At 39.7% G+C, this 130,045-nt stretch overlaps 3 protein-coding genes across 3 annotated transcripts; all 3 read right to left on the bottom strand.

Annotated features, from left to right (window-relative positions):
• Positions 1 to 5,194: 5,194 nt before the first annotated feature.
• cercam (cerebral endothelial cell adhesion molecule) lies at positions 5,195 to 14,328 on the bottom strand. Its single transcript, XM_063014134.1, has 12 exons — positions 14,096 to 14,328; positions 12,468 to 12,578; positions 11,248 to 11,365; positions 10,979 to 11,113; positions 10,031 to 10,235; positions 9,717 to 9,836; positions 9,118 to 9,194; positions 8,754 to 8,860; positions 8,439 to 8,571; positions 7,582 to 7,709; positions 7,154 to 7,357; positions 5,195 to 6,639 (listed from the first exon to the last, which is right to left on the bottom strand). The coding sequence occupies exons 1-12, from the start codon at positions 14,296 to 14,298 to the stop codon at positions 6,405 to 6,407; spliced, it is 1,776 nt and encodes a 591-aa protein (XP_062870204.1). The 5' UTR covers positions 14,299 to 14,328; the 3' UTR covers positions 5,195 to 6,404.
• A 25,598-nt stretch (positions 14,329 to 39,926) lies between these two features.
• Positions 39,927 to 60,686, bottom strand: urm1 (ubiquitin related modifier 1). The gene is made up of 5 exons (XM_063014233.1): positions 60,632 to 60,686; positions 55,470 to 55,540; positions 45,105 to 45,186; positions 41,029 to 41,077; positions 39,927 to 40,431 (listed from the first exon to the last, which is right to left on the bottom strand). The coding sequence occupies exons 1-5, from the start codon at positions 60,664 to 60,666 to the stop codon at positions 40,363 to 40,365; spliced, it is 306 nt and encodes a 101-aa protein (XP_062870303.1). The 5' UTR covers positions 60,667 to 60,686; the 3' UTR covers positions 39,927 to 40,362.
• Positions 60,687 to 67,857: 7,171 nt separating this feature from the next.
• sh2d3ca (SH2 domain containing 3Ca) lies at positions 67,858 to 112,068 on the bottom strand. The gene is made up of 10 exons (XM_063013757.1): positions 111,860 to 112,068; positions 78,014 to 78,142; positions 75,889 to 76,316; positions 74,245 to 74,369; positions 72,726 to 73,201; positions 71,284 to 71,399; positions 70,524 to 70,695; positions 70,306 to 70,417; positions 69,637 to 69,843; positions 67,858 to 68,550 (listed from the first exon to the last, which is right to left on the bottom strand). The coding sequence occupies exons 1-10, from the start codon at positions 111,932 to 111,934 to the stop codon at positions 68,375 to 68,377; spliced, it is 2,016 nt and encodes a 671-aa protein (XP_062869827.1). The 5' UTR covers positions 111,935 to 112,068; the 3' UTR covers positions 67,858 to 68,374.
• Between the last annotated feature and the right edge of the window lie 17,977 nt (positions 112,069 to 130,045).

Raw genomic sequence — 130,045 nt, 5'->3', positions numbered from 1 at the left:
ATTACGCTGAATATAATATTTTAAAATTACTATAGAATTTAGAATAGAATAACTTGATTCAAGGCATTTGGGCCTGTGTGGACAATAACTGGCTAGTCCAAGTGCGTGAGTGCCAGAGAGGATGATTTGACATAACTGTTGAGACAGATCAGTGGTGCCTGCACAGAGACAGGGATGATGGAGATCAATGTGTGACTCTCCGTGCACGATACAGATCTCCATATGAACCAACCTCATGCAGTTGAAAAGAAGCGGTTAGTTACAGCCCTCCTCAATCAGAAGTGGAGGTCAGCAGCAGTAGAGGAAGCTAAATGCAATTAGGTAATTTAATATGACTAGATTGGGAGTATATTTGGCAAAATGCAAAAAAAAAAACTAAGGTCAGGGTTGAAGGCCTTGATGCTGTATGTGACCCAAATATTAAAGAACTAGAATGAAACATTTGTTTTTTTATAACCACTTCCAATGTCAGTTGTCAGCCTATGAGCCAATGGCATTTTTTTGTATTTTTATTGAGTGTTTTATTGGTTGCAACATAAATTGCATTAATTGTTTTTAAATGGCATTCCTGAACAAAAAATGATATAATGTTTAGATAAGTAATTAAAATGGCTAAGTATTAGGCCTATTTATGGTGCTTCTCACTGTGCAGCTGTGACCCCTTTTCTCCGCCTTAAGTACTACCATCTGTACATAACATTTTCTAAATTAACAAGATAAATCCTGTATTTATTTATGTAGCATGTGTTTAAAAACTGCACTAGAAATTTGTTTAGCTCAATTTATCCCACAGTTCTTTATAAATAATAATGCATGTCCTAAATTTCAGCTTACATTTCATATGTAGTAAATCTGATTGAATAATAGGAATATAAATGCATGTTGTGGAGCCTGTAGCAGCTGCTACAATTTCCCTCAGATTAGAGCAAGTGAACCAAAAGCAGAGCTGAAATACACATGCAGCTGTTCCCATCACATGATTCAGATCTGATAGTGAGGAGAAAAAAACTTTGTGACCATAAACTGGACTGCATTATTAACATACTTTTAATAACTGCAATCAGACTGTTCAACAGTTCATAATAATTCATAATAATTCATAATAATTTATAATAAATACCAACATTATTGTATGCTATGCATGCACCATAAGACTAATGTTTACATGTATATAGATTTTTACTGTGAATTTTATAGCTTGTTTTTATACTGTTAGTGAATGTTGTATGTATGTAAGAGTTGTTTGTTGTCTGATGTGAGCTGCTGTAACAAAGAAATTTCCTGCAAAGGATCAATTAAGTGTCTATCTATTAATAAATTCATTATTATTTATGTATTCATTTATTATTTCATTAATGTATCCATTGTTGCTTTCTATTGTTCATCTATAATATAGAGATACCAAAAAGACCATAAAGACACAATTAGTAAAAATGAACATATAAATGGATTTCATTGAGGTAGGAATAATGATGGGCCCAGAACTTTTCCAAGAAATATTGAGGACAAAGCAGAAAGAGGGGACAAGAAAGAAAACTGAAGTAGCTGAAGGAAACCCATGCAAAGATTCAGATTTTTACAAAAACACCCTACATTTTTTTTCTACATTTGAGCACAAATGCAGTAAAACTGCAAAACTGAGTTTTATGATCTCAGGGGTTTCACAGTGAGTGTTTGGAAGTTCTGGAATTTAAACTTTTTGTTCACTCACACAAAAGCTCACAGCTATGTTACCACTGATCTGCTCTATACTGTGCTACTGTAAATGCACAGTTACTAATCAGGCACAGAAAATATTTGTCTTTGTTTATTTAACATTTGGAAATTTGGTAAAATCCAGTCACACTGTGTGCAGAACAATAAATAAACTCTGTGACTGCCACATGACTGTACCTTGGTCTGGCTGAAAGTTATCAGAGGATCAAAACACACGGCGACATCCAAACACAGCTCAATTTCCATTGAGAAACTTTGCTGACCTTAGGAAACCCTGTTCTTGTTTCATAGCCAATCACAGGAAGGTTTCAGGGCCTCCTCCCTGCTTACCAGCTGAGCTGGACCGCCCCATATGAAAGGAGCTGACCACTCTGAACAGAGCTGGACAGTGTAAGCAACTGTGGTAGAAAGAGTCGTAATTTAAGATAATCAGATCTTTAAAAGTATCTAATCCAAGAATATGTTTGTTCAAGGTCCTGTGTGTTTAAAGTCATCACCTTTCATCACATTTTAAAGATTTTCAACTCAAACACAACCTAAACAACTAATCAGTCATTGACCAATCTGAAAAGAACTGGACTGCAGTTAGAAGCCCCATGACAGGCATATAAACAAAACAGAAAGTACTGACATATTTAAGTATGTAGTGTTAGTTAATGGGGTCATGAACACCACTCTCCAGATAGAGATGGGTTTTCCTTACTGGAATGTGGCCAGTTATTTAAAGCACCCAGCCCTCTGTCCTAATATAGCACCATAAAGACTGGTTGGAACAGTATGAACAGAAAATGGAAAGCACCAAGATTAAGTTTTTACAAAATGTATTAAAGAACACAAGGTCATCCTGTTATATTTAGTTGTTTTATTAGATTTATTAAATAAACCAATGTGTTTGGGTGGTGCAGCGATTATGCTTGCCCACCACTATCAGCCAGCCAGGTGTCTACACAGTCATGATTGGCTTTGTCTTGGTGGACCAGTGGCTAAACCCCAGCCCCTAAGAACCTCAAATTTGCTGCTATTATTGACTGTTTGCTGCTGTTATTGTCTGCATGTTTTGCATCTGTCTGTCTGTGTTGTCGCGTGTTGTATTCCTTTTGTATGGTTGATGTTAAGAGGTACCATACAGAATTTTACAAGGTCCAACATCATTCTGCATTAGTAACACCACAAACTACACTTAAGTCTAATGGATATAAACACTATACAGTGGGGGAAATAAGTATTTGATCCCCTGCTGATTTTGTAAGTTTACCCCCTTACAAAGACTTGAACAGTCTATAATTTTTATGAAAGGTTTATTTTAACAGAGAGAGACAGAATATCAACAAAAAATCCAGAAAAAAAACATTAAATAAAAGTTATAAATTAATTTGTATTTAATTAAGGGAAATAAGTATTTGATACCCTACCAACCAGCAAGAATTCTGACCCCCACAGACCGGTTATGTGCCCATGAGGCACACAAATTAGTCCTGTCCCTGTATAAAAGACTCCTGTCACAGAATCAGTTTCTTCCGTTCAAATCTCTCGACCACCATGGGCAAGACCAAAGAGCTATCAAAGGACGTCAGGGACAAGATTGTAGACCTGCACAAGGCTGGAATGGGCTACAAGACCATCAGCAAGAAGCTTGGTGAGAAAGAGACCACTGTTGGTTCGATAATTCGAAAATGGAAGAAATACAAGATCACAGTCAATCACCCTCGCTCTGGAGCTCCATGCAAGATCTCACCTGGTGGGGTAAGAATGATTCTAAGAAAGGTGAGGTCAGTCCAGAATTACACGGGAGGAGCATGTCAATGATCTCAAGGGAGCTGGGAGCACAGTCACCAAGAAAACCATTAGTAACACACTTCGCCGTAATGGATCGAGATCCTGCAGTGCCCGCAAAGTCCCTTTGCTCAAGAAGGCTCATGTACAGGCCCGTCTGAAGTTTGCCAATGAACACCTGAATGATTCAGAGAACTTGGGAGAATGTGATATGGTCAGATGGGACCAAAATTGAGCTCTTTGGCATCAACTCCAATCGCCGTGTTTGGAGGCAAAGAAATGCCCGGTGGGGATGGTGTTCTTGGGGTCATATCCAGCATTTCTCTGCTCCCAGCTCCCTTTAGATCATTGACAAGCTCCTCCCGTGTAATTCTGGACTGACCTCACCTTTCTCAGAATCATTCTTACCCCACCAGGTGAGATCTTGCATGGAGCTCCAGAGCGAGGGTGATTGACTGTGATCTTGTATTTCTTCCATTTTCAAATTATTGCACCAACAGTGGTCTCTTTCTCACCAAGCTTCTTGCTGATGGTCTTGTAGCCCATTCCAGCCTTGTGCAGGTCTACAATCTTGTCCCTGACGTCCTTTGATAGCTCTTTGGTCTTGCCCATGGTGGTCGAGAGATTTGAACGGAAGAAACTGATTCTGTGACAGGAGTCTTTTATACAGGGACAGGACTAATTTGTGTGCCTCATGGGCACATAACCGGTCTGTGGGGGTCAGAATTCTTGCTGGTTGGTAGGGTATCAAATACTTATTTCCCTTAATTAAATACAAATTAATTTATAACTTTTATTTAATGTTTTTTTTCTGGATTTTTTGTTGATATTCTGTCTCTCTGTTAAAATAAACCTTCCATAAAAATTATAGACTGTTCAAGTCTTTGTAAGGGGGTAAACTTACAAAATCAGCAGGGGATCAAATACTTATTTCCCCCACTGTATATCAAGCATGCACATATAAGGATGCTTGTTTCTAAGAGGAGAAAAGCAAATGGTCTTTAGTTGTTTTATTATAATAGTCTTTATTTTAGAACAATAATCAAACTGAACATGTTTGATGTCTAATAAAAAACTAATTTAAAGTTCCTTTAAGAGTACAAAGAGCAAAGGTTTATGAAAAGGTGAGGACATAAATAGGAGAAACCTTGTGGGTAAGGATGAGAATGCTGACAGTGATGATGGCCCCATGAGACAAACATTACACGATGATAATGTACAGAAACAGAAAACATATCACAAACAGTAATGGATTGACTTTTCTCTGCTTGTATTTAGCATGACGTGCAAACTGTGATGTGCAAAGAGCCTGTTTTTATATTACAATACATATATAAAATGTATAATCAAGTTTTTAAATGAACAAAAATCCTATTTAAAAACAACCAAAGACATTAAAACTATTTCTCAAAACCTACTAAAAGAAAATATTAAGTCAAGTTGAAAAAGGAAAAACAGGTTAAATCAGAACCTAATCCAAAATGATATCATGCAGTCTCTATAGATTTAGACAGATGCAAATCTATATTAATATTCAGGTATCCTTAAAATGTCCATACCCTGATGTAATGTTCAGTTCATCACTACGGCCTTGGACAGACGTAATTAGTTTCAGGCCCAGAATTTAGATAACTAAATTCTTCTTCTTCCATATTGGAACAAAAGGTCAATTTATTGGCTGCTTAGTAACTACTGTGTCACTGCATTATTCATTTATGAACACAACAGAAGCTCTTTATAAGACATAAAAATGCATTCTCTTGTCCATTTATACACATATTGTTCATATTTATCATCTACACCTTCCATATAGGGGCGGTGTGAGGAGATCAAGTGATTATCTGCTGCCATCTGGTGGTAAACAGGTAAATTCTGATTCTGCAGTAAAAAAAAAAAATTCCACTATCACAGAAGACCAAATTCTGTAACAGGACCTCTACCAGGTACATCATGTGTGAGTGGTGGACCATTCCTAGCACAGTAATGACTGGTACAAGTTTAGCAGGTACAGCAGTGTTGTTTGGGTTTTAAACACTGTGTACTACAGACATACACTTTGGCACAGACTAAAGGTAAACAGTTACAGACTATTATATTATGCCTTTTTGAGCTCTTTGGCTGAATATTTTGGTGTGAGAACCATTTTTGCCACTTCATACTTAATCAGTGGTAGATCTGGGGTTCCTTGGGGTGGGGAAGCTGTATCTTATAAAAAAATGCCAATATGTCTAAAAAGAGGTAGGTGTAGTAATAATATCATAATAATGGCATCTCATTAATCTGCAGTGATGTGAAAAATGTAGGACGTTTCGAATGACAGTAGAGGTGGTAAAAGTGGCTTGACAGTGGACAGTGTTGCATGGGTTTTAATGTCCAGGGTTTGATCCATTGACCATTAGACCATCATTAGCAGATTGTAAAGAGTTTTATGTGTGTGACTGTAGGGTTTCTCTGGGTACTTTGGTTACCTTTCACCTTTCAATAGCATGCAGATAGCGGATAGCGGATAGGCCAACCATAAAGTAAAATGTGGTGTCAGGATGTATTCTAGCCCTGCGTCTAGTGAATCAGATGCACTGGTCTCACTGCGAGCCTGGTCAGGATGAAGTTGGTGAGAATAATGAATTAATGAACATTATATTGCAGAACTTTGTGAGCAGGAGTGGAGAGTTTAAACAAACAAAAGTGTGATTGTGTTAAGTGTATGGTACTGTATGTACCTGAGATATACATACACACACACACACACTTCCAGGTGATCTCTCAGAAAACTGTGTGCTATAGTATGTGCATATTTCAAATAATCTTGCATCTTTGTGTTGAATAACTTCTCAGAGCTGGTTGAGTCTGGTCTGAGAAATTTCTTAAATTCTACATGCTTTCACAACAGCCGAGTCCCTCCCAGTTCATGTGCTTTACAGTTCATCCCTGTAAGAGGTGCTCTGCACACCGGCGGGTGGAGTTCCTCCCTTCAGGTTCTTGTAAGACTCTCTCCAGTCTGTACGAATGTTGTCATTGTCCCACACTGTGGACGTCTCAGTGTCACTCACCCACTCTGGATCACCTGCATAGTGGCACGGTTGCACCAGCAGGGGGCTCGCGGAAAAGGCCTGCAGGTTTCGGTTGAGAAAATGTGATTTGTATTCCTCACTGTTAGTAAAGAAATAACACAAACACACAATAATGAATGGCAGTATAGACGAAATTGAAATAAAGGATCAGCACTTATTTCCATGGTTTAGAAACCCTATACAGAGCTATTAACTATCATAAGCATCCTGTCAGCTAGGGTTGTTGCTCACATTTTGAGAATGTTTAGGATTTTCTTTAAATTCCCTTTACTGTGGCACTCGGGTGGTGTAGCTCTATTATCCCCAGTCTCATTGTGCAGGTGTTTTACTGGCGCCTGCACAGTGAGGAGGGGGATAATAGAGAGTGTTGTGTGACACTTTATACGCAATATGGATCTCCATATGAAACATCTAGTGCAGGTGAAAAAGAAGCGGTCGGGTATTTTATTATTATTTTATTATGGTTTAATACTTCAGGCACAAAATGAATTATAAGCACTTAAAAAGAAATGAAGAAGTTACATTTATACAAACTATTTTAAGGTTCAGCAAAATCAAAAGGTGTAGCTTTGCTTCGTGTGCTCTGTACTCACTTGGGATGCTTGTCGTACATGATGGGCAGGAATTCATCCACAGGAAGCATTTTGGTGATCGGCTCAGCGTTGATGAGCTTTTGTGCTCCCTGCAGTGAGATCACATATGAGAGGGTCCAGTACGAGTACCCAGCGACCACCAGGTTTTTTACACTCTCTACTGGCTTCTCCTCCCCTGGGTTTACCTGCTTCCTGCCCAGGTATCTGAAACATACACATGCATGCATGTATAAACAGGGTTTGTTTGTTTGTTTCTTGGTTTTTATAACACTATGATTTCAATATGCACAAGGTTTAAATCCATGAAGGAGTGAGAAAAGCTACAAGACAGTGACACACTCAGCTAAACGACTCACATACAGTGATCAGAGATAAGATTTAAACCAGCATTCACTGTGGCAAAGTCCTGACACACAGACGTCACTTACATGATGTCCCAGTCGAGCTCTGTCCGCTCCACCTCGTCCATCAGCTGCATCAGGCGCCGCTTAAAGTTGCCCTGGAAACGCACGTCATCCTCAAAGACCAGAGCTTTGTCCAGCTGCAGGGCCACCATCTGAGAGACAGAGACGAGTCTCTATCATACGCTCACAAGCACATCACTGTTCTGACTGTATGCAAGTGTGGAGGTAGGTAAACAGAAGGAGGTACATAGAATATACTCTATATAGCCAAAAAGTATTTGGACACCTGACGATGAGCTTGTTGGACATCTCACTTCAAAAACAAATTATATTAAACTAAGGACCTCAATGTGTGGAGTTGGTCAGAGTAAGCATAGTGAAAAAGTTGAGCAAAGTTTAACTTTATGCAAACTAGGAGCAAAGAGATGGGGCAATTACTAATAGGAATTGAGACACAAGCATAGTGGTACACGCTTTATCTCTGCCACTGTGAAATGGTACGCTCTGTTTTTGATTCCAAGTTAATTGTTACTGGCACAAACCTCACTGTCTCTGTGTCAAACTTCCCTGTCCTTCCATTTACAGACAAGCAATTTCCCTCCAGGAATTTTTTTTTTTTGCGGGAACACATCTGATTTGTGGTCAAATTGTTTTTTGTATACGCTCTGTAGATACTAGCCAGTATTGTACGCTGTAATGCCATAGCATTTGCTTGACGTCAGTGAAACCATGGCCAAAGATCAGCATTCCTCAAGTTCAGAAAAGTGAATTAGGCATCATGAGGCAAAAAGTCACTTTTGGTATGAATACAGACAAAATGAATATGAATATGTGAGACAAAATATCCTTCGCCAGTAAGTGAGACGTAAGAAACTTCTTACCTCCTTCCAGATGTAGTAGTGGCTGAGGAAGCAGCCCACCTCTCCTTTAGTAAGTGTGCGCCCAGAGAATGGGTCGTTATAACCAGGTAACAGATCCACACCCAGAATCTTAATGTCACTGCTGTTCAGAGCTCTGCACGTGCACACACACACACACACACACACACACAAAGTTATCATCCTGTCTGGGGTGTGCCTTGCACCCAGTGGTTCCAGGAAAATCAGACCCAGGATAAAGCGGTAGTCAAACATGAAAATGAAATGAAATAAAAATCACTAGAAGAGTTTATATGGAAATTAAAGATAAGAACTGACGCGCCATCCACTGCATCCACCACTTTAGCGTTAATCTCTAGCTCATAGAGAGACCACAGCATCCTCTCTCTGCGATCAGGTCGTCTGCGCAGGTTTATCAGGTATATCTGGGAAAAACACAAACACACACACACACACACACACACACACACACAGGCATCTGTTTTCACAAGGACTAATACACACATGCATGAATATACAAGTTCACAACCCAGAAACCCTCAAATCTCTATAATAGATTCACAAAACATTAAACAGCAGCCAGGCTTTTGGTGTGTATATAATTACTGTTTGGTGTGTGAAGTTTCTGGCAGTAATCTAGGGTGGGTGGATACAGAGCAGACAGGAAGCAGCTGTAACTCACCTCATCGAATCCCATCAGGTCTGATTGCTTGGGAAGCACATGGACATAGTCGGACAAATACATGGGCGGCCCGTCAACTGCACAAGAAACATACAGAACAGAGAAATGATCAGCATTTAAACCTACATCAGGTGTCGAGGTTTCATGTAAAGACAGAAATGTTAAAGGGTTTGGTAATAAAGTATGTGGTAAATGATATGATTTTAACATTATGGCAACAGTTTGGGGAATTCCTCTTTCTCTTTCAGCATGATTATGCCCCTAAGCACAAAGCGAGCTCCATAAAAACATGGTTTGACTAGTTGTGTGAAGAGCCTTGACCCAACTCATCACTTTTAGATAAATTAAACTTGGATTGTGAGCCTGGCCTTCTCTTCCAACTTCAGTGCCTGGCCTTTTGACTGAAAAGGCACAAATTTCAACAGACACACAAGGCTTGTATGTCTGAGTGGGAGAAAAAGGGTGTTGGCCAAGGCCCTGCAATGATTGGCATCCTGTCCGGGTGATATCTTATGCATAAACACCCCAGACGGACTACAAAAACTCCATACTGACTTTAAAAACCTATAACTGGCAATAAACTTAACAAGCTTACTTACTTATGGCCTCAAGGCATAGATGGGCGAAATTGATGCCGTCATCCTCCATGGTCTGGTGGGGTTTAGCAGGGACGTTCAGGTAGCCATAGCGCTCTTTATTGCACACATACATTTGAACCTCTGTGTGAGCACAGCACAGATGTTTTAGTTTTTAATAAAAAGCCTCAAAAAAACAAAACACCAATCAGGCACCAATCAGGCACCAATCAGAAAAGACGTGACAACAGAAAACGAACCCAAACTGTAAATCCATTACTGTGTAATAAAATTAAAAGTCAGATTACAAGGATGAACCACAGGAACTGCCACCACACCTGAAGCTCTGCAGGAGAAGGCAAAGACGATAATGTCATCAAAGGGCCAGGAGTAGTCTGGGTGTGGTGGGTGGAAGGCCAGTTTTTTGGTTCCCTCCTTGCGCAGGTCCAGCAACATGGTGGAGTGCACCATGGGAACAGGGTAGCAGCCTGTTCGATGGCGGTTCCTGGTAGGGAAATACTCGGCTGTGCGACGGTAGTATCCCTAAAACACACCCAAATACTACATCTAACAACAGACGTACAACACACAACAGTCATGTAGTAGAAGCATAACACATAAAAGACTCAGACACAAGTCAAAATCCAGTTAATTATCACTTTAAATTGAGAAAAATTGTTATATGAGTGACTTGCGCGTGGCATGGTGGTTGGTGCCAGGCCGGCTTTTAGTACGAGGGATCTTCAAAAAGTTTCCGCACTTGTATATTTTGGTTGGAAACGGCGTGGGTGGGAGGAGTCTTTGCCCTTACTGTCATGAGCTGGTATGACATAACAGTAAAAGCCATGCTGCCGGTAACCGCAGTGCTTGAGTTCTGAGGTTCGAATCCCAGGCTGGGCTCACAAATACAGAAGGAGAATGCCGTAATGTGAACCTAGCCATGAAGTGGGCACAAGTCAGTGTCTAAAGCCCAGATAAACAAGAGGGTTGCAAATCTAAACATGCAGACAAATGATCCGCCATGGTGACCCCTACCAGGATCCACTGAATTAAATCATCATCATTATTTTACCCTTAATGTACAGACTTCCTATCATTTATAATATCACAAAATCTTGATGAATGTGTTCAACAAGCAACAGGAAGAAGTTTGAATCATTAGCTCTGCAAACGTGTCATGCAGGATATTCATAAGACAAAGGACAATTTTTTTTATGCAGACAGGTCATAATGCACTTAAAATAATGTAACATGATACAACATCCTCCTAGCACACACGTTCTTACCTGTGGAGTGATGCCACACCAGTAATTAGAGTATGCAGACTGGGAATCCAGCATGGGAGCAATAACAGATTTATTCTCTGCCATCAGCAGGTTCAGGGTGTCTGGGTTGGTCAGGATGTTGTCTGTGTCTGCAAACTACATATTAAAAAATGCATATTAAGCAATACATCATCAACAGTAACAGTTTCCTCATTTACATGAGAAGAAAATATGCTGAAACATTTCAATCAAGTCTTCATGTTGGGTAGCAGTTCACTGCAAGTACCTACCAGGATGTAGTCAGCCCAGCGTTTCTTGGCGAAGTTGAGTGCCGCTTGTTTAAGTTTCATGACATGCTCATAGCGGCCGTTGGTCCAGTGTTTAGGCCCCAACTCACCTGCAAATGACCTGTACAGGCAGATCAAACCATTTAGCAAATCCTAAACTATCAAATTTTATTATCAAACAAAGGACGCAGACAAAATAAATTAAATCGTCGTCAATAACTTTGAACATGTTTACCTAAAAAAGTGATTCTCTAACTTTTTAAGACCAAGCACCACCCTTGATCAAAAGAACTAAACAAAAAATAAGCACCAAGTTACACCATCGACCCTTAGATGAGAAATTCTGCTTTTATAGGGTAGAGGTTCATATGGTAGCATTTTAGCTGTATTAATTACATGATAAAATACAACAAATCTTAGTTTTCTATTGAAAGTAGAGTATCTTGAGATGCCAGCAATTGGGCAAAGACATTTTTTACTTAGGAAAAAATGTGGGACGAACATGCTAAACTCGACCTAAACATTAACTACTGTAGTATGTAACCACAGAAACTGTATACCTACTGCACTAAAGTATGTCTGCAAAACTGATCACAGTTTACCGCTACGACTAATTACAACTACTTTGGTCCTAAATACAACTGACAGAAAATCAGTATCAGTACTACGCTTCATGGCTTTGAATAGAAAGACTTGCTTTCTGTCCCTAACGCGGCACAACTGAGATCCAAGTCCAAACTAAGTTTTACAACAGAGAACATACTGGCATGCTAAAGCTTGTCCATTCCTAATGGGTAGGAGGAATGGAGAGAGTGAGGTAGTTTGCCTCAGGGGTACCTGGGCTATTAATTCTCCATACCTGAGTTGTGTAGAGAGCTGTTTAATTCGTCAACAAAAAATAAGTTTTGGGCAGCGTCACATAGGACATGGAAGTCAATATCAGAGCCCTAAATATTGTTTGATATTCGATTATCCAGTATTGACTTACACATAGAAACTTAATTGACTCCAAATTGGCACCAAAGCACCAATAATTACAAATATTAAAAAATCCTGTCAACCCTGTTATTCAAACTCCTTAATTAATACAAGACGAAAGGCAACTGGAACCAGGTAAACAATAAAATATAGTGCTTTGTTTATTTCATTACCAGTCAGTATAAGCACGTTTTGCAAGGTGTGCCCCATTACTTGGGCTATTTCTTTGCAGATGAAAGACTTACGTTGGTTTCTCCATGGGTCTCCACTCCACATAGTGGTAATGCTGCTGCATGATGGTCAGCCATTCTCGCAGGATTGCAGTGGTGTTGTCAATGTTGTGGTCTGTCGCTGCCCTACAGCAAGAAGGTAAAAAGGTAAAATGTCAAACGGCATAAAGTTAATAGCATCAGTAGTATATAGTATGGAATAGTGTTTTTACTATACTGACATATTACTTAGTGTGTGGATTGTAATATGTGGATTGGGACTGAGCCTGTAGTGAAGTAGTGAATAAACAAACCACACAATCAGTTAAACATTCCAAGACTGACATGATATATATGTTCCTTACAAGAGTATTTAAACTTTTGACCTTAACTGTATATTAATTAAGGCGTTCGGGTGGCGCAGTAATAAACTTTGCTAGCCCATTACTGCTGGGATCCAGGGTTTAAATCCCCAGCAATGCTTTCGGCCTGTTGGGCGCCTACATACAAACATAATTGGCTATGTCTGTGTGGTGGAGGATGTTCGAGGCCCCACGATAAACCTGGCTGGGGTGAAACCAATCAGATCTCAGATTTCTTACCTTCCTAAGTGAACACTTTCCTACACTGCTGATTGGCTGATGTGAATCGTTAAATGGCCCATTTCCTCTTGGCTGTGTAAAGAGACGCCCTAGGAAACTTAGCTTCTTTTTTGCATTAATTCAAAAACATACATATACATTTTCATCAGCGACAAGATACAGAACGGTAGTTACTCATTACACAAGATGTCAAACACAGTCATGGACAATTTTATATCTCCAGTTCACCTCACTTGCACGTCTTTGGACTGTGGGAGAAAACCGGAGCTCCCGGAGGAAACCCACACAGACACGGGGAGAACATGCAAACTCCACACAGAAAGGACCCGGACCGCTCCACCTTGAAATCCAACCTTCTTGCTGTGAGGCGACAGTGCTACCCGCCGTGCCGTGGGTTAAAGGAGATGGATGATTTTAAAAAATTGACTCTGTCTTGCATCAAACTTGCAAAACTTTGCATCAACATACGAGGGACATGCACTTTATAGCAGGTTTAAAACACATCTCAAAAACATCATAACATTTAGTTTAGACATTTACTGTGTTTTCACAAAGCTTTATATTGTCATTTAACTCTGTAGCTTGACCTTTTAATTAATCACCGGTGATAACTGACTTAAGAGTGACCCATATAAATGAGGCTAGTTTGACTGCACCTATTAAAAAGCATATGGACAAGTGGTCTCTTGTCAGAAGAAAGGAAATCTAAATTGTCACCTAGTACTGAGCAAAAAAATCATTAAAAGCTGGTATATGTGCAATTGAACACAGCATAGTTGCAGAGAATACACAATAAACACAATAAAAAAAACAGTTACATCATAACATACATCATTGAATCATCTTGAGACTGCCATGACATTCATGTGTTATAGAAGTCCCTAAACTTCTGACTTCAACTAGTCATGATTGGAAAATTCAGGGGAATGTGGGGTCTGCTTTATGTGGGCAGAATCACTGCAGGGGTGTTAATGAAATTATGGTTAGAAAGACTTTTTACGCCCCTTGATCACCAAACCAAGGACACCCAGCAGCAGAATGAAATGTGGGTGAAAGTCCTACCAGATGGAGATGCGCTCTTTAGGGTAGTTGAGTCTCTCCAGAGCTCCGAGGTAATAAGGCAGAGAATGAGCGGTGTTACGGGCGATGATCGCTATCACCAGGGTGGGAGACTGAACCTCGGATTCCTCCGCATGATTCTCTTCCGAAAAGTAACATAAAGTCCTCGGAAGAACCGCAGAAACAAACAAAATCCATAAGAACATTGTGTCGGTGTTGTCGCGCAGCCCCTTCCTATCCGCGTCAGCACTTCGGGGGCTTCAACTCCCCCCAAAACACACAACTGTACAACACACCGGTTTTCAGGCAAGTCCCGCCTCCATCAAGGGAGCGTCTAAAACTGGTGGTGGCTCCTTCCTAACTAGTGCAGTCTAACTAACACTAACCAAATAAGCCATCTGGTGGTGGTACAGCTGATAGACAACAAAAACTGAAACGCAACAAAATTGCTCTTGAGAGCTTGGTTTCTCATATTGTTTCCAATCATAGTCTGTAAGAAGTTTGGCATGTTCTCATCATGTACTTTTAGATTTCCATTTGAATCAGAATCAGAATCAGAATATCTTTATTGTCATTATACCAGGTATAACGAAATTAAGGTGCAACACTCTCTAGTGTTATGAACAATAAGCACACAAAAAAAACAGAATTTACAAAAATTACCAAAATTTACAGAATTTACAAAGACAGCAATACAATAGAACACAAACCTGTTGTCATTTATAATAACAACAATAACAATAACACACAAATAGCACTTCTGTCAGTTGGCTGAAATTGCACATTGCCCTATTTGTAAAACAATATAACCTGAAATTGCACAGTCCCATGTGTTTGAAAACACCTTAAATAGAGGTATTTAAGGTTCGTACTGCAATGGGATAAAAGCTATTTCTGAGCTGGTTTGTCCTTGTCCTGATAGTCCTATACCGTCTGCCTGACGGTAATAACTCAAACAGATGGTGGCCGGGGTGACACTTGTCCATTACAATTTTGGAAGCTCTCTGAAGGCAACGTGATCATTTGTTACCACCTTGTGACGTGAGCCACGATCCAGCTTAGCTTGCAAAGACTGGCCCTTTGGTGCCCTGCAATCAATTGGCACCCTGTCCTGGGTGTATTAATACAATTAATATATTCGGAAAAATGCATTAATATACATGACTAAAACCAAAGTATCAATAACAGTCTACAAAAATGATCTGTGTAAATGTGACAAGCAAAACTAAATGTATAATAATTTATATTAGGTAAAAAATAAACATTTATTTAAGTGAAAATTAAGTTTTAAACATAGCTTCTTTAGTTTACATTTTATATGTTAATTGTATGTTTTTACTAACTGTAATAACTTTGTCTCAAGCCTGATTTATTTCATTAGTAAATTAGTATTATGTGTGTTTACATCTAAAAAAGAAAATTTTGCCTGCTAATTTTGAAAAGCATCAACAAGGACATTGCCAGTTACTGTTGGTAAACAGATATAATTTTTGATGCATTGTACTTTAAATTATTTATTTATTTATTAGGATTTTAATGTCATGTTTTACACACTTTTGTTACATTCATGACAGGACAGGTAGTTAGTAGTTACACAAGATTAATCAGTTCAAGTCTTTCATTTCAAACACAGTCATGAACAATTTAGTGTCTCCAGTTCACTTCACTTGCACGTCTTTGAACTGTGGGAGGAAACCGGAGCTCCCGGAGGAAACCCACGCAGACACAGGGAGAACATGCAAACTCCACACAGAAAGGACCACCCCACCATGGGATCAAACCCAGGACCTTCTTGCTGTGAGGTGACAGTGCTACCCACCGAGCCACCGTGCCGCCCATTTACTTATTTAATTTTGCACAAACACACTAAAATAATAATAATAATAATAATTGCTATAATTACCAATATTTTTAATAAACTATTTGCATCTATTATTCAAAAGGTTTAATAACAATAGCCCATTGTGGAAAAAATAGCATTTAAATAAAAGCATAATTATTGTATTGCTTTTACTTGTTTATCGGTGCTTTTTAGGATAACATTAAAAACTCAAATGATGTAAAATTTCAGAGTTATTTTGACAATAACTTTTTTGCTGTTTGATCAATGCATCAATTTCAAACGCACCAATGGCGAGCGCACTTACAAGCTGTTCGCTGATTGGACAGTTTTAGTTCGGGAACGGAGGAGGCGGAATTTGTCCGAAAACGGTTGGGATTAAAACAGCACCCGAAAATCTCTGGTTTCCTTTAAAAGAAGCCAACGTGTGGAAATTCTTCCTACAGCTTCCGTCTGAGCACCAAACCTCACAGATCTCTGCTGATCTACACCCGGTGACTTAAAAAGAAAATTCTGAGAGGAAATGTGATGATGTTGCTACATGTATATTGTTGATCCAAGTTTTAATCATTTAGAATTTGTCATTACTGATGGAGAAGAGACAGACAAGATGGATATGAATAAAAAGATAGACACAGTAAATATATATACATGTATAGAGATAACATTAAAACCACCTCGTTGTTTCTACACTCACTGTTCACTTTATCAGCTCCACTTACCATATAGAAGCACTTTGTAGTTCTACAATTACTAACTGTAATCCATCTATTTCTCTGCATACTTTGTTAACCCCCTTTCATGCTGTTGTTCACTGGTCAGAACTCTCCCAGGACCACTACAGACAGGTATTATTTGGGTGGTGGATCATTCTCAGCACTGCAGTGACACTGACATGGTGGTGGTGTGTTAGTGTGTGTTGTGCTGGTATAAGTGGATCGGACACAGCAGCGCTGCTGGAGTTTTTAAATACTGTGTCCGCTCACTGTCCACTCTAGTAGACACTCCTACCTAGTTGGTCAACCTTGTAGATGTAAAGTCAGAGACGATCGCTCATCTATTGCTGCTGTTTGAGTTGGTTATCTTTGAGATCTTCATCAGTGGTCACAGGACGCTGCCCACAGGACGCTGTTGGCTGGATATATTTTTGGTGGCTCAGTCCAGCATTGCTGTGACTTATCCACTCATACCATATACAGTATATATATACTGTATATATATAGTAACTTTGATAAGGGCCAAATATAGCCAAAATTATACATTATTATACATCATAAACATAGTACACTCCATTCCATTAGCTTTGCGTAGTTAAGATCCATCACGGTGGATTTGGTACCTCCAATGTTCAGTTCATGGTTAGGGCCTTAGATCTTGTGTTTGTTTGCTTTCAAATGAGCATTTGTGTTAGTATCCTCAAGCCTATCTTCATTATTGTTGAATGACCACTGGTCACTGTTGGCTGGTTATTTTTGGTTGGTCATCCTGACACTCCTTCCAGCATCATGTCCCTGCTGTGTTTAGTCAAATAATACCTGGTCAGTGGTTGGTGGTTGTTATCTTGTGCTTTCGGAATCAGTAAATGTGCTCCTAAAAAAGGACCAATGTATGTGAAAAATTCATATACATATAAAGTGGGTGCATGTAGCAAATTGGCAATTCATTGTAGTCTTAATGATTGTCTGAGGTTCCTATTCCGGTTCAATCTCTTATTGATCTACAAATAACCACCACAAGAGGGCGCTGTTGATGTAGAAGATAATAATAATAATAATAATAATACATTTTATTTATAACGCACTTTACATTTGAAAACAAATCTCAAAGTGCTACAGAAAAACAGTAATATAAAACATGAAATATAAAACAAATATAAACATAGCATTATGAGACATACATCATAAAATCAGCGTTAATTTAACAGTCATAACATCTGTTAAAAAGAAAAGTTTTTAGACCCTTTTTAAAACTCTCAATCGTCTGTGGTGCCCTCAGATGGTCAGGAAGGGCATTCCATAGACGAGGAGCAGCAGAACAGAAAGCCCGATCACCCATGGTACTTAGTTTAGTTCTGGGAATGTGGAGAAGATTTGATTTTGCAGAACGGAGGGATCGCAATGAAATTTTAGGGGTAAGAAGTTCTTTCATGTAGGGCGGTGCATTTCCATAGATGCACTGATATGTAAGGAGAGAAATTTTATATTCTATCCTTGCAGAGACAGGGAGCCAGTGGAGTGAAAGAAGGATAGGTGTGATGTGCTCGTGTTTCCGTACTCTCAGCAGGATCCGTGCAGCACTATTCTGGATATACTGTAATCTCTGGAGACTCTTGGTAGAAATCCCGATGAGAAGTGCATTGCAGTAATCCAGCCTGGAGGAAACAAATGCGTGAACCAGCTTTTCAGCATCTGAGACGGTGATGGTAGGACGAAGTTTGGCAATGTTTCTGAGATGATAAAAGGAGGTCTTGCATAGATGTTTAATATTGGCTTCAAAAGTGAGTTGAGGGTCGAATTTTATGCCAAGATTGATAACCGTTGAAGAGGGAGAAATAGTATGACCAGCCAGTGTAATACTGGTTATAGGGGATGACTGGGTCTGGAGTGAGGTGCCAACCAACATCACTTCAGTTTTTGCACTATTTAGCTGAAGAAAGTTGTGTTTCATCCACAAACTTATCTCCTCCAGGCAGGCAGAGAGTATTGAAAGAGATGCTGATGAAGATGATGATGAGGGAGCAGCAGAATGGAGGGAATTTGTGTCAATTTTCATGTAAAGTTGTATATCATCAGCGTAGCAGTGAAATGAAACTCCATAGCGTTTTATAATTTGGCCAAGGGGAAGCATGTATAGGGTGAAAAGGACGGGGCCCAGGACTGACCCCTGGGGGACTCCGCATGTCACAGCATATGACTGGGACCTTGCATTTCCAATAGAGATGTACTCTGTTCTGTCGGTAAGATAGGACTGAAACCAAGCCAGGGCAGCATCAGTGAGTCCAATGGTGTGGTATAACCGGCGTAAGAGCATACCATGGTCAATGGTGTCAAATGCTGCCGATAAATCCAGGAGGACAAGCAGAGAAGGTGAGCCAGCGTCAGCCATCATCAGAAGGTCATTGGTAACTTTAACCAAGGCCGTTTCTGTGCTATGAGCAGAGCGGAAACCAGACTGAAATTTTTCAAAAAGGTTGTTGTGTTTAAGGTGATCCTGGAGATAAGTGTCAACTACTTTTTCCAATACCTGATGTTCCAGTTTCAAGGCTATCTTGGTCCATCATGTAAATGGACTTTCTGTAACAAGTAATTCTAATACTGTCTTCCAGCTGATGTGTTTCTTTCTATCTGATTTCCATATGGAAATGTACGCTCAGTGGTATTGGCAGTTATTGGGAAAAGATTCCCTGATGTTTCCTCATGGGTAAGGAAAGTGCTGGTGCGTTTTTCCTGCCCAGAGTGCTCACAAAATCTCTACATTGATCTAGTTGCACATTTATCACCAGCTGTCCTCTTAGGAAGCAAAGGAGAATTGACCAGCGGACATCGACACTATTGAGGACTTGCAGTAAAGATTGCTGAGACTAGTGTCCATGAGAGCTAGAGAAAATGAAAGTGCCAACAAAAGAGGGTAAAAAGCATGGCAGTACCTAATCAGATAAGAAAATTAAGCAGTGCAGAAGATAAAGAGATAAAGGAATGAAGGAGAAATACGGCTGACAGGCGTCTAAAGAAAATTTATCTGGTCTTTCTTGGGGCCCCATCGATAGACAGCAGCTCTTAATGGAACAATTGAATCAGGATCTATGTGCAAATCTGGGATGGACACTTGGGTCAGAGGGAGCGCCATTTTTGCACCTGTGCCTGCCCTCAGACACCTCCCTAGCCCTACTAGGGCACTTTCCCAGCATCTCAGGCCTGAGAGAGTTCATGCGCCCCCCCAGTAACTTTTCACAGCTGGGTCAAAGGTCAGAGCAGCAGGGCAGCAGTGTGTGGCAGCCCACTCAGGGCACACAGGCTGGTCAGCCCAGCTCAAACATTTATTCAACGGACAAGAGAGAGAGCCTGGGTGACACAAGTGGGGGGTCTGTTGTACTCTCACTGATATAGCTGCTCAAACTCTGGCTACAATGGGTAGGCGGTAAGAAAGGGGGGTCGTGTCAAAGGGAAATGGTCCAGTGGTCATCTGCAGCATCTTTTTCTCCCTCCCTTTTCTTTTCACAGGCAGTCCCAAATCCCTCAGAGGGCAGCTGGGATGCTCTGGGAAACTCTGGAACTTGGTGTTGACACATTAATAATCCGTATACACGTTCCAATACAGCCAGGTCAATAAGTGTCACTTTTGCTCCCACGGTCTAAGTGGACCAAGAACTTAATCAGGATCGATCAGGAAGGCTATAGCAGTCAGGAACTACACATGTCAGGCCTGTTCAAATCAAACAGATCAAATCTGAATAAAATATTCAGTCATAAAAACAAGCATGCACTTTTACACAGAAAGTAAAGGATTTAATGACGCATACTTAATTATGTAATTGTTACTAAGGTATGTCTGTAATAGTTTTACTAATGTGATGGTGTGCCATGGTCTTAAAATGGTCTAGAATATAATAGCAAGTGACAGTATGTTATCAAATCTCAATTGTATTTGTTAATTGTAACTGTTTCTTATATTCCTACACATTTAGCTTTAGTTTAGACATGACATATGAGTATGAGTTTAGAAACCTTTATTTATACTGGCTACAATGAGCATGACCCTGGGTGTAGAAGTCATAATAATGTCCCCTATATAATGCATGGAAATTGCTGTAAGTAAAAAAATCCAAACTATCATTACAATGTCTGTTATTAGTAATATCAATACTGGTAGCGCCTTTCACCTCACAGCAAGTTGGGCCTGGGTTTGACAGATGACCATGGTTCTTTCTGTTTGGAGTTTGCATGTTCTCCCTGTGTCCATGTGGGTTTCCTCCTGGTGCTCTGGTTTTCTCCCACAGGTCCAAAGAAATGCAGTCATGTAAACTGGAGCTACTACAAATTGTGAGTGTGTTTGTGTGTGTCTGCCCTGTGATGAACTGCCAACATGTCCTACCTTTTGCCCAACGAATTAGACCCAAAGCGACCCTGACTGGGAAAAACGGTGGTAAAACAGACAATGAATGAATAAGTCATTTTGGATAAATGCGTCTGCTAAATGCCGCAAATGTAATGTTACTGTAAATGTAATTATTTAATGTAAACATGTAATGATCTAACATTCAGGGAAGAAAATAATAATAAAAGCCTGGTAATATCTACAGATATACTATTTTTAACATGTCTCACACACACACACACACACACACACATACACACACACAGACGTTTACAGGGGAAGTGAGTGGTATTGGAGGTCTTTATAGAGGAATTGACTGGTAACCAGAACCAGATCAGCACCTTTTAATCCCCCATGGCCAATACTACTGGGTGATAGAAGCACTCAGATAAAATTGGCTTTGTAAACTTTTACTAGTATTGCAGATCTATCTGTTTGATCAATAGGATGCATTCTGATCACAAAATCCTATTTATATCCACTATGTGTTACAACATTTTAAACACATTAAATGTAACCAGTATTTAAGAATTTAAATGTAAATTTGTATGGGAACATAACATTTTATGCATTTAGCAGACACCTTTATTAAAATCCATTTACAATTGTGAGCACATACAAGAAATTAAGAGTTATTGGCCACTCTGAGCTCTAACTCTATATGGACAAAAGTGTTGGGAATGCAATGTACTGAGAGTTATAAATGAAATAAATAAAGAAAATTATATGCTTCATTGTATGCTTCCAAATGTGCAGCAACGGTTTAGAGTAAACCTGTTCCTGTTCCAGCATGGCAGACATAATCTGCACAGAGCCCTGACATCAGAACAGCTTTGGAATGAACTGGAACATCAGTTGAGGCTTTCTTGACCAACATCGGTGTCCAGCCATACTCTCAATGCTCTTTTGACTGAATGGGCACACATTTCCACAGCCATACTTCAAAGTCTTGTGAGAAGCCTTCTTAGAAGAGAGGCTGTTTTTATAGCTAGAGGTTACAACAAGCTCATGACCAGGTGTTTAAATACTTTTGGCCTTGTAGTGTATCTGTATTGTATCAAAAACAAAAGTGTGGTTTAAGTAGCCTACACCACATATGACTTAAAGTTTAAAAATGTTAAATGTTTTTCAACCAAGGCTTGTTATAGAATTTTATTAAATAATGAAAAAAACCTTCTTCTTACTAATTAGGCCTTGAATGATGTTTGTCAGATAAATTAAAAGTAAAAGAACTGAGTTTTTTACAACTTTCTGTTATGACCTTGTAGCACTGGACACATTTACATTTTCAGCATTTAGCAGATGCTTTTATCCAAGGCAACTTACAGTATACAGTCTAAGCAATAGAGGGTTAAGGGCCTTGATCAAAGACTCAACAATGGCAACCTGGCAGGGGTGGGGTTTGAACCAGCAACCCTCTGTTTACTAGTCCAGTACCTTAACCGCTAGGCTACAACTGCCCACACAGACTTGTAAATGACATTAAGTTGTTTCTTAATAATGACACTTTCTAAATCTGACAAATTTTCCACCTTAATGCTTGAAAGCTTGAATGTTCACTAATGGGACTGAGTGATGCTGCTAGTTACCACCACTTACTACTATGTCTAGATGCTGAGTATTACAGTCACTGGCATGATCTTTAGGATAAAATAATGTGCCACACACATTCATTACTAACAGAGCAGAAAGGGCTCCAGATTCCCAAAAGTTACTTACTGCTACTTTAAGTCATTGCTTAGGTCGTCACAGGCCCGTGTGCTGGTTGGGGTTGATTAATATGCGGGGAAACCCAGGGTTAGTAAAAAATAAAACAGCATTGGATGAACATGCCTAGAAATCCTTGATCTAAGCGATTTTTTATCTGGAGATCACTGGATTCTCTCAGAAGACTATTTAACCCTCGTAGTTGCCTGGCAACCAGCCAGCCACGGTAAAAGAATTCCTTTGCTTTTTCCCCCTCAGAGGAGCGGAGGACTGGGATTGGGGCAAAAACGGACTACAGAGCATGAGCTATGTAATGTTACTAATGGATTTCAAGTTAAGGTTTCAAGCTGAGGTTAAGTGCCGCTTCAGGATCATTTACTAGTCAATAATCTTTTTTTTTTTTTAATGAAAGCAAAGCACTTTTAATTTTAAGTGTATGATTTTTAGACTATACTGAAGGGCAATCGTTAGTGGATGTTCACCTACAAAAATTGTGCAACTGTTTACAGATGGGTGACAGAAGACTGTATAACTGAGTGTATTCCATGGTTAAGGTGCACTTGTCCTCTTAGAAAGAAAGTTCTCTGCAAATCAATACAAAGTTATTCCGACTGATTACTTGGTCAAAATAGTGGCACATTTCCATCCACAAATACATAGTTTGTGTAGTATTAAAATAAAATATATCACATGCTGGGCCTGTAGTAGTAATTACTCACTCACTCACTCACTTTCTTAACTGCTTATCCAATTAGGGTCAAGGGGGGTGCTGGAGCCTATCCCAGCTTTTTAATGGGCGCAAGGCACTCAGTAACACCCTGGACGGGGCGCCAGTCCATCGCAGGGAAGACACACATACACACACACTTACACACACCCATTTACCTGTGGGGCAATTCAGTGTCTCCAATTAACCTGACTGCATGTTTTTGGATGGTGGGAGGAAACCGGAGCTCCCGGAGGAAACCCACATTAACACGAGGAGAACATGCAAACTCCACACAGAAAGGACTCAGACCGCCCCACTGGGGATCAAACCCAGGACCTTCTTGCTGTGAGGTTACAGTGCTACCCACCGAGCCACCGTGCCGCCCTAGTAGTAATTAGACCACCATAAAACATTATTCTTTCATTATAGTTTCAAAAATGTACAATGTATGATAATGTGCACTGAAGTTTTCTACCAGCTCCTCCAGTGGGATGCCCAGGCATTTCCAGGCTAGCTGGGAGATATAATCCCTCCAGAGGGTACTGAGTCTACCACAGGGCCTCCTCCCAGTTTACTTTGCCTGGTCTTATTTAGTTTGACTGATACTCAAAACCAAAGTTTTTATAATAAATGTTTTGGATTGTAGATGGGTTAGTGTTTGTAGTTAATGTCATTAAAAGGATATACTGTACCTGTAGATGATTACAAGTTTCCTTGTTTATTAAAAAGATCAAAATGCATTATGTATTATGTGTATTATGTGAGCCCAATTGCATGTGTTGGTAAATAAATTATTAGTGTTCATGATAAACATAAATCTATAGAACACGTCAATAAAGGACTTCAAATTAAGCTCTACTGTACATTTGTGTCATTCATGCATTCAAAAGATGGAACGAGTATTTTAAAGGTTGTAGGATTGCAAGATGTGGAGGTAAATTGTAAACTGCATTTAAAAAATGTTCATGCATGTTCAGCAAACCATACGTCAAGTCTGATCCCTTGAAGTGGTAAGACAGCAATTTCTAATCCGAACTATTAAAAAAACGATTACAATAAGGAATTCCTTGATGAAATCATAGATTTGACGACGCCGATCAATGAGAAAAGTAACCCGGGGCTGCACTTCTACCGGTTTCTCTCAACCAAGGCAGATACTCCATAGTATTTATAGATTGCACTTAATTCTGTTCTGATGGGAAAAAGCCAATGGCAAGAAATGAGAAATAAACGGTGGACAATCTCGTTTTATTGAAAACTGTATTAAATCTGTTTAGACAAACATTCACACTTTTTACAGAGCCCTGTACAAATCATAAGCACTTCAGTCTTTTTCTACCCCCCTGAGGCTGGTCCGCATTCAAATTTACTACAGATTCACCAATCTCAGAATCTCAGAATATTCAGCCAAAATTAAGTAATACTATCTGCAGGAAGATGTAGCAAGCTTTTCATAGAGCTAACGATTCACAGTATGGACGCACTCAAAGATGCTGAAAAAGGCTACACTGATCCAATCAGTTTCTCTATAGTTCTTGTGGACCACTTGAGCTGCCTTAATCTAGAGGAGGCTTATGGCAGGATCCCGGGCGCATTGTGTTTCTGCCCCCTCGCGATCCTCAGAGGGGCCGTTTCATTGCCCGGCCTGTGGATGTGGCCTCCTGTCCCCCACTGCTCCTTTCAGCCGCTGGGTTAAACATTTATCCATGGAGTGGAGTGTGGTGGCAAGTAGCCATCTACCACTGTCTTAGAGTGCATGACTGGACATCTTTTTAACTGGAGATTGTGTTTGAGTATGTTGTGTTTGAGTGAATTTATGTTTTCTGGGTTATAAACATTATACACTATATGGACAAAAGTATTTGGACACCTTACCATGAGCTTGTTGCACAGCTCATTTAAAAAAAACGAATGGTATTAAAATAGTTACTTATTTGTAAACTTTTATATTAGTATATCTGTGGAAATGTGTGCCATTCAGTCAAAAGAGCTTTTATATGCACTGGTGTTTGCCAAGAAAGCCTGAATTGATGTTTCATTTCATTCCAAAGCTGTTTAGTGGGGCTGAGGTTAGGACTCAGGTTACTAGAGTTTCTTTAAACTGAGATTTTCTTCATGTCATTATAAAGCTTGCTTTGCGCACACCATCTGAAAGGCATAAATATAAACAAGATAGGTTGGCAGTTCATGACACGGCCCCACACACTCACACATTCACATTTATACATTCACTTACACCTAAAGACCAATTTTAAGTAGCCAGTCTATTGCAAACAATTATTTTCAGCATGACAATGAATTATTATATGTGTAAATACTTCTAATGGGCATTCATTTGATTATCCACCTTCAGTTATCACATTGTAGGCTTCTCAATACCATTTTGGAACACTGGATGCACACCCTGGAAGTAGTTTCAATCCATGAAAGAGCAATATATTATATAATATTTGTTTCTTATTACTTATATTACTTACTTACCTATTCACTCAGTCACACCTAGACTACTTAGAGTAACAACCCAAAACTGTAACTGTCAGTGGAATCACAATTGCTAGGTAGTGAAAGAGGATTTGTGTCATAAATGTTTAAAAAGAGTTTAGGCCAACATGGTCATCCTATCCAGCTATACAGATCGCAGTAGTGAGTTTAAAATGAAAATGTTGGCAGCCTGTTTGAGAATAAACTGTAGACTATGAGGGAAAGAATTTTGCCCCAAATTCTACCCCAAAATGAGCAATGAATAGCGCACACCAGGACACCACATGAAACAGAAGTGGAGGAGGAGGAAGTTAAAACTTGGCCACTTCAGTGAAAAGGGGTGAAATTAAAAAGCTGGCTACATTCCAAAGTACATACTGCTGTATGAAATATGAATACAACACACTGTACATAATCTGCACATGGGTACAACACAAAAACCTTTAAAAATAAGTGAAAAAATTACAGTGTAGGTATGAAAAAGGCACATATCTGTCAGGGTTTAAATACACTCACTAGATAAAAAAAAAAAGTTATTTTGACAGATCACATCATCAATATCATGGAACTTTTCAATCCTGTTGGGAGTGGCCTCATCAAGGATGACAGTGCCCCCAACTATAGGGCACAAGGGCTTACTGAATGATATTTATTAGAATTTTAACATAATTTTTACATACTTTTGGTTAGTCATTACACAACAAATTCATCAGTTCACAAGTTTAATATCAAACACAGTCATGGACAATTTTGTATCTCCAATTCACCTCACTTGCACGTCTTTGGACTGTGGGAGGAAACCAGAGCTCTTGGAGGAAACCCATGCAGACACGGGGAGAACATGCAAACTCCACACAGACAGGACCCGGACCAAACCCAGGACCTTCTTGCTGTGAGGCGACAGTTACTACTTTAAGTGTTAGGGGCTAGCACCAATCTAACAGCAGTCCACAGTATTACTGCATAATTATTTAACACATTTTAACACAATGTCCAAATAATAATAGTGATAGTTCAGTGGTTAAGGTACTGGACTAGTAAACAGAAGGTTGCCGGTTCAAGCCCCGCCACCACCAAGTTGCCACTGTTGGGTCCCTGAGCAAGGCCCTTAACCCTCAATTGCTCATCGTGTTCTGCTCATTGTGTAAGTCGCTTTGGATAAAAGCGTCTGCTAAATGCTGAAAATGAAAATGTAAATGTAATAACTTGGGAAAATGAATATTATTTTCATCGCATCTGTCTAGAATCTGTCTCCAATTGAATGACCATTTAAAAAAACATTTATTCAAAACTATTTTTCTAACTGAGACTGATATTAGGATTTGTTTCTAAAACTATATTTTAACTTAACCATCACTTAAATTGACAGTACTAGTTTCAGGAGGTTGAAGTGATGGGTGTGCCCAAGAGGCGACTGTAATCAACCATGAATTAATAGAGAGGGCCGTCAGGGGATGATGATCTTTCCATAATGAAGCACTAAGGGCTTTTGCAGTAAAGTATTTTCTAAGTTCATTAGATTTACTTTTAGTCTTTAAGTGATCTAAGTTAACAAACTGCTTACACAGTAACCTGTTGTAATATCTTATTACTTTTCATATACTGCAACACTCACGTTTTAAAGCCTGTGTATTTCATTCTATTTAATTATTGATTATTCACTCATTGCAATTGATTTAATAAAATGCACACCATGGCCAAACGTATTAAATGAACTTTATTTCTAGATGTTGAATTAATAGTCTGCATACTAGATTAAATGTCTCAATTAGCTAAAAAATGCCTAAATATTTTTGGCAAAGTATAAATCATTTCTACTAAAAACAAATAAAGATTGTAATAATTCCTTGTTTTAATTGAGATTTTATGTGGGTTTTATTAAGAGATATTTCTTAATGAAGTATTTTCAAATAATATTTTTTATTAAAATAAACATTTAGCTTTTTAATTTTAATAAGAAATGTCAGGAATAAAAAGAAGCAAAGTACTAACAGGGTGAGCCAATAAACTTTAAAAAAAATGTTATTAAAAAAATTATTTATTTATGTTGTTATTTATTCATTTAATAATAATAATAATAATAATAATAACAACAACAACAACAACAACAACAACAACAACAATGTTATTTATTTATATATGTATGCATGTTTTAATTTTCCTTAACCCAGCTATTCTCGCCAAAGTGGCCAATCCAACGCAATCACACACACACTCCCTTGGCCACATCTTAATCCATCACTCCGTTTTGAGTGATGGTAGAAAACCGGAGTAACCTGACGAAACCCACACAGAATTGTGAAGATCAAATGTGGGTTCTCAAGACCTGTGTTAATGTGTAGGACCCATTCTACAATTTTACCACCACTACCGAAACCAGCAACAGTAATTATTATAATAATGTTTTAAATTCAGGCTGTTTATTGCTGCTTTGACAGATATCATTTAATTGCATTTAATTCCATATGCCTATAAAACTAAATAAACCATAACAGTGTCATATAACAATAACTTAGTACAATTAACAATGGAATTAGTTGTGTAATAGAATTATAGTCTGTGTTGTATTATTATTAATAACAATATTTGTATTGGTCTCAGACTCAGGGCACCCCGGCGATGGATACACACACGTACATACAACCCAGTACATACAGCACGCGTGTTCTGCGTCAGTACCAGGTTCCAGCATTGCACTGGCTTTACTATCCCCCTAAAAAAAGTGCAGAAAGTACTGAGGATAAACAGTGCAGAAATTGTACTGTCTCTCAGGGGCAGAAAATCGAGCTGTTGTGTCTTTAAGAGGCTGCTGGTCGGGTAGCGCGCTGGTTCGCTTGCGGGGAGAAGGTGCAGATTCATGCCTCCTCCAGCACAATGGACATTTATCACGAGCAAACGGTGGCGCATACTTATTAAAACCCGGTACCAGGCGATGATCGGACCCACTCTAAACTGCTATTGTTTATGCGAGAATAAAGCGGATGCACGGAGGAGACCGTCCCATCAAGACATTTGCAAGGGGGTGTGTGCATGTATGCATGCGTGTGCGGGCTTTTCGACCTGCCCAAAAAGCACCCCTCCCTCCATCCATCCATCCCCTCCCTCCCCTTGCACTGATACTGCTGCTGCTCGCGATTTCGCTTTTCTTGCCATTTTCGCCGCGCGCCGAGCAAGGATAACGTTCAGCACGCGGGCTCCCGGACTTCTGAGCGCGCGACATCTTTAATCATGAGGCTTTTTTATTTAACACTCCTGTGAATTTGTTTTGCTACTAAACAGAAATAAGATGAGACAGAGTGGAGGATTTGTGTGCTTTAGTTCTTGGTGTTTGGAGTCCCCTCTTCTTTTTGGCCACTGACGCGATGTGGAAACGCGCGACTGTACGACCTTTACAGGTGCAGAAATGGCGAAGTGCTCCACATGCATGCTGCACAGATCTGGACTTTTACAGAGAGAAGAGTTCACCACCAATGAATTGCTCATTTTTTAAAATAAAGTGCCAGATTTAATGCTTGTGCTAAAAAATGCAGCAGAAAAAAACGTGAGGAAGGTAAATCTCTGGTGATTCTGGGTAATAAGGCTACACCTGACTCTACCTCTTATTTATCTTGTACTTTAAAATGTCTATTTCTTACGCCTTGCCACATGGGTTTAAAAATGACAATTTTAGTGCTTTTACTTTTAATTTCAGCAAGAGAGTATACGCAACAGGCCTTTGGTTTTTAAAAAGTGCAGCAATCTCCAGGGTGAACTTTCTTTTTTTTACTTGAGATGTGTGGATTTTATTATAGTCGTGTTATACCATAAATTTTTGCATGATTTATTTTAATTTATACATTTTTGCATGTAAAATGTAAGAGAACCACCCATGAAGATTATTTTGCAAAACAAAATCTTTTTTCAGTGGCATCACCTAAAGAACATTTTCTCTCATGTTTATTTTTAAGAGTATTGATAATATGAAACTACAGATATCTGCTTACTGCTTCATTATAGAGAACTTTGTATTTTAGCAAATATATACTAAAATACATGCATACATTATTCTGTATATATTGTGTATATATGTATTTCAGCAAAAATCATTATATATATAAAAAAATGTCTATGCTGCTATTTTCCTATGCTGCTTTTTATATGTTTATGAATCCAAATGGCCTACTTTTTGTTATTTCCAGAATGAGTAAATGAGTTCCAGAAACTGATTGTCCAAACGCAATTCTTGTAAAATATAAATTCAATCCAAGAATTGTGCCTGGACATCTGTTGCTGGAGATTCACCCACGTCATGTTTTCGATCAGGGGGTATATTTTACGCCTTGTTGTTACTTTTGTATGTTTTAAAATGACATTTAGGGTGATATGTCGGACATGTTTTAAAAATGCATGTAACTTAATTTGCTATTTGAAACATTTAAGCTAATTATGTTAATACAAAATAAAATGTTTAAATGGTTTAAAAACATTCGCTTATTATATTTCCATTTCTGTTTGTTTCTGTTCTTAATAATGCAATATTGTGCAGTCACCATCAACTGTATAGGCTAATCCTATAGTGTAATAGTGCATATTTCAGCCATCTTGCCCGATAGCTTATTTATTTGAAACGAAAATGATTAAAAACGAGGTCATTAACATCTATTTGATGTACAATATAAACTATAAGGGACACAATGTAAAGACTATTCAAGCCTTAGGCCTGTTGTGTTTAGAAGGCTAACGCATGGTGCATGCTTAATAGTGCATGTGGAGGCTTTTCTTCATCTTTTAGGATTTTATCCTTCCCTTTTTTTAAAGAATGTTGATCTCTTGTAATAAGTTTCATAGTTTTTATAAACCCAAAACTGTAATGTTTTTTCCTTTTTAAGTTTTAAAACATTTCATATGTATGTTCATGATTTTTTCCTACACATTTAACATTATTATTTTGCTAAAATACTCTTTTTCTCTCACTCACTGTTGTATTTGAAGCAATATTAACTGCAGGATTAAATGCATAACGCAGCATGACACAAATAGGCTTATTTTTGTGTTCCTGTGATTAAGAAGCAAAAACCCTTCGGCCTTAAGTAAGGCTTAGCTCCACTGTGTTCTCTGCAAGTCACTAAAATAAATGTTGTTGATTTAACCTGGATTTTTACATTTTAACTCAGACACTCTCCTGATCGGACCGATAACTATCCGAGCCACTACAGCTCCAAATCAATACTTTGCTAATTACACTGCAAATGAGTTTTTGGTGAACAACCGCTGACTCGAGTTTGGAGTAACAGTGATAAAAGGGGGTTAAGAGGGAGAGTGATGAGAGAGCCAAGGCCATCGGAAGGTGGGCAAATTTCCTTTGGAAATAAAACTGGAAGGCACAAAACTTGGGCAGCGTCCCAAACGGCATACAACAGTCCTAAATACTAAGTGGCATGGTGTTTAGTATAACAGTATTACAGATGAACACTTGGAACATTTATGTTTCTTACTATTTAAAATGCATTCAGACACAGAGCACAGTAATACAAACCCATAAGGCGCATAGGGTGCTACAAAATTATTTATATAAATAATTTAATAATACAATTCTAATGTAATGAAATTTATACTATGTAATGCAGGATATAATGAATCAACAATCCTTTAAAATCAGAGGACAAATTAAACCATTTATGTGTATAAATATGTCAGTGTTAACAGTAACAGTGTAAAAAAGATGTATGCATCTGTTAACCATAATAATAAAAATTCGGCTGTGTTTAAGAGAAAATTAACCTATATCCCATACATGCATGAGGCTATTTGACATAATTCTACTCTTCCCTATTATGTCATAAAACAGAAGTGAATCCCTCAATAAGGAAATCGCTTGAAAGTTTACGAAAAAAACACAAAAATCTTAAAGCAACAAATAAATTAAACTGTTCTCTGTGAAATTACTTTAAAATACTAAGGCTGTTAAAATAGTAGTTTTTGTTTTACACTATAAGTGTATTTAACAATGATTGTGATGGTGATGAAAACATGATATAGGCTAATAATAATAATAATAATAATAACAACAATAATAAATACACATATGCATAATGACGTAACAATTTCCACACATAACAGGCAGTTTATGTTAATGAAGCCTAAATGCAATAAACCTGAAACTTAATTTTTACTAGCTGTCTGTATGTACGAGGTAAGCATGACAAATGTACATACATACCCTCAACAATTTATAGCTACAGTTCCACCCTTTTCTGTCAGTATCAAGACACTTCTAACAGATTATTTCAATAAAATATTGCCGTAGAGGAGGAGTGTGTAAGTTATAAATATAGTACATGTGTAAATATACGTGTAAATGTACATTTATAATGTGTTGAACTCGGCATATTAAAAGGCTTGGCAACTTAGTTAAAATATAGATAGGCTATACTAATATGAAGTGTATTAAAGTTGTAATTGTATTGACATTAATTTACAGATTATAATAAAATAATCAGTGTTCTATACAAATAAGTTGAATTTTATCTTCAGGCTTTTTTATTAATTATAATATTTGGCTGCTGTTTGGGTCAATAACACAAATAAATTCCATTGTAAACTGTGTACTCTATATTTTTTAAATAAGATAGAGAAACAGTTTTAGTGTATTAATACAAAATCAATAATAATATTAATAATGAACTGTACGTTAACTGATGGTTAACCTAGAAATAAAAAATAAAGAATTACCCATCTAGGTCTATTATATAGGCTAATATTTAAAAATGCTAAAAGAAATAAATAAAACTAAATGTAATTCATTCAAAAAAGAAGGGCAGCATACTCAATACATTTTAACATTCAGTTAAAAATCAGAGAAATATAAACTAGCACCATCATGCTAGTGTGTATGTAATGTTAACGTGAACAGTTGGCTAGCTAGCTATGCTAAGTTAGCCAGCACTAGCTAACTTTCATGTTAGCTAATGTTAAGAAGCTGTTATAAAAGAATTAATATCAGTTTATGAAAATACAATGACTGTGTAAATGTTTGTGTCATTTACTTAAAAAAGCACCTACATAATCTTTAAATGTTCAAAAAAACAGCATTTACACCTGCCAGCAAAAATTAACTAATGGTAAAAGTAACTATGCATAGCAGAGAAGCTTTTACTTATTATAATTTCACGTTTAAGCAAACCCTAGTGCCCTTGTTAAGCAGATTTAATGATTTTGAGGTTGTAATTAAATGATAATTTGAATAATTTAACAAATACACAACGCCACCTTTTTGTATTAATTCATGTGTCTTGAAGACTAATATGTTAATTATTTGATTGGCCCAAACACATGAGCCTGGATTTTAATTCAGTCCTCATCTTTAGGTATTTTAAAGCTGATGGTTGTAACACATTACTGACTCCTAGAAAATCAGGCTTAGCACCCCACTGAAAATGTCATGCACTGGCCCCTTGACTTTCAGGTTTTGGTGACCTACTGTTTTTGTTGCAGCTCCATAATTGTAACTCCTATTCTCACTAGTAAGCTATAAATATACTTACATGAATAGGCAGGAAATTATTGCATTGATGCATTATAAAGTTTTATTATTATTATAATTATTATTTCATAATGATGGTTATTGCACATTAGAGTTTAAATTTAATCGATGACAGTATTTACACTAACTGCTTTATCCTTGTCAGGGTCAGACATCAGCCTGCAGGTCGGCAGACACTCATACAATCACGCACGCACTCACACACACACACACACACACACTATATATATATTATAAAGTTTTACCAATGTTAAAAGAAAGGAAAAGGTAAAAGTCATTAAACACATATTGCAATTTTATTTTGGTTTTAGTTATTTGTAACTAAAACTATATATAAACGGGGCTATGGTGGAATTCGGGATAAAAAGGCGATTCTAAGTGAAGCTTTTACTGTGCAGTAGTTTGTACCTGGCAACCCAAACTAAAAACCGTGTCCATTTATAATGTTCTTTACTATTAACCTCCTGGTGTCTTACTGTAAGAGGAAATACCTGCTAAAAGATTCTCTACTATATTCTTTTTTGTTTAAGCCATGTCTATGTTTAGCTTAACTTGATTCATTTTCTGGTCAGGGTCGCAGTGGGTTTTATTCAGGGGATAGTGAAGAGCAGACGCACATTATAACAAGTCAGTAAAGACTACTTCAGTAAACCTGAGTTTTATACACAACAAATCTAGATGTTACGATCTTTAGGGTCCTTTAAAGTCAGCCTACCCCACGTTTAAATGCAGTCAGATATCTCAAAATATCAAAAATTACATGGATGCCCACAAAAGTCTATTCCTGGCTGTAAAGAATGACAAATTAACTCCTTTTCATTAGGGTTGTGATTGTGATTTAAAAAAAAAAAAGATTGCGATTTTGACCATTTGTCAAACAATTCAACACAAACTCACCACTTGATCATTGCAGGTCTGTGTTATTTAGGAGGTATGTTATTGGGAAGCTTATGGAAAACAGCTTCTTAATAAATATAATTCCAAATCAGCCTATGACCACTTTTAATGTCTTGCAATTCAGTGTAAACATGCTTTATAATCATGGGCTTCCATAGAATAATCAGTCTACAGGCATTTTAAAAAATAATTGTCAAATGAAGCAGTTCCCTTCAAATCTATTTAGCATGTTACATAACATCTAAAATAACATGTATAGTGTAAATTATAACTGATATGCAGACTGTGGCTAAAAACTGACTATTTTGTAAAGGTTAAGACTGCTGTTCCTTTCTGTCAGGAATAGAAGCCACCCATCGTCGACAAGAAAACCTCATTAGCAACCTCTCCTATAAATGAAACAACTTATTTATTATAACTGAACTGTCCTCTGAAGATAAGCATGATGTACAGGACATATATGAGCCTCCAACCTGCTATTTTACCCTGGTACTAGCTCTCTTCTATTTTCCCTCCATTTTCTCTTGTTGCAGATAGACGCCATGTGTGGCTTGTTTCCTTCACCTTGGTCTGTCTCCCAGTTTACAGTCCCTTTTCTGGGTTACACACAGCATTTGCTCCGAAATAGGGGTACATTTATAAAAAAAAACATAGTAATTTCAGGGTACACAAGAGACACCTGGGTACAGGACATTGTAAATGAAGGTGGGAATATGACGACATTTGCAGAGAGAAATAGGTTGTGAAGCATTGAGGGCTAATTATAGATTAGCCTCTGCTCTGAGAAAATATCCAATGTCCTATATAGACTAGCCTATATATTTCTGGTGAAGACTATACACAAAATATTACATTGTTTTGTTATAATGGTATTATAAAGACTTTATTTATAATTCTGTGGCTTGTTTGATGACCACAATGTTAAAAATATATTATTGACTTTTGCTGCATAAACTCTGTACCATATAATAAAATCCATATTCCACATTTATTTTGGGTACGTTTTGCCTTGTCTTAAAGCAACACTGCAACAATGGTAAAGACTCCTAAAACATTTAAAATACTGTTAATTAACTAAGCAACCCCCACTCATTAATTCATTTCTATTTTACACTTTTTCTGGTAAGGATTATGGTGAGTCTGCTGCCACCCAGAATTAGTGGGTGCGAGATGAGAATACAGCCTGGTCAGGGTGACAGTCAATTACAGGGCATAACACTCTCACATTCGCATTTACTTAGACACATCTTAGAGCAATTCAGAGTGGACAATCCATCAGAGGAACCCCACACGAACACTAATATAGCATGCAAAACTCCCCAAGTTGTCACACAGTACTCAGTCTACCAGCTGCACCACTGTGCCACTCTTGAGTAACCACAGTTTATATTAAAATGCTAAAAATACCCACATTACCTTGATGCAACATTAAGTTAAATTTTTAGATTGCAATATATTTTATCTAACTTGCAGACACCATTATTATTTTTAACCATCGTCCCCACCGCAACACCCTTGCTGCAAGCAGCTGTAATCACCTCATCCCAAACATGTTTGACCAATACAATGAAGCAACTCATTAACGAACCTGAAACCATATGGAGCCATCCAATGCATCTTGGAATGCTGCATGAATAATATTAAAGTGTCTAACCAACCAAAAAATGAAAATTTGTCACCAGCATGGTTCAGAGACTTTAGTTGGTACCATTTACATTTATGGCATTTAGCAGGTACCAGTAGTCTTAATATGTAGCAAACCAATCACAACAGCATCACAATCCCAAAAGCCTGTACAATCTGCAAAACATGTGAACATGGTTTAGTGGTGTTATGTTTCCTGCACCAAACTCTAAATTCTAACAGTACATTCAGAACCCCAAAAGTTTACTGAACACTAGCCTTAAAGAGTCAGGCCATATCTCTAGTAATTATAAGTCTATCAAAACTCAAGGTATTTTAAGTTAAAGATAAGTGGAAATAAAACTCAGTTTGGATTTTATAAGCCAACCTTTGCCTCATAAAAGCAGGATTAAAAGAGAAAAATGGCAGTGATTAAAATAGGCAGCACTCCAAACCACACCATGCTGTAGATTAATACTTGCACTACCAATATTTGTTAAACAATATTTAGCATATAGAATGTGGCTTGGTGCATAGCCAGAAAATCACTTGTGGGCTGTGAAATGTTCGACATGGATGTTAAACTCTCATTGTTCAATTTGTATATTTGTGTCTTGCGAGTGAGAAGAACAAGTTGAATTAAGTTAGTCAAAACAATTATATACACCGATCAGACATAACATTATGACCACCTTCGTAATATTGTGTTGGTCCCCCTTTTGCTACCAAAACAGCCCTGCAACTGCGATGCACTGTGTATTCTGACACCTTTCTATCAGAACCAGCATTAACCTCTTCAGCAATTTGAGCTACAGTAGCTCATCTGTTGGATCGGACCACACGGGCCAGTCTTCACCCCCCACGTGCATTAATGAGCCTTGGCCGGCCATGATCCTGTCGCCGGTTTACCACTGTTCCTTCCTTGGACCACTTTTGATAGATACTGACCACTGCAGACTGGGAACACCCCACAAGAGCTGCAGTTTTGGAGTTGCTCTGACCCACGACTAGCCATCACAATTTGGCCCTTGTCAACCTGGCTCCAATCCTCACGCTCGTCCATTTTTCCTGCTTCTAACATCAACTTTGAGGATAAAATGTTCACTTGCTGGTGAGATAATCAGTGTTATTCACTTCACTGTCATAGGTCATAATGTTATGCCTCGTCGGTGTATATTTTTTGCAAGACATAAACTGTTTAGTTGCTGTGGCCTTTGTAATATTTGTCAAGTAAGTATAAGAAAATAGCAGGCAGAGTGGGGCAGTGGTTGCGTAGTACTAATAGTGCAGAACTATTAATCAAATGGACGCTGGTTCAAGCACCACCACTGTTGCCACTGTTGGACCGTTAACCAAGACCCTCAACTATCAATTTCTTGAACTGCATCACAGATGTAAGTCACAATGAATAAACCCGTCTGTTAAATGCCATGAATGTAAACAACAGCAGGCCGTGACTCTGCCAGTCAGCAGTGAGCCTATACAGTCAAAGTGAATAACTGACAGCAACTGTGATGAAAATATGAACACTAGGATTTGTATTAAAGCCAAGTCATAGTTCATAACTACTTTAAAATCACTAAAATAAGAATAAAACAACTATTTTCGAAGAAGTAATAGAAGTTGTTTTGCTTAATAATTCACACTGAAGTGTGAGCCAGTCCATTAAAGGACATCATTTAGTCAGTCAATACCGAGGACACCCAGGGATAAACAATCAGTCACATATTTATTGGAAAGTGTATCAAGGTAGAAGAAAACCAGAAAACCTGAAGAGAACCCAGGCAGAAATAAAAGAACAAGCATAACTCCTCAGACAGTGATAGGAGTTAAGGATCAAACCCAGTATGCCTAATGATACAAAATTTAATGGTACAATATTTTGTCAAAAGGACAAGAACGAGAAAGCCGTATACAATTGGCTGTAGGACGTCTTCTTGATTTGATGGGTCCGTAATATAGTAATATTCATACCCAAGATTAAGAATCACATACACAATGGATAAAGATGGGTTAAAAACATACAAATTTAGTTAATTAGCTCAATTTTAGTTTGAAAGTTCTTTTAAAAATCCCACCAAATGCTTGTTCTAGAATGTGTGTGTTTGACACAGAGGACAAATTGCCTTGGTCATTCATGAGCATTGGGAAGACTATTTAAAAAAGAGCTACATGCTTAAAATGCTCATATCCACTACAATAATGAAAGAAACCTGTTTTAAAAAGGATGCCTGTGTATTTTGCCCCCACACACAGTGATGAGGATGGTAAGAGGCAACTATTTCTCCAAGAATTTCAATGTTGGTTGGTTTAAACCTACGGTTATTTATGATTTCTATGCTAACTTACGATCTGAAAAGAGTGCCAGACTCATTTTGGGGAAAAAACTTGGGAGTGTTTTGCAGGCATTTAATTGTAAATTTGTTGTCAAATGATTAAGAGAATTAGGAGAATTAACAAATTACAAATGTCCAATGTCCAAATGTCCTTCTGTATAAAATGAAGTTTGTAATGTGTAGTCTTAAGTAAATTTCATTCATCACCCAATTGGTATAGAATTACCAGGCCTAAAGCAAACCGTATTAGTTTATATGTACAAATGTTTCATTTGGGTTTTTAACTGCATAATTTTAAAATTGTTGCAGAAAGTGTATTTATTACCTAACCACCATTTAAACTCTTGACCTATCTGACTGCTCAAACCAAAGAAGCAGTGTTTACTCTACACACACACTCAAACTGTCACAGGGGTGTTTCTTCTGCCTCCAGCTCATTAACATTTGCATTATTGTTAGGCTACACTATTATCATACTGTTTTCTGTTGCAAATCAACTCTTTAGTGAAACACACCACTTTATCCTTAATGAATATTCCAAGGGACCCCAGGATCAGGAAATGGGCCTTAAACGCAAACCAAAATCTGTCTGCAAAAAAAAGACAGAGCACTGTTTACCTCTATTATTACTATAGGATGTGTCCATACGCATGTTACAGAGTGTGTGGTGAGATTATAATCCAGGAAATTAAAAAAAACATTGCCGCCAGTGCTCCGGAAGGTGAGAGTCATCCTTCTTTCTGTTAACCATGGTATTTATTTATTAAATATCTCCTCTATATAAAAATTCTAAATTATTTTAAAGCCCAGTGGCCCAGTGTTAAGAATAAAATGGTTATTTAAGTAAAGCCATGTGTTTTGTATTTTAAAGTGTAATTAGTGATTAAATGGTAATGCACAAAATTTAAGCATATTAGATGTTTAAGTTATTTAAATTATGAAAAGTCAGCCTATAAAAAAGGCCCAAATCATGTCAGATAAAATCCCAGTATAATTACCAATGTATTTAAATCATTACTGTCAAACAGAAGATCTGGAAAAACAAAATTTAAAAAACTAAATTTATTTTCTCTAATAGAAGCCTGATTTGAATGGTGATGCAAATGAGTTGATGTGTGTGTGTTTATGGAGAAAATATCAAACCAAAGAGAGTAAGCTATTCTCCAGAGCCAATTTTAAAATTCCAGCTTTTAAAAACTGAAATATTAATGTAAAGAAGCTTAAAGTAGCCTAAATAATTTTTTTCAAATTAAAGTTTTCATAGTCCAGTGTGATTAAGAACAACCATGAATGCAGAAAAAGCAATAATTAAAAATGATGTGTATTATAATTCTCATTTAGAATAAAAGTAAAAAAAGAAAGACAAAATTATGGACACAAATTCACCATTTTACGAAGCCAAATATCTAGCCGTTAACACTATGTAAGGAAAATCTACAATAAACTAGCAGCTTAAAACTGGAGATGCCACCGCACAGCACCATCTCCTAAATAAGAAAACATCAAAAAGGCTTTAAAATCCCTGCCTGAATTCGAAGGTACAAGACGTTAATAGTAAAATATTGAAATTAAATTATTGAGTAAAAAGTAAAAAATGAGAACAAATTCATGAGTAAAGCGCAGAATTAAAAAGCAACCAATCATATTTATTTTAACAAATGAAAAGTAAAAACATTAATAAAAAATAAAGAGGCGTCGTTCTTGGGGTGTCTGGGCGTAAACAAATGAAAATGATAATTTAGCTTATTTGACATGGGAGGGAGAGTGATTGGTCTGTGTCCCTGGAGAATCCATCTGGATGGTGGCTAGACAGGATGACCTCTGAACACGCCAAGTCTGACCCCATTTATTGAGCTAAGGCCAGGTAGAGTAGAAAGTGGACGCTTATGTCTGAGCCCACGCTCCGCTGACGCCACGTTTTATAGGAGCTCAAAATCAAAACAAGTGACCATGGGCTTATCGGATTGGTTTGGGAGCCGTTGGTGGATGGAGGATGGGTGGCGTGAAGCATCAGGAATGCACGTATCTGCTTGTAGCGCCTTTTTAGCCAGTTTTTGTCAGTTAACCTCCATGTAGTGTGGAGATGAAGACTATGTTGTCCTGGTCCTGAATGTGGTACTCCAATTCACCCTGCAGAACGAACACACACACACACACACACACACACACACACACACACACACACACACACACACACACACAGTAATTTATCAGTTATTTAATGAACTAAAACAAAACACCTTCAGCTTTAATGGTGCATGTGGAATAATCCTTTAAAAAGCCTTAAAAGAGAAAATCACTATGTTCTATGTTTATTGCCGGCTACACTAAAACAAGGAGAGAGAAGCAGGGTGAGAGGGTTAGCTTAAAAGCTATTCCAAATTAGATTTATATCATCCCATAAAGGAATTGTCTGGGCTGAACAGACACTCAACCTTAAATCAGGGTTTGATTTGTAGGTTTTAGCCATCATTGGCAGCTGTCAAGACATCGACTTTTTTCTTCATTGATTGTGTTTCTTTAAATTACGAGTAGATGCCAATACCAGTTTTCCTTAACAAACAATCCAGCAAAGCTCATACACACATGAGATGAATAGAGAAAAAACTGACGAAAAAAGAAGTCATTAAAACAGAAGACTTGAACAAAAATGTAGAGGCAGACATAAAAAACACACAAACACATCAAATCCACTCACACATGCACACACACACGCACCCCACTCACCATCAGTTCCCAGTCTGCGTCGTTGATCAATACAAGAATACCAGGTCTCCTGTGTAAGAGAAAACAGACAGAGACTCGTTTACCTGATGTGGTCTCGACTGATAACAGAAATATAAAGCAGCAACTGATGATTTATAAGAAATGTCAATAAAGAGATAGTGGGAAAAATAACAGTTTATCTAAAAGGAAAATATTGGCACATTTAATAGTTCATGTGTGCAAACACAACAAACGCACTGGTTTCTTTACTTCATGTTTACCTAAATAAAGTACACATGAACCACTTTATCATTCTGTATTTAATTTATAATGAACCTAAAGGTTTAATAATGATGCAAACATCTAATTATTACAGATCTATTACAATTTACAAAATTGTTAGTGATGAAATGATTACGAGAATGTTTTTGATGCTTATTTTGATGCATGAGCCTAACTGTATGTGTGTGTTTGTGTGTGTATTACAATATATATATATCATATAATATATATATATATATATATATAATATAACATAATATATATATATTATATAATATAATATGTAATATAATATATATATAATATAATATATATATATATACAGTATATACATATATATATATATCAAATAAGTAACATTAGTCTAAAATCCAACTGTGAGCACATTAATACCTTAAAAAGAAGAAGAAAAACATTTAGGCATTTTAAAGTCAGTGGTGTGACTGTCCACATATGCCTATATTTGCAGTAAACCAAAGAGAACTATCTGATTTAATTCTACATAAAATAGCATTACATGTCTGAAACCCTCACATGAATACTAAACAAGGATATACTGGTTTAACCACGATGTTCTCAGTGGAGACTGTGACCACACACACACACACACACACACACACACACACACACACACACACACACACACACACACACACACACACACACACACACACATACACAAATGAGCCAAAACATTAGGACCAGCTATCCCTGTAACATCTGGATTAAAGATATATTAAATGTTAGTTTAGTTACTCATAGCATACATGCTGAGAGCAGCAAATATGATCAGTATAAAGACCTAAGCGATAAGAGTTATGGCCAAACGACGAGGATGACGAAGTGCTCGCAGGCAGCTGTGATGAGTACCTACTGACAGCGGTCAAGAAAGAGGCAAGCCATGAGCCGCTGATTGTTGGACGACTATAGACTCTATGTGCTCTGACATCCATGAGTCGTAATGTCTGGTACAGATCTACAGAGGGGCTACTGGCATTGAAGAAAAAAGGAAATATACATAATGCTGAGTGTAATTTCTCGTTGTTGCTCCTGCAGTCCCACTATATGAGCACAGCATCCATGCTCAGCCAAAACTTAAATGTCACCTTATAGCGGTAAATGCACCGATCCACTACATGAAAGCTAACATAATAAACACAAGATGGATTTGCAAACACTTGCACTGGAGCATTGCACTGGAAGGAAAAAGGTCTAAAATCAGGATCAGTGTGTGATATACTGACCCCCCCCCTTAGATCTAGGAAAGAATGATTAATGCATAAGCCCAAAAAGAGCACTGTAACATCACACAGTAAACTATACTTATTTATCTACCTATCTATCTATACAGAGGTGTGTATGTGTGTGTGTGTGTGTGTGTGTGTGTAGAGAAAGAGGGCCAAAAAATGTATGCATACTTTAATAGATGTTATTTTTTGAAGCTGAATCAAACTGTCTCCAAAATGTGTTTTATTATGTTCAAAGGTGACTTATATTCACTCTTTAATGTGTTTATATATGTATAAAAAGCAGCAATGTGTCTGAAATTATATAAACCTTATATAATATAAATTAAATAATTACAAATTATGTATATATATGTAATATTTATAAATACATATATAATGCATGCATATATAAATACGAATGTGAATATATATAAATGTATGTATGTATATGTGTGTGTGCCGCTGATTGTTGGATGACTATAGACTCTATGTGCTCTGACATCCATGAGTCGTAATGTCTGGTACAGATCTACAGAGGGGCTACTGGCATTGAAGAAAAAAGGAAATATACATAATGCTGAGTGTAATTTCTCGTTGTTGCTCCTGCAGTCCCACTATATAAGCTCAGCATCCATGCTCAGCCAAAACTTAAATGTCACCTTATAGCGGTAAATGCACCGATCCACTACATGAAAGCTAACATAATAAACACAAGATGGATTTGCAAACACTTGCACTGGAGCATTGCACTGGAAGGAAAAAGGTCTAAAATCAGGATCAGTGTGTGATATACTGACCCCCCCCCTTAGATCTAGGAAAGAATGATTAATGCATAAGCCCAAAAAGAGCACTGTAACATCACACAGTAAACTATACTTATTTATCTACCTATCTATCTATACAGAGGTGTGTATGTGTGTGTGTGTGTGTGTGTGTGTGTAGAGAAAGAGGGCCAAAAAATGTATGCATACTTTAATAGATGTTATTTTTTGAAGCTGAATCAAACTGTCTCCAAAATGTGTTTTATTATGTTCAAAGGTGACTTATATTCACTCTTTAATGTGTTTATATATGTATAAAAAGCAGCAATGTGTCTGAAATTATATAAACCTTATATAATATAAATTAAATAATTACAAATTATGTATATATATGTAATATTTATAAATACATATATAATGCATGCATATATAAATACGAATGTGAATATATATAAATGTATGTATGTATATGTGTGTGTGCCGCTGATTGTTGGATGACTATAGACTCTATGTGCTCTGACATCCATGAGTCGTAATGTCTGGTACAGATCTACAGAGGGGCTACTGGCATTGAAGAAAAAAGGAAATATACATAATGCTGAGTGTAATTTCTCGTTGTTGCTCCTGCAGTCCCACTATATAAGCTCAGCATCCATGCTCAGCCAAAACTTAAATGTCACCTTATAGCGGTAAATGCACCGATCCACTACATGAAAGCTAACATAATAAACACAAGATGGATTTGCAAACACTTGCACTGGAGCATTGCACTGGAAGGAAAAGGGTCTAAAGTCAGGATCAGTGTGTGATATACTGACCCCCCCCCTTAGATCTAGGAGAGAATGATTAATGCATAAGCCCAAAAAGAGCACTGTAACATCACACAGTAAACTATACTTATTTATCTACCTATCTATCTATACAGAGGTGTGTGTGTGTGTGTGTGTGTGTGTAGAGAGAGGGCCAAAAAATGTATGCATACTTTAATAGATGTTAATTTTTGAAGCTGAATCGTAATGTCTGGTACAGATCTACAGAGGGGCTACTGGCATTGAAGGAAAAATAAAATATATATAATGCTGAGTGTAATTTCTCATTGTTGCTCCTGCAGTTCCAATATATAAGCCTAGCATCCATGCTCAGCCAAAACTTAAACGTCACCCTGTAGCGGTAAATGACAACCGATGCACTACATGAAAGCTAACATAATAAACATGAGATGGATTTGCAAACACTTGCACTGGAGCATTGCACTGGAAGGAAAAGGGTCTAAAATCAGGATCAGTGTGTGATATACTGACCCCCCCCCTTAGATCTAGGAAAGAATGATTAATGCATAAGCCCAAAAACAGCACTGCAACATCACACAGTAAACTATCTACCTATACAGAGGTGTGTGTGTGTGTGTGTGTCTACAGAGAGAGCCAAAAAAGGTATACATACTGTAATAGATGTTATTTTTTAAAGCTGAATCAAACTGTATCCAAAATGTGTTTTATTATATGTTATATATAAATGTGTTATATTTATATTATATATAAATTATATTACAAATGCTATTTATATATATATATATATATAATATGTATATATAAATATTTTATATAAACACATATAAAACAAAAACACAAACATCAATACATTACAACATTTTCCAGTAATCTTGGATAAAAAAATGTGGACACCCAGTAATTCATTATTTTAGTTTATTTTTACAAATTACAAAGTTAAAGTATCAAACGATGTGAATTTCCCCACTGTGGGACAAATAAAGGATTATCTTATCTTATCAAGTATGTGTGCGTGTGTGTGTGTGTGTACTCACACAGTATCTCCCTGTACAAAGAGCTCAGGTCTTTCCTTTAGCAGGTTCTTCTGTATCCAAGCCAGCAGCTGCTTCATGTCCCCTGCAAGAGCGTCACCAAGGGTCAAAGGTTAGGTCAGAGTTTACCAGTCACGCGATCGAAGTGGCGCGACAGAATAACCCGCCAAGGGAGACGATGGGCGACGTTCAGTAAAGGTGTAAAACAACTACAACACGAAAACTACAACCCTCAAAAACCCCTGTCTTAACATGGTTGAATGAAGAGGCCTTTACCCACCGAGGTAGACGCAGAGGCATTAAAACCAGGTGAGCGGTGCTGAAATCAGCGAATTTACGCAAACATGATGAGAATGTGGAGTCCCTGCAGCCCAGCAGTGCGGAGGAGGGCAAGGATGATTGATGGATATAAACCCTCCGCTCCCCATGTTGAAATTCAAATGAAATGGAGGACGTCTGCGACCCTCCACCCGAAACGAGATGGCCACTGAGGAAGCTTGGCTTTCTGACCTTATGCTAAATAAATCGTTTGTCCGATTCCTACTATCAGCGTGACGTAAAGTAATCGGGTTTGCTAAATTTGGCAAGTGTGTTTTCATAAAACACATGAATATTAAACACGGTCATACAAAATGAAAATCACGTTGTGTACATCAATCTTAACATAACAACAACATGACGCGTGTTTTCTTTAATGTTTCTGATTCGTGATAACAGAGGAGAACAAGCGCTTGTTTACGCGTACAGGCCACGGCTATGCCACCAACAATGGCAGACCAGACTGCAGGTCTATGGTCCAGTAGGAAGCTTAACATCAACACAGCATCATCAGCCTCCATATCTGGAATAAACCACTGTGGTTCTCAAAAGAGGGGTAAGTGAAGCGCAGGTGGAGGAACAATATGGAGAAGAAGGAAAGGATTTTATGTACCAGAATGTTATAAATGTACAGCTTGGCAAGCAAATCAGCCTGCTGAGGCTCATATTGTGTTTGCGTTTTAAAAAAATATCATTATTTACATGAAACGTAAACAACAATCTACAATTTAAAATGATGTAGTTCTTTAAAGTAGCAGGATTTACTGTTAACACTGCCATGTCACAATTGTTTGTTTGTTTATTAGGATTTTAACATCATGTTTTACACTTTGGTTACATTCATGACAGAAACGGTAGTTACTTGTTACACAAGATTCATCAGTTTACAAGGTTATATCAAACACAATCATGGACAAGTTAGTGTCTCCAATTCACCTCACTTGCATGTTTCTCTGGGAGGAAACCGGAGCTCCCGAAGTAAACTCCACACAGAAAGACCTGTCCTATGTGATCTATATGACCTAAAGTTGGGTTACAGCATGATTAAATAACTCTTATTTGCTCTACAAAAGTGAAAGAGGGGATAATTTATTTGCACCAATGAGAAATGGGTATATGAAAGTTTTCCTAGACCTTGAACATTTCTAGAGACATCATTAGGATATTAACCAAAAGTTCCAACCTCATGGCAAAGCAGCAAACATGCCTCTTTCTGTAATGTTCTTTATGTAATCTTATTTCAGTTTCTACCCACCTTCCAAAACATGCTAGTATGTTGATTGACTTCTCTTTAATTGCCCCTACATGTGATTGTCTTTTACCCTGCGATAGACTGGCAACCAATCGAGAAAGTATTAGTGCCTTGAGGCTGATACCGGATGGTACTGAACCTTGACCGGGACATAATGTGGCTTACAAATCACTGAATTCATTAATAAAACAGACAGAAAATGGAGTAGCTCTTAACTCTTTTAAACTAAATAACTGGAATAATGACATATTGAAGAATGCTCCAGCAATTCTTGAATTATTTTAACCTTGCATCACAACATTGTATTACTGGCTATTCTGTAAATGAAAATGTTATACTGTACACCTACAAAACTCAGTGTGACGACATGAAGATTCTACTACATCGATATAGCTGAACACAACTTCAGCTGAGCTGAATTTTATGACAAATACAATCCCACTACATTACTAGAGTGACCCCCAGCTTTAAAATACTATAAAATGCATTTGTCTTTATGTTTAATAATTTTGTTATGGTTAATTTGTGCGTAAATTCATTTACATTTACATTTTTAGCATTTAGCAGACGCCTTTATCCAAAGCGACTTACATTACAGTTACAGTATACAGTCTGAGCAACTGAGGGTTAAAGGCCTTGCTCAAGGGCCCAACAGCAGCAACCTAGCAGTGGTGGGGCTTGAACCAGCAACCTTTGGATTACTAGTCCTGTGCCTTAACCACTAGTCTATGGCAAATTCAGTACAACACACATTTAGGAAAACATTTAGGAACTACGTTTGAAATAGGTTTTCTTCTCAGTTGTTCTTAAACGTGCTTTAGTTTCTAACTGCCTCTAAGGACTATTTGATACAAAAGAAAAAACTGGATAAATAGCTATGCAAGTTACAATATTTAGATTACATCCTTGTTATTACTCCCTCTCTTTGACTAATGGGATTTAGAGTTAAAATAACTGTAAAAACCCTTATTGCACAAAAATGAAATGGTCTGGCATAGTGAGCCAGTGTTTTTGATAAAACATTTACCTACCTGGTATTAATGTGATCTTTTACTATACCAAGTCGTAATAGAGCTGAATTGTGAGAGTAGAAGTAAAAATGATAACCCTGTTAAATAATCTGGCAGAACATAGTGAGTCAGTCGCTCTGACTACATGACTACAAACATCATTATTTTTACATTTTGGATAATGCTAATTTACTAAAATTATAACGAAACACGTAGACAGATGGATCATGGTCCCCTCAAGGTAAGTTTTCCTTCCATATTTTGAAAACATACACAAGGTGATACGGCTGCTTTACATTCCACCAAGGTCTGAGTAAAAGTGTAAAGGCCTCTAACCACAATAAAACTGACCACAGACAGTACACATTTGATTGAATTATTCAGCCTTTGCCATTTGGGCAGCTAGCTAGACTCACAAACTACTGATATCAAACACTATTTGACAACTAACCATTAAAATGCCACATTTTGAAATCTGAGACATGTTTGAATCACAGCCTGTGGTTTAATCACAACACTGGTTTAAACCTCAGCATGTAACCATGTCTACAAATACAACAAAAAGATTACTTGTTTTGGATAGTCAATAATAGTGATGGAACAAGAAAGAACTACAACATTGGAGCGGTTTATTGAATTGCAGTGCTGACAGTCAACAACAAAATCTGAGTCTTTAATTGCAGATGCTGAGAGTTGAATCTGATCCTTTGGAGTCATTTCTGTTTGTGTGCTTATTTTACTACCTAAAGTGCCTTGCAAAAGTATTCGGCCCCCTTGAACTTTTCAACCTTTTGCCACATTTCAGGCTTCAAACATAACGATATGAAATTGTAATTTTTTGTGAAGAATCAACAACAAGTGGGACACAATCGTGAAGTGGAACGAAATTTATTGGATATTTTAAACTTTTTTTTAGAAATAAAATGCAATATTATTCAGCCCCCTTGCGTTAATACTTTGTAGCGCCACCTTTTGCTGCGATTACAGCTGCAAATCGCTTGGGGTATGTCTCTATCAGTTTTGCACATCGAGAGACTGAAATTTTTGCCCATTCTTCCTTGCAAAACAGCTCGAGCTCAGTGAGGTTGGATGGAGAGCGTTTGTGAACAGCAGTTTTCAGCTCTTTCCACAGATTCTCGATGGGATTCAGGTCTGGACTTTGACTTGGCCATTCTAACACCTGGATACGTTTATTTGTGAACCATTCCATTGTAGAATTTGCTTTATGTTTTGGATCATTGTCTTGTTGGAAGATAAATCTCCGTCCCAGTCTCAGGTCTTTTGCAGACTGCAACAGGTTTTCTTCCAGAATGGTCCTGTATTTGGCTCCATCCATCTTCCCATCAATTTTAACCATCTTCCCTGTCCCTGCTGAAGAAAAGCAGGCCCAAACCATGATGCTGCCACCACCATGTTTGACAGTGGGGATGGTGTGTTCAGGGTGATGAGCTGTGTTGCTTTTACGCCAAACATAACGTTTTGCATTGTGGCCAAAAAGTTCGATTTTGGTTTCATCTGACCAGAGCACCTTCTTCCACATGTTTGGTGTGTCTCCCAGGTGACTTTTTATGGATATCTTTGAGAAATGGCTTTCTTCTTGCCACTCTTCCATAATTTGTGCAGTGTACGACTGATTGTGTCCTATGGACAGAGTCTCCCACCTCAGCTGTAGATCTCTGCAGTTCATTCAGAGTGATCATGGGCCTCTTGGCTGCATCTCTGATCAGTCTTCTCCTTGTTTGAGCTGAAAGTTTAGAGGGACGGCCAGGTCTTGGTAGATTTGCAGTGGTCTGATACTCCTTCCATTTCAATATGATCGCTTGCACAGTGCTCCTTGAGATGTTTAAAGCTTGGGAAATCTTTTTGTATTCAAATCCGGCTTTAAACTTCTCCACAACAGTATCTCGGACCTGCCTGGTGTGTTCCTTGGTCTTCATGATGCTCTCTGCGCTTTAAACAGAACTCTGAGACTATCACAGAGCAGGTGCATTTATACGGAGACTTGATTACACACAGGTGGATTCTATTTATCACCATCAGTCATTTAGGTCAACATTGGATCATTCAGAGATCCTCACTGAACTTCTGGAGTGAGTTTGCTGCACTGAAAGTAAAGGGGCCGAATAATATTGCACGCCCCACTTTTTAGTTTTTTATTTCTAAAAAAAGTTTAAAATATCCAATAAATTTCGTTTCACTTCACGATTGTGTCCCACTTGTTGTTGATTCTTCACAAAAAATTACAATTTCATATCGTTATGTTTGAAGCCTGAAATGTGGCAAAAGGTTGAAAAGTTCAAGGGGGCCGAATACTTTTGCAAGGCACTGTATATCTAAAGGAGCACTCTAAGGAATGAAGACAGTTTTGGTTCATTGCTGACTGAATATTGGTAAACCCACTAACTAGTCAATTCTTTACATAAATCACCACATCCTAGACACACCCAAGGCGTTAATAAGTATTACTCAGTATAATAACTACTGTAACATGTGATGGTAATAAAGGGCAAAAGCCAAAACGCCAGATTTGAAACTATAGCTACATAGTACACTACACAGTACACTACACAGGGTGTAATGGCAATTTCGAGTAGCCAATGTTTGTGTTTGTTTGTTTATTAGGATTTTAACATCATGTTTTACACTTTGGTTACATTCATGACAGGAACGGTAGTTACTCATTACACAAGATTCCACCGTGTCGAGTAGCTAATGTAGTGCAAAAATGATTTTGCCAAATACGGTCAAATGAGATGGGGCAATGGCCGAAACATGAACTGAAAAGAATGTAAAATTAAACATGGTGGTTGTACTACAGAGATTTCAAACTCTCAATAAAGTGAGCTTTTTCTACTGATCAAAAGCCACATCTATAATTTCCTTAAATATTAGGTAAGAATTAACCTGGACTAACCTTCAAAAACTTTAATGGAAAATACAATCTAAAAGCCAGAATTGGCAGCTAACTGTGGAGTAACAGCTAAAAAAACAAGTCGGCAGGATTCCCCATACCAGCTAGATTCAGCATCCCAAATCCTGCTGCCATAGATAATATAGCATCCTGAGTCACATTAGATACAGCAAAAGGTTGCAGGAGCTTTTCAAAAACAAACTTTATTGGGTTTTAAACAGATTATTTTAACTAGTAAATAAAACGTTTTAATAAATAAATAAATAAGGATCTCTAGCATTCCATATTTTTATTAGCAGAGGTCATATAATTAATTTGAAGCTTTTCTAATGCTGTAAAAATAAAGTATGTAAAATGCACCCAAACTAATGATCTGTGTCTACCTACTTTACATGCCTATAATGATTTAAAAGTCTTCTGATATGCAAACCTTTACCTAATTGGCTGAATGTGTATGATTGTGTTTTTTGCTGTGCATTAATGCAACATGAGCAAACAAAATAAACAGGATTTTGTAACATCACCCCCCCCCCCCCCCCCCCCCCCCCCACATAAAATGGGGAGTAAGATGTGGGGTTACAGAAATGAATGGGTTACAATAGGGAGGCTGGCAAAAAAAATAAAATAAAATAAACAAATAAAGCCATTAACTGTAGATTACATCTGGGAGTTGCGACAAGATATGGTATAGTACCGGTATGGTACATGGTATAGTACAGTACCGAAAACTCTATTTAAACATCGTATTGTTGGAGAAGGTTTCTGAAGAAGCATAGTTCATTACAAATGCCTACTCTGTTTTGTAGTCTCTATATTCCACACCACATTAAGAGGTGGCATACATTACTAATCACCAAGCTGTTGAACCTTGCCGTGGCGAGACAGAAAAAGCGAGCGTTACTCTCTGGAGAGCTATAAAGCCACCGCAGTGACTGAGGGACCAAGGAAACATGCTGAGGGGGGTTGGGAAGCCCTGATGTTTGAGGAGACATATGTGACGATGTACCAGCATGGCGCCATTACAGCGTTCGCCATTGTGACACTGAAGTTTGTGGGATTCAGGCCAGTGAACGATAAAAAAAAGCACCAGTCAGGAAAGCACCGGTACAGTTTAAACAGGGTGGGTTTCCACTGGAGACGAAGCTTTCAGGGCTGTCAGCATCATAGTCCATGTGTGAGGTTGTGTGCGTGCCTTGATTCGCTGTGAGAGGCAGGGGCGAGTGATAGAGGCTGTTTCAGGTTAATTGGATCGCTGTCAAGCCCTTCAGTCATGTAACGATCGCTGTACCTCGCAGGCCCGCTAGCCCGCAGTCCGGCACCCACACAGAAGAGTGATGCTCGCCTCTGTGCAACGTCCGTGCAATGACTATCGACTTGCAACCAAGAGCGGCTGAATAAAAACTGAAGCAATCAGTTTTGCGCTCACGGTTTCCCCGCTGGTGCAACTTTTAATAAAAATAAAGGCGGAGTGAAGAAGGAAACGATTCTCAAAAACAAGCGGAGAACTGAGCTTCCAACATCATCATTTGTTCTTTTTGTTTTTCTCTCATTGAAAAAAAGCTGAGAAAGGGCCAAATGGGAGGGGGGGTGAAGGGAAACGAGAGCCGATTGCGTCACGGCAAGCAGGTGCATTCTGGGATTGCCGCTGCCAGGGAGGGTGAAGGCGTGTAGCATAACAGCTAAGCAAGCTTTTTCCTTTCTCTCATTTTTGCCCAATGATCGTCATTGTCGTTATTAGCTGCGAGTGGGAGGAACCAAAGTCATTTATCTTGCTGGACACTGTGTTACCTATAACAATGCCGTGTGTGTGTGTGTGCGCGCACATACATGTATGTATGAACATACCTATCTATTTATGTGTGTATACACACATATACGTACATACATACATGTAGGTATAAATGTATCTATCTATCCCTCTCTCTGTATGTGTGTGTATGTGTGTGTGTGTGTGTGTTTTCTACTACTAGGGGCTCATCAATCACTCCGTCTTAGGGATTTGACACCTAAGACAGAAATTCAGAATGGGGGATTTTGCTGAAAGCACACAGTCAATCTGACAGTCAGTCATCCACGACATGGCAAATATCTCTCACTCATGCTTTATTACACACCATACACCCGTATAGGAGTCCCAGTGTCACCCCTGACCCCAGTAAGGTCTACATTCCCTTCTCAGGGTCCACTTTTGTGGTCAGGTTGTCGTGGAGACTCCAGTGCTATGGAGATGACCCTTCTGTTGTCCTACGTCTGTTGTTTTACTGAGGTTTGGAGATCCGTTTGCAAACTCAGGCTACGTTTAATACAGCGCAAGATTAAATACAAGATTTTGTTTTTAGATTATTTACATCAGCATAAAAATCTAACCCCAGTCTGAACAGATCAGGGCACTGAACTGTGGAAAAGAAACAGCGCTCCACCCAGCATAACTCACACGTCCCATCAGAACAAATGGCACTGTTTCAAAATGTAATTTTTTTTTTTTTTTTTACATATTTCCAAATGTAAAGGTAAAATACATATTTTATATGTTTACATATTTTATATGTGTTTTATAACACTTAAAAGTCCATGCTCTACTTCCAGGCAGCTAACAGAGGTCTATAAAAATACATTTTATAAATGTTTTGGCCAAATGACCCTTATAGAATAAGACCCAATCTAAACACGTGTGTTTAAATTTTCATTTTCATACATTTCTTTGAATTATATCTTTTATTTAAATGTCATGAAGACAAGATTTAATAAATATAAGGTAAACAGTTAATGTAATATGGTATATTTTACACAGGCTCACTTGATAATCACAAATCTGTCTGTATATAAATTTAAAATTCATAAAATTTTACTGCTCCATCACAGGTGAAAATTATTTGACTGTCTGGTGCAACTGCTGCTTAAGTTGAGGTAAGATGAGGTAATTTTATTTATTTATTCATTATTTATTAGGATTTTAACGTCATGTTTTACACTTTGGTTACATTCATGACAGAAACGGTAGTTACTCATTACACAAGATTCATCAGTTCACAAGTTTAATGTTAAACACAGTCATGGACAATTTTGTATCTTTAATTCACCTCACTTGTATGACTTTGGACTGTGGGAGGGAACCGGAGCTCCCGGAGGAAATCCATGCAGACACAGGGAGGACATGCAAACTCCAATGAGGTTATTTTAAGGTTATTAATGTATACAAGGCAAATTTTCTTAAGGTAAAAATCATTTAAAACTCTATAATGTTTTGTTTATTTATTGGGATGTTTAACACCATGTCAACACACTGGTTATATTTATTATGGTTCAGTATTTAAGCCTCCTGCAAAGAAAGTCTAAAGACTCCACCATGAGCATAAACTCTGCTTAGCTGGATTCTCTCAGTGCTGAGGCAGCACTGCAAGCCACATTAGCCTCACCCTCGACACTACTTTCACCCCGATGCCACACCGGGAAGCCTAAAGGAATTTAAAAGAGCAGGATCTCTTTTTCAAAAGAAGTTCCCCCCTCCCTTTTCCAAAAATGACTGCACACAAAACCAGCACTCGGTGCTTTGTAGTAATCATCCCACCCTTCTTTGCTAGGCCTCCTAGTGCCTACCCCGGTCCCTACCTTTGCTGTGACCCCAGCACTGGGCATAAAAGACCCATCAACAATATCACTGACCGAATTTACAAGTGAAAGAGGCCCAATAATGGAGCAGTTAGAGAGAGAATGGCCGAGGCTGAGGAGGCTCACAGATGTTGGTGGTGGACGGGGGACAAAGGAGGCACATGGACAGAGAGTTCAGCTCTATTGTTGCTGAGAGAGAGAAAAAGAGAATGTAAAGGAATCGAGGAAAGAAAGTGAGAAGAATTTTTTTAGTCCAGCTTCGAGGCCAAGAAGTCAAGCCTGGGCTGTAGAACATGTAATGAGAGCGTGTGAACCAGTGGCTGCCAGCAAGACAGAATTATAGGAATCAAAAATGTTAAAGTGTTCAGATTTTTTGGTTTAATGCTTTTTAATTTGACAGGAAGAAAGTTTTTAAATCGTTTAAGCAGTGGCAGTGATGCACGCTCAGCCTTTCTGTGCCTCTGGGAATGAACTGGGTCAGGATGTACAGAACTAATTAAGTTGTCAATACTGAAAATAATTGAGAATTGTTTTTTTTCTTGACTAAAAGAAAAGAAAGGAACCAAGCCGCCTTTACATTAAGACTTTCTTGAGTGATTTATTCGATTCTAGCAGACTTTTGGGGAATTTTTTTTTTTTAAATGCTTTTAATCTGATACCCTGAGTTTTCAGGGTCCCTCGTTTCTTTTCTGCCAGCTGAACTGCCGCTTACTAGATGTTTTCTGAATTTGCATTATTTTGAACAATACTGATGGTTGTGCATTCAAAACCAAATCAGCAGTTTATGAAATACTCAGATCAGCCAGTCACTTAGATCATGTTTATTCCTCTTGTTGATCTTTAATGTGAAGAATAACTGAAGCTCTGGACCCGTGTCTGTATAATTTTATGCACTGTGCTATTGCTACACGACTGGCTGCCAGCATAAGTACATAAATACAGAGTTATACAAGCATTCCTTATAAAGTGTGCTGGTCAGTCTATATACTGTAAGTAGATAATACGTTTTAAAACCTTGGACTTAAACTGCAGTTTAAAAAGAAAACAGTCATGTGATCAGCAGCAAATGTCAGTCCTGCTTTGAGGTACCAATTTAAAAGCAGGTTCTTTTTACATGCCAGCCATGAGGCTTATAATAACCTAACATTTGTTTGACTTAGGACAGTTCCACTTGTGTTTAAGCAGCTTCAAATAAATATGTATATTGTACATTGTGTGCGTGTGTGAATGTAGACCACAAACCGGACGCATGTTGTAGTTATTCTTACAGGGTTCCGATTGGCCAGGAAGCGTCACATGATGATCCTTGACTCCATCAAACAGGAGTTCCGCTCCTCCTCTACAAATAAGAACATATCAGAAGAAACAAATCATGTAACCCATGTTATTGTAGAGTGACTGTATATCTTCACTGGAGCTGATACTGGCAAAATAAGCAGGCGTTTGGAATTGGATCAGATTTTTCATATCTGATTATATACGACATAAAATGCATTACATTCTGTTATTATCCTTATTCTGAGGTTTTTGTGCTTAAGCCTCTTGGTTAATGTAAGGATGTTGGTAACAAATCAATATTGCCTTCAGGGAAATTTAAAGCGTCAGTACTGGTATTGTATAGGAAAAGGAAAGAAAGGGATTAGGATATAGTAGTCAGGAAACGCATTTTCTAATCTGTCCTATACTGTCATTATTTATACAGAAGTGTGAAATGTGAACTAACAACACATATTGTGTGTGAAGACAGGGTGCTCAGGCGGTGTGGAAGTAAAATTGGGATCCTGGGTCCGAACCCCCAGCTGTGCTATTGACTTAGCTTCTATATAAAGACATGATTGTTTTTTATTTATTTATTTATTTCTAATACCACTTTTACACTTACAAATTACATTCCTCAGGATAGATTTGAGTTTTTTTGGTTATGTTAGGGCTTCACAGGAGTATCACCAACTTGATGTTTCAGGTTAAAAATGTCCTTCATTGGCAGACATAACTGGCTATGTCTAAGGGAGGGGGTGGCCTGCGATGGATTGCTGTCTTGTCCGGTGTGTTACTGCATAACGCCAAGTGATTCTGAAGAAACCAGACTGGGTGATAAAACATAAAAATACAATAAAACATGGAAAAGAGGACAGCACTAAACCAAATAAATAAGGATAAAAAATCTATACGCCAATCTTAAATGCAATTTCCTTCGGGATCAGTAAAGTGTTATCTTATCTTAAGTACAGATTTAATTCTTGGCTAATGAGGTCACATTCCTCTAACGTGTCCTGGGACATTTGTACCGCTTTATTCATGTTTTTATTTTTTTCAATAGAGTGTAATGCCCATGTACTGGTGACAGAACTGCAGTCCTTTATGAAGATGCTTCCACTTCGATACTTTACAGTCAGTATGGTGTTCTTGGGATCATAAGCCCTATTGGCACGTTCATAAAACACATAAAACTAAAATAATTTATTCAGTGAACTGTGCAGGCCCTTTACAGCTCTAGCCATAAGACATACATTAAAAGAAAGTGTAATAATGAATACGAAAAAGCTCAGTTTAAGAACGGACACCCCTCTGGGTACATTTGGCAAGAAAAGAAGATCTATACAATATAAAGTGATGGATGGAACAGATGAGAACATGAATAACAAGAGACCTTTTGAATTTTACATCCCAAAAAGTACTCAAATTCACTTTGTTATGTTTAAAAAGTTAAAAAATGTTAAAAGTGGATTACACAGAAATGTACAAACACTCTAAGTGGTATTTAAAGTAGTAATGAGCCCTGGTTGAAAGTAAAGTTAGAAGCGTAGGCTGCTCAAGCTTCCCTGCAGAGACCTGTAGAGATTATAAGACAAAGTAATCATTCAACAAAAGCACGAGTTCCTCTTGCTTTGTCCACCACTCTATTCAGTCATTACTAGGATTAGCTCCTGCTATTGTCACATCACAGGAAGGCCCACCAGCTCGAAAGGCTCCTTCAATAAAGCAGTGAATACTGAAGCTCCTCATGGATCCTTAGTATGAGCCTGGTTTTATCTTAGCACGTTTTATCCAGATAATCACCCCCACTGGACTGTGATCACTAACCTCTAATCTCCGTAATTGCACAGAAACTCACACCGGACTGCTGTTATCAACACCAAACCATGAACTTCTCATTAGATCAGTGGTACAACACACAAAACTGACAAAAAGTCATTAGGAAATTCACTAAACGGCCAAAAGTATTTGGACACCTGACCATGAGCTTGTTTAGTATTAAAATAGATCGACCTCTAGGCAATTTTATATTTTCAGCTTTAACAACAGCCAAACAGATTCAACGAATGATTCATCTTCTGGTTAAGTTCTTTCTATTAGTTTAAGGGAAAGTACTTTGGGTGACTGAGTAAAAACCTAACAACCACTGCTTTAGTAAAGGCATCTTTAAAGGGTCTTTTTCTGAGCAGATGGGGCAACAAAAACTATTGATTTATAAAACCAACGTTTCAATCCGACATTACCAAAACTGCAACTGAGCTACTTAAAGACGAAGTCTAAACAGAAGACATAATACCACAGACTAAATACTTGGTAAAGAAGTCAAACAGATGTGCCAGCGGTTCTTAGGTTCTTAATCTTAGGTTCTTAATCTAAGGGTTCAAATTCTTAAAATGAATTACAGGATTTCAGCTTTTTATTAGCTCAGCCTATTTTAAATTTTCTAGCCTCATGAAAACATGGAAAAACTGCTCACTGCAAGTGAACGTGCATCACAACACAACTAAATGTGTTTAGAAAGACAGAAAAAGGTTCTTTTTTTTTTGCAGATCAAGATAATCACTAAGCCCATAAAGCAGAGAGTTTAGTTGTAGTGGAGTCACCACAATTTTAAGCACTATAATAGGATGACTAGGAACTCTTGAGATCCGCATTAAACTTGCATAAGAAGCTAATATAAACTCAGAAGTATTTACAACCCTCCAAATAAAGAGACCAATTTCTATGCTAATACTACATCAATAAAGACCCACAGAGAAGGCCAGTAAAGGATGGACAGAAAGACATATAGTGTGTCTATAAGCGAGGCGGAGTTCATGTTAGCAAAGCAACATGACTGAGTGAGACAGAACGAGCTAACACGTCATTCAGCAGGTGCAGGTCTTATAAAGAGCGCTCACATCTCCTGGAGAATGCCCAGTTGTCCTTCAGATCTTCGGGTTTGGCTGGCAGCCCGTGTTCGAGCAGTACTGAGAGACACTGCCACATCAAGCCAGCGTGCCAGGGTCAGCAAGGCCACTCTCGAACACCATCACTCTATTTTGCTTACCCAACAAGCGAGGAGTCTTTGATAACTAAAAAGGCCAGAGCACTTTGATATGATGCCAAGTGCTAAATTTTTACAGCACACATGACCTTAGTCAGTGGTTTGTTCTGGCAGTCTGAGCATTTATAATTAATTATATCAGTTATATTGATTTCTAAATTATATTAATCTAAAAACCTGTGGTATAAAGACAGATGAGATGACAATTCAATTACGATTAAAATAACAAAATAAACAATGAACTAGTAGTTGTGAACTGCACTGGCCCACGTCAAGCAAAAGACTTTATTTCAGTGTAAAAACACCACAATGTTTATTTAATATATATTTTACACAAAATTCAATATTTATAAAAAAAAAATCCTCACTATAATACTCTCAGTAAAGCTATCAACAATGCACTGAAATTATCACCTTACACACCTTTCCATCTTCCCAGTCTATGACACAATACCTCGACCTCCGGTTGATAGAGTTTATAGTTATAGTTCAGTACAGGCTCTCAACTCAAAAATTAAAATAAAAACCGAGCTAAGCTAAGGCTTAGTGCTAGATTATCAGGAAAGCTTATTGTCCTAAATATATAGCTAACAAATAGAACACAGGGGTCTATTACACTGGCCCACCACCGCTGAGACCTGGGTTTATAATCTCAGCTGGCCAGGCATTTACACAGACGTGACTGGCTATGTCTGATGAGGGGAGGTGGCCAAATTAAAATAATAAACATAACAATTTTTAAGTATGAGCAAAATCTGTTATCCCAGCCTGGTTTCACAATATTCCAAGAAGCAAGAATCATTGGAAGAATCATAGTTAGCTTGCTTTTGACTATAGTTTTGCTGATTGGAGTCACTTTGCTTAGCACATTCTGTGTGTGTGCAAAAGTTGCTGTTTCTGTCTCACAGGAAACAAATGCTTTATGTTTTGGTCTTCGATGGTGTGGTGACTGTTAGTCTGATTGTGGTCTGGTTACAAATGTTCAGTTTTGCATAAGCAGTTTAAGGTTCCATGAACTGAACCCCACCCAGTTTAGTCACAAATTGATGCTAAGGAAAAGCCCCACTTTGCTTAGAAGAACTATTCAAATTTTGATACATACAGTTTATTTGTATCGCATATTACTCACTGCTGGAAACAGTCAGTGGAGGCGCAACGCTTTTATTTTCGTAGTGTTTCAGAATAGCTTTACATATTAGTGTATAGTAAACATCTACAGTGTTGAGTTGCATTAATAGATAGGATAGGGCAGCTGTAGCCTAGCAGTTAAGATACTGGACTAGTAAGCAGAAGGTCACTGGTTCAAGCTCTACCACTGCCAGGTTGCCACTGTTGGGCTCTTGAGCAAGGCTCTTAACCCTTTATTGCTCAGAATGTGTACTGTAAACCGCTTTGGATAAAAGTGTCTGGTAAATGCAGAAAATGTAAATAATAGGTGATCAATGATAAATTAATTCACTGTCAATTTATTAACTAAACGAGCTTCTGACACACACAGACCAAACACAAACAGTATGACTCAAAGAAATTCGACCTTTATTATTTATAAAGGAACTGATTTGGTACATGTCAGAACTGGGCTTACTTGTTTGCCAATACCACTATTTTAATAGTATGATGTTCAAGAAAATGCAAACAGAAGCAAGAGCATGTTCACTAGGAGACCCCTTTTAACATTAATATCTTACTTGCACTGTCAGTTAATTACTGCAAACGATTTTTTTACATACTTAAAAGAACGGAGGAAACGACTGTCAACAAAACCCTGAATAAAATTCTAAACTCGTGTTTCACGTTAAACTTTGCAACCACGAATTTAAACGTACACTGAAGCAGCAATCCAAATCCCTCCTCGATCCCTACTTACACGGGCTCCAGTATAACACCCATGCTCCCTATCTAGTGCACTACACATCCATACTTCAGCTATATGAGACTCGACCTCAGCGCCACAACACAGCACGAGTACTCCATCCTAACAGTGTTTATAGTTAACAAACTCTCTCAGTTTGTGTTTAAATACTGTTAATAAGCCACGGAAAAAAAGGATGAAGTACAAATCAGTTAGTGAAATGTGATTATACAACAAACTGTTGTGGTAAATAAAAACAATAAAGTGGTACAAACCCGAATTCCAAATGTATCGCTAAGGGCGCCGCCATGACTGTCGCTGCAAACCGGAAAAAGCGCGACGACCTCACCAGAAGTGACGCATTTTAGAACTACAAAATATTATTATTATTAGTAGTAGTAGTAGTACAGTAGTAGTAGTACGTAGTAGTAGTAGTATAAATGTATGTATTCTACACATGCCCAAAAGTATGTGGACATCAGAACATTACATGTGCTTTTTAAAATTGTAATTTGCACCCTCCAAATATCAGTATGGAGCTGGTCCTCCTTATCTGCTAGATTTTAATCTGAAACATGACTGCAGGAATTTACCTCTATTCAGCAACAAAAGCTTAGGAATGGAGCTTTCAGCAGTCAGGTTTTCAGGTTTTGAGTGCATGGGTTTGATCCTCATATTCAGTCACACATACAATAGTTGGATCCGCCTCAAAATGAGAGTTTGAAAGAGAACGTGTTAAGTGTGATACCATGTAAAGGACTGGCCTCCCTGTCCCTGTGTATTTCTGCCCTGTGATCAGTGAATCTGGGTGGTACCGGACATTATACCCATCATATACCACTCACCAATAAACAAAGCTATTATCATAGTTGAATAATGTTGTTGGGTAATTTGGTCTTTCTTATATAAGTGCTCCACTTTTCCCCAAATGTAGTGGATAGGGTTGAGAGCAGAAGTCTGTGCAGCCCAGTCAAATTCTCTTACACCATCTCCATGCTGAAACAGTAGCATAACAGTTTCTCAGGTAATTCCGTCTGAGCCTAACGGTTAAGGTACCAGACTAGTAAACAGAAGGTTGCTGGTTCAAACCCCACCACTGCCAGGTTGTCACTGTTGGTCCCTTGAGCAAGGCCCTTAACCCTCAATTGCTTAGACTGTACGTACTGTAAGTCGCTTTGGATAATAGTGTCTGCTAAATGCCAAAAATGTAAATGGACTGAGATTTTTTGTGGGTTTCCTAAATCATTTTACAATATTATGTATGGTAGATGGTGAAAGGTCTAAATTATTATTTTGCTTGAGAAATGTTCTTTTTGAACAAATTGACAACTATCTTAGGATGTTTGGCTCAAAGTGGTTAGGAACAACTTATACTTGCTTTCAAAGACTGGGCCTTTGGTGGATTTTCCTATTTACCCAATAATGCTTCCTTCACCTACTAATTCACCTGCTTACTCTGGAATGCTTTAAAATAATGTTTTATGTAGCCTCTGTCCCATTTTTTTTGAGTGTACAAGTTGCTCACTTCTTTGTACTTTTGTCAGATGAAAAAAGATTAGAAAATAAAAATCACATATTCTTTTTATTTCAGTTTATAAAATGACCATCCTTTTCCAAAAATTCAAGAAAAGATAAATCTGAGCAAATAAAGTGGGATGTAAGTTTGACATACAGCTGTACAAGTTTTTAAACCTCCTCTGTTGGCTTCTCTGATGTTGAGTATTTGTTACACAGAATCAGTCAGTCCTGTAAAAATGACCATATAAAATAATATACCATGATGGAATGCCTTTATTGTCATTGCACAGTGTACAACGAAAAGCACCATGATCTAAAGACATTTCACAAGACATAAGAAATAAATGTTGAAATAAATAAGCATTTTAAAGCCAGGGTCTAAGACTTTCGAAATGGAGGAAAATAAAGAGTAGTAAATCAGAGTAGTTAACATTATGATTCAATACTTTAACGGTTTTAGGCTGTTCGTTAGGCCAACTGACTAGCAAAATGCAAATGAATGGCTATTCAAAGTAAACTAATATAATAAATTAGGCGTAAACATTTATTAACCCCTTTCCTCTCTCTCTCTCTCTCTCTCTCTCTCTCTCTCTCTCTCGCTCTCTCTCCATCATGTCACAGATAGGTCTGTTGGCAGATTGAATTGCAAATCCAGCGCCTTCTGTTGCCGTCCGAAGCTGCGCTTGCCCATTGCAGTCACCTATTCATGTGGTAATGTGGAATAGAAGGAGGATCTGGAAAAGGCCAAGGGGGGCCAAGGGGCCAGCGAGAGTCACGCGAGGAGCCACCACACTCTGTCATCCAGAGGCCGGAAGTGACAAAGTGCCTCAGTGCTTTTGTGTACATTTGAATTTGTGTGTGGGTGATTGGTGACGGTTTTAAAGCAGTAGTTTATTAAACAAGATATGTATGTTGAGCTAATGTAATTAGCAAAAAAGTACATTGATAACAAAATAGAATGTTGATCTGTCCATTTTATATATCACAGTGTCTAAGAAACGAATGTAGTTATACAGTCATTGAAAAAATCAAGAGTGATTTTAGTCATGTGTGATGATTTAGACAGCACAATGATACATTGGTGGTTACAAGCCTCTGTATTAGCAGCATCAGTCACTGGTCCTGTTTACAAATAAAGGTCCATACAGACATGTGATGATCAATTTGGTGTGGAGAAATTCAAGTGGCCTGCACAGAGCCCTGACCTTAACCAGTTTGGATACTTTTGGCATGAATTGGAATGACATTTGCAAGCCAGGCCTTCTTATTCAACATCAGTGACCAACATCACAAATGCTCTTTTGACTAAATGGAAACAAATTTCCACAGACACACTGTGGTGACTATTACAGCAAAAAAGTAATGGTGGCCGCTCCATGTTAATGCCTACTGGTTTGAAATTGGGCTGTACGTGAAGCTCATAATTATGATGTCCACATTCATTTGGTGATATTGTGTAAATGAATCTTATTTGGTCAGTCCATCTCATCCTGGTTGCATGGTTAGGACACAGTGTACTACTGCAAGCATTTTATATAGCTATTTAAGGCCAGTGAATGAGCTCAGGAATTACAGTTCATCCTGACATCAGACAAAATGCTTTGCTGTGTCCCTGAGCCATGGGTGGGCATGCCAATCTTGTGTGGGCCTTTGTGTGCCAGCCTCCAAAGCTGATAGTGTGTATCAGTGCGCTCACTGTGCCAGTTGTGACAGAAGGGCTCGTCTCTGGCTGGCACCCAGCTGCCTGGACATACAGCTGTGATTGTGTGGCACACTCTGGGATTGCATCATTTCTCCACCATCCGATCTCTGTGTATACAGCCTGATACTTGCATTAAAGAGTCACTGTGCACATACAGAGGAAGTCAGTGAGGGAGTGGGTGAGCTAGCCAGTGGGTGAGCCAATGAGTGAGTAAATGTAAATGTATGTGTTGCCCAGTGTACCCAATCACCCACTTTTAACTCTGTACTTTAATTTAGATTATTTACTTTATCCTTTGCTGCTGCTTAGTCGTCTGTTGAACGCGATCAGGACGGCAGGACCTTCCTCTGTCCAGCACAGGCCTTTAAATACAACGAGGCTCAAACCCATCCGCTCTGGTTAGATATTGTCTCCATCTAGTGGTCTTAATAAGAAACTACAACTAACAAACAACAACATTTCTAAATGCACCCACAAATGCAAGCTTGCATTGGGGTTCTGTATGCACAGCTGAAGTCATACACTTTATGGCCAAATGTTCCTGAGTAGTGCAGCACCCATGACGATCCTCACCAAAATAAGAGGCATTGTTGCATAAAAGACAATATTTACATTTCCAGTCTTTAGAGCAACTTACAATTATAACCGACTACAATTAAAAAAATTGTGGGTTAAGTACCTTCCTCAGGGGCCCAAAGGTGGCAACTTGACAGTAATGGGGCTTGAAACAGCAACCTACTGATTACTGGTCCAATACTGGGTAGGTGGTGGGTTAGCATAAACGACAAATTAATCAAATACATAAATAAATAAAATACATTTTTAAGCTTTCAGTACCATGAGATCAATTTAATAAACAGGTAAAATATTAAGTAGATGTAATAGTAGAAACTGGATGCCATGAATAAATGAAAACAGTATCAGAATAAAAATATATTAAATAAACAACCCAGAACACCAGCAAACTGTATTTTATTTCTTGGAAAAAAAGCGTGAAAACCATATCACACACTCATATGTACAGCACATAAGAAAAAAGATGCAATAAAACAGACTTTCTGGTCCTCATTCAGTATTAACAACAGGAAACACACGCATCAGTCCATCTGTACATAAAAAACAGTACAGTTCATCACACTGCACAGTCCAACAACAGTACAGTTCATTATACTGCACAGTCCAACAACAAAACAGTTTATCGTACTGCACAGCCCACCATACAGTATAGTTCATTATACTGCACAGCCCAACAACAGTACAGTTCATTATACTGCACAGCCCAACAACAGTACTGTTTATCATACTGCACAGCCCACCGTACAGTTCAGTTTATCGTACTGCACAGCCCAACAACAGTACAGTTCATTATACTGCACAGCCCAACAACAGTACTTTTTATCATACTGCACAGCTCAGCGTACAGTACAGTTTATCGTACTGTGCAGTCCAACAACAGTACTGTTCATCATACTGCACAGTCCAACAACAGTTCTGTTTCTCATACTGCACAGTCCAACAACAGTACAGTTCATTATACTGCACAGCCCAACAACAGTACTGTTTATCATACTGCACAGCCCACCGTACAGTTCAGTTTATCGTACTGCACAGCCCAACAACCGTACAGTTCATTATACTGCACAGCCCAACAACAGTACTTTTTATCATACTGCACAGCTCAGCGTACAGTAGTTTATTGTACTGTGCAGTCCAACAACAGTACTGTTCATCATACTGCACAGTCCAACAACAGTTCTGTTTCTCATACTGCACAGTCCAACAACAGTACAGTTCATTATACTGCACAGCCCAACAACAGTACAGTTCATTATACTGCACAGCCCCACAACAGTACTGTTTATCATACTGCACAGCCCACAGTACAGTACAGTTTATCGTACTGTGCAGTCCAACAACAGTGCAGGTCATCATACTGCACAGTCCAACAACAGTACAGTTTATCATACTGCACAGTCCAACAACAGTACAGTTAATTATACTGCACAGCCCACAGTACAGTACAGTTTATCGTACTGTGCAGCCCAACAACAGTACAGTTCATTATACTGCACAGCCCCACAACAGTACTGTTTATCATACTGCACAGCCCACAGTACAGTACAGTTTATTGTACTGTGCAGTCCAACAACAGCACAGTTCATTATACTGCACAGCCCAACAACAGTACAGTTTATTGTACTGTGCAGTCCAACAACAAAACAGTTTAACATACTGCACAGCCCACCATACAGTATACTTTATTGTACTGTGCAGTCCAACAACAGTACAGTTTATCATACTGCACACTTCAGTACAATACCGCACTGTTTAGCCCACCATACAGTACAGTCTAATAAATTGTACAGTTCTTCACAGTACAGTTAATCATACTGCACAATCAAACAACATTACTGTTCTGCATCGCACGGTGCAACATACTGTACAGTCCAACATATTGTACAGTTCTGCACTGTATAGCCCACCAATATTCTGTACCATTCTGTTCAGTGCAGTCGAAAATATACTGTACAGTTCTGTTCGGTACAGTCCAATATACTGTACAGTTCTGTTCAGTACAGTCCAATATACAATGCAGTCCCACATAACATACAGTCCTGCATTGGTATGCATTTAAAACCAAGTTAGCATGGGTTGCACCAAAGTGGAGTAACTTTAAACTGGAATCAGATGTGAATTGTGTAGGTATTAAATTCTTGGATGCTTTTTTAAAAGAAGAAAATGTCTTATTTTTAGTTATGTTGAGCTCCTGATAAAACTGAGATTTAAGATTTACAGATTAAAACCTAGTAGGGTTCATACAGTTGAATGGTTTGCTCATTAATAATGCTTAATATAAAATATACTTTCAGAAATACTTAAGCGATGACCAAATTTGTTGTTATTTTATGCTAAGTAGCTAGTTGGCTGTATGAGACTAGCATGCTGGAGTAGTATTGATCATCTGGAAACTGACAATAGCACATTAGATACAGCACAAATAGTTCTGGATTTGGATGTGTACCATATTGTACTGTAAGGTACCATGCAACCGAAAAGCAGCAATTTTGGTTTTTTAACATCTAAACTTGTAAATGTTACTGCAAGTTCTGATAATGTTCTCTGCTAGTTTAGCACTTCAGCATGATGTTGTGTATTGTGAAACTGGTTAAATATTGTGTTATATTTTTTGCCCAGCCTTGTATTTTTGATCTGTATTTATTTCTACAACTTTAGTTAATCCTCAGTATTAAAGAAAATGTTTATCAGCAGGTTTATTTTTACAAAAGAAACATAATGTTTGATGTGGGATTGTATTAATCCACGTTGGTGCAAGCTCCTACGCTTTTTTGCTTGTTGAACAGAGCCCTCTGCTGACTCAGAGTGGAATTGCATATGCAGCCCCTTTATTCCTGAAGCTTCAGCTCTTACAGCTCAAATTGCTTTTTTAACTTTTGCCTTTACAAAAATACCTGAAATAGTGCCGTGAGAATCATCATTTCCCTGGGAATAATCTTAAATAAACTGACAATCGATGGTGGAGACCTGCATCTCAGAGCTACTGTGTACCAGGAGAAATGAATCCTTTTGTAATATTCTGGTGAAAAATAGAATTATAAAATAGAACTCCACTAAGAGGTATATTGATTTTACTTGTGGCTGTCAGTACCTTTCTGCTTAAACCTGCTATACAAACATGACAGTGGTACCTGAACAAAGGTGCTTGACAATGGTGAAAATAGCAATGGGTATCAATTAAAAAATACAAGAAAAGCCAGCACAAGATTGTTCTTTAAAAGGTCTCTTTTTGCTTTTAAGGTCATGTAGAATTAGTATTTATGCACTGTATATCGCTACACGTTAAATTAAATGGGCTCAATGAGTGGATCTTTTAAAAGAAGACTTTGTGTTATACGCACTCAGGTCATGAATGTATGAACGTATGGACCTAAACACACACATACAACAGAACATAATACATTCTCTCTCTGGATATGTTCCAATTAATGAAGAAAATAAAAATCATTTATCATACAAACCACAGAATAAAGCACAGAATGCTCACATACTTTACATTCACAGTTTCTCTCCACACTTTACTTTGAATAATGAAATAAAGGAGCAATATGTAGCAATTACAAATCTGCTTATCAGTCGAAATCACTGGCTAAGTTGTACTAAAATGCAATGCAATGCAAATAAATTATGGGCCTAAGTGAAAGACAAACTTTCCAAAAAAAAACCCTCCTATTACTTGGAATACTGGTTCTTTGTAAAGTCACATTATTCCACCTATTTATCAGTTTGTCATCTTGCTGCGTATTGCTCATTAAAATCAAATACTTACTTAATAATAATGATGAAACAAATAAAAGTGACTTTTTAATAAAAGTGCCTGGCAAGTCTGTTTGGGTTACTGAGATTTGGCAACATACAACATTTGATAAATAAGTGACTGTAACGTCTCTGAGATTCTGACTGAATCATGACGGTGTGACATTCTTGCAGACCTGTTTTGACATGAAGGTTTATTTTTTGATGACTGATGAAGCCCCAAGCATCCAATATATCCAAAAAAGTGTTAGGCTTCAGGCTTTTCTGCTCCGCCGCTGTTGTAGTTTTCTGCTGTGTCCAGTGAGGAGCACCGACATGCCTGAAAAATTTGCTTTGTTGCTGTTACAAAGGAGTTTTTCCCTCACACTCCTCTCCCTCTGCTCCCCTCTGTCCTTATAATTGGTTTCACCCAGGTGGAAGCAGTCACTGAAATGACAGATCGTACCACGTGTGTCATGCAGGAGCGTTATAACTCGCTGTGGCGTACAGAAGGTTCTAGTTTCTGTGAGAGGGCTGTGAGGACTTTGTCAAACTTCTCGTAGCGTTCGCTCTGACTCCCCTCCGAGCCTCGGCTTCCCCACAGAAGTCTCATCTGAAACTCGGTGCAGAAGATCTCCGACACCTCGTCTTTCTCCTGGAAGTCTGAAAAAACACACAGAAGTGAGAGTTATTATGACTATAGTCTTGTATGAGCAGTTGTTTCAGGCTAGACCTTCAAATCAGAACAACTAATCAAACAAAAGAGTGAAAAAAATCATAGCAAAGAGAGAGCTTAATCCACATGTTCTGTTCACTACTTACCAATAATCTTCACCACTGATTTAATCATAAGGTTTTAAGACTGTTGAGACACCCTAATTCAGTCCCCCTCAGTCCCCAATATCAGACTAGTCAAAAAGTATATAGACAGGTACAAATATTTTAAAAAGGAAAGGAAAGTGTTGGCCACTTTAATCTGCCAGCACAGAACAGCATTACTACAGCATAGAGATTTTACAATTTTTGGAACTGCACTAACACCATTGTTCCAAAAGTTCTTCCCTAAGCTGTATTTTTGATGGTGATGAAGAGCGCAGTTTAACACATCATTCCAAAATCCCCCTTAATGTTCATTGAGTATTAGCACATTTCTCTGATACCCCAGCTTTTGACTTTATGGTAATGCTATTATAAAATCAGTTAATTATTTTACATTTTAGTTATTTAAAAAAAAAGCAACCTATGAAGTGGACTGTATTGAGCGTAAAGGCCTTATGCTACAAGAAGCATAACAAAGATGATGCAGTGGTGGGGACTAAACTAAATAGAGCAACCTTCAGATCAATAGCCCAAAGACCTAGCTGCTGATCTACCACTGCCTAACAATAATATTATTTATATATTTAATACACAATCTATTCTTATAATTGTTTTGATTATTTAAATTATAAATATTACAATAAAAATGTATTAATACGCTCAAGATCCTCCTAATGACAGGACTGTGTGTATAAGGGGAGGTTTAGATCTAACAGACCCCCCAAAAGCAAGATAATCACTTCTTGGTTATTGTTTACATCCATCAGTATTTCACTACAAATTGTACAATTGTTAGTTTTATTTGGAATATGAAATAAACGTTTATTCGATTATTCCATTTTACACAATGTTTTATACTAAAAAGAAAAGAAACATAATTATAATATAAATAAAACATGAAGTAAGCATAAGAACAGTATATTACACTACCTTGTAGCTTGCTCTCAGTGTTGGTGCGGTACAGGCTTGCGTGATGTGCAATGCTGCGTGCTGCTTCTAGGTGGTTCATGACCACGTCTACTCCACATTCCGATGCATCCCCGGGTTCTGGACCCTCCCCTACTGCCACACCCTTCTCCAGTAGAGACAGCACAGGCACCACATGGGGAAAACATGTACCTGACAGCACAGACCTCTCTGCAAGAGGAGCACACACACATGCGAGAATTTTAAATACACAGACACAGAAGTTTTTTGAGATTGATCTGTATTTAAAAACTACTTTGAATTCTAATGTAGTTTCATTTATTTGTACATGTACATTTTCGGTTAAGGGTTAATGGCCTTGCTCAAGGGCCCAACAGTGGCAACCTGGCAGAGTTGGGGCTTGATCCAGCGACCGTTTGATTACCAGTCCAGGACCTTAACCACTAGGCTACAACTATTTAAACAAGGTTCGAGTAAAAAGAAACTGGTGGCGTAATGCTAAAAGCCACATGGTTCAAACCCTGGACTGGGCTCACATTTACATAAGATGCACCAGCTGTGAAGCGAAAGCATATCAGTGACACCTAGCGGGAGTAGCTAAAATAATTCATTCATTCACTCAAATGAGTGTAAATTATTTTAGGGTTTTTGCTAGACCTTGTGCTTACTTACCCTTGCCTTCATTTAAGGCATTCATAAATGGTTTGAGCTTCTTCTCATACAAGATGGCTCCCTCTGTGTGTCTCTGTCTCAGTGTCATCCACGTCTGCTCCAACCGTGAGATCTAACAAACACACCTCACTTAATCAAACCTCCAAGCTGTGGTACTTATAAGATGCTTCTATGCAAATTCAAACTTTTAAGTGATTATAAACCCCGTTTTTTTTTACCTGCGGAAGTTCGAGCGCTCTCATAATAGCAGCAAAGCCAAACATGTTTCCCATGGAGCTTTTCAGCTCAGCCGCCAGCTGGATGGTTTTATAGAGCAGGGCAGCTCTCTCCTCTGTACTGCCTGTACAACCCAGTAGGTCCACCGCCATCATTATGGACATGGTGTAGAACCTGCCGAGAGAGGCAAAGCAAAATATGGACAGAAAAAGTGAGAATAATTAAAAATATTATCCTGAGTCTGACTTCTTATAGCTCTCCATAAGGAATAAACTTAATTAGGTATGCAGGTGTCCAGAAAACAGCAAGCAGAAAAAAACAGCAGATGGTCAATCAGGTCAGTTCACAGTGGTGTATCTAAAATGTTCTTTCTTATTAAAAGAACTGGACATTCCTGCAGAGAGAACGTCCTGGAATATGAAGTGACCTGACTGTGTGTGTGCGTGCGTGTGTGTGTGTGTGTGTGTGTGTGTAAAGATGACAGACAATTAGGGAAAAGAAAAGTTCATACCAAAAAATTGGAAGCATTCTTAGTTCTTTATTTAATAATTGTTCTTTTTAGTCCAGCCATGTCTGTGTAGACACCTGGTCGGCCAATAGCATCACTGAGATTCGAACCCTGGGTCTCTGAATAGTGCGCTGTAGTGATGGCAGGTCAATAGCACACACACACACACACACATGCTGTGTACAGAAGTGTGTGTGTGTGTGTGTGTGTGTGTGTTATATGTTCACGTGCACATGTGTGTGCTTGCACGATACCTCTCGAGTAGATCCAGTCTCAGCTGATGGCCATGTGGTAGAGTCAACAACTCCAGGCCCGAACCCACTCCCATCATCCTCTGCATCTCCTTGGAAACGCCCAGTATCCTAGCAACCTGCAGATGGTCACACGGTTATCAAGGGAACGATTCAACTCGGTCCCTCTATGCAAATGTATTCAGACTCGGGACTGAAGACATTTAATCAGTCCTTAATTCGGGCCATATCAAATAATGACGGTGTTAAACGGATTGAATGGAAGTGAACTGATGAAGCAAGCACGTCCGGATTTGCTCAGAGTGGATGTTAAGTGGAGCAGACTGAACATCTGTAAGTTTTCTGGAGTGTGAGATATTACAGGCGCGCTCGCTAACCCCACATGTAGGTTATGAAGTGTGTTTTGTATGAATGATTGAGTGAACTGTCAGGTACCAGAATTTAACACTAGTTTAATATAAACGTCACTTTTGTTAAAGATAAATGTCTTATGATATTGATTGATGGCTGGAAGATGGTACTACTCATTATTAGCTAAGAAGAGAAGCAGAGATTCTGTCTGAAGTATAAAATACAGGCAGCATCTGATGGGAATATTTTTGCAAGGCTTTTTTCTCTAATGCTTTAATGTGTGCGTGTCTGTATCTTGTAGCCCTTTTTCACAGTGAATCTTGAACCTGTCTATCCTAACATTACATAATATCACCTGTTTTTAGAAATGCATTTAAATTATTGAGGAAAAACATTAATACTGTTATTTTTTTGCATTTCTCCCAATTTTCCTTCTAACCTAGTCATGTCCAATTACCTGAATACATTTCGCTTCCTCTTTACTGCTGCAGACTTCCACTCCTGACCAGGGAGAGCCGTGAGTAAAACACACCCCCTCCGACATGGGAGTGGTAGCCGACTGCATCTTTTCACGTGCACGAGACAAGTTCATATGAAGCTCACTCTTGTGCATAGAGAGTCACACACTGATCCCCATCTCATTGTATAGGCGCCATCGATCAGCCAGCAGAGGTCGTAATTGAATCAGTTATGAGGAAAAATCCCCTCCGGCATCCAACCAAATGGACAAGCCAATCATTGTCTGTGTAGGCGCCCAGCCTCCCGGTAGCAGAGCTGAGATTTGAACTCACAAGTTCAAGATGCTCTATTGTATTTTACTGCTGCAGCACCTGAGCGCCCAGTCATTTTCCAGTCCATTAAATAATTGACATTTACTGTTTCAGAACAGCATCTGAGATACTAAACTGATTTATTCCAGTCATTATACAGCAGCACTTCATATATTTCTATATTTATTCCATATGTTTTTTATATTTATTCTATATTCTATATGTTTCACTATGGGACAAACAAACTAAATATTGTCCAGGAAAGGGTGGGAATGGGATGGAATTTCATATTTAGAAACCCATTTTATTGTTTTGCAATCATACCATGCAGTCAGCTTTGGTGATGTGTTTGGCCGCCGTTTTGGGGTCGACCTCCGCCAGCAGCTCCTTCACCCTCTTTAGCACGCCCATCTCCAGAGGCTTATTCTCAGCCGGAAGCAGAGTCGACTTGTATCGGCCGGGCCTGAAGCAGGAGCCGGTCTCCATTAGCGGTAACGAGAAGCTCTCTCCTCCATCGTGTGGGGTGGAGCCTGTCGGTTTACAATCCTCCCCTCTTAGTCTCTCCACGTAGCTCTTAGAGGGCGGAGTAGGGGGCTGGCCTGGCCTCAGCTCACAGTAACTGCCGCTCACCTCCGAGCCATCTGATGGGTAATTGTGTACACCGGGGGCCGTGTCTGAGCATGGAAGATTGTTATTGGAGGAGGATGGTGAGAGGCGGGGCTCGCTCGAGCGGCGCATCACAGGTGAGGGAGGAATGACTGCCAAGACACGCCCACCTGAGCCATGTCTATGTCGGGATACTAGCGAGACAAAGAGTTACAAAAGTTTGGTTAGGGACAAGAGTGCACAGAACAAAAGTATTTGGACAACTGAACATCACATCCATGTGTCCTTGGTAACTACCATAAGCAGTCAGTGTTCCAATACATTCCAAAAGTGTTGAATGGGGGTTGATGTCAGAGCACTAACCCTAACCCCTAACCCTAGACTGTGTGCCCAGCTTTTTGTGCATGCAGGGCACAATACACTGCAGCACAAATACACTTATACCTTTAGTTATTCACTCACACCATGGGGCGATGTAGAGGAGTCAATCCACCCTCTGCACATTTTTGATGTGAGAAGAAGTATTTGAGATGCGTTATTCACAGAGAGTAAACATAAGTAATGATTAAACCCAGCTCCTAAGAACCCATGCTGCTGTGCACCACCCAGTTTCCTTTGTGAATTGCATAGGGCACTTCTTAAAGTGCAAGTGTCTAGAGTGTCTGGCATCCGTTAAAGTCTGGGTGATTTATAAACTATTGAACTCTGAACCCTTGAATGTATTTCCACTGCTTCAGGGCCCAATAATGATGTGCTTTATGCCAATCCAGCATGTCTGGTATGCTTGTGTGTTTCAGTTAGTGCAGCCATAGCTCAGCAGCTCAATGATCAAGGCCCTCAACCCTCAATTGCTCACATTGTATTCAGTAATTGTAAGTCGCTTTTAATAAAAGCATCTGCTAAATGGCACAAATGTAAGTTTGTGATGCCTTTTGAAAGCAGCTTGGGACTTTGTGGTAAGTGCTGCTGACAGTTCTGGGTGCTTTTGTTTTACTGCCAATTGGTCTATAGAGACCTGGATCCACTAGTAGGAAAGGGGTGTCCACATACTTTTGATCATGTGGCATAGATTCAGTGAGAGACAAGGATTTAGTGATTAATTTATCAATATTAATCAGAACGTCTCATGCTCTCTGTGTCTCATTAGATGTGCAATCTCTGTAATCTGTGTCTGAATGAGGACCCAGCTGAGCCAGTGTGTGTGTGTGCATGTGTGTACATGTGTGTGTTTACTTACTGGCACTGTAGGCAGGTGACAGTGGGGTTTCCCCCACAGGGGAAAGCGGACATCGCATCTCCTGGATCTGGTCCATACTGAGTGCACAGTTCCTCATGGCGTCTTTGTGGTGAACTGTGGAGGGACTGCACACACACACACACACAATTAAAACACAATGCATCACTCACATTATCTGAATAGTTACTAGGGTTCTCTAGAACTACCACAACACACGTCTAGCCGAACTGGAGCTTCTACTGATTACTACACTACAAAACGAGCTGGTGACTAATAATGACCATGTTGGGTGCTCAGTGGCAAATTAGAAGCAGTGCATGCTGGGACTTGTGAAAACAACCAATCAACCACTGTGAAGAAAAAGTGTAAAGCTGTGAAAGTGAGAATAAGGGCAGAACGTGGAGCTCTACTAGAACATACACACACTACCACTCATACACATCTACACATGCACAAACTCTAGGAACTTACTCGAAGCAAGTACAGGAACGTTAACACAAACGCTTTCAGTTACCCAGCATTCATGATAAGTTTCTATGCCTTCTAATATGGACAGGAATTAGTGCTTAGTTGAAATGCGATCGTACATCATATCTGTTCTATGGTGACATGTAGAATACGTGCTATTGAGAAAAATAATAATAATTAAATTAATGAATTTTAAGAGGCACATAAACACAAAATAAACATGTACGTGGATGCCCTCTTGTGGAGGCTTTATGTTACATCTTGTAAATCACAGTGGGACCAGATTGTACAGAGCAGAGAGAGTAAAATGCATCATTGCCTGTGTGGCGTAAGAAATCATAGACAAAATGTGGGTCGCTTGAAAATAATGTGTAAGATGTAAGATTCAAGTCAAGGCTAGTTCAGCAGTTCAAACATATCTGTTACAATTTTTCATTACAGTAAAGTGGTAACAGCTTCAGGACTGCCCTGTCAGTAAGTCTATTGCCCCCTCGAGTACTGATCTTCATGACTTCAGCAGTATCACATCAGTGCAGGCTTGTACTACAAGATGCATGCTTGTATTGACTATTGCGTTGGCCATAAATGTACCTATATGAAGCGCTATGTAGACACATTCCCACATTCGCTGCCATTTGCGTTTACGTACTTGCATCAAGTATTTTCCTAGCCTAAGACACACACACACACACTGCTACACACACACCAGCTGCATCCCTGCTCCATCTTCATTTTGGACTCTGACACTCGAGACTCAGCTGGTTCAATCGACTCGTCATCGCTGATAATGTAAGATGGACAGTTAGACTTCACAGCAACTAAAGACATTTACACAATACTGTTCACACAGGTACTTTACATTTATGATTAAATGATCAGTCGACATTATTGTAGCACGGAGACCATCACGACAGTCAGAAAGTGGTAATATAAGGTGACTCAATCCTTTGTTTTTCTGTAACTGTGAGCTGGTAGTATTTAATGGTCGTTTCAGTGACTATGATGGCCCTCTCTGTCAAAACTGTTCAGTACCTGACTTATTTTTACTTACCATCTCACACCTAGAGACAATCTACAGCAGGCAATTCACCAGTTCTGCATTTATTTACATTACTGCCCCACCCTTAAATGTACTAGGTTCTAAATACAGCAAACTTCGCCATCCTCATCACTCACCTGTGTGGAATGATCCTCTCCGTGGTCAGCCCGTCCGTCATGGTGACACTGCGTCTCTTGATGTGTGCACCCCGCTGCGTAGAGGGTGAATGTGATGACCCCGACCTACTACTCGTCAGGGCGAACGTGGCCTCCAGGTACCTGATGGGTAGAGTGCGGTTTACTGGGCACAGAAGTTGGGCACCGGTGCGCGAGCACACTGCCCGCCCGGTGCCAGCATGGTGCCGGATTAAAGTGGGCAGCGAGTCAAAGGTCTCGTTTTCCAGGAGGAACTGGACCTGCGTCTGTGCACTCTTCACCAGGACCTTACTGATGCGGCTGTGCACCACTTCCTGCTGCCAGCGACAGGTGACCACGTAGTCTCCTACATTGGCCATGGAGTCCCGCACCAGGAAATCCCCACTCCGTAACACCAGTGTCACTGATGCCTGCATGAATACACACATACAAAGGTTTTATATTAACATAGATATATGATATAGCTAGGAATGCAGGTCATAGTAGTAATTATAATGTTTATCAATATTCATATTTATAAACTGATTTCATTGGGAAACACTGGGCTCAAGGTAGGAATACCCTCAAAAGGGTGCCAATTCATCACAGGGCTCTGGCCATTACCCTCCCTTAGACATAGCCAATCATGTCTTTGTAGACGCCTGACTGACCAGTGACATAAAGGCTTATTCATTAAAAAAAATATTAGTAGGTTGCAGGCACTTAGATGGCACAGTTGTCCGACATGTTGTTTAAATTGGCATGTTCGAAACGCAGAATAGCCAGCAACCTAGTCACACAAACACAACTGGTCGTGTTCAAGGGAGGGAAGGTTGGATGGGATCTCTACCCACTATCTTTAGGACTGGTCCGGGCAGTGTGGTAAAACCCATTACACATATTTATTGACCTCACAGAAAGGCCTTCCCCAAATTGCTGCCAAAAAGTTTAAGGCATATCGTTTATTTTATAAAATTGATTTTATTAAAAAAGATTTTAAACACCTGTTAGTAGGGGATTTGACTAAAACTCCTGCACCAGCATATGCACTCCACAATGACTATGTAGTGTGTGTTCTATAATTTTACACCAGATGGCGCTCTAAGCTTAGCACCGGTGAGGTCAGTAGATCATCATGGGAATCATAAGCATGTCCAGCTGAGAGTTTAGCTGGGACAGGATGTGGAGGTTTCTGTCGTCCAGCTGAAGATTACATTACGTTAACACACTTTTGGCTGTAGTCACACTACTCACAATATGCTCACACACACACTGATAATTGTATTACTGTTATACTATATCCGAGTTTACTTGTTTAATCTCTTAAACAGTGTGTAATTAATACAATCGCCCACATATTATAGTAATTAGTTGTAAAGGCACAACACTTAAGGTACTGGAACGCTTATCAAGAGGTTGATTATTTAAGCCACACCACATTCAAGCTGCCACTGTTGTGCTTATGGGCAAGGCTCCTAACCCCAGATGCTTGAATTGTATTCTGTCTTAACTGTAAGTCACTTGGAGAAAAGTGTCTGCCAAATGCCTAAATGTAAAATGCCCTACTATATATTAATGCATATTGTTACTGCCATACACGCTTAAATATATATGTATTTTTTTTTGCATATACAAAATATATACACACGCACGCATACACACTAAGTTAAAATGAAATAAGGAATACCTACCATACAGATGCAATTTATAGGACTACAATTACTGACTGCTCATTTATTATCATCAGTCAGGCCTTAATCACCCCATTAATCAGTGTATTCTCAACACAGCACTGACACTGACATAACTGTAACCCCACAGGACACAATTATTTACCAACAATGTTGGTATAGCTTGTAGATATATTGTTACAGTGACAGATTAGGATTACAGGCCATTTTTAAATTTGGTGGACTACTTGTATCTCAGCAGTAACCCTAAGACACAAATGGAAGGAACACTGCTGTACCAGATACACTCGTACCAGCACCACACACACTACAAAGTTGTTACCATGTGCTGAGAATGGTGGTAGTTCTATTACTGTCCCTTTTCACTTGCATACACATTGTTTAAATGTGTGACTGTCAGTGCATACACACACAATCATACACACACACACACACACCTCTCTTGGGATGCGGCCATGGTACCAGCCATGGCTCCTCAGGTCACTGCTGCTGAGTTTGAGCTCCTCCTCCAGCTCCTTCCGCAGTTTCTCTGGTGGAGACTCCAGAAGATACTTCTCCTTGGAGAACTTAAAAAACATACAAACATAAATGTATGAGTTACATATTAATACACAAACTGCATGCAGTCAGATCAATTGGAGCAACTAAAATTGCTCTAAGTGTGTGTATGTGTGTGTCCACTGAACACACCCCAATAAATCAGACCCACTACGACCAGGATAAAGCGGTAACAGAACATGAATAATTGAATGAATAAATAATCCATGAATAATACGTACTTCTAATATATTCCATACGTGGTCTGATTATACGACATTGTTTAGCTAGTTCAAACGATACATGAATAACATTATACTATTTTATGTTCCAGTATATAATGTTAATAACAACAAAAAGGATTGTTTGAAATATCATTGATTTATACAGAATTGTTGTTAGGGTCATTTTGACAGCAGCTGGTTTTGGTGGCTGGTTTTTGCACATTAAAGAAAAGTAATGGTGCAGTGGTAAATTATGCCAGCCCACTACTTCTGAGATCCAAGGTTCGAATCTCGGGGTGGAGTGGCCAAAACAGTCTAGCCATTGGAAAGTGCACTTTTCGGTGCGCTCTCAATGTCAGTCCCAAGCCCTGATAGAAATAGGAGGGTTGCGTCAGGAAATCCAGAGTAAAAACTGTGCCAAGCCTGGTATGTGGACAGATCCACTTAATAGGGGGGCAGCCAAAAGGAAAAGAAAGAGAAAAAGGTGATGCTAGTAACTGTCTTATTAACATTTTCAGCATTTAGCAGACGCTTTTATCCAAAGCAACTTACAGTAATGTGACAGTACTGTACAGTCTGAGCAATTGAGGGTTAAGGGCCTTGCTCAAGGGCCCAACAGTGGCAAGCTGGCAGTGGTGGGGCTTGAATCAGCAACCTTTCAATTACTAGTCCAGTACCTTAACCACTAGGCTACAACTGCCCTTATTTAGTAGTTTTCATAAAAATAAACAACCTAACCTAACCTGACTCTTTAGGACATCAAAGTACATAAACATAAAGGGTAGGTGAAACAAACTTTAAAATTTGGATATTAATTGGACTAATTAATGATCAGTTTCTTCCAAGTGGATGTTTAGAAGCGTTATAATCAAGCACATGAAAAAGGAAATTAAGGGTGGCTCCCAGGGTGGCTAGTTAAGTGTCCAGCGCAACCCTTTCCACAACAGCCATCCCCATGCCCCTTCCTCTAATCATGTTATTAACTGTTGTTATAAATAATGCTACAATTCAAGATGTTAAACTGTATGAACGAAGAAGGAACAAATCTAAAGAGACCCTTAAACCAGGATAATCCAATCAGCTTTTGCTATGTAGTGAAAAGAACATGACAGTCAAGAAAATCTGCGCCGTCTGGATCAGACTTTAATTAAATTCTTTAACACATTTGTCAGCAGAGTGAGAAAAAAATCGCAATTCATCATCACAGCCCTTCTCACCTAAATTCACCCCGTACAGCTTTAAATATCTCAAGGCAGCTTTAAACTCTCCCTGTACGGCATATAAAATCATCTGAATGAAAGCTCAAGCTGCAGGCTATTGCTATAGGAATTATAATAATAATATAGTAGGTATCAAGTTCTTAACCATCAAATACTGCATGAAACAATATAAAACATTACAACAGTCTTTACTTAATGTGATGACAATTGTGATAACAAATTCCCATCTTTCTAACACTTATATAGTGTTGAACGCTGAATAGAATCTAAATTCTATCTCTGAACTTGGCTGCCTGATAAATGTTATCATAGTTGTGAGAAACACCCACACCCACTCCCACACCCAGACAAACACAGAGAAAATCTGATGGTGGAATTCATTGAAGACTTCCTTGTGGCACAGAGACACTGTGGGAATACTACTGAAAGAGATGATGTGGACAATGGATGCCTTGTGTCCAGCAGGGACGGAGTGTGTTGTGTGGGTCTCACTGTGAGACGTGCAAGACTGCTATCTTGGATAAAACACACAAAGAACTGAGCCAAACACAGCCTGCATTGTGTTAAAGTCAATATAAAAGACAACAGCAATGTGGAAGACTAAAAATAAACCACTATGTAGTACGGCTTGGTGTGTATACTCTGTGGCACTCTGTATGTGGGGATGGGGCTCCTGTGTGGTTAATACTGCAATACCGGGTTACTCTTCACTATTTGTTTCTTCACAGCATAAATGTATATGTGTATTTATATATAAATTGTGTCAACTGCATATTAGCTAGAAGGTTCAGACTCCCATGCCCCCATAATTTAAACCATAACAATTAGATTTTACAATTCTAACCAATTTTGAAACTGCGGGAGACCCCACATATATACGTACAATCGGTTTCATGTTCATTCATGTTTTATGTTCATTTAATTTATTAGTAGCATAGGGTAGCACAGTGTAAAAGCAGGTAGTTTTGATTCTACACAGTAACAGGGATCTGGGGAGCTGGGTTTGAACCTCATCTGTGTATAAATGGAGCAGTTTATTTACTGACAATGAATGAATAAAGCTTCATTATTATCTTGTTCCCTTGATCTCATGTATATAAGAGGAGAAGCTGAACTGTGGAAGACTTGACTTGAGATATGATTAGCTCTCCCAGTGTGTGTGTGTGTGTGTGCAGCATGCGTGAAAGAGCAGCAGGGTCAAGTGCATGAAGTTATTGCTTTTCCTCATCTGCCTCGGGGGAGTGTGACCACCTCTGTCCAATGCAGCCCCCCATAATTTCATCCAGCTGTAATTGACTTTCAGTGCTGAGAGAAGGCGCGGTGGGATGTTTGGGCTCCAAGCTCTAAAACAATAATCTGGTGTTCGGACTGAGGAAGGAAGCAGAGATGAACACGAGCCACCTCAATATGAGCCAGAATCAATTGAGTTAAGGAAAACAAGCATGTCACTGTCCTAAGTCCAGGCTTCTCAGTGCTCAACTTCTTTCATTTATGGACTTGGCAGAGGACAGCACACATCTTAGATTTATTGTGCTTTTATTAGACGTTGCCACGTTGCTTTTATTGCAATAATCAATTAGGCGGAAGCAGCAGATAAGAGACGTCCCTGTACAATACATGAAGCCAAAGGATGTTTTCAACCCACAACTTTTGATTACAGCGAAAGATCCATAACGGTATGAGTAGCCACCTGGTGTGGATCAATAGGGCCAGTAGGTACACTGGGTGATCAATAGGGGCCAATATATACATCTGCATTATTTAGGAATATGTTTACATTAACAGCATCGACAACCATTCATTTTAGCCAGGAGAGGGAAATTCACATTACACAGGAATGACATAAGGGACACAGCAACGCAACCTCAGGTCTCTTAGCTCTACAAATAGACTTCTATCTATCACCCCTCATTCCATATGGAGACACGCCACATCTATACATGCACCACACACACACATACAGGTATTAAGTCACACCATATTTTCCATATATGACATCAGTCATTTATTGCCATGAAATTTGTCCTGATCAGCAAATTCCTAGCAAACAAATTTTGTTAGCAGAAGTGTATGTAAAGTTTACATCTGATAAACCTCAAATTAAATTGGCCGTCCAGTGCAACAATACACAGTAGATAAAATTTGAATAAAGCATTAAATATAGCGTGATTGCAGTAGGTCCAGTGTCACCCAATTCCTCACACACATATGGGCATCTTATGTGAAAGACAACCCACCCAGACTAAGGTTTGAACCAAGGTCCCTAGGCTCCTGGTGCTGTTTGCCACCCACTATAGCTGCTCTGCCATTGTGCCAAAGATGTCAGACAATTATTATATTAATGTTATGCACTCCTTTTTGCCATGTTATATGTCATATAATATGGAATATATATTATGGAATGTTATATAAACATAAAGTGGTACACTGGTAGGCTAATGGGTAGCTTTTGGTTATCAATCAAAAGGTTGTTGGTTTTAATCCCAGCCTTGCCATACATGAGTAAAATTGTAAAACGAGTTTTATTGTAATGTACATGTGTATATGACAAATTAAGGAAACCACTTTAATTACTGTATCTTTTAGGCTGACTTACACAGAACAATTAGCATTACATAATCAGGTCAGACAGACCAGGATATTGTTCATACTCTTTCAGTACTACAGTCCTGCTGTTATGATGTGGGAGGAAGGACCCAAGGATGCGGAGGTTTTAACTTAAAAGGGTTTTATTTACAAAATCATAAACATAATATACATAAAATAAAGGAATAACAGTAACAAAAAACACTTCGGGGAATCCCGAAGGCAGCCGGTGACGCCAGACTGAAAGAAACAAGGGAAAAAACATAAAGGGGAAAAAGGGAAAGCGCGAGGCGCGAACCCTGGTCGCTCACCTCCAGGCTGGGAGCTTAAGCACGCTGCCACAGCAACGCTGAAAGCAAAACCGCTCCCAGCACTAAAGAGGCGAAGCGACCGGGTTCGCGAGGTGGGGAACCTCGCGCTGTTGGCCGAAGAAGGGGGGATAACACCGCCGGTAGATAAATGGCACGGCGCTCACCAGCAGTTAATGCTGGTCAGCGCCATGCCATCCACCGGGTGTGATTTACTTGCGGATTTAAAGACTAAATATAACGGCGCTGTCACCAGCCAGGGTGGCTGGGAAGTGGCCGTTTGGCGCTGTCACCAGCCAGGGTGGCTGGGAAGTGGCCATTTGTTCCTGCGCTCCAGAGGGCGGAACGTGACGCTGTCACCAGCGGTAGCTGGGAGGGGGTCACGTTCCTCTGGGCGCAGTCATGGGGTCTCTAGGTGGCGGCGGCACGGCGGCTCGACGGCTCGGCGGCAGCGGCCCGACGGCGACCTGAGAGCGGCCACCAGGCGGCGGCGGCGGCACGACAGCTGCGGCACTATGGCGGCAGCTTGGCGGCGGCGTGGTGGCGCCCACTAGCGGTGGCCCGGCGGCAGCGGCACGGCGGCGGCGGCACAGTGCGGCGGCCCAACCTAAAGATAAAAAAAACAATAAACATAAAAGGACACCGCAGTGTCAAACAAACTCAAAGAAAGAAAAAAGAAACAGCCAACATGAGCAGAAGGTGCGCCGGCTACAGCTCTGCACCTATCCCTTAAATAAGGGAAGGCACAGGTGTAGCCACTTCGCCCTAACGAGCTGGCCAGGTAATAAAAGGCACAGCTCGTTTCTGCTCTGTAAGGCCTGTGGCATCAGGGAGAGATGGTACATTCCCCTGATGCCACAGAGCCTAACACCTGCTGCATTAAGGTGGCCAAGCGCCATGTATTGTACAGTCTGTTAATGGTTCCGCAATCAAAACACAGATCAATGCACTTACAAGGCAAGGCAAACTATTGATTATCCACAGAGAACAGGCCTTTAATTCAGAAAAGCAGAAAGCCAAAGACCAAACAGAAACAGACCGGATGTATGAGAGAGAGTGTATGAGTTACGTTACTTACTACCACATTTTATTTAGATTGGGAAGAAACACTTCAGGACAAAAACTTAGGACAAAAATGGCCAGGCAATATGATGAAATGATAAAATGATTAATAATGTTAAATTACCTCACAATATTTCTTCTCTCAACAGTTTTTATTAATACAGTATATTAGGAAGAATTCAGTCTTTTTAGTTCAAGTCTAAACTGTGTGTCCTGAGAGACATGATAAAAACTTAACTTTATTTATAATCTAAATGTCAGTGAAATCTTTGAAAAATACACATTTATGTCTTTTATTTTCACTAAAATCTCACCATTACATTGATTACTTTTCATTATTCTTTCAAATAATGTGAATTTTTGCTACTAGCTACAATCTACAAAGTGTTGTAATACATAATGGGTACCAGCGCTAATCCACAAAACACACTTTAATATAGGAAACAGCCTGTAGTCAGACACAGGACCCTGAGGTTCCTCTCTCTCAATCCATCTTCTTCAGGGTAATAGGGTCGGTCCCCCCACTAGCTGTCATGAATACACACTAAACATGATTCATCATTCCTGACCAAAACCTCTTTCCGACCCAAACCCATCCCTCCTGATGCCCCCTCTGCCCATCTCCACCAATCAGAATGAATAAACCCAACATGACTGAGTGCAGCTGCCCCGCTGGGTGAAAGTGCAATCCCAGAATGCCACGGACACAGAAAGCCATTAGAGGGACCTGCAGTGAGGACGTGGCCGATAGGGAGTCACGGGTCAGTGGGCACTTTTGAGGCTGTTCTCTGGGGAAGAGCTAATCTGCTAAGCTCTAATGGAGAGCTGGCATAATGAAGGGGGCTGGTGTGAAAAGCAGCTGCTGTTCTGAATTACATGTATGATTAATCGTGTCGCCAATGCATTTAAAGAGTTTTGGACAATTACTCCAAGTTGAAGTAATTAAGGAAAGGCGTCATGTGCCTGGAAAGGAAATTGGAAAGACATTCGGCCTTAAATTATAATATTTTGTTAAGATAAGATTCTATTGACTGGTTTGTAAATAGATTTAAATGCATTATTTAAGTTAAACAAAACAGTTTTAAATATGTAGCTAAAAAGAAAGAAGAATTTACACAAAAGCCACAAGCAATGCCTTAAAAACAAAGAAGCCAATGTGGATTTTTGTTTTCACAGAATATTTGTGAGCCCTAAATGTAAGTTTTATGTGGGAAATAGAGACAAGAGTCTGTCTGTGGCAAATGTTACACATTGTGTCCTGTGTATTCACCCCAAAATCAATAAAATTTATTTATTCATTCATTTATTCAGTGTCTGTTTTTTTTATATATATATATATATATATATATACTGTATATATTTCATGCGTTTTTCTCCCATTTTCTCCCAATTTAGCGGAGTCAGTTTGTCTTCCGCTGTTGGGCATCCACGATTTTGTGGCAGTTGAGGAGGGTATATTGCTGCTCACGCCTCCTCCGACCACCCTTAACGGAACCCTTTTCCACTAATGCACTCTGAACAGGCACCTCTATCCATCAATCAGGGTCCTTACACTGTGTTTGAAGACCCCGCCCACATATTCCGGTCATCCCTCCCTGCAGGCACTGCCGATTATGCCCGCTAGATGGCGCCCAGCCGACCGGTGGCTGGTGTGCTAGCGGAATATCCCGCTGTGCCACCTGGGCGCATTCAGTGTCTGTTTAACCAACACTTTATCATAGTCAGAATCACGGGGGGTCTGATTAATTGCGCAAATGGCAGGAAATACATCGGACAGGTCGCCAGTTGGTTTGACTGCATGTCTTTGGACTTTTGGAAAGAAAACTGGAGCACCCACAGCAAACACACGGGGACACTGAAAGAGCATCGAACTCGACTGCATCACCGTGCTGCTCTCTATTTGAAAATGCCACGTCATTTTCCAAACCACCATAATGCTTCACTGATGGTTAGAACTAATCAGTACTGCTTTTACAATAAATTAAAATGTAAGTGATCAATAAATTATGTCTAAAGCATTGTAACTAGTTAGGCTAGGTGGCTCAATACAACAGCAATGAAATATTTTCCACTGACAACTGTCTTAAACACATTCATACTGGCCAACAATCAGCATTTATTGTGTTTTATGCACAACATGCAAGATACCCATGCTAACTGCTATTAAGTATGGGCACACACACTTTTACTGTGAAGCCCCCGCTGCCCCGACCTCTTTTCCCTGTTCCAATCCAAGGTCCTGATCTAGCGTTTATACCCATCTGCTGCCTGCACGCTGTTTGTGTCCTGTATCAGACCTTAAGCTGCTTTATATCCCCCGCATTCCCCTTCTCATCTCCACCCCCAAACATCAAACCTTCTCTCATCCTTTTATCCATCTTTAACTCCTCCATCCTTGCTCCCTTACCTTCTCCTAATCTTTACTCTGTCCGCTAGATGTGATCAGCCTGCTAGTGTGAATGTTCCCTATCATTTCTGTTCCTAATACGTTTCTATATCGCTCTCTATCTTTCTGTCTCTTTCTCTAACTGTATTTTTGTCCCTTTCAGCTTTTTTGACTTAAATTTCTCTCTTATTCTCAGTCTTTCTTTCTGAGTTCAGTCTTTGTCAGGGAATTGATTTTATCTGTGGATTAAAGGAAGTGGTTTGTCACACACACTGCTAGAAGGCTGGTGTAAGCTTCCAACTGAATAAGCTTCAGAAAGTGTCCAGTAGTCACTTAGGTGCATAATATGGTTTAAAATGTGTATGCTGCACCTGACGTTCATGTTCTTACATGGAGCTTTGGACTCTTTGGGCGTGTGAAACAGGGCGAAAGCACGGATGAATTTGTTTCAGGCACTTATAAACAGTCTCAAACTACATACAGTTTACACACACTTGTAGTCTTGGGTTTCTTGTGACTTACTGGGATTAAAATGTAGCGTGGCTTAGAAACACATGTGCAAGATAGAGGGTTCACTCCTGCTTTTCTGATCACCAACAAACTTGTTCATTGCAAACTGTGTTACCCACACATTAGAAGCTTTGACTTTATGGAGGAATTACTCTTTGGATCAAGAAACTTCTGTTTAATCAACCCCAAAGAGATTATTCAAATATGTAACCAAGGCTTTACTTGGTTTATTAAATGAAAAGGATGTGGACGCTGAGGGACAATTTTTAAATCATGTCACTGCCTTTCAAAAATGCTGTCAAATTAGCAAACTGGAAAAAAGAGGATATCAAATGGCCACCGGTAGAGATTAAGGGAATAGTTAGCAACTTTTAATTTCTCAATACAACTCTGGACACCTGTCTAAGCTTTGAGGGAAACTCTGATGTCATTTACATAAAAGCCCTACAGCGGCTTTATCTCATTATAAAAACTACGTGAGTATGAGGTTATAAAAACTATTGTTGTTAGCATATCATTTCCTAAATTAAAGTGTTCTATATTACGATATGACAGGATGGTTTGGAAATTTAAGCAACAAGGGTTGAGAAAAGCTTATGAGAATAGTGAGAGTAAAGTAGTAGGACGAATTCAAAGACATATTGAAGATTTGTACAGGGTTTGTACTCATAAAACGGCATAGAAAATAATAAAGGACACACTACATCGTCTATATCCACAATCTGAATATTAACACCAGGCAGGCGGTAAGGGATGCCAAGGAACATTTATAAGAGGTATTTTTTTCACCAAATGCAGGTAAAACCGTGAATTCTTGGGCTGTAATTATGTAATATGTTTTTTATATGTAATAAATGTTTTGAATGTTTAAATGCCATGAATGTTGTAAATATAGTTTTATTTTAATGACATGAGTGAGGGCGGCACGGTGGCTCAGTGGGTAGCACTGTCACCTCACAGCAAAAAGGTCCTGGGTTCAATTCCTATGTGGAGCAGTCCAGGTCCTTTTTGTGTGGAGTTTGCATGTTCTCTGCATGTTCATGTGGGTTTCCTTCTGGTAACACTGCCCCTATATATGTGTGTGTGTGTGTGTGTGTGTGTGTGTGTCTTTCCTGAGATGGACTGGTGCCCTGCCCAGGGAGTTTTTGTGTGCCCTGCACCCATTGGGAGCTGTAATAGGCTCCAGCAGCCCCGCGACCCTGATTAGTATAAGCGGCTTAGAAAGTGAGTGAGTGACCGAAAACAAATTCATTCAAATTCTATTTCTGTTCTATTTATTTATCTATCACTTCGATCTGTGTCACAGCAGGAACACACCTTGAACGGGGCACCAATTAATCACAGAGCACCGCACCGTCACTACTTTACTGTTAGTGTCTTAGGATGTTTTTTATGCTTTTAATTGGGACTGAATTAAATAATTAAAGTGAATACTTTGCCACAGTCCATCTCTTCACTAGAAATCTTTCTCCAAGCACATCTCCATCCTTCAGTACTGAACTGGCAAACGCTTTCTCACTGACTGACTTTCTTTTTTCCATCTTCTCTCTCCCACTGCGTCCTTTTTCTTATTTCTCTCACTAATGTTTCCTGACACTAAAGTCTGCAGGCGTACTCCCTGCGCCCCATACGCCTGCCGTTCCTCCAGTCTGAGGAGCCTGCAGCGGTAGCACTCAAACACATGGTACAAGATGCACACTCACACTCACACACACACACACACATTATTACACACATGTACTCAAATTCCCACTGAGGATTTAGATATTAAGAACAGAAATGGGAAAAGCATGGGGATGGTGGTTTATCGTTTATGCACACTAATACATGCTTCTCTGGGAGTTAAATATGTATTACTCCAACAGGCAGCTTAGATGTTGGGCCATGGGGGTTTGGCCAGCTATGAGTTCCTAGAATCAGAAGCTTTGGTGATACAGCATTAGGTACCATGCTGCCATCAACTGGATCAAGCTCAGAGGGGAGATTAGAAATCTACAGACTTTGTCTATCTTCAAAAACAGAACATTTCTAACCAATCACACCATATAACCTTCCATCTTCCCAGATTACTGACAGTGCTCATGTAGAACTGCAAGAACCCCAGTCACTCTGTAACATCTGTAAGCTGATGTGAACACACAAAGCCAGTTAATAGAAAAGGACAATTACCAGCTACCTGCTCTGTAAGGTGGCATAAGCAGCAGTTCTACAGATGTAACACATGGCTACACATGTCACAATATGTCAAATTTATCTGTACAGTACGTTTGACAATAGAACTTTATTTGAAAGAAGCGTAACAGAGCTTCTGGTCCAAAAACCCTAATGAGCAACCCAGAGTAACAATAGAATGATTTGGCACATGCCAACCCTCACGCTCCCAAATTGGCCGGTTGCCATGCAGTAGGTGAGACTGAGATTGTGGGTGGAATTTGACAATAAAAGAAAAATAGACAAACACACGCACACACACACATAAACACACACATGCACACACAGCATTTAGCAGAAGCAACTTGGAACAACAGGGCTTGAACTGGCAACCTGCTGATTACTAGTCCAGTACCTAATGCATTTACATTTTTCTGCATCTATCCAAAGTGACTTACAAATTGTGACCGGATACAGCGCAAGCAATTGTGGGTTAAGGGTCTTGCTCAAGGACCCAAGAGTGGGAACCTGGCAGATGCAGGGTTTGAACCAGCGACCTTCCGACTACTAGTCCTGTACCTTAACCGCTGAGCTACCACTGCCCCATATTTGTTCTGCTGTATGCTTTGTATTGTTTATTAACATCATGAAAATATTCATATTCATGTGGGTTTATTTAATTGTGTCGGTGTGTTTGGAAGTGAATGTGCGAACCACTCATGCTCTTCCACCGTAACCCCCAGGAAAGCCCACCTAGGCATGCTGTCAGCACCGAAACATTACCCACTGTTGTGTGTGTGTGTGGGTGTGTAACTGTGTGTGAGAGTGTGTTTGTGTTTTGAAGTGTCTAAGAGGAAATGAGGGGGAACAAAGGCAGAAATAAGGACATCGCTTTTCTGCTCCCTGATCACATACCGTGTTATTACCAATTTGTTAAACAGACTCCTGGCATGATGTTCAGAGTGGTACCCAGTGCTAAGAAGGTTTCTCTGGAGTACAATTTTTTATTCATTCATTTAATGGTCAGGAATGTTGTGGGTCCAGAGTCTCTGAGAAAACATAAAACACACCATGGACAAGGGCACCAGTCCAACACAGGGCATCATATACTCACATCCAGTGACAGTTTGGAGTAGTAAGTTTATTTAGTGCCATGTTTTTTGCAGGATCGGAGGAAGCCAGAGTATACAGATAAATGCCAGATGGACGTGAGTAAAACATGTCAAAGTCTGCAGAGCCAGTACAGTGACAGTAAGAGGAGGTTAGATGTTTATCAATTCCATCCAGACTCGCTGCTCTATACTGACTCTAGCTGTAGTGTAAATGAGTGCTGCTCTGCAATGGTTGGGCTTAAATTTGATGAGCAGAGGAACAAATGTACAACATGAAAACCCTCTTCTGGATGAACAGTTAATATAATTACTAAGTCCCCCCACAGTGGTATAAAGCAGAATAATCTATGTGTATCTTGTTCACTGTTACCTGGACTGGTAATACTGGAAGTTCTCCATACTGAATTCTACCAGTTTTTCTTGCCTGCTGTCTGCAGGTTTACCGATTGCTACTAAAGTCACTTATTTCTCTTTTCTCTTCACACAATTTCATTTGGTGGCATGGTGGCTCAGTGGGTAGCACTGTCGCCTCACAAGAAGGTCCTGGGTTCGATCCCCAGGTAGAGCGGTCTGGGTCCTTTCTGTGTGGAGTTTGCATGTTCTCTCTGTGTCTGTGTGGGTTTCCTCCGGGAGCTCCGGTTTCCTCCCACAGTCCAAAGACGTGCAAGTGAGGTGAATTAGAGATATTAAATTGGACATGACTGTGTGTGAGTGACTAATGAGTCGTGTGTCACCAGTAACTACCATTACTGTCATGAATGTAACCAAAGTTTGTAAAACATGACGTTAAAATCCTAATAAATAAATTAAATAATTTGATGGGCAGAGGAACAAATGTACAACATGAAACCCTTTTCTAGACAAACAGTTAATATAATTACTAAATCCACCCACAGTGGTATAAAGCAGAATAATCTGTGTGTATCCTGTTCACTCTTACCTGGACTGGTAATACTGGAAGTTCTCCATATAAAATTCTACCAGTCTGCCACTAAAGCCACTAATTTCTCTTTTCTCTTCACACAGTTTAATTTTCTCCTTTCATGTGTTTGGCCCATAACAGTGAGCAGGATTACTGCCGTCTCTCTGGAATGATCAAAAAATGATTGATAGCTCAAAATGCACAATACTGCATTTTTGCACATCATTCCTTAGTATCTCTGGTGCTATACACACCACAGGCTGTCATTTATATATCAACGTATGTTGTATATTCTGGTCTCTTACATGACATGTACTCAGGCCAACACCACACTTGTCTGTTGGTCCCGTCTCCTTCACTTTTTATTAAAATGTCTCTTGTATTTATGGTACTGCTTTTTTAAAAATCTGCACTGTGTGATGCACCCTGGTCCTGGAGGAACATTGTTTATTTGAGTATGTACTTGTATAGAGCTAAAATGACAATAAAGCCTCTTGAGTAAAGTGTAGTAATGACGTCTGGAATTTGGGGTCTATTGATACATTAGGATGCCAGTACAGGATGAGGAGAGAAAAGCTGGAACATTACGGTACTCCTGAGCATTTGGAGCATATGGTGTTCTGCAGGGGGGCAGTTGGGAAGGAGATCAAATCCAGCCCATCTCTCACTGAGGACTGTAATCAGTGAATCAGACTAAACAGACAGCTTTCCTACAGCAGCAATAAAGTTGCTTATTTAGCGAAACACATCACGCTCTGTGAGATAACCTGTATCGCATCTCAGGAAGAGATTAATGGTCCAGTGGGTGAAAGATGTTTAAAGCAGCTGAAAATTCCAAGCACAACAATACAGAGTGAGTTCTTGTTTTAAAATGCATTTTCCCCAGTTTTCCTCCCTATGTAATTGTATCCAATTACCCAATCATATTTCCTCTCCTCTACAATTTTTTTGTGTTCCTCCTATTCCTTCAAACATTCCTGTATCTCCAGACATGTTGACTTAGCTGGGCTCAGACCTCCGTGTAACTAATCCTCACAAAAAATAATCCCTGTTCACACCATTTTAATAATGTAAAATCTCAGTCCACAATAGAATTCCATTTAAAATAAGGATGCCAGGCGCTCAGTGGGTGTAGAAAATTTCAGGTGCTAAAAAACAAACACTTTTTTTTACTGAATTCAGAGGGAAGTGGGTATGTCTAATTTAACAAAGTATAATAATCTTCCCATTAGGATTAAAAACTGGTTAGTGAAATCGGCAAAATCTTAGTTTACATGACACTGTTAAAGATAGATCATTAGTCACTCACATAAAAAAGAGTCTGTGGCCTGTGTTTGGATTTTTTTTTTTTTTTTTGGATTTTTTTAGGCACTAAATTAAGAATTGGGAGAAATTTCAGCCATGTTCTTTTCTCCCAAACCTAAGTTACTTCATAACTCCATTAAATGAGCCATGACTGTGTGCAAACTGGCCCATTGATGTAATTTTAAGGTACAAATCATTAGACTGGATAGATAGATAGATAGATAGATAGATAGATAGATAGATAGATAGATAGATAGATAGATAGATAGATAGATAGATAGATAGATAGATAGATAGATAGAAGTAGGTAAGTATTACTGTACAATACTTATAAAAGTGTCCTGTGCAGTAAATATTCACAGATGAGCAATGTAGTTCCATTAACAGAGTAACAGATCAGGCATCATAAGTCAAAATGCACATGATAATGCAGGTTATATGTAACTATATTTTTTCAATATCAGGCTGGTGTCTGAAACTGCTGCTGTGGTCACACGCTCCTCCTTTTTGCTATTAATTCAGTGCTAGTGTTAACACACGTGCGCTTGCATCCATAAACTTGAGCACCCATTACCGCAATAACGTGACCTTTAACCTCTTTTGAAAGGCACGGCCTATTAGGGACCAATTTACAGCCGCTGAAAGGTCAAAGAGCCGAAGCACTGATAGATGGTGGGTCGTGGGGGCGCATCAATAATACCTTTCCACCCCTGCCACTAGCAACACACAGTGAACCAGAGAGGACTTTGCCCAGCGCTTTGTATTGTGAAGTCGTGTGCGTGTGTGTGTGTGTGGGGGGGGGGATGCCTGCAGGGATTTAACCCCGACAAGCGTGCGCGTGCGTATGTTCAAATCCATGTCTGTGCTATTGTGTGTAAGTGTCAAGTGTGAATGTGTGAAGCCAAAAGCTTTTACACGCTTAGATAAACCGCATATCCCACGATGCTATGCTCTTCACGGCCTCTGTAGAGGAAGCTGGAGGAGACAGGATGCAGTGCAGGAGTACAGAAACTCATCAGAATAATCAATAGGTGTCAGTGATGGATTAATTGCACAGGCTGGAGGATGTACTGGTTAAAATTATGAAGACAGAGGATCCAATATCAGGGTCTGAGCTGCAACTCTTAGATGCAGCTTCATGATAAAATACATACATGCCGGTAAAAAGCTCAATAACTTGAGCAGTGCATGTTTTAGTTCCAGGAGCTTTTTAAAGTGCATTTTCATTGAGATTACAGATTAATGAAAGATAATTACAGAATAAAAAAAACTACAGTTTCTTGACAAGTTCCTGTACTTTCATTTATTCATTCATTCATTCATTCACTGTCTGTATCACCATCACTTTGTCCAGTTCAGAGTTGCGGTGGGTCCGATTCACTGGGCAAAAGGTAGAAAACATCCCAGACAGGTTGCCACTCCATCACAAGGCAAACACACACACACACACAGGGCAATTTTAGCAGCTCCAATTAACCATAGCACCCGGAGGAAACTCAAGCAGACATGGAGAGAACATGCAAACTCCACTCAGAAAGGACCAGGAACGCTCCACCTGAGAATCAAACCCAGGACCTTCTCGCTATGAGGCAACAGTGCTACCCACCAAGCCCTTTTTCCAACTGTAATGTTTATGACCAGCAAACCGTCTGATGATGAACACAGACACATGAACACAGATACATGGCAAACTCACCACATATAGTGTCCAAAGACAAGGTTTTAACCCAGGTCCCTGATTCCTCTATTTTGGCATATTAAAATAAAAGTGCTTAGTTGTTGGTTGTGCACCTTAATATCCAAGTGTATCAAAATGTGTTTAATGAGTGAAATTATTTTAAAACTGTTCTGATTTTGCCGCTCAGGTGGCGCAGCGGTAAAGTACGCTAGTGCACCAGAGTTGGGTTTCTAGATACATCGTATCGAAACTCAGCTCTACCTTTGCGACTGGGTTGGGCGGCAGTATGAACAACGTTTGGCTGTTGTTCATGGGCTTAGCGGGTAGAGTCGGAGCATAGGTCCTCTTAACTGGTACAACTGCGGCCCCTGCTGGTTGGCTGACGGCGCCTGCACAGGGCTGAGGAATAACATTGAGGGGGGTGTGACCCTCCGTGCGCAGTGTCTCTCGGTGTATGAACTCGGCTCGTGCGGGTGTAAAATGCAAGTCTGTACCGATTGCGTGCCGGAGGGGGCGCAATTCGGTTGAGTGGCATCCTCAGTCAGCGGCAAGGGGTTGAACCAGTATAGAGTACATAATCAGGGTAATTGGATATGACTAGAATAGGGATAAAAATTGGGGAAAAAAGTGAAGAAAAAAAAGATTTTGCAGCATGTCATATAAAATTGTGTTAAGGTTTTTCATCCTGTAATGAATGGCTCTAGACTTGGCTGAACATAGCAACAGCCAACTTTTGGATGTGAAAAAGCCTTAATGTTTTATTTAAAACAGATTTCACATAAAGGTGGCCAATCCAATGCAGGTCATCACAAACATACCTAATCACAAACAGATCTGAGAATGTTTTTGATGTTTTTTTACAGGCTTACTAAGAGGCAGCATGAGTATTACTGTCTACTACTAAAGAGAAGAGAGAGAGAGATTCTACATTAAAGAGAATTTACGATTCATTAAACATTAACGACGTCTCCGATAATGCGGTTCATGCATCAGACACAGGAAGAGCAGGAGACAGAGAGACCAAGCTTGGTAGGTGCATACTTAATTACTCTTCATTCATTTATTCATTTATTTCCACTGACTCCCCTAATCCTGAGTCTGGATGCCAACAGTAGGCAGAAACTAACCTCGGACCGTGTGCCAATCAATCTCATGACACAGACTCGCATTTACAAATCCACCACAAACTGGGTTTAATCCAGAATATTCCACCACAGGTTGAGTGCACAACACAAAATACATCACACACCCATTTAAAAATGTATACCTAAAAGCAACAAGGCTAATAAATAAATAAATAGGAATCTCAGGTATTACTGTGGTAAACAAGGCTTTTTTCTTTTACAAAATTAAGTATCTCATGTTAGTAGTAGCGCAGTGATTAATTTACTGGACTCGTAATGTACTTAAACCTACTAATTCAGGCCCCACTACTGCCATTTCCTTGCTGTTGGGTCATTGAGTACGGCCCTTAACCCTCACCTACTTGGCTTGTATTCAGTCACAATTGAAAATCGCTCTGGAGAAAAGCATCTGATGAATACTGCAAATGTAACGTTATTCCGAGTCCGACTGGGATAGCTGTGAGTGTTTTGGCATCCTTTCACCTCCCCAAAAATAGCAGAAGTTGGATTGAGTACTCTAAAATGCTTCTAAGTGTGACAGAATGATTCTGTTTGTTAGTGTCTGATGCTCTGCAAAACATTAATGGCTAATTTCCCCCAGGAAGACCCCCTGACCCCATTATTGCAAAAGATTTGGCTCCACCTCTGCCACCCAGGCAGCTGATTCAAATATGTCCAGGTATAAAACAGTGTCCAGGTAGAATGTGAAAGAACACCAGACAGATAAGATGACGCTGAAAGGTCACTAGCTCTTGACATTAAACACACACCCTGTATACAAACACAAATATAGCAGTGCCCTTATTGACAAGCTGACAGAAGAGTTCAGAGTTCATCATGAATGCCAGACAGAGACAAGAGGGAGAGGGGGGGGGGGAATGGAATAATAGGAATGAGAAAACTGGAAAGAAGGAGACAGATTGCAAGTAACAAAGTAGGAAGGGCAGAGAGGCTGAAGGGTGTGTTATTCGTTCCACCCCGGTTTTCACCTGGTCTGATAGGATCGTATGGAGGCCTGACGGCTCTTGTTCAGGTCAGACTAATGGAGCTGAATGCTAATCAGGGCTGACGATCAAACTCACAGCCAGAAGCTTTTTAAGCTGGCCAACATCAGAGGGACAAAAACTATTATTTCAGTCAAACACACACACACACACACACACACACAAATCCACACATGGGGAAGCACACCAGTGTTACCACGTCTGTAGTTTTTACACAGATTTTATGCTTTTTTGTTATTCAGCATGTCATAAACACGCCAAAATCACACCTATGATGTTTTAGATACTGTAATTGCAGACAGTTAACTTGATTACTGTGCAAAAGTCAGTATCAAACATCAGAACCACATTAAACATTTCTGAAAATAAAAATACTATGCTATGCACACGCAGTAAAACAAAATCTGTTTGGTTAGGGGAATATTTAATTTAGAACATACAGTTCTTAATACAGGCTCATAGGTTCCATGAGAAGTAGCTTCTAAGCTTAAGGGCCTTGGCTAAAACTTCTTTTTTACACCTCTGCAAGATTGCTCCTATGCTCGCACACAAAGATGCTGAAATTCTGGTACATGCATTCATCTCGACCCGTTTAGATTAGTGCAACTCCCCTTTCATTGGCTTTTCCAACAAAATCATACAGTCTCTTCAATACGAGTTATTTCATATTCTAAAAAATCCGCTCATATCACCCCATTTCAACTACACTGGCTACCTGTTCCCCTTCCTAATCAATATAAAGTATTTATGCTAACATACAAATCCCTCAGTAGTCTGGCCCCAGTCTATTTATCAGAACCTTTACACCCATATTGTCCTGCATGATCTCTCAGGTCCTCGGATAGTGGTCTCTTGTCTGCTCCAAAATTCAGATTAGTTACTGTTGGTGGCAGATCATTCAGTGTTATGGGGCAGCACGGTGGCTAAGTGGGTAGCACTGTCGCCTCACAGCAAGAAGGTCCTGGGTTCGATCTCCAGGTGGGGTGGTACAGGTCCTTTCTGTGTGGAGTTTGCATGTTCTTTCCGTGTCTGCGTGGGTTTCCTCCGGGTGTTCCGGTTTCCTCCCACACTCCAAAGCCCTGCAAGTGAGGTGAATTGGAGACACTAAATTGTCCATGACTGTGTTTGATTGCATTACCACAACCCCTCCGCCTTTGCTCTTCATTTTCATCTGTTAAAACTCAGTTAAAAACCTAAAAAAATCACTTCTCTCTGTACTTCTATCATCCTCCTCTGTCCTAAATATTTTTGTCTCATCTTTTGATATGTAAAGCGAGCTTGGGTATAAGAAAGGCCCTATATAAATACAACTTATTATTATTATTATAACCCATTGATATTACACTGATATTACATGTGCTATTGTTTAAAAAAAGACTATCAGTGGTCAGATAAAGAATGAAATCTGTGCTCAGGTGATACAGCAGTCTAAGACACTAGGACAGACCTCTCACGAGGTAAAATCTCAGCAGAGCCACCGAGCATCAACACAAACACAATTGGTTATGTTTGAGGGAGGGAAGGTCGAACTGAGTCTCTTCCCGCTGCAATATGTGATCTCTGAGACTGGTCCAGGTGCCGGTGCGAGTGGGGGGTATGGGGTCACGTGGTATGAATAGAGGGGAGTCACATGAAATAATGTTTTGTTTAATAACCTAAAGTAAACAGTATAACAAATACGTAATAAAAAGCATATTTAGAATTAGAAAGTCTTCTTTCCAACAGAGTCCTACCCCCCCCCCCCCCCCCCCCCCCCTTCTTCCTACTCACATACACATACACATACACACACACACACACAAAGACAAACCCTCACATAATGCAGGAAGAAGCTCAGAGCTGTGCGCTGTAATGATGGCTGGCAGGTCAATAAGAGACTCCAGTCCCAACCGGCCAACCAAAACACACACACACGCACACACACACTCCAACACACACCTGCTCCCTGTCTCATCTGATAGGAGCCAGAATGCTTTTGAAGCCACGGCGCTGTTTCAGGTCGCTGCCCAATCTTGCCTCTAAACTGACAGACTGCATATCACATCTCTCTCAGTGTCATCACCCAGTTCTCCCCCCACTGACCCCCACTTCCTCTCATCTGTCTCTATAACCGCATGTCCATCTCTTCATCTTTTACTGCATGGTGCAGGCTGCAGCACAAGGCCTCAGAGCTGCGCCGCTATTGGATGCAGATGATGTAATCCCTTCCGGTGCTTCCTGCAGCAGTGCATGCGATTGGCCACTGATGGGAATAGCGAGCGAGTGCTGAGCTCTCACTTTCATTCATGCACAGCCGGGCTCTGTGTCGCCGGCCGGGATGGGGTGGGGGCGACGTTTGATTGACAGCACTTAACATCGATCCCACCAGGTCAGTGGTGTTGGGACAGGACAGAGACATCAGTGCAGGATGAGACAATACAGGTTTTTTTAAACAATGACTGATGCATCATGGGAGGGAAATGAGGGTGTACATATTGCATGATAAAGGAATACGGCAGCATTTTTTCTAATCTAACCTAATCTGTATCTGTATGCTGTATCTGTATGCTGTATCTACACTATATGGACAAAAGTATTAGGACACGCCCGTTCTGATTTTAAATGTACGTGTTTAGCCACAACAATTGCTAACAGGTGTAATTAACTAATTATATAACAGAAATTATGTGCTTCCAACTTTGCAGCAACATTTAAGGGAAGGACCATTCCTGTTCCAGCATGACTGTGCCCCTGTGCACATAACAAGCTCTATAAAGACATGAAGAAAAGCTCTAGTGTCCTGCACAGAGCCCTGACCTTAGCCCTACTGAACAGCTCTGGAATGAACTGGAACATCAACTGAGGCTTTCTTGACCAACATCAGTGCCAAGTCGTACAAACGCTCTTTCAATCAAATGGGCACAAATTCCCACAGACATGTTTAAAAGTCTGAGAAGCTGTCTCAGAAGAGTGGCTGTTGTTATAGCTGAAAAGATCATATAGAGTAGAGGTCACTCTATTGGAATGGGAAGCCCAACAAGCTCATGGTCATGTGTCCAAAGACTTTTGGCCCTATAGTGTAGTTCATCTATAGTGTTTAAACAATTACGACAACCAAAAATGTTCACTGACTGTCCCAAGAACTGCCCTTTACTTTATTCTCGTTAGAATTCACAGTAAAGGGAAACATTGACATTTTTGTCTGTAGTCGTCACCCACAAATTAAAGTCCTTGTGGACAGAAATGTGATGCAAAACACTAAATTGTTCCTTTAATTTTGAAATCTAAGCACTGGTAGCTTAGCAGCAGACTTACTGGACTATTAACTGGAGATTTAAGGGTGTAAGCCCCGCCACTGCTGGTCCCAGAGCAAGGCCCTTAGGTCTGATTTGCTTGGATTGTATTGTGTCTTAATTATAAGATGCTTTAAATTGCATATATGTAAATGAAAATGAAGTCTCACACACACAAACACACACCATGAACCCCACCCATGCACTGACTACAACACTTAATTAAGTTTCCAGTCAGCTAATTAATAGACATTTGACTGTTTGCAGACCCGTAATGAAATGTCTGCCCAAACTGATGGGACAAAAGACACAATCATCCAATTTTACCATTCACACACGCACCCACACACCCACGTTCTGAACTCCGGTACTGATGGGGGTTGGGATAAGGGTGGAGGAGAGGGGGTTGTCCTGGCGTATGAGGCTGTCGTCATGGTAATACGCACGAGACGTTCCCTATGGTGGGGGGGGTGCAAATAGTTGAGCGAGGGCCGAGAGGGAAGCGTGGTCACACTCAAGCCTTCATACACCCCCATCCCAGGCTAAACATCAGCCTCCACCCTATGTTATAATTCCTTATTCATGTGTGTAATGTAACAATACTACAGTGGTTTGGGTGAGGTCGTTTTCCCACTCTCTCCCACTCACTGTTGCTCAATCTCTCTCGCCCGATGCTTCTCCACCCTGTACATGATGTCATTGTTTTCTCTTGTTGCCATGGTTCCATCTGGATGTGTTTCCCTCAAGCATCTCGGGATGCACATACGCGCACACACACTTTTCCGCCCTTTCACCAAAACACACGCTGCATCCCCACCTCCTCCTCCTCTTCTATCCACCGGTGTATAATTTGGAACCCCCTCTTGACTGCAGCGTGCAGATACAAGGCTAAGCTCATCCTGAGCATGGAAAAAAGTGGATTAATTCAATTTACCCGACAATAAAAACTCAGAGATTACAGATTCTACACAGCCTCAAAAGATGATTACTTATACAATCGAGAAAAAAGATTAGGGGACCCAGGCTCGTGCTCCCTGTGTGCACATTTCTAATCATGCATTATTTTGGCACGCCACAAGGCACGCCTGAAAATGAATTCATTTACAGCAATTATCCCGCACAGTACTAGTAACAGTATTGTTTCCACCTCCCACTAATTTCAAGCTTTTCAGGCCTGTAAAAAAACGCCTCAATCTCTGTGTATTTTATTTCAGTTCTGATTTGTTGTGCTTCTGGGTTCTTATGCAGCAAATCAACACTCTGGCACATTCAAGCTTACGGGGGTGGGGGGTGTAATAAATGATAAATAATACATGGCAGTGTGTGTATCTCTGTAGAGGGGTGCTTAACCATGCAAAGTCTAACAGACCCCATCATTCCGTAAAATGTCGTAAAGGTTAAACCAAGCGTGCACAATCTGAAATCGTTTCATGATGTTTTTTGTTTTAAAACACACTTGGTAGATTTACAGTATAAACTGAGGGCTAGTGGGAGTCCGGCAGATTATGTTGTGTGCGCACTGCAGTGTTCTCGGCCTGGTTTTATCACAGGATTGCTCTTTCTGTATAGATAGTGTTTGTGGATGGCAAAGAATGGCAGCTGCCATACCCGAGAACTAAATAAAAACGTAAATATTTATAACAGATTCACAATAAAGGTAATTTAAAGATCATTTAGACAGGTAGTTGGTATCTCATTGTATATAGGGGCCAGTGATAGCTCAGTGGTTAAGGTACTGGACTAGTAAACAGAAGGTTGCCGGTTCAAGCCCCGCCACCACAAAGTTGCCACTGTTGGGTCCCTGAGCAAGGCCCTTAACCCTCAATTGCTCATTGTGTAAGTCGCTTTGGATAAAAGCGTCTGCTAAATGCTGAAAATGTAAATGTAAATATTTGTCAATCTGCTTTTTGTTAATGCAGTATTTTGTGTTGCCGGAGGCGGCTTGATCCATAGGGCGATCGGGCGACGCACCACCAAACTAACTGTGACTGTTCTGGACAGTTTGTTTTGCCTCTAAATATAATAGTCCAATCAGCGTCAGGTTGTGTTCCGTACAGTACCGCCCCTTTGGGCGATTTTCAATCAGACTAAACGGAACACAACAGATTGCTCTCATAGACTCTTAAGTTAAGGCTTTTTTTCAAAATGTAGTCACTGCAATGCAATCTTTATGGGTTCCGGGAGGGCTGGCACTTGCGTGCTTGTGTCATACATAACCTGGTGTAGGGATAATAGGGGCAGCTAGCTATCTGGTAAACATGGCTAAGTCAACCAGATATCTATCTATCTATCTATCTATCTATCTATCTATCTATCTATCTATCTATCTATCTATCTATCTATCTATCTATCTATCTATCCATCCATCCATCCATCCATCCATCCATCCATCCATCCATCCATCCATCCATCCATCCATCCATCCATGCATCCATCCATCCATCCATCCATCCATCCATCTAAGATAATTCTGTGGTTTGGGAGGGTAGGCAACTCTAAATAGTAGAGCGAGGGATTTCACTCACAAACCACCAGCCCACAATGTAAACACAGCTCGGGTAAGTTTAAAGGAAAAGAGCAGGGAGTCCTGCAAGATGAAGCAAGTCCTCAGTATCCCATTAGCAGTCAGGTGTAGTGTGTGGCCCGTCTGATCCTACACACTCATCCCTGCTTCACTGAGGGCCTTGAAGTCGCGCTCACTTCTGTGTCCAAAACAAGGATTTAATGAAGTCTCTCATCATGTAATTATAATAACAACATGTTTGTTGTTTTTCTCTTTTAAGTCTTTTTGTCTGTAGCTCTACAGACAATCCAGCCAGTTCTAGCTCAGACAGAACTAGTAATCAGAAGCTGCCACTCTTGGGCCCCTAAGCAAGGTCCTTTACTTTAAACTGATCGATTCTTTACAGTCACAAGTGTAACTCGCTTTGGATAAAAGTGTCTGCTACATGCCACAAGTGTAAGTAAGTAAACCTTAACCACAAACAAATACACAAACACACACACACACTGTCCGATGACCACAGGAACACATGAGGCTTTGGCAGGTGAAAAGAAGTGGCCGGCTACTGCACGTGTGTCAGAGGAAACACGTAATAGTCTGCGGCTCTCCTAGGTCAGGGCAGGGACCTGCGGCAGCTGGAAATTGGACACAAATACATTGGAAGGAATAGGGGAAAATAAAAAATATCCAATGACTAAATGAAACAGCTGCATTTTTCTGAATTCAGACAAGCTGAGTTGTATTAGCGACGGTTTACTCGATGTCCGTTTGTGTTGGATCTGGTATCGCCTAAAAACACCAGGCTCAAGACAGGAATACACCCCGGACACATACAAGTACACGCCCACTACACAGGCAGCACAGTGGCTTGGTGGGTAGTACTGTCACCTCACAGCAAGAAGGTCCTGGGTTCGATCCCCTGGGTCCTTTCTGTGTGGAGTTTGCATGTTCTTCCCGGGTCTGTGTGGGTTTCCTCCTAACGAGTAGCTACCGTTCCTGTCATGAATGTAACCAAGGTATGTAAAACATGACATTAAAATCCTAATAAATAATAATAATAATAACCCCCCCACACACACACACACACACACACACACACTCTCTCTTTCTCCAGTGAGAATACTGGAGTACCTGTGGAAAACTCATACACGTATCATGGAGAGTACATGTTACTCCACACTGATCTGGAGCTACAGACTGCACAATCAAAACACTCATCTACAGAAACAGTTTTATACTGATTAGAGTCATGTAGGGTACGTGATAGGTGCACACCTAAAACCCATGGCTGAAAGGCAGAAAGATAACCTGAAAAAAAACCTTTTTTTGCAGAGCACCACACACTTCATCTATTCACTCACACCTAGGGGCGCCTACTGACAGATTAACATGTACCTCAGTACCTGCTATGACAAGCCATGCACACTGCTGAAGATTCTAATTTCAAACGTAGTTTACAGTGTATAGTATATGGACGCATGTTATTTTAATAGATTTCTATTGAATTTCCGCTGCACTCAAACACAAAACTGAAAATTAAATAGACACTGCATAAAAAAAGAAAAACGCAGCAAATTGGATGGACTCACATCTAATAGAGCTATTATAAGATGAAACATAAAAGCACACATCCAGAAAGTGCTTCAGAAAGAGTCGATGGATTGGCTGTTAGACTTCCATTATAACTAAGTTTCATGTCTACAGGGCTTTTATTATTTTCACAGTACACAACAATGTTAAAACAATCACCCACGGTGCCGCTTAGGTGGCGCAGCGGTAAAAACACACGCTAGCACACCAGAGCTGGGATCTCGAATACATCGTATCGAGTCTCAGCTCTGCCTGCCGGCTGGGCTGAGCAGCCGCATGAACAACGATTGGCCTATTGTCCATATAGGAGTGGGTTAAGCCAGATAGGTACTCTCTCATAACCGATGCAACTACGACCTCTGCACAGAGACGGGGAAAAAGTGCTGATCAGGGTGCGTCTCTTCGTACACAGAGCTGGTCCGCAGCTGATCTCGTCTGGTGTGGGTGACAAAATGCATATGGCTGCTGCCCACGTGTCGGAGGAGGCGTGGGTTAGCTTCGTTCTCCTCAATCAGAGCTGGGGCAGGCATTAGTGGAGAGGAAACATGACGCAATCGGGCAATTGGACGCGATAAAAGGTCGAGAGAAAAAAGGGGGGGAAATGCATAAACAAAGTATTTAAAAAAAAAAACAATCAGCCATGGTAATAATGCACATAAAGATTAGAATTCGAGAGGTATTATATTGCTAAAAACTTGAATATTTATGGAATATTTCTGTAACATTTATGTTTAGTGTTTGAAGATATTGAATGCTTGCTAATTCCCGTGATTTATTTTCTAGTCTGTGTTATCTCTAAATCTGATGCAGTTGTGTATTAGACTAACCTGCACTGAGTGGTGGCAATAATTATTTCACTCTGACCTTCGAAATATAAGAGTGATGATGCTGGTTCAGAAGATCAGGGAATGGAGGAGTAAAGAGGAGTAGGTGGGAGAGTAGCTGGTCTGAGAAATGAGTTAAAAGCCTCGTTCTCTCACTCGTTCTAATCCATCTCTTGCTCTCTCTGTCTGATCTTTTGTTACGTTGGTCTTTTAAAGACATCGAAGCACAAAGACCTGTGCCGGTCACGTAGACACCAAATCCCCCCTTCTGATCTCTGCTTAAATCAGACACCGACACCGACACCAACTCCACATCACCAAACTTCAACTGAACTTAATATCAGGCCTCTGTGCAGGGGACCGTCATGCAAGAACAGGAAAGAGCTTGCCCCACACTGCAAACTGTTGCCACAAAGTACAAAGACGATACCCTGCAATGGATTTGCACCCTATCCAGGGTATACATTTTGATGTTTGGCAACTATTAAATGTATAGAGGATTTAATGATGCAACCTGAGACTTATTGTTGCTTTTTATTTACATTTATTTATTTACAAAAGTGTCCTAAAACCGCATTAATTTCACCTTTTTCCTGCAATACCCTGCGATTCAACTGATTCCACTAGATGGTGCACGCCCAACACTACCGATCTTTGCTAAAGCCGAGTCTATCTGGTCTACACACATATATTCATCTGCCATCGCACTGAGCCCTACTACCCCTCTGGAGTCGCCTGTTGTGCCAGCGTGATCTAAACACTTGGCTGGTTTAAAACGTCACACATAAACCATTAACTTATGTCGAAAGTGCTGCTTTAAACGCTGAATTGGTTTTGTTTGGACGGCGATACACCAAGTAGAATCAAAGATAAAAATAATAAAAAACACATAAAAAACACATTCACACGTGTAAACGTGCACATAATAGGGTGCGTGTGGCTTATTATTTACATTCAAAAATTCATCCTTTTATCACAAAAATAAAGGTTTGAATGTGAATTTATATTAGTTCCAAACCCCCACCCCCGCACCCACCCGGCCCGTCTGTCAATTTTTAAAACCCAGTGTGGCCCTTAAGCCGAAAAGTTTGCCCACCCCTGCTATAGAAGATGGATGGATTATTACACAACAGCTTCAGCACACTTAAAAGCCTTGTTTTTGCCAATTACTCCAATTAATATACTAACAATAAATATTAAAGCGAGAGCAGTGAAACAGTTTAAAGCCTGGAACCAAATTAAGCAACCTAAACAAACATGAGTGCATATCACCAAAAAAAGTATCACTTTCCGAAAGGCACTACATGCTAATCAGAGGTTTGTCTGTGCTCTTGAATCCTCGTTCTGTACATCAAACTGAGGAGAGCAAACATAATTTGCTGGAGTGGTAAGAACAAAGCAAATGAATACTAATCCCAGCTCAGGGCTTTCTCAGCTTCATACAGCGCTCATCAAACCAACACACGAACAGAAGCCCAAACACGGGAGTTTCCGAGTAGGGGGTTGAAACTGTTGTGCTCATTAGGAGAGAAAAAACACTGTGTAATTGGATAAACCTCTCTGTCTCTCTCTCACGACGGCACTCAGACATACACAGACATATTTACTCTTGAACTTTTGTTCTAACAGCCGCTAAGCTGTTGCAGCTCCAGGGGAAGTGACGGTGTCCTTAACAGTGGGTTTGTAGACAGGAGGAAGAAAGAGAAAGAAACATTAAGAGAAGCAGTCATGAAAAAATCATTTAGGACTATTGGCACAGAAGCACTGCTTTTATCAGGCCTGTAGTACTACAATACGCTATTATATTATTACCTGGATGCAGGGAGAGGAAAGGAAAAAGCAACATGCCTTAAATAATTCACAAGTACAGATTCAAACTCCTAAACAAAAACACAAACCATGCCAGTCTCAGATTAGCCAATATAGGGACCGGATCCTGGTTCCTGGTGTGAGTGGCATTCAAAACCCACATAAGAAATGCCTGCCTGTGGCGGCATGTGGCAGCAGGGTGGCTGTGGAATTGGTTAGGAACCCCAGGCAAAAACTGAAAAGCAGGATTATGTCGGCTCCAAACATTTAGCAAGTGCACAAGGACAGATGGGGGATTTGGAGTTGAAGCAAATTCACAGTGACCTGGCCCCAAAACACACCGCACCATATGCTTTTCTAACCAATCAAAATAGAACGTTATACTTTACAGGCACAATCACTGTTCAGATTGCAATTCTGAACTGCCTGTAGGTATGGGTGCGAATTATCAGGGGAGTGAGTGTGTATTCATGCCTAGTATTGTGCCCAGTGCCAGAATGAGGAACCTCAACAGTCTTGACCCAGTTAAGTGAGTATTGAATATAAATGAGGGCAGCTTGGTAACACAGCTGGAAAAGTTGGTGCACCACAGCAACATGGGTCCTGGAGACGTAGATTCGATCCCTGACTCTGGTCACTGTCTGTGGGGAGTTGGCATGTTTTCACAAATCAGCAGCCGCTGTTTCTGAAGCACTACTACCACTCATTGCCTTTTTAGACATTTCAGACATGAAACAAATCCAAAGATTATTACAATAAAATAATAACTTTTGAAGCCTAAAAAATGGTTTACAAGGGAAACTCAAACTGCTTATTTAATATATAAAGCATTATGGATTACATAATCAAATCATTTACCTAGCACTCTTGCATAATTAAAAAATATTAAAATATATTTTATTTATGCATTTTCTCCCATTTTCCCCCCATTTAGCGTAGTCAATTTGTCTTCCGCTCCCTGTTTGCAGTCAAGGTGGGTATGTTTCTGCTCACGCCTCCTCTGACCCATGTGCAGCCCTTAGCGGAACCCTTTTCACCAATGCACTCTGCACAGGCGCCTCTCTATCTGCCAATCAGGGTCCTTACACAGCGTTTGAAGATCCCGCCCACATAGTCCGGTCACCCCACCCTAGCAGAGACGTGTCTGCTGCAGGCACTGCCAATTATGCCCTCTAGATGGCGCCCAGCCAACTGGTGGCAACGCCGAGTTTCGAACCAAGGAGTTTAGAATCTCTGCGCTGGTGTGCTAGCGGAATATCCCTGGGCGCTTCTTTTAATATTTTTTATGTCAGTTTGTTTTTGTAGCAAGAATGTTTGCTAGCTTGATGAAAACATGGGCAGTTGCTTTTTACCAGTTTTATTCTTACAGAAGGCTGGCACATTGGTGGATCAGGTGTGAGGGTGCTGCACAGCTTTATTATCCTGAGAACCTCGGTTCAAACCTCACCTCTGGTCACTGTGAGACGTGTAACGTTACCTTCAACACTTCAAAAACAGCACTCAGAAGAAAAAGTGGATTGGTGGCTCTAAACTGCCTGTAGGACTGAGTGAATGACTGAGTGAATTGGTACGGTAGATGTAAAGTGAGAATTTCTGGGGTTTTCCCAAGATTGTAACACAATTCTCTTACAGTTCTGGGATTTTAATCTACACCTCTCCAACCATAAGTGAAAAATGTTACTCATATGGACACCACTGTCATATTGTTGCTTCCTAAAACTGTTGACATTGTTTTTTTTTCTTTGACCTGTTGACATGTAACACTACAGCAGTGGCTGGACCATAAAGGGCTGCCTCAGATGCAACAATGTATAGAAAGTATATGTGTGTTTAAGGTCACAAATGGCCCACAGACCACGTTGGACAGGTACCGAACCCAGTCTTACATCCAGTACAACAAAAAAACCTAAACATACACCTGCCAAACATCCTCTTGAGATCTGAACATTGCTTGATTTTTAATTCCCTAAACTACACTGCATACACACACATGCACACATGTACGTCTGAATCCGGCTGTGAACATCAGCCAAAAGCCCATTACTAAACTCCAGCTGAGCCACATGTCATCCCTCCCGCCGGCTCCCTGAGAGAACCCAGGTGGCTAGAATTACACACGCATAAAATTACTACACACAATCCGTAGGTGCATCATTATACACAAGTCGAAGCTCAGCTGTTAGAGATACTGACACCGCACTCGATGTCTGTGGTGTTTTATATATATGTGTCACGATGTCATTGTTTTCTGGCTGCTGCATGCGATTTTGAATTGACATCTCAGCTGCAGGGCAGGTTAAGAGCAAATGCGTCTGCTTTGATAAGGAAAACAAGGGAATCGGCTGGTCAAAAATGACAAGGAGTACAATGCTGGCAGTGCAGTGTTATCTACCTACATACACTGGACTGATGTCAAATGTTAAAGCTAGATTATATTATGTTTATCATATTTCTGCAAAACCTGCAGCAGCAAGCTCGAACTTGATATTTTAAAACAAAAATGTAATTATTTTTAATTACATAACCCACATAAGAAATGCCTTATGTGGTAGCTGAGTGGAAAGAACGCTGGGCAGTCAATCGAAAGGTTGTAGGTTTGCCACTGTTGGGCCATTAAGCAAGGCTCCAGGAGCCCCGTACAATGTCTGACCCTGCAGTCTGACCCCCGCTTCTAAACAAGCTGGGATATGAGAAAAGGCTTGCTTACAAATGTTATGTCTACTTTAATTACCAACATGTTTGTTTGTTTATTAGGATTTTAACGTCATGTTTTACACTCTGGTTACATTCATGACAGGAACGGTAGTTACTCATTACACAAGATTCATCAGTTCACAAGGTTACATCGAACACAGTCCTGGGGATCGAACCCAGGACCTTCTTGCTGTGAGGCGACAGCGCTACCCACCGAGCCACCGTGCCACCCCTATATCACGGAAGCAAAGTTTCATAACCCAGGGTTTAACCTATAACAGCTCGCTTGCTACTAAAGTTGACACTAAACCAGTTTACATAATGTTTATTTACGGTTGTTAATCTATGATGCTGTGTCAGTCATTTAATCTAGAGAAGAGAAAAGAAAGGCTAGCAGTGATGTAACTGAAACCACGCCTGGCTGATCAAAAAATGCAAAAATATATATATTTTTTCTATTAGATAGGGCCAGAGAAAGATCTGGTCTTTCAATTCTTATTTTACTGGTTTAATATGTGTGATCATACTGACTAAATTAGTGTCAGTGAATGTTAATAAAGACACATACAGCAATGCAGAGAATAAATAAAGTTAGTGCGACACTGACACATATATCTTTACTAAATGTTTACCCTGCAGCTGCACCCCAATGTTGTCTTCCAACACATCCCAAACTACTGAGTCATTTTGGCAAACGCAGGACGGAGAAACAAAATCGATTTATTACAGTAAGGAAGTTAGCCAGGAACTCAGCCCTTCCTAAATGATTTGGCAAATACAAATATCAAGAGAACAGCAGAAACAGTGTGAGAGCTGAGATGAGGGTGTGAGATTGATTAAAAAAATGTATCTTTATAACTCTTATGTTTAGCAAAGTCAAATTAACATCACTGCTCCAAGTTTGCTTTCACATCAAGGTTAAAGAGGCAACACTGCCTGAATTCCCCACTAAACATCTGAGACCTGTGTAGGATCACGTATCAAGCTCAGACAGATTTGGGGCTCAAATGCAGCGACGGAGAAACAATATCCGCTCTATTTTGGATGTAAAAAGCTCAAATATGACCTCCAGGTCTGCAATTGATGTGTTCTCCTATTTCGCTGAGCTTTGAGTCCTGTTATAACACACTACAAGACCACATAATGATACAGTTCTATGCATTTAGTGCGATAATTAAAAAAATAACTCAAACATGTCTGTAAGGATGGATGAACATTCATGTTAAGGGCTGCAAAACAAAGTGATCAAGTTTACTATGTGTGTGTTTGCTATTTGTTATTATGGTGTAACTATAGATTTATATAGAGTCATATAGCAACATATAATATTGTACAGAGCATACAGTTATTTCAGTACAACATTATTATCATGTTTTATGTTATTTATGACATGCCAATACTGAGTGTACTAATGCACTCCGGTGCAAAAAAAAAAAAAGGGTGTGTGGTAGCTAAGTGGGTAAAACGCTGAGCCGTCAATTGAAAGCTTGTAGGTTTGACACTGCCAAGCAGCCACTGTTGGGCCATTGAGCAAGGCCCTTAATCCTTTTGGCTCCAGGAGCCCCATACAATGGCTGACCCTGCAGTCTGAACCCCGCTCCTAAACAAGCTGGGACACGAGGAAAAAGAATTTCATTGACTGTATGTATGTGTATGTACGTACGTGTAGATATAACAAATAAAAGCATTTTCTTTAAATCAAAACAGAGGCTGGAAATGACTGTAAATTGTTAGATATGTGACATAAGTAGACGGTCTTTCATTCTCTTGAATGTTTTAGTGTTTTTTTCCTATAGATGCACCCTGAAGTCTTAAAAACACAGCGCAACTTGAGAAACAAGATCAATTAATTTAGGAAGAAAGGCAGGCCTGGAGGTATCATGGTTGAATATGTAACAGATATAATTACCACAGAGGACCATTTTTATACTATGGTAGTACTGCAGTAATATTTATTTAGGGACAGTGGTAGCCTAGTGGGTAGAGCTTTGTGCTATCAACTGAAAGGTTAAGAGTTCCAATCCCAGTTTTGCCATGCAGCAACTGTTGAGCAAGGCCCATAACCTCTCAGCTCCAGGGGTGCCGTACAATGGATGACCCTGCACATATGTATGTATATATGACAAATAAAGGCATTCTATTAATACAGCTAAATACATGTAAAGTAACATGAAATAATGTGGTGTTTTAGTATAGAACTATATAAAAACAACATAAAAATGCTATGGTCATCTCATATATAACAACGTAATGTAGATATTAGAATTATCACGGTAACAGTGGTGCACTGTAACACTATATGACCAACAGTATTTGGACACCTGACCGTGAGCTTGTTGAACATGTCGTTTCAAAAACAAATGACCTCCGTGTGATCTTTTTAGCTATAATGACATCCACTCTCCTGAGAAGGCTTCTCACAACAGACTGTGGGAATTTGTGATCATATAGTCAAAAGAGCATTTGTATGATGTTGGTCAATAAAGCCTCAGTTGATGTTCCAGTTTATTCTAAAGCTGTTCATTGGGGCTGAGGTCAGGGCCCTGAGGGCCACAGGAGTTTCTTTGAATCGAGAACAGGGGCACAGCCATGCTGGAACAGGAAACAGCCTTCCCTAAACTATTGCTGCAAAGTTGGAAGTAATAATTTCCTTTATGTAATTGATTTATTTCATGTGCTAGCATTTGTGGCTAAAACACATGAATTCAAACATGAGAAGGTGTTCCAATAATTTTTCTAATACTTTTGCCAATTGCAATATCAAGGTTGTGTTGTAAATAAGTATTAATTATAATTAATAAAGAGTAATATGATACTGTAATGTCATAGAAATATCACAGATCAATAGGCAATCGAACCATAAAGTACCACAGTAATACCATGTTAGTGTCATAGACAGATATGATAGATATGACAAGCATAGCATAAAACCATGGCAGGATTTATAAATATATAATACATTATGGATGCCATTATGCACTGCTGTAAATTTTAGCAGGAACAATGACAATGAATACGTAATAGCCATATGTAATGACCACAGCCTTGAATTGCATCATGATTGACAGTTTGATAGCCTTAAAGTACCATGATAAACAACAGTGTGTCATAGAGGAAGCTCTAAAGCATCTTCATATCTTCGACTCAGCCAGTAACACACAGGTGTACAGATATAAATCACATGAATCCTCAGATGTATGAACACTACAGAGTCCAGTGCTGTGTGCTCCCGTTCACACACACGTCATCACACACACACACACACACACACACACACACACACACACACACACACACACACGTACACACTAGAACATCTGCAGCCAGACCAACTTTAATCCTGACAGAGCTCAATGAGATGCACACAGAAATGATGCCATGAGGACACACACCTGCCTTTACTTGGATGCAGCATGTACACACACCCAGCCCTCACACACACACACACACACACTCCTGCACCTGCATAAAGGATCCCCTGTAGAAGCAGCAGGCGGCTGCCGACAGAGCGCTCCACAGACTGCATCTCTCCGTCATGCTTCCTCCACGACTCTCCAATCCTCTTTTCCTCTCGTCTTTGCACCGGAGTGCACTAGAAAGCCCGGGTCATGCCCCGCTTCGGTGGCATACACCCACTCTGAGCCAGGCGTATGAGTGTGTGAGCCAGCAAACTGCTGCTGCTAACGATGAGTCCTACAGAGCTGCTCCACTACTGCTGCTGTCATCCCAGCCCTCTCACTCTGGCACTTGCTATGCTCCACGGAGCTGGCAGGCATTACCTCATCGAAAAGGGTGGGTGGGGGAGGAAGAGAGAGAGAGAGGGAGAGAGAGAGAGAGAGAGAGAGAGAGAGAGAGGGAGAGAGAGAGAGAGAAAAAACGGGGGAGGGAGAGATGCGAGAGATGCTAACAGGCACAGAGACCCCACCCACTCCATCCCTCCTCCAGGGTTCCAAACAATACCGGTATAAAGCAAGAATAGCTGAGTGAGTGTGTGTGTGTGTGTGTGTGTGTGTGTGTGTGGTGGGGGGCTACATGCCTCAATTCTTCAATCATTCAGCACCTTCTCAAAGGAATTTCTCCTTTTTAGTCCATTGTAAAGGAAAGCAAACTCAGTGGACCATGGGGGACGAGAAGGGTTTATACACTCTCACACTCAAGAGTTCACCCACACACACTCCAGCCAGGTTATTTATCTAGAACACACACACACATTTGTTTGTTTGCATGCAGTTAACCATGCAGAAAGCCCAAATGAGCTCCTTTTATCTTGCTTTCACACATTTAGTCTATTTGTCTCAGACTCTTGTTCATCCTGCTCCTTGTGTCTGTGCCTCTGAGTTCTCTAACATTCACTTTTTAACCTCAACCACACACACACACACACACACACACACACACACAAACACTCTTCAGTCACTTCATGGGCTCCAGGTGGGTCATGCTTCATGTCTCGTTGAGCAGTGACATCATGCAAGACGCCTCACCATGGTAACCGCATCACAACCCTGAAGTCCTGAAGTAGCGTCCTTGATGCAAAAATCACAACGGCGTCAAGAATGCTACTCATAGTACTTATAGCATCATATATAAAATAAGATTCCTTTATTGATTCTCATGGGGGAAATTTGAGTGTTACAGCAGCTCCAGCACAGTGTAAATACAGTAAATAGAGTAAATAAAAAAAATAAACATTGACTATGTAATGCAATTACTATTATATAGCAGTATGGCAATTAAAACTATATAGGAAAACACAATATATACGATATATAAACATATACATATGTGTGTAATATGTAACGTAAAATCATGTGCAAGAAAAAGGTGGGGTGGGGGATCTTTGAGGTATTGCAAATCAGGCATAACATTATGACCAATATTTCCTAATATTGTGTTGATCCCCCTTTTGCTGCCAAAACAGCCCTGCAACTGTGTTGCTCTGTGTATTCTGACACCTTTCTATCAGAACCAGCATTAACTTCTTCAGCTATTTGAGCTACAGGAGCTCGTCTGTTGGATCGGACCACACGGGCCAGCCTTCGCACCTCACGTGCATCAATTAACCTTGGACGCCCATGACCCTGTCGCCGGTTTACCACTGTTCCTTTCTTGGACCACTTTTGATAGATACTGACCACTGCAGACCGGGAACACTCCACAAGAGCTGCAGTTTTGGAGATGCTCTGACCCAGTCGTCTAGCCATCACAATTTGGCCCTCGTCAAACTCACTCAGATCCTTCCGCTCCCTCGTTTTTCCGGCTTCATAACATTAACTCTAAAGATAAAATGTTCACTTGCTGCCTAATATATCCCACCCACTAACAGGTGCCGTGATGACGAGATAATCAGTGTTATTCACCTCACCTGTCAGTGGTCATAATGTTATGCCTCGTCTGTGTATATATATAGTAGCGTAACTAAGGCATGTTTAATATCTCCTAGATCTCAAATCCATTTTTTTAAGTGTCCAGTTAATAAGTGATGTATTACTTATTACTAATGGTGAAAAGTACATTGACACTCCTGCTAATCACTGACTTCTGGTGTTTCAGGTGTATAAAATCAGTTCCAGCTTGACTGGTCAATAAGGATCTGACCTCATCCCAACTAACAATCTTTGGGATGAATTGGATCATCAGCTGCAAGCCAAACTTTTTTATCTGAAATCATTGCCTGACCTAAATCACAAATGCTCTTTTGACTCAATGGATCACTGCAAAATCTTTTGGAAAGATTTCTCACAAGAGTACAGGCTGTTATAGCTGCAAGGAGTGGAGATCCATGGAATAGGATGTCTAACAGGTTCATGGTCAAGTGTTCACATATTTATATGCATGGGTTTATAAACATGGTTCTCCCTAATTACAGTAAAAAAGAACAGAAAAAGTTATTTTGGGGGCTGGGGTGGGTCCAAAACTAAAACGAATTTGAGGTCATTCATCCATCTCTGTACGTCCTTTACGGTTAAGTTAACAGGGATGGCCTTGTCCTTTTCTTTACTCGTTCACTTTCTCCTGACCTTCTTATGTCCTCCTGTCCTAATTTTTAACTTGTTTGTTCTTTCCCTCCCTCCTTTTGTGTTCCTTCTGATTTATTCAGTCCCACCCCGCTCCAAACCCCCCTCGGCCCTCCATTCAATCTCTCTTTCTCTTTATTTTGCTGCCGGTGTCTCTCCGTCTTTGTCTTTATGTTAAACATTAATTACTCAAGAGTCCACATCCTGCAGGCGGGGAGGCGAGTGGAGTGCCTCGGAGTGCCCTGCTAATAATGATGCTCTCCTTTCCCCCGACGATCTGCCCACAGGACACACTGCCTCACCTTCCCATCACCTCATTAACATTAATCGGGATTTTTTCCCACACTGGATTTCTGGGTAATGCAGTTTCTGATGCATGGCTGCTGTCCAAGTTAGCAGTGCACACACTTTCTGAGTTTGCTCTGTTAGAGTAACACAAGAGCAGTAGAAACATGTTAGCCAGTGCAGTCCAGTCGATTTACAGGCCTGATCAATGCTGCACTGTGTGCTGACTGGGTGTCAACGTACGTGTTCAAATCCCTGAGGATAGGAGGAGGTAAATGGGGGAAGGCAGAGATGGATATGCTTCCGCATTTTACTGTGTATTTATTGTTATTTCCGCTGAGCTCAGGATGTGGTTGCAGCATCTTTATCAGTAATGACCACAGCTGAACACTTTCTATAATTGAATATTCGTTCTTCACTCTGCTGTGGAGGAATTTTAGTTCTGTTTTTTGCAGAACTGCTTTAAATCAAATACACAGCTGTATTTACAAGCACAAAATGCTTGTTTTAAGGTCTTACCACATCATCCCTATTGGAGTCAGGACTTGAAATCTGTTTTAGCCATTTAGTTTATTATGTTAGTGTGTTGGTATATGTAAATCATGTATATGTAGGTATATGTAGGTATGGTATATGTTTTTACTGCTGAACACAGGACTTGCTGTTTGCAAGACTATGAGACCTTTGTTGACTACTTCACATTTTATTTTCTGATATAAGGATTTAGGATATTTTTTTTGCAAATGTCAAATGTACAATAAAGTTTCTTTTACTACTCACTGTGGTTTGGTGGAGTCCTAGAATCTGACAAATGGCTGTGTAGTTTTTTTTAGCTGTACTGATTTTCCTTTCATTTTGGGATAGTGATTATATAGAAACTTTAAGGTGATGCTTGCCTTGATAAGCTAAACTAAGATTTGTATTCTATGGAGACTGGCTAAAATCTAGACTGTCTGTGTTCAATTGGCTTAAATGGCTCTGATTTAAAATTTATAAAACTGCTGACTTGAAGTAACCAGGTAATTACTTTTCACAACAGTTTTATGAGTGATAAATAGCTTTATTTCTTATATAAAATGTGTTTTTAATTATTTTGTTGTATATTTGGATGAACATGGCAGAGTGATGGCAATTTGTCCAAGCACTGGATATACATTAATATATACAGTGTATCACAAAAGTGAGTACACCCCTCACATTTCTGCAAATATTTCATTATATATTTTCATGGGACAACACTATAGACATGAAACTTGGATATAACTTAGAGTAGTCAGTGTACAGCTTGTATAGCAGTGTAGATTTACTGTCTTCTGAAAATAACTCAACACACAGCCATTAATGTCTAAATAGCTGGCAACATAAGTGAGTACACCCCACAGTGAACATGTCCAAATTGTGCCCAAATGTGTCGTTGTCCCTCCCTGGTGTCATGTGTCAAGGTCCCAGGTGTAAATGGGGAGCAGGGCTGTTAAATTTGGTGTTTTGGGTACAATTCTCTCATACTGGCCACTGGATATTCAACATGGCACCTCATGGCAAAGAACTCTCTGAGGATGTGAGAAATAGAATTGTTGCTCTCCACAAAGATGGCCTGGGCTATAAGAAGATTGCTAACACCCTGAAACTGAGCTACAGCATGGTGGCCAAGGTCATACAGCGGTTTTCCAGGACAGGTTCCACTCGGAACAGGCTTCGCCAGGGTCGACCAAAGAAGTTGAGTCCACGTGTTCGGCGTCATATCCAGAGGTTGGCTTTAAAAAATAGACACATGAGTGCTGCCAGCATTGCTGCAGAGGTTGAAGACGTGGGAGGTCAGCCTGTCAGTGCTCAGACCATACGCCGCACACTGCATCAACTCGGTCTGCATGGTCGTCATCCCAGAAGGAAGCTGACGCACAAGAAAGCCCGCAAACAGTTTGCTGAAGACAAGCAGTCCAAGAACATGGATTACTGGAATGCCCTGTGGTCTGACGAGACCAAGATAAACTTGTTTGGCTCAGATGGTGTCCAGCATGTGTGGCGGCGCCCTGGTGAGAAGTACCAAGACAACTGTATCTTGCCTACAGTCAAGCATGGTGGTGGTAGCATCATGGTCTTGGGCTGCATGAGTGTTGCTGGCACTGGGGAGCTGCAGTTCATTGAGGGAAACATGAATTCCAACATGTACTGTGACATTCTGAAACAGAGCATGATCCCCTCCCTTCGAAAACTGGGCCTCATGGCAGTTTTCCAACAGGATAACGACCCCAAACACAACCTCCAAGATGACAACTGCCTTGCTGAGGAAGCTGAAGGTAAAGGTGATGGACTAAACCCAATTGAGCACCTGTGGCGCATCCTCAAGTGGAAGGTGGAGGAGTTCAAGGTGTCTAACATCCACCAGCTCCGTGATGTCATCATGGAGGAGTGGAAGAGGATTCTAGTAGCAACCTGTGCAGCTCTGGTGAATTCCATGCCCAGGAGGGTTAAGGCAGTGCTGGATAATAATGGTGGTCACACAAAATATTGACACTTTGGGCACAATTTGGACATGTTCACTGTGGGGTGTACTCACTTATGTTGCCAGCTATTTAGACATTAATGGCTGTGTGTTGAGTTATTTTCAGAAGACAGTAAATCTACACTGCTATACAAGCTGTACACTGACTACTCTAAGTTATATCCAAGTTTCATGTCTATAGTGTTGTCCCATGAAAAGATATAATAAAATATTTGCAGAAATGTGAGGGGTGTACTCACTTTTGTGATACACTGTAAGTAAACATATATGATACTTTTGCAATGTACTGTATAAAAATGTGCACAAAAACCTTGGGCCGTTCATTTTTCCAAGAAAATAATCAATGGCTGGCTAATACTGCTGCAGACCTGATCTTGTTTATGCAGGTTTTTAAGAGTCATACATCATTTTATCAAGAGCTGACAATACAACCTACTGATTTACTACATGAACGTGGTACTGCATTTACCTGGCATTACATTCACCTGGCATTTACAACCATCAGATTAATCTGAGCAGGGGAAAAAAGCTCAACAATTTCTCCATTTATCCATCCCACCCATTCATCCACCCATCCCACCCATTCATCCATCCATTCATAACACCCATCCATCCATCCATCCGTCCCACCTATCCATCCATCCCACCCATCCATCCATCCCACCCATCCATTCATCCTACCCATCCATCCATCCCACCTATCCATCCATCCCACCCATCCATTCATCCTACCCATCCTACCCATCCATCACACCCATCCATCCATCCCACCCATCCATCCATCCCACCCATCCATCCATCACACCCATCCATCCATCCCACCCATCCTACCCATCCATCCATCCCACCCATCCATTCATAACACCCATCCATCCATTCTACCCCTCCATCCATCCATCCCACCCATCCATTCATAACACCCATCCATCCATTTATCCATCCATCCCACCCATCCATCCATCCCACCCATCCATCCATCCCACCCATCCATTCATAACACCCATCCATCCATCCTACCCATCCATCCATCACACCCATCCATCCATCCCACCCATCCATTCTACCCATCCATCCATCCATCCATCCCACCCATCCATTCATAACACCCATCCATCCATTTATCCATCTATCCGTCCCACCTATCCATCCATCCCACCTATCCATTCATCACACCCATCCATCCATCCTACCCATCCATCCGTCCCACCTATCCATCCATCCCACCTATCCATCACACCCATCCATCCATCCCACCCATCCATCCATCCATCCATCCATCCCACCCATCCATCCATCCATCACACCCATCCATTCCACCCTCCCAGCAACCCATCCATCCATCCATCCGTCTAAAATGGTTTGTCCATGAAATGCTTGCATGTGCCTACCTGATTTTTTGTTTGCATTAATACTATTTACATTGTTGTGGATCAACAGCAATACAGTAACAGAAAACCTACAGACTAATAATAATGACAAAATGATCAGAATTTTTTTCTACCCAAGGCCGTTTCATTATCTTTGTTTATCACATAGAAACTCCTGACAACAAACACAAAAACAACAAATAAAAAGTCTCGAGAAAATAATTGCATTTTTGAATGGTTTGCCCAATACCAACATGTCAAAGTCAGGATGTCTGAAATTTCATGAGTAGCGACACTATAAACACAATGCTGTGAACCTTGAAATCCATTTGAAACAGACTGAAACACAATATAAGACACAAGGATGAGCGCAGAGACGATGTTGTGCCTCCGTGTCTGTGAGGCAGCTTAGACGGCTTAAACTGTCCATCAGACAGCGCTTCAGACTCACACCAATATACACGTCTCAGGACTGAAGGGCAGAATGACATCTACTTGTTACAAGTATGTTTTTAACACCTTTATGATGAACATGCTTAATTATACCTGCCACTTCACAGCAGTTAAAGTGAGAGCTGTGCACTTTTACAAAATAAATCAACACCACCTGGCCAATTTACAATCAGACCAATCAGTCTTGTGGTACAATGAAATACAATAATATACATATCCTTACCGTCTGCCTACATTTCAGTGTTATGAGTGCTCTTACTTTATACTTAAATACACATTTAAAACATAAAACCAAGGTGCCATGGCTATATGTATGTATGTACGATTCTAAACTGTTGAATACCCAGTGCCAAGTTCCTGGAAAAAGACTTTGGACTTTGAAGTGCAACCCTCAACAAAAAGTAGTTATTATAAAATGTTTAGACAAGCACTTGGGTGAATATCATTTCAATTATTTTACTATTTTTTTTTGCAACTTCTAGTAGATCTAGTAGATGTTAAGTCATTTTGAATGCACAGAGAAAACAGAGCGCAAATTATAAGTAGTGTGAGCAGTTCATTATGGATTTTAAGGTACATTTTATAAAAGTGTTCAGTTGCAGAAGCTATATTTATCTTCAGCTTTATATTTTTGACCTCCTGCAAGTCATTTTCGCTGTCACACGAGGGTTGTGCTTAACCTTTTTTTAATGCATTTTTAGTGCGCCCTATTTTTACCCAATTGCGTTATGCTTCCTCTCTACTGGTGCTAACCCCAGCCCCGATTGAGGAGATAGAACTGACACACGCCCCCTCCAACACATCTGCAGTAGCTGACTGCATCTTTTCACTTGCACAAGGTGAGTTCATATGCGCATCAGCTTCGTGTACAGAGAGCCACACCCTGATCAGCATTATGCCTCAACTCTGTGCAGACACCATCAATCAGCCAGCAGAGGTCCTAATTGCATCAGTTATGAGGTCCCTATCCGGCTTTTACCCTCCCTAATGAACAACAAGCCAAACGTTGTTCATATAGCCGCCTAGCCCAGCTGGATGGCGAGTTCGACAAGTTCGAAATGTCAGCTCTGGTGTGCTAGCATGTTTTACTGCTGCGCCACCTGAGCGGCCTTGCTTTACCATAGTAGTTTTATCTGAGAGCTTCCATGTAATGTTTATAACCTTTCTTTAAGCATCAATTAGCTTAGAGAAACACATGGTAGTTAAGAGTTAGTACAAGTTTTGAAGAGATAGAGAATTGCAATTAGCAGTGGTTATTTGTTGGTGTACAAAATATAAATGTGTTAACGGTTGCAGATAAAATAAAATAGGCTGCTAAGATATTTAGCTTACTTCCATTATTTTAAAATGCAGTACTTGGTCAGGGACACACAGCTCTCTATATAAACCACAAGGGGCTGTAGTAGCTCAGAGTATAAGGTACTGGACTAGTGATCAGAAGGTTGACAGGTTGCCACTGTTGGACCCCTGAGAAAACCTTAACCCTCAATTGCTTGGACCGTATAGTGTCACATTGTAAGTAATTTGAATAAAAGCATCTACTAAATGCCGTAAATGTAAAGGTGAGCTGGGCCGCACCATAACAGTAAATTGACTAAATTAGTTGCCGGTGTCGTATTTTATGTGTCGTTGGTGCTCATTTGAAGCCTTAATAAATGTGTGTACATACAGTTCGGTGTGTGTGGGGAGTCTACAACAACCACTAGGCTGTGTGCCAGACACATGATAATTAACATCACATAACGCCACCCCTCCCAGCTATACCATTACATTTTCTTCACACATTTCTTTTTTTTGCATCAGCCCCCCTTTCACAGGTCATAAAAATGTCCCATCATGCTATGAGCCAGACACTTTTAACACCGTCCATCCATAAATTAAATTCTACATCACTGTATCTACACTCACGTATGTACAGCTAGCTTCAGAATTATTGTTAATATATGTAGATTTTAAGTAAATCTTTTATCTTTAATCAATTAATTGATCATTTAAAAGCTGCATTTTGTGTTCACTTGTGTTGTTTATTTATTAGGATTTTAATGTCATGTTTTACACTTTGGTTACATTCATGACAGGAACGGTAGGTACTCATCACACAAGATTCATCAGTTCACAAGTTTATATCAAACACAGTCATGGACAATTTAGTATCTCCAATTTATCTCACTTGCACATCTTTGGACTGTGGGAGGAAACCGGAGCACCCGGAGTAAACCCCGGAGTAGACACAGGGAGAACATGCAAACTCCACACACAAAGGACCCGGACCGCCCCACCTGGGGATCGAACCGAGGACCTTCTTGCTGTGAGACAACAGTGCTACCCACCGTGCCGCCCGTTTACTTGTGTTGTCTTTAACTTACAGTGTATCACAAAAGTGAGTACACCCCTCACATTTCTGCAGATATTTAAGTATATCTTTTCATGGGACAACACTGACAAAATGACACTTTGACACAATGAAAAGTAGTCTGTGTGCAGCTTATATAACAGTGTAAATTTATTCTTCCCTCAAAATAACTCAATATACAGCCATTAATGTCTAAACCACTGGCAACAAAAGTGAGTACACCCCTTAGTGAAAGTTCCTGAAGTGTCAATATTTTGTGTGGCCACCATTATTTCCCAGAACTGCCTTAACTCTCCTGGGCATGGAGTTTACCAGAGCTTCACAGGTTGCCACTGGAATGCTTTTCCACTCCTCCATGACGACATCACGGAGCTGGCGGATATTCGAGACTTTGCGCTCCTCCACCTTCCGCTTGAGGATGCCCCAAAGATGTTCTATTGGGTTTAGGTCTGGAGACATGCTTGGCCAGTCCATCACCTTTACCCTCAGCCTCTTCAATAAAGCAGTGGTCGTCTTAGAGGTGTGTTTGGGGTCATTATCATGCTGGAACACTGCCCTGCGACCCAGTTTCCGGAGGGAGGGGATCATGCTCTGCTCAGTATTTCACAGTACATATTGGAGTTCATGTGTCCCTCAATGAAATGTAACTCCCCAACACCTGCTGCACTCATGCAGCCCCAGACCATGGCATTCCCACCACCATGCTTGACTGTAGGCATGACACACTTATCTTTGTACTCCTCACCTGATTGCCGCCACACATGCTTGAGACCATCTGAACCAAACAAATTAATCTTGGTCTCATCAGACCATAGGACATGGTTCCAGTAATCCATGTCCTTTGTTGACATGTCTTCAGCAAACTGTTTGCGGGCTTTCTTGTGTAGAGACTTCAGAAGAGGCTTCCTTCTGGGGTGACAGCCATGCAGACCAATTTAATGTAGTGTGCGGCGTATGGTCTGAGCACTGACAGGCTGACCCCCCACCTTTTCAATCTCTGCAGCAATGCTGACAGCACTCCTGCGCCTATCTTTCAAAGACAGCAGTTGGATGTGATGCTGAGCACGTGCACTCAGCTTCTTTGGACGACCAACGCGAGGTCTGTTCTGAGTGGACCCTGCTCTTTTAAAACGCTGGATGATCTTGGCCACTGTGCTGCAGCTCAGTTTCAGGGTGTTGGCAATCTTCTTGTAGCCTTGGCCATCTTCATGTAGCGCAACAATTCGTCTTTTAAGATCCTCAGAGAGTTCTTTGCCATGAGGTGCCATGTTGGAACTTTCAGTGACCAGTATGAGAGAGTGTGAGCGCTGTACTACTAAATTGAACACACCTGCTCCCTATGCACACCTGAGACCTAGTAACACTAACAAATCACATGACATTTTGGAGGGAAAATGACAAGCAGTGCTCAATTTGGACATTTAGGGGTGTAGTCTCTTAGGGGTGTACTCACTTTTGTTGCCGGTGGTTTAGACATTAATGGCTGTATATTGAGTTATTTTGAGGGAAGAATAAATTTACACTGTTATATAAGCTGCACACAGACTACTTTTCATTGTGTCAAAGTGTCATTTTGTCAGTGTTGTCCCATGAAAAGATATACTTAAATATCTGCAGAAATGTGAGGGGTGTACTCACTTTTGTGATACACTGTAGATTAAAATTAGATGGAACACATGGAAACAGGTAAACGTAAGAAATGAGCAAAAATAGAAACAAAAATTGGGTGAAGGGTAAATACTTTTTCACAGCACTTTGGTCCAATCTTGGTTTTACTCCCAGTTTCTCTATCACTTTCCCTCTCCTGATGTTCTGCATCTGTCACGTTTTCTATCACTTTTCCTCTCTTGATGTCCTGCATATTTTCCTGTTTTTCATCACTTTCCTGCTGTCTACATTAGTCTCATTTCCCTTTTTGGCCTCCAACACCTCTTTTATTCCTCTCCCAGTGGTGACGTTCCCTTTAACTAACTCTCCCTTCAGACGTCTGTCATTTATCTCCATGGGTCCACCAACATTATGTACCACGCAGCTTCTGATTAGTGTTCCCCGCCGTGCTGGTGCCATTCAGAAACACATCTCGCTTAAAAGACCAGGTCACAGTAAAAACCTGCTGTTTGTGTAGATTTGCAAAGTGGTCATGGTCAGAATAAAATTTCATTCCAAAACGCTCCATCACTGTGGGTCAGTGTGTAATTTAACTGTGACCTAACTTCTAATCTGTTCATTTTGGATTTTCTTTAAACAATAAGTTTGAAGCTTGCTCGGCAGTTGTAGCCTAGTGGTTAAAGTAGTGAACTAGTAATCAGAACCACTGGTTTAAGCACAACATCTGTCAGGTTGCCACTGTTGGGCCCTTGAGCAAGTAATAATGGAAGGCTTGAGATTACAGCATTTTGTTATTGAAAAAAACACAAAAAAACAACAGATTTGAATTCTTCAGTATGTTTATTGTGGGTTTTCAGAAAATATGCTGAGTGAAAACTGTACGCAGCAACTTTAATGCAACCGGGCGTTTACACAGACATGACTGGCTGTGTCTGGGGAGGGGGGGTGGATGTAGCCCTGCAATGAATTGGCACCCTGTCCAGGGTATTCCTGGAACCAGGTGAACCAAACCCACCACAGCCCTGATCAGGATAAAGCGGTTGTCATGGATGTCATAAAACTAATGGTGTATTGAATCTCAGCCAGTACACTGCAGTAGTAAGTGCTTACAGCTCTTCTTAGATACAGCAGAGCAGTTGTGCTTTTGGTGCCAGATGTAAACATGCCAGTCAAACTGGAACAAATTTCCATTTCTTTCCCATTGCAGAAACCCTTATTACCACAAATCCCATTGAAACTAACTGCTGCGCCACTGTGCCGCCCTATTTGCTTAATTGCTACTTTCTTTATCATGCAGTAAGCTTGTCTGAAAGAATACACCACCCCAATAAATAATCTAAATCACTAACTTGGATGGATGGATGGATGGATGGATGGATGGATGGATGGATGGATGGATAGATAGATAGATAGATAGATAGATAGATAGATAGATAGATAGATAGATAGATAGATAGATAGATAGATAGATAGATTAACTTTATTGTCATTGCTCAGTACAGGTACAAGGCAACAAAATGAAGTTAGCATCTACCAGAAGTGCAAATAATAGCATTGTCCAAAGAACAGAGAGTATCAGTAAATCATGTATCTATGATTAATATATAATTATAACTATAGCTATTTACATATTATGTCTATGCACACAGTACTATGTACATAATAGTAATAATAATAATAATAGAAATATAAATAAGAAAGGGGTTAGCTAGGTATGTCTTATAATATTAATAGCAATAATAATAATAAAGATGTGTAAAATTAACTATACAAATGTAACTATAACTATATAAACACACTCCTAAATAACTATAATTATCTGGGTAAATAATTGTGCAGATATGTATGTGTATGTATGACAGTGTAAAGTGCAGGTGCAAATAGTAAATAATAAATAAGAGTAATAACTTGCAGAGCTAGCTGTTTTGAAATGATGGTTTTGATGAACTGCTCATGTAAAACATGTAAATGAAGCAGGAAAGTACCGGGTGAGTTTGTGTTGCTTGTTGGTGTTTTGTGAACTAAAGTTCATGTGAGGATCTGACCGCACCTAACATCAGTCTGACATGATTAAAATAGGTTCGCTGCTCCATCTAGTGGTTAGAAAGTAAATTACAGTTTAAATCGTAAATCAGCACATTTACACCCCGCAACAAATCCAAGTACAGCAAAAAACATTAAAGCTCAGCTAATCATGAGCCCAGAAGATCAAACTGCTTTTCATTACATTTCCAAATGTTGCTTTTAGTTCATGATTACAAATGGCTGCTTTGCTTAATTAAAGTACTCGTGGCTTAGGAGAAAACTGCTGATTAATACTGAAGTGTAAATAATGCCCACTACAGTGGTTAATCAGGCTCACACAGTAGCACCAGCTGATTTATCTCAACTGTTTTGGTTTTTAGTGCCTTTCTAAGTAAGAGTTTAAATTTCTTAAAACCAAAATAAAATTAACCCCGAAAAAAAAAACCTAAATGACCAAAGAAAAACATACATTACATAAACCATTTAGACAACATATCGCCAACACATTTAGTCAATCACAATTCTTAATATCTTAATATACCCCAAATTACTCATAGGGTCGCAAAGGGGGTGCTGGAGCCTATCCCAGCTTTTCAATGGGCGCAAGGCACACAGTAACACCCTGGACAGGGCGCCAGTCCATCGCAGGGCAGACACACATACACACACACACCCATTCACCTATAGGGCAATTCAGTGTCTCCAATTAACCTGACTGCATGTTTTCGGACTGTGGGAGGAAACCGGAGCTCCTGGAGGAAACCCACGCAGACACAGGGAGAACATGCAAACTCCACACAGAAAGGACCAGGACCGCCCCACCTGGGGACTTGCCCTTAATTGCCCCCATCCCAGCTTTCTTTGGAATGTGTTGCAGGACTGAAATGCAAGAATTAATGTATAATAAAAAATGAATGAAGATGACCAGACAAAACATGAAATATCTTGAGTTCAAACTGTCTGCAATGAATTAAAAGTTAAAGTAAATGTAAAAAACATTGCTGTGTAATTTTTTTTGCATTGTTCGTACTGTCCCAACTTTTTTCTGTTTTTGGGTTGTAGATATTAATTAATGTAACCTTTGAGCTAAAGGCAAAAAGTAAGCAGTGCACAGAGACATGGGTATGGAGAGTCTTGTCTTTATGAGGGTAATTCCCAACTACGTATATTTGTATGTGTGAAAGTACAAGTAGTGTAGCTTATACTCATTCAAGGTACATAATACATGAAGGCACCTTATATGACTAATACTTTCACATGTAAATAAATAGGTGGAACCAATATTTTTGGCCACATCTGTAAACTTTACAGTGCTTTACAATTTGTCTGAAACAAGACATCCTTATACGTATATGCTTCATTTTAAATTATTCATAACTGGGGCATCAGCGCTGCTTCAAAATCTTGTTTACCTTGGCAGCATCCTCACAAATGAGTTTAACTGCATTTTAAAATGCCAATAATAAGAAATATGTTAATTATATAACTCAGTTTTGATATGCCTTTTATAACTGGCCAGTGCAGAAAGAAGTGTACACTTTATACCTGGTAATATTTAAATGATAAATAATTAAATATTGTAATATTGAAAGCAATCTAAAAAGAGGAAGAAGTAAGACAGCTTTCCTACCTGTACATACTGTCCTTTGCTGTCTGTTTCCGTTTCACTGTGGGGACAAAAAAAGCCACTGCATTTACTCACTTCTGTCTGGCATTACATCAACAGATCTCATTTTTAAATTCATGTGTTTAATGAGCTAACGTCTGTAATAAATCTGTTTGCAGCAACAGTTTAGGGAAGGTTCCAGCATGACTGTGTCCCTGTGCACCAACTAAAGTTTATAAAGTCATAAAAATAACTTGACCTCAGCCCTACTGACCAGCTCTGGAATGGTCATACAATGCAACTGGTGCACTTCTTATAGTGTAAACCATGTTCACATCTAGTAACATTATATTAGAGCAGTATTCTTGGAATATGACTACTGGAAATCATGCCCTAAGTATATCTTTATTTTCTAAGTAGTAATTGATTGTGTGTTAATACCTCTCGTGTAAACTGACATTTTTCTTTCACACTGTCATACAAATTTTGACTGAATGGGCACAAATTCCCTCAGATACACTTGTGAGAATCCTTCTCAGAAGAGTGGCTGTTGTTCACATGGAGGTCACTTTATTTTAATACCATTTGTTTTTTACATTGAATGTCCAACAAGCTCATGGTGAGGTGTCCAAATACTTTTGGCCATACAGTGTATGTTAAAAAAAAAGTTTGTACATGCGATTGGTTATTTACTTAATAAAAAATTACTTAATAAAACAATAATACATAATAAATAAATAATAAAAGTACTTAATAAATAAATGTAATTACAATAGTCGCATGTTTATATCTGAAGGTGATTTAATTCAGGTATTACAAAATTCGCTTTTACAAAAGACCTAAATTAGTTTGAGTTTTTACTAACCGAAAAAGAAAAATAAGTGTATTCTCCTTTACAAAAAAGAGGAAAAGAAATAAATGAATAAAAAGTTCAGGGTTTGTTTTCCAGCGACCAGAGCAGCAGCAGCAGCAGCGAGCACCCAGAGCAGCAGCGCCGCCAGACTCCTCCTCTGTACCGGGGAGAGTTCCAGCGTCCTCGGGAACTTCCCAGGTCTGTAAGTAAACCTACTGTACACTAAACATATATTATCTTTACTTTGTTTAGGCTGTGTAATTAACACACAATTGCAGCTTTTACTACACTGGTGTTATTTTAGGGTTTATACGTTATTTGGTTTGATTTGGTAGTTTTTTGAGCTGCTAAATGCATTAAAATAATTTAAAATAATTGTATAATATTGTAGAATAATCGTGTAGTGGTTCGTTTATGTATTAAATTATTAATTTCAAGTAAAGTTTTAAAGTCTGGAAAACATGCAGGTAATACATTGTTTTTAATGGCGTACTGTCATTCATTTAGAAAAAAAATCTAATATTTTTATATATTTTTAAACTGTGCAGTTTAACATAAATAAGCAAAATAAGCTTTCAGAATTTTTAAGTAATACATACAATTTAAAAAATAGGGCATTCATATTATTTCTAAGCTAAACCATTTAAACCAAACTTTTCTAAAAATACCAATTGATTTCTGACAAGTTATCATTTATTAATTGTTTATTATCCTCTCAGCAAATCATTGCTTGCTGGTCGCCACTTACATTTCTTAGGGGATTTTTAATTCATGAGTAATAATTGCACTGCTGTTGTTATTAAGCGAACTAAAATGAGCTAAAATGAGAGGTTTTAGTCAGAGTCAAATTTAAAAAATGCTCTGTATCCTCACAGTTTATATGGATATAGTATCATTTTGAAGGACACATAAAGACCACCCCAATCCTGTCATTTATTCATGGATTGTTAGCTTGCTTTTAAACATAGTTAAAATGTTTATTAGGAAATTAAAACTGTTTCTTACCTTCCACTTTGCTTCACCACAAAGCCTGAGACGAGTTTTCGTTCGTCTTCATGTTCCGTCTTCTCAGAAATGGTGTTTAAACTACGGTCCAGCTTTGGATCCATGCAGACCGTTTTGGGCAGTCCTGTGTTCTTTTTACATTTAATGCTATTAGGAGGGTCTGGTGATTTATCTGAACCTTGTGAAGGTTTTGAATTTGTATTGGCTGGTTCTGTTTGGGACTGGACAGTGATCAAGGCTTCGGGTTTTGGTGTCTGAGATGGTTCTTCAGTCAGTCTCGTCTGGTTCATTGCTTTATCCTTTGAAGCAGATACATCAGTTTTCTTGTCTTCAGGTTCTTCTTTGGGCTTGTCCAAGCTTGAGAGTCCACTTCCCTTGAGAGCACTAAGCAGAGGTGATTCTGTTACATAGTCCGATGAGCATCTCATACTCTGACTTCGGTTTATTGAGCTAGTGCCCTTGCTTTTTTTCTTTAGACTCTTAGTCTGGTCTTTGTCCTTATTCTTGGTGCTCTTCTCCTTTTTATGAGGACGAGGCATGGTGCCCATGTGAGTGTACATATCACTGGAGCGGGCATAGTTTGACTGAATGTCCATGCGCTCTGTGGACGCCTCACTGTCCAGTGTGTCATCATTCTTTTGGGAGCTGTCTTTTGATGCACTCGACTTGCGCCGAAGTGAAAGGTTACTCAAACTACCAAACCACTTGAAGCCTAGACAGGGTAGAAAGGATAAATAAATCGGTTTAAATGTGACAGAGGTGACTAAAATGCTGAACAGTGATGTTTTAAAATTGTAATGGCCTAGGCACCAGAAATGTACCAGTCGGTAAAGATGAAGCCAATCCCTGGATAACAGGGCAGGAGTACACCCTGGTTAGGGTGCCAGTCCACACACTTTTTTATTTACACACTCATCCATTTGCTCAATCAAACTTAGGGGCGATATATGGTAGGCAGTTCACCTACCAGCATGTTTTTGGTGTTCCTGTGCTTACACCTGTAGAACAAATCCAGATCCTGTTGTAATGTGGAAGACTTTAATACAACAATCGACACCAACTATAACATTAGGGGGGCAGGATTGCAATTGAATTGTTATTTTATTTGGCCAAAACATCATTACTTGTAGGGGTGGCACGGTGGCTCAGTGGGTAGCAAGAAGGCCCCGGGTTCGATCCCTGGTGGGGTGGTCCGGGTCCTTTCTGTGTGGAGTTTGCATGTTCTCCCTGTGTCTGTGTGGGTTTCCTCCGGGAGCTCCGGTTTTCTCCCACAGTCAAAAAACATGCAAGTGAGGTAAATTGGAGATACAAAATTGTCCATGACTGTTTGACAATAACCTTGAACTGATGAATCTTGTGTTATGAGTAACTACCGTTTCTATCATTAATGTAATCAAAGAGTGTAAAACATGACATTAAAATCCTAATTAATAAATAAATCATTACTTGTGTGTGTGTGTAAAGAAGAACCGCAGCAGTAATGTAAATAAGGATATTACAATCGTGCAAACATTTAAACTTAAAACTTCCTTAAACTTTGTACCTTTGTACATGTAAACTTTGTTATTTAATA

Source organism: Trichomycterus rosablanca, chromosome 18, assembly GCF_030014385.1.
Source record: "Trichomycterus rosablanca isolate fTriRos1 chromosome 18, fTriRos1.hap1, whole genome shotgun sequence".
Lineage (NCBI taxonomy): Eukaryota > Metazoa > Chordata > Actinopteri > Siluriformes > Trichomycteridae > Trichomycterus > Trichomycterus rosablanca.
Note: the sequence above shows the minus strand (reverse complement) of the source record. Positions and strands in the feature narration are given on the sequence as shown.

Coding starts and splice junctions, on each gene's coding strand:
- cercam (XM_063014134.1), bottom strand. CDS start 14,298: ATGTTCTTATGGATTTTGTTTGTTTCTGCGGTTCTTCCGAGGACTTTA. Junction 9,837..10,030: donor CTTCTCCTGCAGAGCTTCAG/GTGTGGTGGCAG, acceptor GTGCTCACACAG/AGGTTCAAATGTATGTGTGC. Junction 7,710..8,438: donor ACTACTACATCTGGAAGGAG/GTAAGAAGTTTC, acceptor TCTGTCTCTCAG/ATGGTGGCCCTGCAGCTGGA.
- urm1 (XM_063014233.1), bottom strand. CDS start 60,666: ATGGCGGCGCCCTTAGCGATACATTTGGAATTCGG. Junction 45,187..55,469: donor TCCTGGCCAATCGGAACCCT/GTAAGAATAACT, acceptor ACGCTCTTGCAG/GGGACATGAAGCAGCTGCTG. Junction 41,078..45,104: donor TTTGTACAGGGAGATACTGT/GTGAGTACACAC, acceptor TCTCTTACACAG/GAGACCTGGTATTCTTGTAT.
- sh2d3ca (XM_063013757.1), bottom strand. CDS start 111,934: ATGACGGAGAGATGCAGTCTGTGGAGCGCTCTGTCGGCAGCCGCCTGC. Junction 71,400..72,725: donor TCACCAAAGCTGACTGCATG/GTATGATTGCAA, acceptor GACCATCTGCAG/GTTGCTAGGATACTGGGCGT. Junction 70,696..71,283: donor AGACTGGATCTACTCGAGAG/GTATCGTGCAAG, acceptor CTCTCTCGGCAG/GTTCTACACCATGTCCATAA.